Source organism: Notamacropus eugenii, chromosome 1 (genome assembly GCF_028372415.1).
Source record: "Notamacropus eugenii isolate mMacEug1 chromosome 1, mMacEug1.pri_v2, whole genome shotgun sequence".
Taxonomy (NCBI): Eukaryota; Metazoa; Chordata; class Mammalia; order Diprotodontia; family Macropodidae; genus Notamacropus; species Notamacropus eugenii.
In genome coordinates, this window is record NC_092872.1 from 371,118,381 (window position 1) to 371,262,559 (window position 144,179).

The following is a 144,179-nucleotide window of genomic DNA, read 5'->3' on the forward strand; positions in this document are numbered from 1 at the left end:
ACTGTTTATATATTTGGAGGATAGTCTCAGGAGGAGATGTACTGAAAGGTTTTCCCCCACCCCCATACACTGAGAAGTGAAGAATTAAGGTAATTATTCTCATAATCCTGGAGCCACTGTCACCTGAGAGGTCCAGAGAAATGAGGTAAATGAGTTAGGTTTTGTTTTTACCTTGAATGATCTCTACTGTCCCAGTTCTCCCCTTCACATTTTAGGTGTTGGCACAGCTTGACTGTCAGGAGTGTCGGCCTCTGCAATTGTATCACTGCTAATACTTCCAAGTCAACCATCCGGCCACCTATTATGTATTCTGTGAAAGAGGGCCATGGTAGCTGAGTCATATTTAAAAATGTGCCAAATACTTTTGACTTCCTAAAGCCTTGACTTCTATTCTGGAAACTGAGAAATATTAGACCAAGTAATTCGTCTGATTCATTAGCAAGAAAATAAAAAGGTGGCTCTGAAGTGGTTGTTAAACTTCCATTTCAATTATGCAAATTGGATTTTGAATGGTGTGAGGTAGTGTGGTGTGGTGGAAGATGGACTGATATTGGAGTCAGAAGACATGTATTTGAATTCTGGACTCTGACAAATGATTTTCAGCAAGCAATTTCTCATCTGTGAAATGAAGGATTGTACAGGATTAGGACTTTTTAATGTGGGGTCTGTAAACTTTTAAAACTTATTTTTATTGCTGCATTGCCATGTAATTACTTTGAAATGCAATCTTTAATAATCAGTTGTATTTTATTTTATATACCTTAAAACATTATTTTGAGGAGTCGTTAGATTTCAGAAGTTGGCTCAATGGGGTCCATGACACAAAAAAAGCTTAAGAACTCTTAGACGAGATGACCTCTAGGATCCCTAATAGCTCTAGATATATAATTCTTCTCTAAGTTGGTTTATGGGTGATGTATATAGTCACATGTCATATATAGGTTAAGGTGTTATTAGGTGGGTTGTGAGGGAATAGTACCTGACAACTACAACAACTTTCACCCCTATCTTCTACTGATTCATTTTCTAATCAATTTTCTTTATAGATTCTAAAGTAATCAAATGTAAGAGAAAACATTTCCAAATTAACTGTTATTTCTCACTGATTAATCATTTAGCTCTGAACCTTTCAATTAGTTTATAAATAAACCAGAGAAACTTCTTTTCCTATAAACTTTCAATCTTCTCTATCTTTATCTCAAAACTTACAGTCTCATAGGCTTAAATAATATCAATGTTACTAATTATATTACTTATTATATTACAAAAGAATAAATAAAGAAACAAAAAATAATTGCTCACACTGTAATAGAGTGAGTAAAATTCATGGCCAGAGTAACTTCCATGGTCTTCAAAAGCAAGTGATTCTTTAGGGTTGGCTGGCTTTCTTCCTATTCTCTTATCTTAGGTATGTTGTTAAAATAGAGATGTGAAGGTTGCAAAAGAACTCAGCTCCCCGATAGGACCCTAATAAAAGAAGACCAAACAGTAACAGAAACAAACTCCCCAATTCTGCTAAGAACTGAATAAAGAGGTGGTCAAAATGCAGTGGAAAACAGAAGAGATTTTGCACCAGGGAAGTGAATCAAAACTGAGATAAAATTGAATATTTGGAGACTTGAAAAGTGAGCTAGCTATAGCTGGGAAGATATAAGTAAACAAAAGAAAATGTCAAATACAACAAATAAATAACCTATATTAAGAGCTGGTGAAAAGGGTTAATCCACAATAAACATAAACAGACCAACAGAGAAAAAAAATGATGTGTCTATAAGGACCATAAGAATGTGGAAAAAATGAAACAATGAATAAAAAATAGAATTAAAGTTTAACTAAGAGATCAAGTGGGAAAACTTGGAAAGAGAATAAGTAATTTAGAAGAAGAGATGGAAAACCTTATCCACATAATAATATTACTGAAAAATAATGGAACAATCAGAACGTCATGAGTCTAGAAAACAATAAGAAATAGAACAGATAGAAAGATAGAAAAAATAGAAGAAAATGTAAGGTATCTACTTCCAAAAACAATTGCTCTGGAAAACATATATGGGAGAGATCATCAAGGAATTATTGAATAAATGAACTTCCTGAAAATCATGATTGAACAAAAACCAGGATAGCATAATTCAAGAAGTCGGAAAGCAAACTATACAGATCTACTAGAAACATAGGGCAAATTAAAATTGGAAGAATTAACTGATCATCTCCTAAAGGAAGCCCCACCAGACTGTCATAGCAAAAAAGCTACAAGAATCAAACAAGATAGAGTTCAAATACCAAGGAACAATAGTCAGCATCATGCAGAACTATTTTGCAACTAAAAAGGAGAGAAAAATTAGGATTATCATACCACCAAAAATAATCTACCTTAAATAACTTAGTATATATACCCTAGGGGAAAAAAAGACAAGAATCAAGAGAAACCTAGAAAGGTTATTATATTTGAACAAATAGAAGTTGCTAAATAATGATGATATGCATCTTATCTAAAAGATGGAAAAGAAATTAGTGCTCCTTATCTCACTGTCTTCTAGGGTCACAGGGAAAAAAGAAATATTCAAACACTGGAATTCTGTGTTCTTTTGTTTTGTGTCACAGGTTTTAAGAGAGAAAAGAATAGGGGGGTTAGGGGAAAAGCAAAGCAGAAATGTGGAAGAATGTGGAAGAACATAGTATTCTGTATAACCAGAAGGCTTGAGAAAAAATAGTTGCAAACAAGAAGAAAATGATTTTGAAAAATCAGGGGTAGCAATAATGATTTCTGGAAAGATAATGATAAAGATAGACTGGAAAGATAATGGTAAAGAGAGACATGGCTAAAAGAAAGGTACCACATACAATAAAACAATAGAATTATTTAATATGTGTGCCAAATGACCAATATCCAAGTACTTAGAGGGAAAATTAACCCAATTACAAGGCAAAATTGATGAGATCTCTAATAATAGGGAATCTTAATATGTCCCTTTCAAAACTAGAGAAATCTAACCAAAAAAAGAGAAATGCAAATTAAAACAATTCTGAGGTACCACCTCATACCTATCAGATTGGGTAATATGATAGAAAAGGAAAATGATAAATGTTAGAGAGGTTGTGGGAAAATTGGGACACTTGCACAAAAAGTATTATACAAGTAGCTTTTTTTGTGCAGGCAAAGAATCAGATATTGAGATGATGTCCACCAATTGGGGAATGGCTGAAAAAATGGCGGTATAGGTGTATGCTATTGTGCTATAAGAAATGATGAGCAGGCAGATTTCAGGAAAAACCTAGAATGACTTATGTAAACTGATGCAAAGTGAAGTGAGCAGAACCAGGAGAACATTGTCACATTAAAAGTAACATTGTACAAAAATCAACTATGATTGATTTACACCTTCTCAGCAATATAATGATTGAAGATAATTCCAAAAGGTCGTGACGGAAAATTTTATCCACATTCTGAGAAAGAACTGATGGAGTCTGAATACATGTGGAAGCATATTATTTTCACATTTTTGTGTTTTTTTCTTTTGTTATGTTCTTTATAACATGACTAATATGGAAATAAGTTTTACATGAGTACATATATGTAACCTACATCAAATTCCTTGCCATCTTAGGAAAAGGGGAGTGAAAGGAGGGAGGGAGAAATTTTGGAACTCAAAAATTTATGAAAAAAATGAATATTAAAAATCATCTTCACATGCAATTGAAAAAATAAAAGACTAAGAAAAAAGAAATTTAGCAAGCCAATTCTTTCTTTCAAAGAAAAAACCCCTAATGATAGTAGGATTTAAAAAGTGAATTTAATCAAATATTACAATAATATTTAATTCCAATATTACATTGTTTTAAAAAAAAGTAAGGAATTCTACCAATCTCTTTCTTACAAGAAACTAAACCAGAAGGAGATAAAGTAGATAAAAAAAACTATATACCAGTATCTCTAATGAATATTGATGCAAAATATTAGTAAAGAGGCTACAGCAACATGTTAAAAATATTGTATATTGTGACAAAAGGAATGAAGAGTCAGTTCAAATTTAGGAAAATCGTGAACATAAGTGACCATATTAATAACAAAAGCAATAATGTTGCAATTATATTAGTGAATGCCAAAATATTTTGATAAGCTTCAATACTATTTTATGTTAAAAATAGTAAAATTCTTTCCTTAATGTTGTTCAGTATTTACATAAAATCAACAGCTAACATTATTTGTAATGGGGAAAATGGTAAAGGCTTTCCCAATAGGATCAGGATTGAGGCAAGGATGTACAGTGCCACAACTATTATTTTATATTCCATCTAAAACAATAAGACAAAGGGGAAAAAGTTGAGGGACCAATGATATGCAAAGAAGAAATAAAATTATCACTTTTTCAGATCATCTGATTGTTTACTTAGAGAACTTTAGAGTCAACTAATAATTAAATCAAACAATAACTCCAGCAAAGTAGCAGGATATAAAAGAAATACAAATTATTACCTTTGCTGTATGTTACTAATAAAATCTAACAGGAAGATATAGAAAGAGGATTTACATTCAAAATAATTACAGGATATAGAAAATATTTGGGAGCACACTTAACAAGACAATAAGAATTATGTGAATACAACTACAAGACTCTCTTTACAAAAGAAAAAGCAGACAAATTGTTTGAGATTTATTAATTGCTCTTCGTTGAGCTCTGTGAGTATAACCAAATTATATAAATTAGTTTACTATTTTTTAGTAGTCTGCCAACCAAATTACTAAAAGCTTACTTTATAGAACTAGACAAAATCATAATATTCATCTGAAGGAATAAAAAGTCAAGAACTTCAAGGAAAATCATGAAGAAAAAAGAGGAAAAAAGTACACCTAAGAATATCAGAACATCACATTTCAATGTGCACTACAAACTAATTATCAAATCTGTTTGGTACTGGTTAAAAAAAAGTGGAAAAGTTGATTAGTAGAACATATTAAGTACACAAGATCCAGAAGCAAACAAACATAGTACCATAATATTTAATAAACCTAAGGACCTGTAAGTAATGGACTCTATATTAAATGAAAACACCTGGGAAAAATATAAAGCAGTCTGGTAGAAATTAGGTTTGTACCAGCACTTTGTACCATATACTACACTAAGTTTCAAATGGTTGTATGATCTAAGTACTAAAAGTCATATGATAAACAAATTAGGAAGGGAGGGAAGGAGATGCCTTTCACAGTTTTTAATAGGGGAAGGATTCTTGGCCACACAGGATACAGAAATGCATGAAAGAGAAAGAGAATAATTTTAATTACATAAACTTAAAAAGTTTTTGCATGAGTAACATTAAGAATGTTAAAATGCAGAGGGAAATAGTTAACTGGAGAAGAAATCTTTGAAATGAGTTTCTCTGAAAACAGTCTTATATATTATATGTATATATGTATATCAACATACATACATACATATATATGTGTGTATATATGTATAGGATGGTATTGGAATTGTGGTGTTAAATTTATTATATTTGGAAAGAGTAAGCTGTATGTAATAAAAGTTCATGGTTCCTATGCAATTATCCATATCCATATATATATATGAAAATGATTACATTTGAAAATCTGTCAATAGACAATATCTCTCAAAATTTACAGTAAAATACTTAAATAACTATATGGAGGAGAGAAGTAGGCAGACACACAGAGCAATATTGGAAATACCATGTTAAATTTAGCATATAATTAGAAAAACTACACATAATGGAGACTTTCTGTGTCACAGGCAATTCTTATTTTCTGTTCTTTGTGTATTTGGAAAATGTTTGTTTAAAAATTCATCATGAAAATAAAGTAAAAACAAAACAAAGGGAGAGAAAAGAAATGTGAATGTTACATTTCTTTCAGGACAGTGATTCTCTTAATAATCTTTTTGTGAAATAAGAGTTAAATGTAATTTTCTCAAAATATCTCTTCACACTTTTTTTCTTTGACAGTTAACTCACTCAACCTCTCAAGCAAGAAGTTCTCTTAGTCTTTTCTATCTGTGCCCCCACTCAGTCTCTTCTTGTGACAGTTAATCCTCTTGAGATGACAGTTAACCTTCCTCTTTCAAGATTCTCTTCCTTTTTAAAATACATAATCTCCGTGGGAGGGTCTATTGAAATAGTTGCTATGCTAATGGATTACACTAAATTTAAACCCCAATTCTACCATCCAAATATTCAGCTGCTCCGTTCCTACTACTCACTTCCCTGAGGCAGTTCTTTATCTCAAGGTAGTATTTTCATGTTAAAATTTTTTTTTTTTTATCTCTCCAAATTCTTCTGTTTCATTTTAATTTTTAGGCAGGATCAGGCTACTTAGCCTTAAGACATCTGGAAAGTGACAGATGTTTTCTGGAAGCATGCTTTGCATTCATTTTTATCTCTGTGATTACAGATAACTAACATTTATGCAGCACTTACCCTGTACCAAGCACTGTTCTAAGGGCTTTGCAATTATTATCTCATTTGATCCTCACAACAACCTTGGGGGAGGTGCTTATATTACGCCTATTTTGCAGATGAGGAAACTGATTCAAACAAAGGTTAAGTAACATGCCCAGCAACACATAGCTAGTAAGTATCTGATCCTAGATCAGGTCTCCCTGACTCCAAGTCCAGCACTTTCTCCACTGTGCCACCTACCTGCCTATGTAAGGTGTCTTCAGGCATTATAGGTAAGCAGAAAGAAGGAGAGGAGACTGTTTTCCTTTATCTATAATCAGAGAAACCTTTCCAAAGCAGGCATGTTTGAAAAGGTCAGATTAGATAAAAGGGAGGTTATTTAATAGATGAACTTAACCAAAATGTTCTTAGTATGAGAAGGTATAGACAAGTTGCAATCTTTACAAGTAGAGAGAATACTTGCATGGATGAGATCCCAGATCCATGGCAGTATATATAACAACTTCTTCCTTAGCTTCCCTCTCATATTTTTCTATATTCCTGGAGATTGCAGTTTTCATCATCCTTGTCTAAATCTAAATTTATCTTAGAAGTTCATCAGTTTCTTAATGCTAAGAAGATATCTGTCATTGAAAATATAAACCAGCTGAAGTTGCAGTCTTCTTGGCCATGACAGCTGGGCATAACTGATAAAGTGATCCCTGGAACTAGTTTGGGGCTCAGAAAACAACTGCACTATGTTTAATGGTAAAGAAAATGAATGCTATTATATATCTGGCTAAACAAATCATGCTGTCCAAATGGAAAACATTGCAGCCATTTGAGTTTGCCACTTAGCTTAACCAGTGCTTTTCGACCAGCACAAATGGAACATAATATAACAATATACACATAATGTACTGTTCTAAATTCGGCAAATCCATTTCTTCTACATATTTATTCCATGAAATTTCCAACTAAATGATACACAGAATGAGGTGGTCATTATGATGAAAATGAACAGCAGAGGGTAGAAAGAAGGGGAATTTCAGTTGCCATATAACGATGATGATGATGATGATGACGATAGCTGACATCTCTTTGGTACTTTGAGGTTTACAACGCACTGTGCATACATTATCTCATTTGATCCTCACAATGACCTTGTACTTGAAAGCAAAACAGTTAAACAATAGAGGTACAAGGTGCTAGAGGATAACAGATACAAAGCATCTTCCCTAAGTTATCTCCTTCGATCCTTATAACAGTCTTGTGAGGTAGTTGCAATCATTATTCTCATTTTACAGATGAAGAAACTGAGACTAAAACAGGTTATGTGTCTTTCACACAGCTGAAAAGTGTCTGGGCCAGGATTCAAACTCAAGTCTTCTTTACTCTCAATATAGCTGTCTATCCATCATTGCCTATAAGAAACCATCTAGTTCATAAATGGGCTGTGCACATAGTAGGAGCTTAACTATATATATATTGAACTGAGCTACAGTTCTTTATATTCTGGAAGGAATGCATTAACAGTATCCTTGAGAGCTAAAAATATGTTTTCCCAGAGAAAAGAAGACTTCTCTGGGAAAATTAGAATTAAAACCCCAATTCCACATGCTCTTTCAGGAACAACTGTCATGATTTATATTTGCTTACACACTAATACTGGTATTTTTTTTCTTTGGTCCAGGCTTAAGATTTCATCTGCGTAGGAAGCTTCTGGGAAAGAAATTCCTCTACAAACACATTTAGCATTTTCTCTGCAATTTATGGTCTGAGAGAGCAGCCTAAGGCCCTGAGAAGCTAAATGAGTTGTTTGGGGTCACACAGCCAGAATAGGTTAGAAATGGGACTTGAATCCAGGTCTTCAGATTTTAAGGCCAGCTCTTTTCCATGACGTTTCTCTCTATGACAATTTTGTAAAATGAAATTCTTCAAGAGTTACATAAATGATGTCAATGTAGCTATAATAAAACCTCAAATGACTAGAATTACCGGAGAATGTGCTTTTGTTCTGGAGGGCGGAGGTAGGGTGGGGTTAACTGAATGATCTGGTTAACTAAGGATTAAACAGACAACGTTGTGTTTCCACTATGGTTGAAAAGCTCTCTATAATGTGCCTCGGTACTTTTCTACCATAGGAGAAATATTTTTAGTGCAATTCTTTGAAGCCTTCTTTGATAATTGAGGATCTTGCAGTGAGTGCCTCAGGGTCCTCATTAAGCAGTTGGATTATAGGAGGGCCAGGACTGTAGCTAGGGAAAATATTTACCAGTGGGCTTAGTCTATCCTGACTCTAGAACACTTTATGTAAGATACCTTTTTGGCTATATTCCTGATATCAGAATGTGGGGGAGTTTTGCCTTTTTCTTCAAGGTCACCTAGATTAGAATTTCTGATTAATGGAAGATTCTGATTAGCTAGGTTTTAGATAACTGAAGTTCAATTCAATTCAATAATACAGTTTTGGCTGTAGAAAAAAAATCAACCTGTTACATCTAGTAATATGTTACTAGAAATGAATGTAGTTACTCTCTCCCTCCTCTGCCTTCTTCACTGCTTCTCTACCACCCCCCACCCCCACAATGCCTAGTAAATGGACTGCATTTTGGATGAAGATGATGGCGTCAACTAGTTGCTTTGCATAGACAGGTCATGCTCATCATTTCTTTGGTGGAGAAAATAATAATGAGAAAAAAATTAAGTGGTAGAGAAAATGAAGAGGTTATAGCATGACAGACAGGAAGAGAAATGAGAATATAGAGTTGTTTTTGGTAGATTTTGGCTCAACTTTATCTCCCCTTCCATTGTTTCTACCCAGGATACGGTCTAATTTTTGTCTGGGGGTGTAATAAGGTTCAGGACAAGCAATGAAGCATCTTGTGGGAGTAATTCACAATGCCCAAGAGATCTGTGGAAATGATTGCTATTGTTTATAGAGTGCCAGGTGTCCTGTTTCAGATACTCACTAGCTGTCTAATTATGGGCAAGTCACTTGACCTTTCTAAAGTTCAGTTTTCACAACTGTAAAATAGAGATAATATCACCATCTACTCTGTAGAGCCATTATGAGGATCAAGGGAAATAATATATGCAAATAAATATGAAATAATTTATATAAACCATAAATCACTATGTAAGTAATTACGTGATTATTTTTCTTATTTTTCCATATATACACATACATATCACTGCTGGTATAATTCATTGTCTCCATCAAATTTAATAGCATTTAGACAGAAAGAGTCATTAGAGAGACTTATTACTTATTTATCTGTAACTGCTGTCCCAAAGTCCATTGCTATGGAATCTTCTTATTGGTAAAGATGAAAGGCCCTGTTTGTAATGGTAACTTAAGTGAGAAGATCTTTCCCATCCATTAATAGGCCCATATGACCTGCTTGAGTTACATGGAAACCTGAGTCACATGAGTGTGTGATGGGAGGAGCTGGCAGAACTGGTAGAAGGAGAGCTGAGGGGAAGTTGGTCAGGCTAGTCAGAGCTGGGAAGAACAGAGAAAGCAGGAAGCTGGGGTAGCAACTAGCATGAGTGAGAGAGCTTGTTTGTGATTTGTTTAAGGGAGCCTGTTTGTGGGAAGCCTGAGAGAGGGAAGGTTTGGGACTGATGTTTCCCTCTGCATTGTTACCGTGTATAGATTTCTTTGTTGCTATGATGAATCTGGTTTTCTGGTGTTGGGATTCAGCTTTCTGGTGTTTGAATAAATGTTTTGGTTCTGTCTTCCATGTGGAGAGTCTGTTACATTTCTTGATTCAGAATTATGCCAGCATATTCATAGCTACCATAGGTGCTGTGAATACTGCATTGGTGCTACACTACTCTACCTGAGGGATGGAACAGAGTGAGAGAGTTTCAGTATTCGTTAGTTCCTTTTGGGGACTCTTCAGGCTAGTGTCTTCTTCAAGTATAGAATCAAACTGACTTCTAGCTTCAAGAGAGAAGATAGAAGAAGCCAAATCCATTTCAGATTGCTGAAGGAGAAGACATGAAAGGAGAAGGTCATGTCTCTATTCCCAGCTTGCTAATCTGAAGACTTCAGTGAGTTTCTCCTTGGGTGACATAGAGGACCCTCTCTTGTCTGAGCTGAGTTACTTCATTCCCAATGGGAGAGCTCCTTCTCTCTGTATTGTCTGGTATATATTCTCCTATGTATACTCCTTTGATTTCTGTTTTGTTACAATTTGGATAAGTGGGCTTCTTTGCTGTTTGTTGTGTGTTGTTCATTGTGGAACTGATATGAGATAGGAAAGGGGTTAAGCCTTGGATATAAGAGCTTGAGGTCTCTCTTCCTCCAAGCCCATATGCTAACACCGTCCCTCCTTGCCCAAATGACAAAGGAATCAAAAGTTAGTTGGAGTCTAATCATATCCTCTAAAGGAACAATATTTAAGGACAAATAGATATACTTATAGCTTTCTCTCTGTGGAAAAAAAAAGAGTGGTGGCCTATGGCTCCAACAAACTATTTTCTCTCCTGGCAGTAAGAAAAGCCTCCCTTGGAGAAGGGGGGATGGAGGGAAGTGAAGAAGAGGCTAGGGATGTTTATTTTGCCTCTCTTTAGGCCACATATGACACCTTCTCTTGTTTCACATCCTAAATGTTCTATGGACTTTTCTGAAGGTGGATAGAGTACCTTAAAAAACCACCTTTTTTTTTTTTTGAATTGAACATAAACATTGTGACATAAGGTCAAATTCTGCAATCTCACTGAAAACATCTTCAGGACAATTGCTGTAGCAGACAAGATATTGGGGTAGTATATATTTCATCCTGTTTTCATGTGGTTTTGATTTCTTCCTCTAGGTCTCTATATTTTGATAGCTTTTCATTTCACAATGCTTAGAGATTGAGCATATTAAGCATGATGACATCTATCACTATGACAATCACTATTTCATTCTCACCTTTTTAATGGGGTTTTGACTTCTGCCATTCTTTTATATTTAATGTTCTGTGAACAGAAGTGCAATTAAATGAGACTTTTTTTTTTTTTTGCAATTGAATGAGAGTATTGGCATGTAGGTTCATATTTTTTAGACTTGCTGACAGTATCTTTGGAACTACATTAGTAACACACAGGATGGACTATTCTTACACAGATTTAATTTTTTTGTTAGATTTCTATGTTTTGAAGACTTTTATTGAAGATAGTTTAGAGATTATAAATATTTATATTATGACACCTGTCAAAATATCATTCTTAAAATTTTATGGATCAATGTTAAGTCTGGTCATGTGTGATAACAGTTCTATCTGTGATGATGCTCTGATTTTGGCATTGTTTGTTTACTGAATTCTCAAAGATTTTGAGGGGTTTTTATTTGTAGTATTTGTATTTGCAGAATTCAGTAAATGTTATTCTTTTGTTTCAGTCATGTCTGGCTTTTTGTGACCTTGTCTGAGATTTTCTTGGCAAAGATACTGGGGTGGTTTGTCATTTCCATCTCTAGCTCATTTTACAAATGAGGAAAGTGAAGCAAATAAGTTAAGTGATTTGCCCAGGGTCACATAGCTAGGAAGTGTCCGAGGTTAGATTTGAATTTAGGAAGATGAGTTCTTGACTCCAGGCCTGGCACTCTATCCACTCTGCCATCTAGCTTGCTAGCAACAACTACAGCACAGCACTAACAACAACACCACAAGAATTTTAGGGGTTTGTATTCGTAGTACAAAGATTTATTAATTTAATAATTAATTAATTAATTTATAAAGGCTAGCCAATATCTAGTTTATCATTTCAGCCATCTGATTGCGTCTTCCTAGGCTTTCAGTTGATGCTAAAATTTTACAACCTGCAGGGATATGTTGCAGTTTCCACAACTTCACTTCATAAATCTTCAGTCCAGGCTCCTTAACGATAACCTTGATTTAATAGTTGGTGAAAATGACCTGACCTGAACTGCTGTCATAAGCCCTTCAGGTTCAATAAAATTCCTTTTAAAATGATCATTATAATTGTCATTGTTAAATTAAAAAAACCAAGAATTTATTAACAAACTTGACATGATTTTGTTACTGAGAAATCTGGATCCTAAAGCCAGTGAATCCTCTCTGACAATTAGTCAGCTAGAATGAGAAACAATGGGCCCACAAAACACCCCTTTAAAGCTATTGTATAGTGGACTACAGAGGATCGATTGCCTCATTTCCTATTCATTCCCAAGAAGACATAATTAGGACATGGCAAGCTACTCTTGTATACCTCAATTTTTCAAAATTAAGGTAGAAGCTTAGTTTCGTTTCAAGCCATTATTGATAATCCAAAGAAATTTCTTATGATTTGTCTTCAGCCATCCCCCTTCCCTCCCCTCCAGCACTTGAAGAAAGCTGAGTTCTGAATCTCTCCTTATTTTTCCCTGAGGGCTAGCACTTTAGAATATCACATTTGAACTATTCTAATTGACACTCTTCTTTCCTATCTCCCCCACCTACTCCCATGGTTTTGTTTTTGGATTGGGCCTTTTCAATGTCTAGTCACAAAGGCTTCTTTTCCTAGCCCAAAGAAAAGTGTCCCCTAGTGTTTCCTTCCAACTCTGATGATGAAAATCAACACAATCCCTAATCTGTGTTTTAGTTGGATCACCCTACAATAACATGTGACCTATTCTGTTCTCAAATCTAAATTGAAAGTGGTCTCTAATGTGTCTGCTATATTTTGTAGTTTTTAGGACAAGCTTTGGTGTATCAGGCACAGGTTAGTAGTATAGAACTCCTCTAAATAGCTATAAAGAAAAAAAGGTAACTGAAGCAAGGAACTTACTTCTCAAGAGAGTTCAGTAATCTTACTGTTATTGATTACTTTTTTATTATTTAACCCAGAGGGACTTCAGCATATGTGTACAGTATTAAACATCATTAAATATAACTTTGATGTCCAATGTGCTAATTGAATGCAAGAATGCTCACAGAGGGGTCAAATAAAATTCCTCTTCTTCTTCTGAGTTTCTTTGTAATTGTCACTTGATGATTCCAGATGATCCCTTCTAGTTTTGTAGCCTATAACAACAGAACCCTTTGCCAATGCTGTGGAGGGAAGAAAGGCCTCTCTTCATTTTACTCCTTGATTTCCTACTTGAGCTGGGTTTATGTCTGGGCTCGAAAAGAGTAGTCTTTCATTCTAAGTGTTATCTTCAGAGACTGCTTGACCAATACTGAATATACCCACAGAGAGTGTGAGGTTATTGGCAAAACAATAACTAGGGTGAGGCAAATGAGGCTTTCTCTAATGGTACCAACATCTTGGGAGGCATAAGGGTTTAGCCCTTCTCCTGGGACTTGCCTTCTCCATTAGGATCTTGCCCCTACCTTTCCTCAGGTTGCACTGCATGTCACCTACCTTCACCACTGTCTCTTTCTTGGATTTGCCCTTTTACTTTCTTATTACTATTAATGGCAACACCATCCTTCCAGCTCCTTGGACTTGCAACCTAGGAGCCATCCTGGATTCCTCACTGTCTCTCACCCCTCACATTCAAACTGTTGCCAAGGTTTGTCAATTTCAATTGAGAGTCCCTCCTCTCCTCTGACATTACCACCACTCTAGTGCACCCTCATCATCTCATGCCTGGATTGTAGCAATAGTCTGCTGGTGGGTCTGCCTGCCTCCAGTCTCTTCCCTGTTCCAATCCATCCTCCATTCAAGCACTAAAGTGATTTTGCTAAAGTTCAGGTCTGACCACATCACTTGACTACTTAATAACCTCCAGGGACTTCCTATTGCCTCCAGGATAAAATATAAAATCCTCTATTTGGTGCTTAAAGCCCTTCATAACTTAGCACTCCTTTCTCCTTTCCCCCCATGCATTTTCCAGTCTTATACTTTAATCCTTACCAGATACTCTGATCCAGTGATGCTGACCTAGCTGTTCCAGGAATAAGACATTACAATCTCTCTGCCCCAGACATTTTATTTGGTTATTCCTCATGCCTGGAATACTCTTCCTCCTAATCTCTGCCGACTGGCTTCTCTGGTTTACTTTTAAGTCTCAACTAAAATTCCATTTTCCACAAAAAGTCTTTCCCAATCCATCTTAATTCTGGTGCCTTCTCTCTCTTAATTATGTGCTATTTTTTCTGTCTGTATATAGTTTATTCATTTACTTGTTGTATCCCCCATTAGATTGTAAGATCTTGAGGACAGGGACTGCCTCTTTCTTCTTTTGCTTAGCATATTACCTGGTACACAGTAGGCTCTTAAATGTTTTTTGAATGACTGATCAGCTAATGTGAATGAAGTCAAATAAGTGGTATTGTCTTTTATCCTTTCTCCCTCCATACTCCCTTCTACCAAAAAAAAAGAGAAAAAACTAATTCAAATGAATATGCCCAAATTTTCAACCATTCTTCATTTGTGTCCTTCTTTGCATGACCCCATTTGGGGGTTTTCTTGACAAAGATATTGGAGTGGTTTGCCATTTCCTTCTTTAGCTCATTTATAGGTGAGGTAACTGAAGCAAACAGGATGAAGTGACTTGTCCAGAGTCACACAGCTAGAAAGTGTCTGAGGCTGGATTTGAACTCAGGAAGATGAGTTTGACTCCAGGCCCAGCACTCTATCCATTGGATCCCCTGGCTGCCTTTTACTGCCAAAACCAGAATTCATAATCACCATTTTACTACTGCTTTACCTCAGTTGTCTGGCTAGTAGAATCAAATAGATGATCAGCTCAATGAAATATCCAGTTGACTTATGTCTGCCTCCCTATACTGAAGTAAACAAAGATGAACTGTTCTGACATCTCCAATACTCAGCCACAACTTCTTAAGCTGGTCTGAATAATCCTTAGGAAGGGATCATGAGAGGGCAAAGTGGTAGCAGCTGCACAATGTGGCTAAGACAGAAGGGCCTGTGTTACTCGGTCCTGCCCCTTCTCTGTTCCTGAAAATACCCCCCCAGTCATGACTACAAGCTCACATGTACATTCATGTTCATATGTGAGCTTAAGCAGCACAGTATGAGAAAAGCATTTTCTCTTGATGACTCTACAACCATAGAGAAAGGGATAACTTTAATCCTAGGTGCTGGGGCCATACAATCTCAGGCATGGTCTATATTCCTCTTCCTCACAGGAATCCTCAAGGAGCTTAAAGACTATGGAAGTGTGATGGCTGAGGTAATTTAGGCAAGCCTGAGAGACATTTTTTTTCTTTTTACCAAGCCCATACTACAACCCATAATGGGTTAGGATTATAACATGTCATGCTCCATTAAATAAAGCACTATAGCTGTCCTTTAAATCAAATATATCAGGAAATGGAAACTGGATTTTCCACCCTAATTATATTAGTAACTAAGTCTCAGGATTTTGCAATGACCTAGAATTTGTGTGTGCAAATACCCAGTGTGGCTTTATCTCATCACTTACAAATTATTTTATTATTTATTATTCCTTACTTTATACAGAACCAGAGTCATTGCCATGAATCACATCACTCCCTTGCTCACAAATTTTCTCAGGATCCCTACTGGCTAAGCATTTAAGTGTAAACTCAGTCTGATATTCAAGGCTTGCCACAGGTTTATTTCCCACTATTCTCCTGTGAATATAGCCTATTCTAGGCAAACCAGAAGACTACTTGTACTGCAAACAGGACCCAGGATCTCCTGTTGGCATAACTTTGCTCAATTAGATATATCTTTAAAATGATCACTAACTTTCATTTTCTGTCCTTGGAATTCCTACTAATATTATGGAAACCATGTCAAATGCTACCTCCTTCACGAATTCTTCCCTGATTTCTCCACCTGGATAGGTTTTCCCATCCTCTGAACACCTACTTTATTCATTCAATACCTTTCTTATGGCACTTACATGCTGACCAGTACCTTAGTTTTTTGTGTTTTTGTCTTTTCTCCCCTACTAGACTTGGTGGCAGGGGCTGTGTCTTACTCATAATTTTTTCCCGAATGATATTTTGCATATAAAATGCTTAATAAGCAATTTTAAAATTGAGTATCACCAGAAGCAATTCTCTCACACTTAAAACCTATGAAATAGGTTGTGTCTTCCAGCTAAAAGAATGTATACCTGTAGTCAGGAGAGAACTGAGTTCAAATTCTACCTCAGACATATTAGTTGAGCAACATAGATAAGGTTCTTAATCTATTTGAGTATCAGTTTCCTTATCTGTAAAAATGGGGAAAATAATACCTATAGCGTTTACCTCATAGGGTTGTTGTTTGTGTTAGTACTTTTTGATATAGTGTGTTTTTTGAATGAATCAAATGATACAATATAGAGCACTTTGAGAATCATAAAAAATTCAAATATTTATTATCAAAAGTTCAATATCACAAACATCACAAAATGGTTTGTTTTTTAATGTGATTGAAAGAGCCTCTAATACAGAGACCCACATTTTGGGTATTTATCCACAAAAAGTAGATTTTTAGGGTGTATACCTTGGTGAGAGCTCTAAGAAAACTCAAATCCAAAATGCTTTTTTCCCCTGAATGCCATGTTATTAGCTCCTATATAGTAAAAGATATCTCACTAAGTTCTCCAGACTGTTTCAGCTTTTTTTTTAGATCCATGCATTTTTCCAAGTTCTTTTCAAGAAAGTTCTAAAAGATCTCAATAGATTAGAACAGAGGGCAAATCTAAATAGGATGAAATTTGGATAAATGCCAAAGACCTATCTATATTTAGGTTGAAAAAAGTCAGCTTCACAAACAAAAGGAAGTGGAGACAGCTAGATAACAAATTTTCTGAAAAAAAATATCAGGAGGTTTTGGTGGTCTGCAAACTCAACATGAACAAATAGCACAATAGCAAATAAATAACACAGTACCTGGTGCATGGTGGATGCTTATTAAATGTTTATTGATTGGTTGATTGAAATAGTGTGTTGTGGTAGCTTAAAAAGACTAATGTGATTTTTTAGGGTTGGTTAAGAAAGGCGATGAGTATAGTATATGGGAAATAATAATCCTTGCCTGGTTGGACCATATTGCAATATTGTGTTTAGTTCTGGGAGCCACATTTTAGTGAGGAAATTAATAGGCTGAATATAGGCAGAGGAGACCAAGCAGGATGGTGATAGCCCTCAGGCCTATGCTATGTGATCATTAGTTGAGGGAACATGAAATGATTAGCCTGGAGAAGAGAATACTTGGAAAGCTGTGATAGCTCTCTTTGAGTATTTGAATTGCTTTCATGTGGGAGAAGAGTCAGCCTTTGTTTAGCCATAAACAGAAGCTGTTTAACCTCTGTGGCATACAGAGTGGGTGGAACAAGGAACTAGGCACTAAGAGCAGTGGATAGAAGTTGTGAAGTATTCAACTTGGATTGGATATTGGGGGAAAATGTCCAAACTCTTGGAGCTGTCCAAATGTGGAATGGGTTGCCTGGCAAGGAAGTGGTTTTTTCCCACCCCTTAAGAGGTCTTCAAGGGAAGATAGGATCATCACTAGTCAGCAAAGTTGTAAAGGGACATTTGTACAAGTATTAGTTGGAATAGATGAGTATTAAAGTCCTTTCTAACTCTGTAAGCTTGTTATATTTGCTAGAACTATGGACAGTGAATTGAATTTACTCTCTGGGTGGGAAGATTTCTGTTTGTTGTTGCTTCTCTTTTCTCCCTTCATTTTATTTATTTATTTATTCAAATAACAAGCACCAAAACCATGATCATTTCTACACACTTTGTATCATAGAAGGAATGATTGGTTTTTGTTAAGTAGGAATCTCCATTACAAAGAGCTTGTCTTAAAAACAAATATAATAAATACAACATGCATGTAGCTTTCAAAGCCTTCCTGTGTGTCTGGGATTCCTTTTGTTAGGGGAAAGCCTCTTCAAGGTTTCTCTTTCTCTACCATTTCTTCAGTAATCCTTAGCAGTTCTTATCTCCACGCTATTTTTGCTTTCAATTTCATTCCAAGAGAATTAGAATTATAGACTTGTCTTGAAAGTTTTTCCAAAAGATCATTTTCCTAGTGATAGTCACTTCTGTTAACGCATTTTTTTCTGTCTTTAAACAATCCCATTAAAATTTCAGTCAAATTAAGTCTTCCCTTCGATCACTATCATTTTAAATTTTCATATTGCCCTCACTTGAAAACACAAATATGTTAGATTTGTTTTTAGAAAATTTAGTGTTATTTAAAATTATCTTATTTTTAATTCTGAATTCTCTGCCTCCCTTTTGCCCTTCCACTCATTAAGAAGGCAACAAATGATACACGTTATACATATGAAGCCATGTAAAACCTATTTCCACATTAGCCATGTTGAAAATAAAAGTCAAGAAAAATAAGGTGAAAGAAAATATACTTCAATCTGCACTCAGAATTCATCAGTTCTCTCCCTGAAGATGAATAGCATTTTTCATTATGAGTCCTTTGTAATTATCATGGATTATTGTATTAATCAGAGTGGCCAAGTCTTTTACAATTCATTATCATTATAATATTATATTACTGCATACAATGTTCTCTTAGTCCTACTCACTTCACTTTGTATCACCTCATGTAAGTCTTCCCAGGCTTTTCTAAAACCACTCATTTTGTAATTTCTTACAGAACAATATTATTCTATCCCAATCATATATTACATCTTGTTCAGCCATTCCCCTATTGATAGGCATTTCCTAAGTTTCCAATTCTTTGCTACCACAGAAAAAGACGCTATAAACATTTTTGTACAAATAAATCCTTTCCCCCTTTCTTTGATCTCATTGGGATGCAGACCTAGTTGTATCATTTCTGGCTCAAAGGGTATAGACAATTTTATAGGCTTTATGGGCGTAATTCTAAATTGTTCTCCAAAATGACTGGATCAGTTCACAGTTTTAGTAGCAATGCATATCTCCACCAGCATTTGTCATTTCCTTTTCTGTCACTTTAGTTAATCTGATGGGTGTGTGGTTTTACCATATTTTACATTTGCAATGTGTTTTACATACGTTCTCTTAATCCTTATAAGAACCTTGTGAACTAGGTATATTATTATTCTGATTTTATAGATGAAGAAATCAATGCAAAAATAAGTCAAATGACTTGCCCAGAATCATGTAGCTAGTAAGTGTCTGAGAAAGATCTTCCTAACTTCAAGTTCAGTATTCTATCCACTGTGACATCTAGTTGCAGTGGCACAGATTTATTAGAAATACATATCTAGAATAGGAGACTTAGAGTCACTTTCCTAACAAATTGTAGTGGGAAGCACACTGGATGAAGCATCAGAGGACTGAAGTCTGAATTATAGTTTGGCTGCTTCCTATTTGTGATGCTAGGTAGATCAGCAACTCTGGGCTTTATTTTCCTTATATATAAAACAAAGGTGTTGGAATAGAAGATCTCTAGGAACTCTTCCAGTTCTGTGATAGTGATGATACTGACCTACTTTTTGGTAACTGTTTTATCTTTTGAAGCCCCACGAGAGAAAGAGAGAGAGAGGAGAGAGAGAGAGAGAGAGAGAGAAGAGAGAGAGAGAGAGAGAGAGAGAGAGAGAGAGAGAGAGAGAGAGAGAGAAAGAGAGAGAGAGAGAGAGAGAGAAAGAGAGAGAGAGAGAAAGAGAGGGAGGGAGGGAGAGAGAGAGGGAGAGAGAGAGAGAGAGGGAGAGAGAGAGAGGGAGGGAGAGAGAGAGAGGGAGAGAGGGAGAGAGAAACTTCAACATAAATTACAGTTAAGTCTAATGTTAGTATGATTCATTCACTCATTTATAGTAAACATTTGCTGAGAATGCAATAAGATCCTCAGGACATTATATAGAGACAGAACCCATTATAAAAGTGCATACAGCAAATAAGCAAGATTTAAAAAGTTCAAGGAACTCCTGAAAGTATGTGATGCCAATTTACCAGGTAGTAGTGAGGCAGAGGAATGAGAGGAAGTAAAGAGGGGAGAAATTTACCAGGTTCCAGTATAGTGGCAAATTCTATCCAACAGATCACTCTTTGAGCTGTCCCCTGAGCCAGACCATGCTCCAACTGCTTATGATTACATTAAGTTTGGAATAGCAATGCTCTTCCCTTGTAATCAGCAGTAGGAGTATTATGTATAGATTAACCTTTTGTACCTTCCCTTCTTGCCTTAAAATTCAGATTTTCTCATTAGAAATACAATTATCCAGTCTAACCTCAGAAACCAGCAAGTGTCTGATGGTGAAATCGTCATTTGCAAAATGAAGCAGATGACCTCTCAGGCTCTTTCTAACTCTAAATCTAAGAACATTGAACTACGTGTATGATAAAAGTTAATTTAATCAAAATTTTTATCTGGAGCAGTCTCTAGGTATTTCCTTGTCTCTTTTTTGAAATATGTTTGCTGACAGTCTAGTGGGTGACTGGTTCCCCTCTTCAGTTTCCTGGTCTTCATTTGTGTTGCTCCAATGCTTTGGTTGCCTGGAAGGAGGGAGTTCTCCTCCGTAAGACCAGGCCAGCAATGGAGAAAAGTGTCTATGAAAAACAAGGATCTTTTACTCTAGAAATAAACCAAATTTAGGTTCAGAAAAAGTGCTTAACATAATTTTACAAATGTATGGGTTTTTTAAAACACTCAAAATGTGTTTTGCTCCAAGCTCTTCTACTATTAAACATGCTTATGTGTACTTCAAGAGAAATTTAATCCATATGGTATATTCATGAGCAGTTAACTCATCAAATGTCCAGCATACCATTTAAATCATTTTGAAAAGCTCCTTAAAGCTTTTTTATTTTTTTTTAATTTTTTTTTTTTAAAGACAAGGATATATTGTTTGGTTAGTAGTGAATGGAATTTTAATCTTTTAATTGGAAATTTAACACTCAAGGACTTGTCAGAATCAGCTCTTTTATAGCCAACTTGACCTTTCCAGAATCTCATAGCTACAATAAAGATGATTATTGCTGTTAATTTGCTGTAAGTGCTGTGGATGAAACTCCTGTAATGCAAATATTTCCTAAGTAGTGACATTAGCCAAAAAACCCCAAAACAAACCCTGCTAAAAATACAGGCATAAAGGTAGCAAATGGGAGAACCAGGAGAGTAGAAAAGTATAGTACAAAAGAGCAAGACTAGGCTGAACATCAAGAACAAATGTAGGTGATAATTATATTTATATTCATAAATTTTCATAAAACTCAGAGTAAAGAGCATCGCATTACTAGTTACATTGATTTCCACTTATTCTTCTTTCTATAGGGAAGATGGGACAGATTGGTGGGGGGAGTCCCTTATTTTTAGTTTATTCTCATAATCCATAAAGAGCTTCTTTCTCTTCTGGTTTATTTCCTTATGTAGAGTAGAAACATGGATATTATGTAGGAATCACAAGCACAAAAAGGTAGGAGGTATGGGTAGTTTACAAGAGCTGTTTTCCCTCTTCTCCACTAAAGTAGTTAGCAAGTCTTCTGGTGAATAGGGGAAAAGATGTCCTGTAAAGTTTCAGAGTATAGAACTATGACCAATAGATCTCCTCTCTCCCTTATCAAGTACTTGCTGGCATTGGAATACTAATTATAGCTATAGGAAAATATTCCTAATGATTACAGCTCTTTAAAATAGGATTAACTGAAGTAGTAAGCTTCCCAGTCACAAGAGGTATTCAATCATAGGCTGGATGTTCATCTGTAAGGGGTTTTAAACAATGTTTTACTGATTTTTAAAAAATATCCTCATCATTTCCCAACCATTCTCCCTCTTCCCCAATAAAAAAATCCTTTCTTAAAACAAAGAAGTACAATTAAAATAAATCAACACGTTGCCTATACCTGACAATGCATGCTTCATTCCATACCTATGTAGTCTACTGCCTATCTGTGAAAAGGAGGGAGGTATGCTTTGACCATCATTCTTCTGAAGTCACAAGTCATCATGATGTTGATCAGATTTCTAATATCTTTCAATGTTCCATTCCTGTTAGGAATTTTTTTTGAAGGGGATTCCTACCCAAAGTAGGAGTTTGGATTAAGGGTCTATTCTGAGTCTACAATTTAACCCATTTTCAGGAATCCTGATACATGCCATACCTAATAATCATGGTTTTCATTGTAAGAAAACTATGGCCCATATAAATTTAAATAATTTTGCCACACTAAGGGCAATTAATTATTAATTAATTTTTTGATACATTCATTTATTTGGTTAGACATGAAGCTCTTCATGCACTCTATTTTTCCAGTAGTAAACCAATAGAATTTAGACTGAGCCACCCACATTCTCCCATCTGGTTCCATTGTGGTTAAAAGAGCACCAAGAGACCATTGGCCAGGTTGGTGATATAGTTCATGCTATTTTACGTGTTAGACTGACCCAGTGATCACAGTCTCATTAATGTCATTCTCTCTGACCACTGAAACAACCCATCTCAGTCTGGTGTTCTAGACTGAACACCTCAGGGTTCATATTTACTAATGTATTGGGTAACTATTTGATTCAATTGATTGCTTTATATTCATTATATAATAAAGAATTTAGGAGAATTTTCCTAAATCCTTACTCTACATAGTGCTAGGTAATCACCAGGAATTCACTGAGGGAGAGCACAGGGAAGTTTATCTCAGTTGAGCTCTTTGATGAAAGCTACTGGACATATGCCAAGCCAAGGTTTCAAGTGGGGGTGATTTTAGAGGATATCAGCTGTGACCACTCCAACAGGCATGTGAAGAGAGGCCAAAGAATGCACCTTGGGGTGAGGGGAGGGCAGGGAGAGAAGATGATTCAGTATGTTTTATTGTAATGAGAGAGGCCCTACCAGGAAACATTATTTTCTATGGTCTTTATTATTATTCTGGACAAGCTGCTAACTTTAAACAGGCCATTCCTCATCTCCTATGCCTTTCCTATCCATTAAACTTTGAACATTTTTCAGTGAAAAGAAGGCATAACTGTATGTAGTATTTGCATGCACAAACATGTTTCAGGCACATGTATATGTGAGATAATACTTATCCTGAGACTTTATGAAAAATACATATTTTCCCATGGCAACCGTTTACTGAATCTTAGCTTTGTGTTCCACTCCTGGGATACCCAATGCCTTCTTAAGGAATTGTTATATTGGTTCCAACTCTTTATATTGATAAAATAAGATTGTTTTGATTTTCAAAATTTAAAAGAAAAAATTAAAAGACACTTCATTCTTGCACTGCTCTCTATATTAACTCTCTACATTTCTTACTTTATTAATAACCCAGCAGTCTTCTCACCATGGAAGATCCCACTGCCCCTTTGTGGTCTTCCTCTGGTTAGTAAGTTCTACCTGGAAGCTGTGTTTTAAAGAAAGTGCCCAGACTAACTGTTATCTTCTTCATTACTTTCTGGGCTCTCTTTTTGACTTTGTGGACTACCTGCTCCAAAATACCCTTGAGCCAGGTACTATCAGCTTCCCTTTACGTATTGCTTTATCCCATTAGCGTGAAATTGCTTGAAAGTAGGAACTGTTTTTTTCTTTGTATTTGATTTACCAGCACTTAGTACTATGCCTGGCACTCCAGAAGAGCTTAATAAATGCTTGTTGATTTGACCTATTTTTTCCAAAGAAGAAAGCAAGACTTATTTTCATGCTTAAAAACCCTTCCTCTCAGTAAAGAGACTGGGGATGATGTATGTAGAATGGTCCATATAGTATCAAAAGAGGTCACTTGGGTTTTACTTGGTGGTAGAAATATTTGAAAATGATTCTGAAGCAAAACAAATAGGCTTAAATAGAAGTTATTAATAGATAAATGGTAGGTCAGTACATAGCCCAGTAAGGAAAGAAAAAAACCAATACAAATTGAAAAATAAAATAAAAACTCCTACTTGGGAAAATACTATCCAGATAGTTGGCTTAATATTTTTACTAAGAATAAAGCACCTTAGAGCAATCAGATTTCAAACATTTTACTACTAAAGTTCTGACTATATACTAAAAATTCTTGCCTCCCCTCTCTTCAGTGAGGAAGTATGTTCACTAAGTCCTGCTCCCTTAGGGGCACTGAGATGGTGGCTGAGGGGCAGAGGAGAGAAGAAGCAGGCTTACTATTTCCATCCCACCTTAGAGATCTGCACATTGAAGACACTAATTTATTCTTTAGTAAGTGAGGGATCATTCTTTTATAAATAAAATATGAATAAATAAAAATAAATTTAAATGATTTCATTAAAGAAAATTTTGAATTCAATGGTAGTTTTCAGTTTTGTAAATAACTGAAATGTCATCATTTCCCTTGGGAGACTTTCCTAATCTATGAGGTTTTCTTTTTAGTGCAAGGCAGGACTCTTAAAAAATTTCATTCCGTTGCTCCTTGCTTCCTATCTCTTCTAAGTCAAATAAATAGCCCCATCATAAAATATCTGTTGTCTATTACTGCTGGTTTTTTTTGTGTGCATTGTGGTTTTTTGAAAGTGTACATAAATATTGTAAGATTGGAGAAATGCAACAAAACACTAGTTAATTACAGGATACCTGTATGCACTCAACAGCAGGAACAGAAGCAGGAGAACTTAGTTTTTAATTTTCAATGCATTCTTAAGAGGTTTTTCATTTACCTCCATCCTCCTGACACCCCGCTTCAAGACAGGGCTGATTCTGGATGAAACTGTAAAGTAAGCAAAAGTTAAAATGAGATTCCTTCACTGCTCATCTGGATGTTGTCCTGCCTATAGCTACTTGGGACCACATCCTCCTGGGGGGCTCAGTGCTGTCATGATGTTCTTTAGTTGGCTATCTGAGCATGTTTAAGGTCTCACCTCTATGACTTAACTGACTGTTCTAGTTATGGTAAATAAATGATGATGATGGTGATGAGGATAGCAACTCAATTTATAGAGTGTGTAAAAATTTACAAGGTCCTTTTGCAGCAATAATTCTGTTCAACAATTAGTGTAAGTACAATTTTATCAATTTTAGAGATAAACAAATAGAAGGTTAAGTGTCTTGCCCACCATCACGTGAATCCCCATCTGTTTGTATGTGATTTTGGGCAAGTCACTTTCTGTCTAGGTCTCAGTTTCCCCATCTGTTCAGTAGTAGTGTTAAACTAGATGATTTTTCAGGTCAGCAGCTTTAGAAATCTATACATCTATCACTCCATATCCAGTGCCCTTTCCAGTATGCCATGGTGACTCTCATGTGAAAAAGTTTAAGAAGCGTTTTACTCCTTAAAGGATTCTCTTACCTAATTAGAGAGAAATGGAACGTTCCCACAAATGAATACCTGACAAGATAAAGTAGTCAACATTGACAAAGGAAAGTGCAGGCAATGTGTACTTGACAAGTTCAGGGTAGAAAGAGATCCCACTGTTTTACTTAATGAGAAAGCACATGCTTCTATAAGATCTCAGGAGCATACTGCTAAAAGGTAGAAACTTCAGGCATTCAGTTGAGGAGATATTTTTGGCCCTTTAGAGACCATCAAACTATATCATCTGTCATTCTGTCTCCTAGTGTGTGTAAGGTTTCAGGATACACAGTAGGATTCCTACTGAAAACAAAGGGAAGAATAAGGAATTTCTTCAATCCTTTTTATTAAGACTTCAAAGGTCCCACCTAGGGGGAAATTATATTATAGGTTAGAGTTTTATAAGTCTTAGAGCTCCATCCACCCAAGTTCCTCCTATTGAGAATAGAAGAAATTCACCCTTTAATTTCTCTCCTAACAAATTTTAATTGTAAAACATAAAAGTTGGGTGTGGGGAGAGGATCATGAAGTTAAACTCTTGATTTTAGAGCCAATGTCATGAATTAGGTGGGCATAAACCATTGCCTGTCTTGAATATTTTACCTTTTCATTTATTTTAAATACATTATGTAACCAATCAACACCTTTTAATTTCATTTTGTCACAAAACACAAAATTTATGCATTCACAGAAACAAGTATCTTCTGAGCTTGGAGACAAAATTTGTTCACTCATTCAATTCATGGATTAATTCACCAATTTAATTCGCCAAAGAAGTATTAAAAGGTTGAGCATGGTGTGTGTGGAATGATGTATATAGTGTTAAAGCCAGTCACTAGGGTTTTGCTTGCTGGTGGAAATATTTGAAGTACAGAGTGCTTGCTAGGTGCTGGGGAAATACAATGATAAGATATGTGTCCTGCCCTTATGGAGCTTAAAGTCTTTTCTGAGTATAGGAAAAAAAGATGCAGGATATTGTCAGGAAAAAAAGAATAGCTCTGTGTCTAAGACCGTGAAAGCATACAACTGCTAGTTATTTCTATAGACCTATGCCTGAGCCTCTGGGAAGTGGTCTAAAGGTTGGCATTGGTCAAGAAATAGTAGGAAAGTGGTCTGGGTGTGACCAAGGAATGAGCCCAAACAAAGGAGCTAGTGTTATGCTGAGAGATGGATTATACTGAGTTTTGGGGAATTTGAGAATAGATCTAGTTTGAGAATGGTAACATGGAATGAAATTGGATCAAGAGAGCTTAGAAAGAGTAAGTGAATGAAGAGAGAATTCAGTGAACATACATAAGAGAGTTGTCTATTACAAGTGTAGAGCTACAATGCTCTGGTTGTTCATTGAGTTCTGATGTGAGAGTGACTGTGTTTGGGATTCTGGGTCTGAGTGGCCCCTACATGCTGTACCTATCAGCATGGAAGGGCAGTGATAATTATTAGGTGCTAATAGGATTTGCTCTTGTACCAGTTGTCCGAATCTGATATTCTGGGAGCTTTTCTCTTCTGGTTTCAGAAGAGAGTAATCATGGATGATTGTGGTATCCTTGGACATTTTAAGTAACAGTATTGTGATACAAATGGAGATGACTGTTATTCATGATATTTTAAAAATGAATGGATAGGGCAGTGTGAAGCAAAGTACTATATGAGGTCCTAGGGCTTATTATAAACAGAGGGTGAGGGTAGAGGTTAGAGTTCTTCTAGTAAGTTTTGGGAGTGATTGAGGAAAGGGATAGAGTGACCTGTCATGGAGCACGCAATACACAAACAAGAAATTACAATGCATAATTTTTTGTTTGTTTATCTGTTTATTTCTGAAATTGGTAAAATTGTACTTACACTAATTGTTGATCAGAATTATTGCTATTAAAGGACCTTGTAAATTATAATACACAATCTCATAGGACAAGTAAATCAAAGACACTCAAAACTGAGATCTAAGTGAGATCTCCAGGGAATGCTATTATGAATGGGGGTCAATAAAGTCTTCATAGTGGAGATGGCATTTTTGATGGATAGTCATTCAAGACATGAAGAGGAGGAGGGTAGACATTCTGGGCACTGGGAATAGCAGGAGCCAAGGTCAAGTACAAGTCAAGTACAAGTCAAGGAAGTACATTGTATGTCCCAGAACCATAGAATAACAGGATCATAGGATTTAGAGCTGGAAGGGACTTGAGATAATCTAGTTAAACTCCCTCATTTTACAGATTAAGAAAACTGAGGGATATAGAATTAGGTCACATAGGAAGAGGTAACAGACTTGAGTTCCAAACTCTGGGCTTCTTGCTTGGAATCCAACACATTTCCTGCTACATTATCTTTAACTGGAATCCAGGGTATCTGGTTAGAAGCAACTTTAGATAAATCAGTCTGGAAAAGTAGGATGGGGTCACATAGGATTATAAATTCCAAGCAGAGGAGTATGAACTTTATTTTGTAAGGAACTGGGAGCCCCGGATGATTTCTGAGCAAAGGAATGACGTGACAAGGGATGTGCATAAGACATATTAGTCTGCTATGGTATAAGAGATCATTTAGAGGAATAAGAGAATGGAGGCAGGAAGACCTGTTATCATTAGTTCAATATTTCAGAAAGGAGGAATGAAAGCCTATGTTAGGGTAAGAGAAACAGGAATACAGAAGAAAGGATAGATGCTTGAAATGTGTGTGTTCACATCAGAAATAATGACATGACTTGCACTTAACTTTGTTTTGAGTGAGTGAGGGCTGTGCAGGTCACCAATCTCACTTCTCTTCCAGAGCCATCTGAATCCAGTGTCCAGATATTCATCAGGATGACTGGAGATGACCCAGGATGAGGCAATTGGGGTTAAGTGACTTGTCCAAGGTCACACAGCTAGTGAGTATCAAGTGTCTGAGGTGAGATTTGAACTCAGGTCCTCCTGACTCCTGCTCTATCCACTGCACCACCTAGCTGCCCCAGATGCTTGAAATGCTGTAGAAGTGGAATCAATAAGACTTGATAACTGATTAGATACAAATGAGAAGTGAGGGAAAGGGGATAGTTAAAGATAATGCCATGGTGAGGAACATGGAACACTGGGTAAGACAGTGCAAAAGACAGCAACATCTTTCTAGGCTCTCAGGTTCTCAGTTTCATAGTCATCCTCTACTCTCTCTTCTTCCCCACCCACCAAATGCAATCAGTTGTGGGTTCTTGTTCATTCTAGCTCCACCACATGCCTGGCATCTTCCACTGTCCCAGAACAAAAACATTCCTCCCTAGTCACCAATCCACTGAGTGTTGTCTACTCCTGTTAGAATTCAAATTCTTTGTCTCCTTTAACACAAAAATATTTATCTCTCTCTTCATCTCTCTCTCTCTCTCTCTCTCTCTCTCTCTCTCTCTCTCTCTCTCCAGTTATCCCTTCTACATCATGGGGGTTGGGCCACGGCACCCACACAATCTGCAAAATCCATGTAAAAATTTTTGGCCCTTCCTTCATACCAGAGAAGTCTGAATTTTTTCTTTTTCTTGTATGGGGTGTTTACAGTACCTTATTGTAAAATTGTCATAAACTCTGTCATCTGCTGGCTTTTGTGTGTCATCTGTGGTTTCCATAAAACTCCCCTAAAATTCTCCTTTAATTTCTTATGCTAGCCTGTTATATATTGATACTGTAGTCAGGAATACTGCAATGTGGAAGGGATAACTCTATGTTTATATGACCACATATATATAAATTAAGTCCATTATGTAACAAATCAACACCTTCTCATTCCGTTTTTCAACAAAAAATAATTCTTTTTCCATTCACAGAGACAAATATCTTCCGAACTTGGAGACAGAATTCCAACATAACAAATTCAATTCAGTAAAAAATTATTGAGAGCCTATTAGCTTCAGAGTACCACTTTAGATGCTGAGGAAATACAAAGTTTAGATATGATATGCTTGGATGCTTCTTCTGTGGGAATGCACACACACATGCGCACACACACACACACACACACACACACACACACACACACACACACACTTTTTGTCCTGAGTGCTTAGCACAGTGCTTGGGATACGCTTAGCATTTAAACACTTATTCATTCATCCATCCATCCATCCATCCATCCATCCATCCATCCATCCATCCATCCATTCATCCTTTTCTCTGCACTCACATGGCTCTCATTCTACTTTGGTTCCTAATCACTTCTTACCTGAACAATTATAGCAACCTCTTAATTGGACTTTGTGATTTTGGTCTCTTCCCTCTTGAATATACTTCTCACAATGATACCAAAATAATCTTTTATCCTGTGTTAATCAATCCCTTGCTCAAACACCTTTAGTGGCTCCCTATTGCCTCTACAATGAAACAGAAACCCCCCAGGTTATTATTTGAAGTCCCTCAGAATTTAGTCCTAACTTTTCCAGGCTGATTAAACATTTCCCTCCATTCATATGTACTATGTCCTAGCCTCCCGGGCTTACTTGCTTTTACCTAACTATAATATGCCACCTCTTATCTCCATGCTATCCCCATGCCTGGAATGTACCTCCATCTCATGCCTTGGTTTTTATGTCTTAAAATGCATTTATTCCTACATTGTAAAAATAAAGTGGCACTGTATTTTGTCAAAACCTTTCTGCATCTATTGATATAATCTAACTTTATTACTGTGCATAATCTTTTTAATGATATTGTAGCTTCTCTGTTACATTCTATTAGATATTTTTGGATCAATATTCACTAGACATATTTTCCTATAGTTTTTTCTTCTTCTTTATTTTTCCTGAGCTTTGGTTTCAGGACCATACATGTTTCATAGAGGAAGTCTCATAGGATCCTGTCAGTTCCCCCCTTCAAACTTGTTATAAATAATTCCATTATTTAATGGAATTCATTGTTCTTCGAATATTTGATAGAATTCACTTGTAAATCTCTGTGGTTATGTTTTTTTTCCTTTTGGATTTTCTTTATGACTTGTTAAATTTCCTTTTCTGACACTGACTAATTTATCTCTATCTTGTTCTGTTAATCTGAATATTTTCTATTTTTGTAAATATCCATTTCACTTAAGTTTTTAGTTTTGTTTTCATATAATAGGGACTGGACTTGTGATTTCACTACCTCAGGAATACTTAGATAAGGAAGCTCTGCCAATGCAGGTCAGCACTTCTCAATTTATAACATTCGAGCTGCCCAGAATGACAAGAAGTTAAGTGACTTAGTGTCACACATCCGGTATATGTCAGAGGGACATGCAGGTATTCTTGGTCTGAAGCTTTCTACCCACTATACCAAGTCACCTCTCATTCAGATGAAAACGAAGAAAGAAACAAAAACCTTCCCCGTTCTCCCTGCAAAAAAATCCACCCTGAAACTTTAAAATTTTCTTCATTTCCTTTGTTGTGAATTATCTTTTATTCTCTATATTGGTAATTTAATTTTCTTCTCTTTTAAATTAGATCATCTAGCAGTTTGTCCATTTTATTAGTTCCCATCTCCCACCTCCCAAACCAGGTCTTAGTTTCAACTGTGTTTCTTGAATCCAGCATATTACTGGATTCTTCTTTCTATTTCATCCAGCTCCCTTATTTTGCAGCTGGATTAATCTCATTTATTCTTCACTGTTATTATTCTTAATGGTTTATTTCACTTCATTAAATCATTTAATATGTTTTCCTATCTTTGCCTCCCCTCTCCTCCCTTTTTGCGAAGAGAGAGTAGGTGGATAAAGAGGATTCTGATCAATCCAAAAGGAAGTCTCTTCCTACTCTCCTGTTCTTCCCCTCTTCACCAAGTCCAGACTCTGATCTCCATTTCTTACGCTTTCTTTTTATCCTTTGAATTTAATCTTTATGATCTACCATCAGAGCTGACATTTGTTTGTTTGTGACTATTCCCTCCTCTCACCTGGCTTTTCAACCCACTTCTCCTCTTTCCTTGTCCCCTCTTGTTTCCTTGTTGAGTTCAAAGTATTTCTACATCTAGCTCTGTGTCTCTGTATGTGTATATATGTATTTAAACCTCCTTTGTCTGGTTCAGATGAAATAGAGGCTCATAAAATGCTCACTTTCCTTACTCCTTCCATGTTTGTATGTTTTTCCACTATCTCACCCCAATAGTGTGAAATAATAAATTCTTCCCTTTTCCTCGTTCTTCCCTAGTGTATTGCTTCCCCTCCACTCTCTTATTTCCCTCTCTCAAAATCCACAAAAGAGAACAAAATTAGATGGTTTGGGATTTATTAGTTCTTCCATTTGTATTTTTGTCCTCCACAAAATAGTTGCTGCGATTAAAATAGTTGCATGGACTTGAGAGCTCCCAACTTGTAAAAACGATAAAGTTGTTACCAAGGTTAAACACCCATCTCTGGATCACTGTTTGGTAACCTATACTCAGAGAAAGAAATAGAGAGAAGGGGAAGTTAGGGACTTGAGATCCAGTTTCAGGCCAGTTTATGTATACACTATCATGCGAGTGTTGCTGCTTTAGCTGTTTCTAGGGTGTGGAGGAGGAAGGTATACCCCTTTTACCTTTTGCTGAGAGTCTTTTCTGACAAGAGCTTATAGAGTTCAGGCATGCTCAAAAGAAGGGAAGATAAAATGAGAGTAGAAGTTATTTTTATTTGAAGTCTACTAAGTGGGCAACTTCTACTGGCTCACTTTGCCTCCCCCTGTTAAGAGTGGGGTCAGTCACCCTGTCCCCATTGTGGGAGATCAATGTTCCTGCCCATACTATGGGGACCAAGATACCAATTATGATTGGTCATATGTCCTGTAGCAAGAGGCCAGTGCATGGGCCCATCTCATGCTACCTAGGATGACCTCCCTTCATCCCAAAGCACAAGAAGTTTTTAGCAATGAGCCAGAGCAGGTCTTATTTCATGATTCATAGCTCACCCCTATCATATGTAGAAGACAACAGCGTCATCAATAATTTGATGCTCATAAGTGACATGTTGAACAAGGTTTTCCATGTCATATATCCTAAGTTGTCTTATATAATTTTGAGATATTCATGGGAGACACCTTTTTGGAAGAGAGCCTTTAAGGCAATGTTTTGATTAGCAAATTAAATGTTTAAAAATAGTCAAACAACATAAAGTGCAGCACAGTATCTTATTTTCTATATCTTTAACTGAAATGTGTGATGATGAAGATGTGTTCTAATGCGAAATATTTCTTGTAAAAGTTTACTTCTTTCCTTATAATACTCTCCACAAACATGTGCTCAATATATATGCAAATTATTCTTATAAAGTTTTAAAATGAGCATATGGGTAGATAACTATTGGTATTTTCTCAATCTCTTTTTTTTTTTTGTAAAAAGTCTCAAGATTTCCTGACACTTTGGATATATTTCTGTCTTTCAGACATCTTGAGAATTGATCCCTCAAAATGCTTCAAAGTTTTATTGTCTTTAGCATAGTATTCTCCATTTATATCTATCTATATCTATCTACCATCTATCCATCCATCCATCCATCCATCCATCCATCCATCCATCTATCTATCTCTCTATCTCCCTATTTCTCTATGTATATAATATCCCATTTCTGATGTTTTTCCTATCTTTCTTCAGTGACATTTTTACTTCCCTTAAAATCATATCAAGGACTGTGATGTTACATTACAAATGAGGTATTTCCATTGTCCTTCTTAGTGAAAGAAATTGTTATAAAAATCTTTACAGACATATTTTCTTTTTCATCTACTTGTGTCCCTACTAGTTTCAACCTTAATTGCTGACTTGACTTAGTTGGGCTTTTTGCCAAGCTTTTAAAAAAGCTGTCTTCCCTTCCTCTGGTTCACACCTTTTTATGAGATAATGTTATTTGTAATTTATAATGTAGCACTGTCACATTCCAGAAGATTTTATTTAAAAAGTTTATGTCCTAAGTCAGTGTTGCACTTGATTACTCTTACTTTCTCCCTTGTAAGTAAATCAAGGGTTTTCTGAGTAAGACCATTTGTAGGATCATCATAGTGGTCATTAATTTGTATTGGTTATTTGATGTATGCAATAATCATCAGTATCGATGTCCTCTTCTCCATCCATTTCTTAGTATTGAAGGGATATCATAACTTGCTTAAGTAGGTCAGGATGGAGTTATTTTAATTTCATGGCCTATCTTTTTCTCATTTTTAGTCAACAGTCAATAAACATTTATTTGAAAAAATTTAATAAACATTTTTCTTTTTTTATTGCTAACTCTTAACAAGTCTGGCTGTATTCACTTTATTCAGAAATAATTTCCACATCATTAATGAGTCATTTCCTGCCAGATATAATTTTCCTTTTCTGTAATTTTTATTCTGATACAAAAAAATTCTTTTCTTTTTGAAGATTTATGTCCAACATCTTAGATTCTTCTCTTGAAGAAAGTAATCAGGATGTATAAACATCAGACTTTACTATAGTCTCCAATTCTTTGATTTTTCATCATACCTTACTACAAAGTCATATTTCTAACTTAGTTTTCACTGTTTTCATTTATCCTGCCACTGAGTATCACATTAAATGTTGATTTAATTTGCAGGGTTCTTATTAGATTCTTTATAGAATTTCTCCACCTTTTCAACTTCTGCAACAGATGCTGCATTACATTATTAATAATGTCATACCCAAAATGGTTGATTCAATGACTATCTGTTGTCACAATCTGTGTTTTTCAGTGTGGTATAGCAAAAAAAAAAAACAAAACAAAACCAAAAACCAGTTGGAGGGTGGGGAAAGGAAATGAACAAAATAGTTTGCATGGGTACTCTTAGTCATGTATAATAGCTAAAATGGCTTCCTGGCATCTTTCTTTTGGTCTCCCCCCTTTGTTCATGCACCAGGAATCATAAAAATTATGTGGTGTCTTATTGACATCATTCTCAGGGTTTAACCATCAGCATCCCTGTTATTAGCTCTAGCTAGCATCCTATCTGACCTCAGTACTAGTCTCAAGGTCAAGGAGAAGTGAGAACAACACAGCCCTGGAGTAAAGAACTAAACTTTAAGAACAGTTGCAGAATACAAGAAGGGGAGGTTGAGAATTTGTTAAAATGAGACTTACTATCTTAGAAAACTCTAATTAGATTTGAATGAAGGATGCAAAAAGACAGATAGGCAGATCATTTGTTTCAGAGTTGACTTTGAACCTTGAAAAGAATGGAGGTCACTGCAACAAAAAACATATTTCATTTGGGTTGTCATCCCTGAGCATATTCAAAGTGCAACATATGGTAAAAGAATTGATTATTCCCTATCTTGTATTATTATGATGTATTCTTGTCCTTTGTGTTAGTCTTATCTTCTCATCTAGATTGTAAGAGTATTGAAAGTGTGGACTGTACCTTTTATTTCTAATGTATCCCTCACATGATTAGTGGCGGTAGAGTTCTGTACACAGAGTAGGTGCTTAATAAATACTTGATGACTGATATTTTAGGTTAAAGATTCCACTTTTTGTGCTGAACTTTCTAATTGGGTCATCCCCAATTATCAAGTGAAGTAGACTAGACAGCTGCTGAAGCATGACTCCATTTTGAAACTTAGTCATTATTTTCTTGTCCTGAAATCTCCCTACAAAAAGAATAGATCATATCAGTAACCACAACCCATTGGTATGATCTTTTTGCTCAGGATAGGATTCTGATGACAAGTTGGCTGACATCAGTTTAGTTGGATGAATTGGGGTTGATCCTGCCCAAACTACTCTTTCCTTTTTCCTTACGTAGATAGATCCTGACAGATCTGGCTGAGAAAGAATTTGTTTTTCTATGATCTCTCATGCTCTGGAGTTCATTCCAGGATTAATTGATCACCTTATCATCAATGTCAAGATTCAGAATTGGATCATGAGTCACACAAGCATAGATTGAGAATAAACTTTTGAGATGGTTTAACTAAGTCCTCTCATTTTAGCTAGTAGGAAAATGAGACCCAGAGAGAGGCAGTGACTTACCCACAGTCACACAGGTAGTCACACAGGTGGTAAATAGCAGTAGTGGGATTTAATCCCCAGAAATTTGACTCTGCACCAACAGTCTTATTTTTTTTTTCATTTATGATGTTGCTTTAAATTTCAGTGCAAATCAGACATGGAGATGAAAGAGAAAAAGGTAGTAGTTTGGAATCAATATTTTACTTTCAGAAATTTATTTGATGGACATTTATCAGCTAAACTAAAGGCAATTTGTAGAGAGGGGGTCTGGCAAAACACCCAGCCCTGTCTATTTTCTTCTTCCTCCCCCTTCTTTTTTGTGACTGAACTAGCTGAACCCGTTTGTCTATGTCTGTTCAATTAAGTGGATTTAATTTGTGTTGTCTGACAGCTTTTCAAAGGAAAACAGCTCCATCGAATCCCCAGGGCTCACACATTGCATGCATTGGAGACTGAACAGAAATAGGGCACTGCTCACCACAAAATGCCAAGGAAAGCTTTTTTTCGGAGTACATTCTCTTGGCTTTAAGTGAAATGTATACAGCTTAATAAAACCCATACTTGAGGGCGCAAGGAAAGCTGGTATAAGACAAACAAAAACAAACAACTCAGTTCTCGGAGTTCAGCTGCAGAGAGAAAATGGACTCACAGATCCTTACTTTGAAATATCCTTTTATATCAAATAAAACACCATAGACCCCACAGGGCCAGATAGACCCTCCTGATTGTTGTCATTTGTAAAATTCTGAGAGCACATGATGCTCCAGGGATGAGCTCACAATGTGATGACTCCTGTGAGGAGTGGATGAATTATGAATGGAATATGTGGGAAGGCAGGCTTGCCTGAGATTAGTTCAAATGTTCTGCTGGCATGAGGGTTAGTATTGGAAAACTGGACCAAAGGGAGTAGATATTATAGATGGATCTAGAGGTGGAGAGAGGAAACAACTAATGCATGATAAGTGGTGTTAGACTTTAGGGTTAACTGAATTAACAGGCAGTAAGCTGTGCAAAGAAGGTGGTGGGGACAGGCAGCTGCCCACAGCTGTTGATATGGCCACAAATTCCCTGGCTATTTAAGGAGCATCAATACATTCCATTAATGCTGATGATCTACTGTGCAAGATTTGATCTCCTAGGATGTTTTTGTGGTGGAGGTGTAGAGTGGTTATTGAGATGAGTTAAAGAAATAGAATGTATTTGTGTGTGTGTGTGTGTGTGTGTGTGATGTGCACATGTATGTATGAGAGAGAAAAAGAGACAGAGAGAAAGAGAGAAGGGGGACAGAGAGTCAGAGAGAGATAGATACACAGAGAGAGATGAAGAGAGGAAAAACGTCCAAGTGTGGTCCCTTGGAGCTGATTCGATATTCAGTGGGGGGTGAATCTTGAGTTGTGAGTCAGTGCGTGGAGAATGAGAGAATGGACCAAGAGAACCCCTGTGATTTTGGAGCCCTCATAGTAGCCACTGTGTCCTTGGATTAGTGAAAGCAAAGACATCATGGCCAGAGCTGGTACAGGTTGGGACAGTCTGCTGGTGCTTTGAACTTTAACACCACAAGTAGCTCTGGGTATCCATGTTTAAGGGGCTGTAATGACCAGCTCTAGCAACTCTAGGTAGTTCAGAACAGTTTTTATTCCCTTTGAGAAATCAAAGAAAAAAAAAACATGGGATCCAGGACCTCTCTGTGAGGGCCAGCAATGGTTAAGTGTGTGTGTGTGTGTGTGTGTGTGTGTGTGTGTGTGTGTGTGTGTTTTGGATTCAAATGAGTTAATGCCTTGGGTTCAGTTACCAGATGTTTAACCAGGTAAAACCTATATATAATGCTTTTATCTTGATGAAGAGTATTTGGAAGGTAGGAGGAGGTAGGTAATTATATATAGTATTTATCCTCTATGATCTTCCAGCTTCCTATGGAAAACAAGCATAGGACCAACAAAGACAGATTGTTATATTGAATTTGCCACCACTGGGCAACAAAACCCAATAGGCACAATTATCTCAGTTGAAACAAATAATTATTTTTTTTAAAGACAGCTTTGGTCTAGGCTTAGTAATAATGGTTGACATTTATTATGGGGCTTTGAGGTGTACAAAGCACTTTTTATGCATTGCCTTACTTGATTCCTGTAACAACACTGTTTGGTAGCTTATTATTGTCAATTTATGAGTGAAGAAACTGAGGTGCAAAGAAAATAAGGAATTTGCCCGTGGCCAGACAAATAATGAAAGTCATAAGCAAAATTTGAAACCAGATCACTCCTGGAACCAAGTCAGGATCTCTTTCTGTTGTTGTCTTGTTGCCTAAACATAATTAAGAGAATAAATTACCTTCTTTTGTGTTTTGTAGGGTAGTCATTGAACATTAGAATCTAAGGGACCTCAGCAGCTATAGAGACTCTAAAGACCTCAGATTATTATACCTAGTCCAACTTCCATTCAAATCATAAATCTTGTCTACATTATCTCTACAAATGGCTACTTAGCCTCTGTTGTGGGATCTCTAGTGATGACAGGGAGTTCACTACTCCCTGAAGCAGTCTATCCCATTTGGGCTGGGTCTAACTTCTTAGGGAGCTCTCCTTTTAATCAAGTAAGTATCTGCCTTATAGAACTCCCACTGGTCTTCATTTCTGGGTTACGCAGAACAAATTCATTTCTTTTTCCATGCAATAATCCTTCAGATATTTGAAGAAAGGAATCACGTCTCAATCCAAGTTGTGTCTATTTAAACCTGAACATTGAAGATCTCAGTACCTTCCACTGATTTTTGAGTGGCATGGGTTCCAGTCTGGTGCCATTCTGGTCCCCACCTCTGCTGATTTTCCAAGATTGTGACTCAAAACCATGCCAACAATCTCAACCTAGTGCTTTCTCCTATGAACTTCCTAGGTGTGCTCCAGACATAAACTTGAAGCCAAACTGTTTCACAAGATTTAAATCAATTAGAAGCTTGTTAAGAAGCCCAAAGAGAAGAATATGAACTGTTACCTTTGAAATCCAGGAAACAATTGCTTTATTGTTTCTGGTTTATCCTGCATCTGTCTTGTTTATATGTGGTTATTTGCATATTATCTTCCTCATTAGACTGTGAGATCCTTAGGAACAGGTCTAGTTTTTGCCTTTCTTTATGTCCCCAGAGCTTCATATGATGCCTGGCTTCAGTTTCAAGAAGATTTGTGTTCAAATTCTTCCTCTGCCCCATTACAACCAGCGAATTAGTATATTATTGTATTTATAATATAATAATAGAATTTAATATACTATATGTTCACATATAATTTATTACTTAATGATGTATTATTGTATTGTAATATTATTATTGCTTATTATATTGCTACCAGCAAACCAGAGGGTAATGAGGGTAAGAGTAAGTAACAGTAACCTGTGTAGAGGTAACATCTAAAGATTCTAGAAGACAGAGGTGAGAATAGAGTTCATTTTAGGCAAATGCAAAGAGATGGGAGATGTTTGGGAACAGCAAGAAGGACAGTTTGCAGTGGATAGAGAGTATATGTAAGGGAATATAACCTCTGGGTTAATTCTCCAACTTGAACTTGTTTTCTCTGGTTGGGCATAGAAGGAGGTATCTAATCTTGGGTTACAAGGCTAACCCTGTGAAGTTCTACTCCTAAAATAATAGCTCATGAGCCCCCACTAGTGTGCTTCATCTTAGTAAATAGCCAGTAGACACAACTAGCTCTTAACAAGCGTGTACTAAAATGGCATAGTAAAATTGCATAAAAGCTACTTCTATAAACCCAGGCACATTCTCCATCTATGATAATGAGGAACACACACACACACACATACACACACACACACACACACACACACTTCAAACTCTGATAATTTGACATCTGGAAATCTTTCTTTTTCTTTGTAGAGTTTTCACATAGCTCTCTTTGGTGTAGCATCTTTGCTAAGTAAATGATTCAGCTGGGTTTCTCAGGTCTGTTCCTCTTTATGGCTGGTTCTTTTCTTGGATGCCAGGGCTCCTATTCCTTCCTCCAACACAGTCTTCTTTCTGTATCTGTGTCTCTGTTCCCTTAATTGTACTTCATATTCTCTCAAACTTATGAACTCTCAAAATGCTGCATGGTGTATCACCGTTTGGAAAAGTTTTGCTAGCCATGACTGATAGGGAGGGAGCAAGAGAGAAATCCCCCTATGTGGAGAACCACAGGACTCTTCCTCTAAGCACTCCTGAGCATATACTCTCTAAACTGCCAGCAGAACTTGGCTATTTAAGCCTACATAGCTAAAAATCAGAAATACCTATCAAGATAAATCTGTTTTTTAGGTTGTCCAATGAGATTGCTCCCTTTAATTTTGACAGAGAAAATTCACAGATCAACGAATATTAGCACCTTGTCAATGCCTCATTATCTCTTTTCCTAGAAGCATATACCATGAGATGTCAACTTGGGTGTGGGGGATGGAGAATCCCCTCCCTTATAGGAGTAATGGGCAATAAAACTAGAGAGGGAGGCTGGAACCAAACTGTGAAGATCTGAAGAGTTTAAATTCCCTATACCAGTGAGTCACAGCTTAGTGAAAAAACAGAGGTGAACTTGCTTAAATGAAACTTATAAAACTTGCGACACAGTATGTTTAGCAAACTCACACAAAGACTGCTGTCACATCCAAGAGACATGTAAGGGGATTGAAAAATGGGATCAGTGGTATCAGCTATTGGGTTATTTCCTGAGTTCAGTGAATAAGGCGAGGTAGGCAAAGATGTATTGTTTTACAGTACACAGGATGGAGTTTATTCAATGCAAAGTTTTATAGATCTTGTCTTCCTGTCTCCCAGCATGTTGGACAAAGCATATTCACTATGATATCACGCAGTAAACAAAGCAAACAACAATGCAAGTTTCCTTCAGATCACAATCTATTAGAGTGAGCAGGATTTCTGAAAGTCCCATCACTCATTTCCAGGACTGGATATTTTAAATTCCCTTTGCAGGTGTAATCGAAGGCACAAGAACTATCTTAACATCCTCACTTTCATCACATGTCATGCCTTTCAAGTATAGGAACTTCGTCTTGAAGGTGTACCTTTGAAAGTCATAGTCTCTTTCAAAGAATACCGTAGTGCCTAGAAGCTTTCATTTTCAGTTTTGTAAACTGCTCCGCTTACATGGAGGAAGCTGTCTCCACAATAAGAGATTCATGTGGGCAAGTCATTTCCTGCAGGTAAGTGAGATAGTACTCTGTGTTAAGAAAGTGGACATACTACCAAATGAAGTACGTTTGATTCTTTCTCAATTTCAAGTAGATGGCTAGGAGTTGGGGGGATCAGTCGGGAGGAACCTAATTTTCTCCATTCTACTCAGGCTTTAGGCATAACTCCCTTGCTGCCAAAGCTTTGGAGGGACAGTGGGAAATCCTGCTGTCCCCTTCACCCAGAAAAGTCCCCAAACTTTGCTTTTTCCTGTTGGAAATCATCTTAGACAATGGGTCTTGAGGGTGATTTTTCTTGAGTCAGCACCAAGAAAGAAGTTTGGAGCTTTCAATTGTGGACAAGTTATCAAGTTCTTCAGTTAACTCTGAGAACTATCATGTTGCCAATTTATTTTAGATGAGTTTAGATTCATGGAGCAGTTCATAATACTTTAAAGCTTGTATATCTAGGGGAATCTATATCAGTCCACCTGGTTTGAGGCATTTCCTGAGATACCTATTTGCCATACATAGTATGACCTTTGGCAAGGTTCTTAACTTTCTGGAACTCATTTTTCTTATCTATAAATAGCAACATTGGATGAGATAATATCTAAGGTCTCTTTCAGCTGTAAAGTTCAAATTGAGTTCTATGAAATTTTTAAAAAACTAGAACCATCTTGGCCAATCTGCGATACTTGGTTGCCTTGCTATTCATAGCAACATGTCCATTATCTTATTCTGCATCTAGGAGAACAAATCTAAGTCAAGGAAGTATGAAGTCAGTGTATTATTGCTCGATTATATAAATTGGAACATGGGCAAATACCTCAACATGGTACATGTTTTGTATCATTCAGAGTGTGAGGCAAGTATAGCAAGGGCAGTTAGTCCTTAAACATTTATTAAGCACTAACTAAGTGCCAGGCTCTGTCCCTTACTATAATCTTTGCCCTCAAGAAGCTCACAATCTAATTGGAGAAGACAACTCATAAAAAGAAGCTAAAAAGAAAAGACTGGGGCGGGGGGGGGGGGGGGCGGGAAATTATCCAGCATGGGAACATTATGAAGACCACAACCAGGTGAGAAATAATGAGGTGACTGCACTGGGCTTCCTTCTTAAATGAAGGATCTTCATGTCCATCCTCCACCCTCTCTAATTAAAGGGAGGAAGGAGTCCCAGGGTGAGGGGTTGTTGAGGGGGTGTGAGTTTCAGGGGTGATTCAGTTTTGCAGAAGGGTGAATTACCACAGAAAAGGAAGAAGGCTAAGGACATCAACTAGGTGTGAAATGGTTTCTTGTTCTTCACCAAGGCAGCTAACCCTGAAAGTGATTCAAAGGATGGTTTAATTATCACTCAGAGTTGTCTGCTGCTTTGTTAAATGATGACAGACTGAAATCTGGAGAAGCTCATTGGCAGTTCATTATCTATTTTTAAAACAAAGGAAGTTGGTAAGCCTACTTTCTGTTAAATGTTTAAACTTGTTAACAACTTGATTCCACATTTAAATATCAAGTCAGTTTAAAACAAAGTAAAGAAATGAGCAATATGTAGAAATGACTTTGATACTCTGTCCTAACTGAGGCAACTAGGGGGTACAGTGGACAGAGTGCTGGGCCTGGAGTGCAGAAGACCTGAGTCCAAATCTGACCTAAGACACTAGTTTGATCTTGGGCAAGTCACTTAACTTCTTTTTAATTTCCTCAAATGTAAAATGAGGGCAATAACAGCACTTACTTTGCAGGGTTGTTGTGAGGATTTTAATATTTGTAAAATAGGACAATGTCTGGCACATGGTAGGCAGAATATAAATGCTCTTCCCCAGCTCCACACAAATAGTCTTTAAATATGGAATGCTGGATAAGGAGTGGCAGTACAAGTAAACTGAGTTTCTTGGGCCATAAGTGGAAAAAATCTCTTCAAGACACATTAATTTCATGTATAAGAAACCATGGGGATAAACCAGCCAGAGCGATCTGCATCAGCATTACCAGGAGAAGAGTTTTCTATCTCTTCTATAATATTTCTAATTGATTATTACTTTGTATCATCTTGTTCACAGCTCATCAGGGTAAGGAATTTCTTGTCTGAGAGTTCCATATGCCTTCTATATCATGGCTTGTTTGTCTGTCTCCCAAGTTATGCTGTGCCCTTACCTCATTCCCCTCTTTGCCACTTTTTGTGCAGTTTTAGAATTTGTTTTGCTTGGGACTAACCCTTTTCTCTGTCTACCCTCTCTCAAAATCCTTCTCCTCCTTGTCTCTCTTCCCTCCTATTGCCCTGGTGAGTGAAATGTATTTCTTTACTCTGTGTGTGTATTCTCACTTCTTTTCACTAATGCATATGAGAAGGAGGTTCAAGTGTCAACTGCTCCACACCACCCTCTCCTTGTTTTTATAGATCAAGCACTTTGATTATGTGAGAAAATTTTTCCCAACTTTTCTTCCCTTCGCTCACCCTCAATGCATTTTTCTTTCCCCCCTTTCCATTCTTTCCCTAAGACCATAAAGAACCATTCCAAGTATTGTTTAATTGGACTCTCCATATATGAGCCCTGATGATGATGGGGTTCAGAGGGGACACGTGTATCATCTCTCCATGTTTGAATGTTAGTGGTTTATCCTTATTTAGTTCTTTACCATTGATCATTCATGTTTACCTTTTTATGTTTCTCTTCACTCCTGTGTTTGAACTTTAGTGTTTCTCTGCAGCTTTGTTTATTTATTTAGTTGTCTGTTCTTATTTATTCATTCGTTCATCCAGAGTCCACCCATTCATTCATTCATGCCTTCATTCATTTATCAAGAATGTTTAGAAATTCTTAATTTCATTAAACATAACTGTAGGAGTATGCTCAGTTTTACTGATTAAGTTATTCTAGGCTGCACATTTTTATTCTTTGCCTTCTAGAAGATTATGTTCCAAGTTCTCTGCTCCTTCATGGTGGTGGCTACTAAAGCATATGTGATTCTAAATGTGGCTCCTTGATACTTGAATTCTTTCTTTCTGGCTGCTTAGAGTATGTATTTTTTAACCTAGAAACTCAGGATTTTGGCTATGATATTCCTTGGAGTTTTCATTTTGGAGTTTATTTTCAGATGTGTGTGGTAGATTATTCTTTTTCCACTTTACCTTCTGGTTCTAAGAGATCTGGGCAGTTTTTTTAAAAAAGATTTCTTGGAACAAGAGGTCTAGGTTCCTTTTTTGGCCATGGCACTAAAATAGTGTAATGATTCTAATTTTTTTCTTCTCATTCTGTTTTCAAGATCAATTAATTTTTGCTATGAGATATCTCATGTTTTCTTCTATTTTCCCCTGTATTTTGACTCTGTTTTAATATTTCTTGTTTTCTCATGAAGTCATTGACTTCTATTTGGTCTGTTCTAATTTTCAAGGATTTTGTTGCTTTGGTGAAGTTTTGTCCTTCTTATGTCAAACTGTTAATTTCCTTTCCAATTTTTTCTTCCATAGCTCTTATTTCTTTTCCAATTTTTTCCCTCAAGTACTCTAATTTCATTTATAAAAACATTTTAAAACTCTTAAAAATTCTTACTTCATCTCTTCCAAGAATTCTAGTTGAATTTTTGCCCAGGCTGTGTTTTCCTCTGAGGTTTTACTTGTGGATGGTTTGGAGTCATTCTCTTCTTCTGGATTTGGGGTGAGTTTCCCTGCCACCATCATAGCTCTTTATGGTGGGATTTTTCAAAAATTTGCTCATTCTTTCAGTCTGTTTCCTGATTTCAGTTTTGTTGCTACTTTCTTGGATTATTGAGTGTTGTGCTACTCACTCCTCCTAGGGACAGAGTATAGATGTGCTCCCAGAGTGGTCTGATTCAGGACAAAGACCAGTTGCTTCCCTGTACTTTGAGCTCTGCAAGTTCTTGATTTGGGTTTGGATCTGAGTAAGAACAGACTGCTGCTGGACTCAGCCCTTCAGCTGGGATGCTCTGTTGGTTTAGAATGGGAGAATTGTAGGCTCTCTTTTTGTCTGAGATGCTTGTCTTGGTTATTTCTTTATAGGCTGGGTCAGATGCTAGAAATGAGACCCAGCTCTGTTCCTGGTGTCTGAGCCATCCCTCTGCTCCTGGGTAGAGGACAATAAACCTGACAGTTTTCACCTCTCCCTGGGGTAGTGCTCTTCTTTGGGTCTGGTAGAGTCCCATTAGGTGTCTGGTGGACTTGGGTAAGCTACTTAATCTCTCTGGATCTCAGTTTCTTTATCTGTAAAATGGGGATATGACAGCACTCATCTTGCAAAATTTTTGTGAGGATCAAATAAAAGAATAATTCTAAAGTACTTAAAACAGTGTCTGGCACATTCTAGGTGCTATATAAATGCTCACTATGATGGTGATGATAATGATGATAATGATGATGTGTCTGGTGGACTTAGGTATGCTACTTAATCTCTCTGGGCCTCAATTTCCTTGTCTGTAAAATGAGGGCTTGTGGTTAGATAGTTGTTAAGTCTTCTTCCAACTGTATTCCCATTGGTTTTATGAAATGGCTCAACTCTGACTGATGAAGAACCTTAGGCTATATTTTGGAACACTTTTCTATGCTGATTTTTAAATAACCCGAGGAAGTGACTTATTTTCTCTTAAAGGATCCATAGACTTATTTGTGGCAGTCAGAGTTGAGGGCAGCCCTTGTCATTCATGTCTCCCGGCTTTCCTCTGAAGATATGTAAATAGCTTAGAATGGTAGAATTATAAATCATATCTCCTTAGTTCTCAACGGTTCTTAGAGAACATGTAATCCAAGTCTGCCATGTTGCAGATGAAGAAACTCAAGTCTAGAGAGAGAAAACTGGGACAGTCTCAGAATCAAGATTATAACACAAATATTCTGGCTCCTAAGAATTAGATCTGGGAGGAACATTAGAGATCACTTAGTATGACTCTCTCAGTTATGTAGAGGAAGAAACCCCTGAGGCACAGACAGATAAAGAGACTAACTAAAAGTCCCAAAGCTTAGAAAGTAACGAAGTTGGGATCTGATCCAAGATTCTGACTCTATGCTCCTAAATCCAGAGATCTTTCCCTTATAATGTAATTGATTCTTCTCAGTAAAAGTAACGTGAGGCAGTAAAATTAACATAACACACCATTTGCTTGAATAATTGCATGCAAAGTTTATACGTGGGCAAACTTTAAACATCTATAAATTTATGTATTGTTGAAGACAGAAATTCATGAGGTGCCCGGGATGAGGGGCAGAATAGTCTAATGGATAAAGCATTAGACCTTGAATTAAGAAAAACAGATTTAAATCCTTGCATTGACACTTAATAGCTGTGTGACCCTGGGAAAGTCCCTTACCCTCCCTGTATCTCATTTTCTTCCTTGTGTATAAGAGTATATTTTCTTTTAAATAAATAATTTGTTGAGTTTAAAAACAATTATGGTCACTTTTCAAGGTCACCCTTTCCTTCATAAAATGCCCCTCCCTCCACCTTGTAACAAATATGGTGCAGTAAAACAAAACAAAACAAAAATTGGGTGCCTCATTTTCCTCATCTGAAAAATGGGGATGACAGTACCTGTTGTATTCAGGACAGTTGTGAGTCTTGAATGACATAAAGTCCTTTGCAATCTTTTAGCATTATTCATGCTTTTAAACCTGCTCAGTAATTTCAGCAATGTAGTTAAATCCCCTCTACCAACAGAATTTATCAATGGCCCTTCCACTTACAGTCTTAGAGAGTTGCTTGATTTACCAAGATGTTAAGTGACTTGCACAGGGTCATGTGTCAGGGGAGGGACTTGAGTCCATATTTTCTTGACTCTGAGTCTAGTTCCTTATCCACTATGCCATGCTCCCTTTTCAAAGTATTGTATGAAATCTATTATTATTATTGGTAGTAGTAGTAGTAGTTCTTGCAAAGATAAAAGTAGTAGTGATGGTATTATATCTCAAGCACATATACACACATGTGCGTACATACATACACATACACTCAAAGAGTTATTGTTAGTTTTGAGTCTTAAGGACCATTTTAAAAAATATAACTGGGAACAATTAAAAGAATTATATTTCCACAGTGACAGAATGACAGATATGAATGCAAAATTGAGCAACTGTCTTGACTGTGCCAATAACCCCAGGCCCATCATCTCTGGGTCCCAAAGAATGCAGGCCTAGTCTCATAAAGGCCAGGCAAGACAAACACTAATTTTTTCAGTACAAAATGGAAGAAGATAATCTGGAATGGGGTTTCAGACAATCAGTGCCCAATGCTATTGAAGACAGAATTATGATCTTGGCAGAAGGCATTCTGCATGGGTGGGGAAAACCACAGAAGTCTGCTGAACATGGCTATTATTATTTTTATCATTTGTAGCTTGATAGATTTTGTAAACCTTTCAGAAGGGTTATGCACTCAAAAGCTGCTGGTTACCTTTAAAATGCTTTAACTCCCATTTCAAATGGCACTTTTCACACACAGAAACATGGTCTGCCTATTTCTCTCAAGGCCAGCTTTACTATGTATAAGCCTGGTGGAGTTAGAATTCAAATCTGGCCTTGGTATGCTAGGTTATTTTAAGATCTCTGATTCCCCATGTGCCTTTTATCAACCCTTCTCCATTCTGCAAGTATTTGAGTTATCTGGTACACGATCAAAAATGCATTCCCAGCTGTATTGTACCAGTCAGTAGTAGGTGACTGGGCCTTCCTGCATCATTTCTCTTTAAATTACACTATATTTATTGCTTTCTTAATACTATCTCGTTGGAAATGGTTCAAATTCCACAGCCTGCTCCATGATGTATATGGGGGAGGGGACATCAGGGAGGGTTGTGAAGAGAGGGAGTTGCAGGGTATGTAATATAAGAAGGCTTTGGTCACTGCCAATGAGTTTAAACATTTGTTTATTGAATAATTTATCTCCGGCACATTAGGAGGTTGTTAAGTTAAAATGTTACAAGAGAGGAATAATTGCCATCTCTGTGATTAAATTGAAATGAACTGAGTTGTGTGGCTAACAGGACATGGTATTTATATGACATTCTAGTGTTGGATAAATAGACTTTTCTGCCTTGAATACTAACAAGAGATACATGAATCATTCATAGCATCTATGAGACTGAGTGAATGCTCCTTCCCTCTGTTAGCAGAGTTCAGGGAAAAGTAGGTTCAGCTGGAAGGAGCTATTGGTCCTGTTTGTCCCACAAAGATGTGTGGTAGGGCAATGTGTTGTTTATCAAGATGGACTGAATTAAAAGCAAAACCCCAGTAGCCTTTGCAAGTGGTATTAGCATAAGAGCAATAATTTCCAAAAGATGTCCGTGGGCTATTAGGGGTTGAGGGGTGAGGAATGTGTTGTTTCTGACATCATTCTCTCCTCTGTTTCATTCAGTCTGTGTCTATTCTTGTGGCAAAAGAACTATTTCCTAACCTGAACTATTGCTGTCAGTGACCAGCTGTGGACCATCTCCATGTTTGGGCCATGTGATTGGCAGAGATATAGACATGCTAGTGATTCTCTTCCTGATGTTATGGAGGACAGTTGTGGCTTCTTGGAGTGGCTGAAGGTTACAGTGGAAATGGTTAGAGGAATGACCATACTGCCATGCTTGGAACCAGAGCCCTGTAGAAGTGTCCAGCACAAGAGGACAACGTTAGTGGTTGGTAAACCACTGCTCAGAGGATTGAGCACCATCAACATATTCCTTGGGCTGAGGAATACAGTCTACCACAGTCCAGAGGAAACCTGAAGTGATTTAGTCAAAGATTGTTTATTTAATCAGCATAAATTTATGGCCTGGAAATTTCGACAGAGGCTTGAATTTACCAGTCACTATGCTAGAAATTCAATAGTCTACTATACCCAAGGAATACACATCTCAGTCCTAGAGAACCAAGTCCTCCTGAAAATTGTGAATGAACCTTCTGTACCCTTGGCCAAAATATTAATGTCAGAGAAACAGAATCCCAAATAAAATCCATCATAGAGGAAGCCAAGAAAGACTAGCTTTCCAACTCATGCTGAACAATGCGGGGAATTGAACGCTTCGTGTAGTAAGTGAAATTAGGCTTTCTAACTGCTGGATGACATCAATAGGGATATAGATATCTCTGTCTCTCTGTCACTAGAATAATCCTGGGCCTGGAAGGAAAATATGGCTGAGTATATATGTACAAAAATGATATTTGACACCAGTGATTCTTCTAGGTGACCCAGTGGATCAAATGCTGAACTTGGAGTCGGAAGACCCAAGTTCAAATCATGCCTCAGACACTTACTAGTAGTGTGACCCTAGGCAAGTCAGTTAATCTTTTCCTGCCCTAGTTGCCTCATCTGTAAAATAGAGATAATAACAGTACCTACTTTCCAGGGTTGTTGTGAGGATCAAATGAAATAATGTTTGTAAAGTACTTTGAGAACCTTAAAGAGTTACATCAGTGCTAGCTATTATTAGTCTGCACTGTGCTAAGTGCTGAGGATGCAGAGAAAAGTAAAAGACAATTTTTGCTCTCAAGAAACCCACAATCTACTGGAGAAAATAAAATGCAAAGCAGCTATGTCCAAGCAAGATACAGCCAAGATAAATTAGGGTTGTCTCAGAAAAAGACACTAAGATTAAGGAGGAAAGGCTTCGTGCAGAAGCTGATGCTTCAATGAGATATGAAGGATGCCAGGAAGTGGAGATGCAGGGGGAGAAAATCCTAGAGATGAGGGACAGTCAGTGAAAATGCCTAGAGTAGAGATATGGTGAGACTTGTGCAAAGAACAACAGGCAAGCCAATGTCACTTGATTAAAGAGCATATGGAGGGAAGTAAGACTAGAAAAGTAGGGAGGGGCCAGGTTATAAAAGACTTTCAGCCAGACAGATATTTGATCCTGGGTCCTAGCAGAATTTGTTGAATAAGGGGATGATGTAGTCTTATATGCATCTGAGGAGGTTGACTTTGAAAGCTGAGTGAAGGCTGGCCTGGAGTGAGAGGAGACTTGAGGCAGGCAGAACCAGTGGGCAGGCTATTGCACTCAAGGTGTGAGGCGATGAGGCCTCCACTAGGGTGGCAGGAGTGTCAAAAGAGGGAAGGGAGCATCTACAAGAATTGTTATAAAAATAGAAACTGCAGGACTTGACAACTGATAGTATTTGGGTTCCTATGGTGGGGAGAGGGAAGTGTGTATGAGAGAATGGGTAACTGAGAGAGCAAAAAACCATAGATCTTTGCCAAACTTAATCAGAGCCTTCACAAATCCCATTTTGAAAAAGGTAAGATGCATTAGCACTCTTATTCAAATCAACATGTACTCACTAAACAGTTGTTCCCAGAAGTATGATTGGAACTGTAGAGAATTTAGTCTGATTCAAATTAACAAGCACTTATTGAGTGCTTACTATGTACAAGGCAGTGTGTTATGTGCTGAGGATACTCAAAATACGTTAAGGATTTGTGAGCTGTCCATGACGCAGATTCAACACGTCTTTTGTTTAGCAAATGAGTCAGAGTTACTTGAGTTACATACATGTTGAGTGACTTTCTCAGAGACAGGGTCATAGATTTAGAGGTCATAAAATACAAAATCCTAATTTTACATATGAGAAAACTGAGGTCCAGAATGAGTTGTCTGAGGTCCACAGCTAGTAAATGTTAGAGGTAGAATGGAATTCAGGTCCTGAAAAACAGTATGTGCTTAATAAATGCTAATTGACTAAATTCCTGACTTCAAGCTTAGTATTCAACTGTTCAAGCCTACCTTTAAATGCTTGGAATAGGAAGAAATAAAGAGAAAGAAAGAAAGAAAGGAAGGAAGAAAGAAAGAAAGGAAGAAAGAAAGAAAGAAAAAAAGAAAGAAAGAAAGAAAGAAAGAAAGAAAGAAAGAAAGAAAGAAAGAAAGGAAGGAAGGAAGGAAGGAAGGAAGGAAGGAAGGAAGGAAGGAAGGAAGGAAGGAAGGAAGGAAGGAAGGATGGAAGAAAGGAAGAAAGAAATAAAGGAAGGAAGACCAAAATAGTCTGCTCTCACAAAACTTGCATTCTACTGATTCCAAAACATCATGAACATGGCACTGTGTCACCAGTCATTTGATAGAACCAACTAAATCAACTAGCTATTTTGGTGTCATGGAAACATAGCCACTCACCCTGTTATAGTATCCATGGTATTAAGCGAGGGAGTCATTTAGAAAGCTTCACAAGTGGACTTCTGTCAACTGACCACTACCACCTTTCAAGTGTCAGTGAGGGGAACCTTCTACTGGCAAACAGCTTCCTCTTCCATAGGATTCCTGTATAATGACCTCTTTTGTTCCAGCCAGAGAGAGAGGAATAAGACCAGCATAGCTCTTTTAATGGTTAAAGCTCTTTATTCAGTACAGCTCAGTGGGGAAGTTGGAGGAATGGTATAGCCAAAAGCAAGCCAACCAGTTAATAAATATTGATTAAGTATCAACTTTGTGCCAGGCACTATGTTAAATGATGGGGATACAGTGAAAGACAAAAGACAATCCCTCTCTTCAAGGAGCTCACAATCAAATGGGGGAAGACAAAACAAAAGAAGCATGAAAGTGGGGTAGTGATAGTGGAAAGGAAGGGGTCCCTAGTGGGAGCAGTGGGATGATGCAGTCCAGAAGAATGCAGCCAAGTTGGAAATGAAGAGACAGCATTGGGAACCCTTCTTAATTGGAAGATTTGGTAAGAGCCATCTGATGTCCATCTTCCACCCTCTCCAGAGCAAGGAAAGGACTTCAGGAAAAAGACCACTGATGAGGGGTGAGTTTTAGGGCTGATGTGATCTTGGCAGGATGATGAGTTTCTAGGGAGTATAATGAAGTCCAGCGGAGTGTCAAAGAATTGATATTAATGATGAGGATGATTGAATACAGACTTTGAGGTCATCACTGTCTGGGCTAATCTGGGCTTACATGAGATAAAGTAAAGATCCAGAACTATAATAATCAGGGATCCAAGTCACCATATCCCTGCTTAATGTGAGAGTGACCAAGTTGGACCTTTCATTTCTTTACCCTACTATCTGTTGTAAAGATAGTGCTGAGTAGATATAACATATTTCAGGGGTTCTATGTGATTATTTCAAATTCATCCTGTATATAGATTAATATAGTTATTTCCATATTGTCTCTCCCATTAGACTGTGATCTCCTTAAGAGTAAAAACTATCTTTTGCATTTTTTTTTTAATTTCCCTAGCATTCAATATGGTGCCTGGCATATAGAGTAGGTGCTTAATAAATGTATACTGACTAATTCGTTGCTTTTTGTTTGCATTCAGTTTGAAGGGCCAATGCCTGTGTTTAATCATCAATGTATTTGTAAGCTTACTATCTGAGAAATATTTAAGTTCTTAATAGAATACTCCTGATTTTTCTTTGAGTAGTTGTACTCCCTGTACACTTTCCTCTACCTGACCCCCTCCAAAGGTTTTGTGTTATATTTTATTCAGGATCTGTGGATCACTCTATTTTTCAACTACATTCTTTTGATCCTCTTGACTAGATCATCTCAGAAATAGGTGTATAACAACATTACTTCTAAGTCTTTCAGGCCAAAGTCCATTCAGTTTTGGATTTGGACCAAGAACCAGGAAATATTTGTTGAGGGAAAAAGACATAGTATGTCATCATCTAAGTAGTTAAGTAATGGATGACATTTATATTTTCCTTGTAAGTTATGTAGGAAGGAAATGATGAACTTTAAAATTCTAGAAAGTTTAAGAATTTATTATTACAAATATAGTTTTATTCTTCAAAAAGTAGAGGAAATGACAACAGGAATTAGTATTTTGGGCCTGATTCTGACCAATACAGAAGACTTGGATGTTTAAAGTAGAAATGTCAGGAACTTTGGGAGGAAGTGACCATGAACTCTTAGTGTACATGATTCATAGGGAAGAGAGAGTTGGGTGGTAGAGTTTGATCTTAGATATTAGAAAAACACATTTTCAGAAAGTTAAGAGTAATGAAAGGTAGGATACTGTGGATTAAAATTCTACAGAGGAAGCTGGCTTATAATGGATGAGAAGGTCTCAAGAAGGAAATTCTGAAGACTAGAATGTTAACAATTCATAGAAAAAATTCACCAATGGACTTAGCTGCTATCTCCCTCCACTCCTGTAGGCTCCTTTTCCCATTGGTGAATTCTTCCAAGAATTTTTGTTTTGGTGATGGTCCTAGACCAACTAGCTAGGGGACACACTACATACAGTACCAGCCCTAGCATCAGGAAGACCTGAGTTCAAATCTGATCTCAGACATTTATGAGCTTTGTGACTATTAGCAGTCACTTAATCTTTGTTTGCCTTTATTTCCTTATCTGTAAAATGAGGATAATAATAGAATCTACCTCTGAGATCGTTGAAAGGATCAAAAGATATAGAACAGTGCCTGATGCATACTAAGCATTATATGAATGTTAACTATTATTATTCAGACCAGCCACCATTTTTGCCCGCCATCTTTCTCCATTTTCCCTCATCCCTTTCCAGTTCATTTTCATGTTGTTTCTTCCATTAGAATGTAAGTTCTTTGAGGACAGTTCTATTTCTTTTTACTTGTATTTATATCACAGCACCATGCCTTATATATACTAAATGCTTAATAAATCTTTTTTGATTTGACTTGACTTTAAGATGAAGAGAGAGGAGATGTCAAAAAAGGAAAAAATGCAGAAGCAGAGGGAATTCAGTGGCAAACAAAATTTTAAGACCTATGTAAGATGGAAACAAAGGAGAGTGTTAGAGAATGAATATAAAATTTTTGTGTATAAAAATAGTACTAAGAATGCTAAAGTTGAGCTGAAGCTAGGGAAGAGAAATAATATCATACAGTGGAAAGAAAACTGGATTTAGAGACAGAGAACTTGAGTTCTAATACTAGGTTGGACAAATATTACTTATTGGACCTTAGGGAAATCATAATTAAACTCTTTGGCCCTCAAGTTCCCTATTAATAATTCTATTTAGTTCATTGTAATGTAATGTAACAAACATTTGTTGAGTGTTTTCTATGTACAAAATATTAGGAATACAAAAGTTAAAAACAAAACCTTACTTACCATTCTTACCATCTCTTACTTATCATTCTCCCAGAGAGTTTCTACTTTAAATAGTTAGGTAAATACATGGTAATTTCAGGATGAAGAAGACATTAATAACTTGGGAGCTTAGGAAAGGCACCTTTTAGGACAGGCATTCTTAACCTCCTTTGTGTCATGAACCTCTTGGAAGATGAGGGAAGCCTATGGACCTCTTTTCAGAGTAATGTTTTTAAATGCATAAAATATATAATATCACAAGGGAAATCAATTATAGTGGGATGTAGTTGTCAAAATTTAAAAAAAGCAAACAAAACCAAGTTCAGAGGTTAAAAAATTCTTCTTTAGCAGGTGATAATAAAATAAGGGACATGGATCATATAATCTTGAACATTTTTTTTAACCAGTTTGAAGTCTATAGTATTACGATGATTATGAATACCAAGGGTAACTAATAATTTTTCAGTAAAAAAGAAGCCCAGCTAAGGGTTAGAGACAACATAATTTAGACCAGGTAAGATCATAATAATGAATGATCAAGAAAAGGCAGGACTATTTTTCCTTTATTTGGCTTCTGTTTTCTCTATCAAGAAGAAATCATTTAGGACTTGGAAGAATTGAACAAAAGTGTTTAACAGAGAATGGAAATGAGCAGAACCAGAAGAACATTGTATATAATAAAAGCAATATTGTTTTAGCAATGACTTTGAGCAAATAAGTTATTTTGTCTATTATACATAGCTAAAGGGACATATGAAGAAAGATGTTATCTACATCTGGAGAAAGAACTGATAACGAAGTATGTATAGAATAATTTTACATACATATATCTATGTATTCTCTCTCTTCTCTATTTGGGTCTAATGGTGGCCATTTCTAGGGTGGAGAGGGAGGTAAGGAAGAGAAAAAAGAGATGTACATTGTCATTTTGTTGTACATTTGAAAGGAATAGCAAGTTGTGTGTAGTAAACTTGCAGTTTCATGTACAATAATTTTTAAAATTATACTGTTATGTAAATGCTTGCTTTATTACATAAATTAAACATAAAATAAAAATTAAAGAAAGTTAAAAAAACAGAGAATGGAAATTCAAGATTATTTTGGGGGAAAATATCCTCTTGAAAGATATACTGAAAGGACTTGTGACTGTGATTGCTGTCATTATTGGTGATTTTTGAAAAATTGTGGAGAACAGAAGAGATGCTGCAAATATAGAGGCAGGAGTATGTAGTTCTAATTTGCAAAAGGAGAGATAATTATTTTTTCATACAATTGGTCAGTGACCTTGACTTTGATTCTTGGGAAAATTCTTGATTGTGTTACTAAAAGGATGGCTTGTGAGCACTTAGTATGGTGAGAGGTAATCACGAAGAGCTTGGCTTCATCAAAAGCAGGTCATATCAGACTGACCTCATTTCCATTTTTGTCAGGGTTACTAGACTGTTAAATCAAGGGAATGCCACAGACATAGGATACTTGGAATTTAGCAAAGCATTTGGTAGAATCTTTCATGATATCCTTGTGGACAAGACAGAGAGGTGTGAGCTAGATGATAATCTAGTTAGCTGGATTTGGAACTGGTTGAATGACAATTCCCATAGTAACTGATGTCAACCTTGAAGAATTCTTAGTGGATGCCCCAAGGATTTGTTCTTGCCCTACTTCTACTCCCCATTTAAATATTATTAGGGTGATGTTTATTAAATTTATGAAAAAATGTGAAGCTTGTATAGAGGACCACTTCAGAGGACAAAATAAAGATGGAGAAAGCTCTCAACAAGCTAAAAAAATGGGACTTACCTAATAAGGTAAATTTTAATTGGAATAAATGTGAAGTCCTACATCTGGATTAAAAAAGACAACTATGCAAGTACATTCCATGAGGGAGGAGCATGAACATTAGTTCATATGAAAATAAGGATTCATTTTAATTGACTACAGGCTCATTATGGCTCAAAAAATGTACCATGGCAACCAAAAAAGGCTAATGTGAACATTATTAGAATGTCACCTAGAATAAAGGAGATGATAATATCACTGTATTCTGTGCTGGTAAGATGTGCATATTTTTGAGTGCCACTGTTTAGGAAGAACGTTGGTATATGGAAATGTATGGAGAGGAGAGCAACCCAGATTATCAGGGGTCTGGAAAATACAGAATATGAGAAATAGTTGAAGGAACTGGGGGCGTTTAATTTGGAGAAGAGTTAGGGAAGACATGATAGCTGTCCTGTTTTGTGTTTGGCCTTCATTGCCAAAGAACACCATGCCATCAGAGAAGTGATGACATGGCTTGCACTTGACTTTGTTTTGAGTGAGAGAGGTCTGTGCAGGTCACCAGCCTCACTTCTCCTCCAGAGCCATCTTGATACAGTGATCAGATATTCATCAAGATGACTGGAGATGATCCAGGATGCACTGGGAGACCTTGGGCCCTTTTAGGCCAAGGTCTTTGCAGGTACTCACTTAGGGTGAAGCAATGCCCGTTCCTTGAATAGGACTGTTTAAGAAGTAGTCAGGGCATGGCTCCTTTAGTGAGGCCAAGAAAAGAAAGACATCAGACTGGGAGGGAAACAGCAACAGTTGCTATTGATAATCACTCTAAAACTAGGAAGGTCCTGAAGGGAAGAAGGATTAGATCATATTTCTCCTATATTTTGTTTCACACCGATACTTTATTACTATTTCTACTCACCATGCATCTCTTCACTGACTCTCCACTGGGTCATCTGCAAGTTTTATTAAGAGTGATACATCATTCATAGTCATATTTCAATGCCGGAAAATACTGGTACTTAAAATATAGCTTTTATGTAATTAAGTACTTTGGAACTGTCTAAAATGTTGCCATGGAATGTAGAACACATTGCATTTTTTCTCTGTCTTCAATTCCACATCTAGTTATTGTCCATCTATAGTCAAAGATATGTGTAATATTGGACTAACTTCATGAGCTGTCCTTGAAACTAAAGTGAATAATTTGAACCCCAGCATTGTATCCCAACACTAAGCACAGTGTGTAGGACATAGTAAGTGCTTAATAAATGTTTACTGGTTGATTGAATGATTGAATAACCTGAACAGTATACATTCTTCATTCATTTAGTTTTTCCTGAGTAGAGAATGATTACTAGGTTGATCTCTTTTTGAATAACTAAAGATCTCCTTGGGGAGGCCCTTTATTATTATCAGAGTTGAGAATTAGTAGTAAGGCAGACTAGTAGATGGAGTCTCGGACTTGGAGTCAGGAAGACCTGAGTTAACATCCAACCTCAGACACTGTCTAGCTGTGTGACTCAGGGCAAGTCATTCAATCTGTTTTCTCATCTGTAAAATGGGAGACCATTATACACTTACCTCACAGGGTCATCATGAAAATCCAAGTAGATAATATAAGCACTTACACTTTAAAGCACTCTGTAAACATTACCTATTATTATAATAGCTTTATGATATATAACATGTATAATATAATAATCATAATATTATTATAGTGTTAAAAAAGAATACTTGGAGAACCTTGTCATCTGTAGTGATTTTCCCCTTCTTTTTGGATGCTACACAAGACATCTTCTAGATACCCCTGCGTTGGTAGGCACTTTGGTGACTGTACATTGCCTTGTTTTAAACTTTTCCAAACAAATTTATCTCTATCATGGTATCTTAAGATCCTCATTGGTAGAACCTTGTTGGAGCGAGCCTTCAAGGCTGTATTTTACATGGTTGTGCCTAGGAATGTGCTGATAAGCATCTAATACCCAGCTCTTAGGAAAAAATGAATGGGAGAGACACTTTAAAAATTTAAATCACCCTTATTCATGTTTTCTCTATCACTTCCTTAATCAAGAGCACATCAACAAAATTATAAATCAAGTCCAAATTTGTAGTGTTTGCTGGTGTCCAATAGGTAAATATTCATACTAAAAATTTTTTTTATTTTTTTATTTTTTTATGTTTAACAATCACTGCCATACAATTGTGATTTTTATCCCCCCCACCTACCCCCCACTCCCCCCTCCCTCCCCACGACTGCATACAATTCTGCATAGATTCTACATATACTTTCCTATTGAGTATATTTTCATTATAGTCATGCTATGTAGTCAGACTAAGATAAATGAAAGAAATCGTATAACAAATCAGAACAGGATACACAAACACATACACATACACAAACATGATCTGTTACATTATGTGAGTGACTTCCATATTTCTCTCTCTGAGTGTGGAAGGCATTTTGCCTTGAGGTCCACCATTGGGATTTTTTTTTTTTTTTTTTTTGTAAGAAGTTCTTGTGTTATTACAAAAATCTAAGTCTACCAGAAAAAGCTCTCACACACTGTGGTCGTTGCTGTGCATAAAGTTCTCCTGGTTCTGCTCCTTTCACTCAGCATCAGGTCATATAAGTCCTTCCAGGCCTCTCTGAAGTCTTCTTGTTCATCATTTCTTATGGCACAATAGTACTCCATTACATTCATATACCATAATTTATTCAGCCATTCCCCAATTGATGGACATCCCCTTGACTTCCAGTTTTGGCAACTACATAGAGTGCTGCTATAAATATTTTTGTACATGTGGGACCCTTTCCCATTTTTATGATCTCTTGGGGATATAGTCCTAGTAGCAATATTGCTGGGTCAAAGGGTATGCACATTTTTGTAGCCCTTTGGGCATAGTTCCAAATTGCTCTCCAGAATGGTTGGATGCGCTCGCAGCTCCACCAACAATGAATTAGTGTTCCAACTCTCCCACATCCTCTCCAGCATTTATCATTTTCTTATTCTGTCATGTTTGCCAATCTTATAGGTGTGATGTGGTACCTCAGAGTTGTTTTGATTTGCATCTCTCTAACCAATAGTGATTTAGAGCATTTTTTCATATGATTATAGATAGCTTTAATTTCTTCTTCTGAAAATTGCCTGTTCATATCCTTTGACCATTTATCAATTGGGGAATGACTTGTATGATTATACATTTGAGTCAGTTCTCTATATATTCTAGAAATGAGGCCTTTATCCCCGAGCTTAGCTGTAAAAATTCTTTCCCAATTTACTACATCCCTCCGGATTTTGGTTGCATTGGGTTTGGTTGTGCAAAAACTTCTCAGTTTAATGTAATCAAAGTTATCCATTTTGCATTTCATAATGCTTTCTATCTCTTCTTTAGTAAAGAATTCTTCCCTTCTCCATAGATCTGATAAATACACTATTCCTTGCTTCTCCAGTTTATTCATGCTATCAATCTTTATACCTAAATCATGTACCCATTTGGACTTTATTCTTGTGTACAGTGTCAGGTATGGGTCTATGCCTAATTTCTGCCACACTGTTATCCAGTTTTCCCAGCAATTTTTGTCAAACAATGAGTTCTTATCCCAGAAGCTGGGGTCCTTGGGTTTATCAAACAGAAGGTTGCTATACTGCTTGCCTACTGCATCTTGAGTGCCAAGTCTATTCCACTTGTCTACCTCTCTGTTTCTTAGCCAATACCAAGTGGTTTTGATAATTGCTGCTTTATAGTAGAGTTTGAGGTCTGGTAGTGCTAGGCCACCTTCCCAAGCATTTCTTTTCATTAGTCCCTTTGATATTCTGGACCTTTTGTTTTTCCAAATGAATTTTGATATTATTTTATCCAGCTCTAGAACGTAATTGTCTGATAGTTTAATTGGCATGGCACTAAATAAGTATATTAATTTGGGTAGGATTGTCATTTTTATTATATTAGCACGGCCTATCCATGAGCAACTAATGTTTTTCCACTTACTTAAATCTGACTTTATTTGTGCAAAAAGTGTCTTGTAATTGTTTTCATATAATCCCTGGGTTTGTTTTGGCAGGTAGACTCCTAAGTATTTTATACTGTCTACCCTAGCTTTAAATGGGATTTCTCTTTCTATCTCTTGCTGTTGGACTTTGTTGCTAATATATAGGAATGCAGAAGATTTGTGTGGGTTTATTTTGTAACCTGCAACTTTGCCAAAGTTGTTTATTAATTCAAGTAATTTTTTCCTTGAATCTCTGGGATTCTCTAGGTAAATCAGCATATTGTCTGCAAAGAGTGATAACTTAGTTTCTTCTTTGGCTATTCTTATTCCTTGAATATCTTTTTCTTGTCTAATTGCTACAGCTAACATTTCTAGTACCATATTGAATAATAGTGGTGATAATGGACAACCTTGTTTCACCCCTGATCTTATTGGGCATGCATCTAGCTTATCCCCATTGCATATAATGCTTGCTGAAGGTTTTAGATAGATACTGCTTATTATTTTATGGAAAGTTCCCTTTATTCCTACGTTCTCCAATGTTTTTAGTAGGAATGGTTGTTGTATTTTGTCAAAAGCTTTTTCTGCATCTATTGAGATAATCATGTGGTTTTTGTTAGCTTTGTTGTTGATGTGATCGATAATGCTAATAGTTTTCCTAATATTGAACCAGCCCTGTAGTCCTGGTATGAATCCTACCTGATCATAATGTATTAATCTCGTGATAAGATGCTGTATTCGTTTTGCTAAAATCTTATTTAAAATTTTTGCATCTATATTCATTAGGGAAATTGGTCTATAATTTTCTTTCTCTGTTTTGTCTCTTCCTGGTTTGGGTATCAAAACCATATTTGTATCATAGAAAGAATTTGGGAGGACTCCTTCTTCCCCGATTTTCAAAAATAGTGTATGTAGTATTGGAATTAACTGTTCTTTAAATGTTTGATAGAATTCACTTGTGAATCCATCTGGCCCTGGAGATTTTTTCCTATGGAGTTCATTGATGGCTTGTTCAATTTCTTTTTCTGAGATGGGGTTGTTTAAGTATTCAACTTCCTCTTCTGTTAATCTGGGCAATTTGTATTTTTTAAAATATTCATCCATCTCATTTAGATTATCGAATTTGTGGGCATAAAGTTGGGCAAAGTAGTTTCTAATTATTGTTTTAATTTCCTCCTCATTGGAGGTGAGTTCACCCCTTTCATTTTTAATATTAGTAATTTGATTTTCTTCTTTCTTTTTTTAAATCAGATTGACCAAAGGTTTATCAATTTTATTAGTTTTTTCATAAAACCAACTATTGGTTTTATTTATTAATTCAATAGTTTTCTTAATTTCAATTTTATTAATCTCTCCTTTGGTTTTCATTATTTCTAATTTGGTATTTACTTGGGGATTTTCAATTTGTTCTTTTTCTAGCTTTTTCAACTGCAAGCCCAAGTCACTGATCTCCTCTTTCTTTATTTTATTTATGTAAGCATTCAAAGATATAAAACTTCCCCTAATAACTGCTTTTGCAGTATCCCATAAGTTTTGGTATGTTGTCTCACTATTGTCATTCTCTTGAATGAAATTGTTGATTGTTTCTATGATTTCTTCTTTAACCCAACCCTTCTTTAGAATTAGATTATTTAGTTTCCAATTGATTTTTGGTTTCTCTTTCCATGGCCTTTTATTACATGTAATTTTTAATGCATTATGATCTGAAAAGGATGCATTGATTATCTCTACCTTTCTGCACTGGATTGTGAGATTTTTATGTCCTAGTACATGGTCAATTTTTGTAAATGTTCCATGTACCGCTGAGAAAAAGGTATATTCCTTTCTATTCCCATTTAATTTTCTCCAAAGATCTATCATATCTACCTTATCCAGAGTTTTATTTACCTCCTTAACCTCTTTCTTGTTTATTTTGAGGTTGGATTTATCGAGTTCAGAGAGGGGGAGGTTGAGGTCCCCCACTAGTATAGTTTTGCTATCAATTTCTTCCTTCAACTCCCCCAACCTCTCCTCTAAGAATCTGGATGCTATACCACTTGGAGCATACAAGTTTAGTAATGATATTGCTTCATTGTCTATGGTGCCTTTTAGCAGGATATAGTTTCCATCCTTATCCCTTTTGATTAGATCTATTTCTGCTTTCGCTGTGTCTGAGATTAGGATTGCTACTCCTGCCTTTCTTACGTGAGCTGAAGCACAATATATTCTGCTCCATCCTTTGACCTTTATCCTATGTGTATCCCCCCGTTTCAAACGTGTTTCTTGTAAGCAGCATATTGTTGGATTATGGCTTTTAATCCATTCTGCTATCCATCTCCGTTTTATGGGAGAGTTCATTCCATTCACATTCACAGTTATGATTACAATCTGTGTATTTCCCTCCAACCTCTTTCCCATCATTTGTGCTTTTAGCTCTCCCGTCTCCCTTCCCCTCCTCAATAGTATTCGCTTTTCTCCCCCTCCTCCTGCAGCCTTCCCCTCCTTCTTTTAGCCCCCCTCCCTTTTACTCCCCTTTACTCTTATTGCTTCTTTCCTCCCTTTTAGCCACCCTCCCCTTTCTTCCCCCTTCCCCTCCTACTACCTATAGAGCTAGTTAGGATTATCTACTTAAGAGTATTGTTCCCTCCTTTGAACAAATCAGATGAGAGTACCTCTCAAACAATGCTCATCTCCCTCCCCTCCTTCCCTCTACTATAGTTTTGTACTTCTTCCTGTGATATAATTTCCCATTTTCTGCTTCCCCCTTTCCACACCTCCTATTGCATTCCCTTCTCATACTTAAATCATATTTTTGACATGACATCATTTACTTTATGCCCGTTCCCTCTACATATATCCCTTTTATCATAATAGCTGCACAGTTCTCAAGATTAACAGGTATCACCTTCCCTTATAGGGAGGTAAACAGTTTGCCCTAATTGAGTAGCAAGTTTTTGTTTTTGTTTTTTCCCCTCTGTTTACCTTTTTATGATTCTCTGGAGACCTGCATTTGAAGATCAAATTGTCTATTGAGTTCTGGTGTTTTGGTCAGGAAGCTCTGGAAATCCCTTATTTCATTGAATGACTTTCTCCTTGCCTGAAATGTTATGCTGAACTTTGCTGGGTAGTTGATCCTTGGTTGAAGTCCCAACTCCTTTGCCTTACGGAATATTGGGTTCCAGTTCTTTCGATCTTTTAATGTAGAAGCTGCAAGGTCCTGTGTGATCCTGACTGTGTGTCCTTGATATTTGAATTGTTTCTTTCTGGCTGCTTGTAGTATTTTCTCCTTCACTTGATAGCTCTGGAATTTGGCAACTATATTTCTTGGGGTTTTGAGTTTGGGATCCCTTTCGGGAGGGGAACGGTGGATTCTTTCGATGATGATTTTGCCCTCTGAGTCTAGTACTTCTGGGCAGTTTTCCTTGATGATTTCCTGGAAGATGTTGTCCAGACTCTTTTCTTCATCATGGGTTTCTGGCAGGCCAATAATTCTTAAATTTTCTCTCCTGGATCTATTTTCCAGGTCAGTTGTTTTTCCAATTAAATATTTTACATTTTCTTCTATCTTTTCATTCTTTAGATTTTGTTTGACTGATTCTTGTTGCCTCATTGAGTCATTAGTTTCTACTTGCCCAATTCTAATCTTCATCGTATTGTTTTCTTCCATTAGCTTTTGCATTTTCTTTTCCATCTGACCAATTTTTCCCTTTAAGGAGCTGTTTTCTCCATTTAATTTTTGTATTTCTTTTTCCATTCGACCAATTTTCCCAGTTAGGTTTTGGGTTTCCTTTTCCATCTGTTCAATTTTCCCAATTAGGTTTTGGGTTTCCTTTTCCGTTTGATTAACTCTTCCTTTTAGGGAGTTATTCTCTCCAGTTAATTTTTGAACTTCCTTTTCTATTTCTTCAATTTTCCTTTTCAGAGTGATGTTCTCAACAGTGAATTCTTTTTTTATAATTTTAAAATCATTGGCCAGTTTTTCTTTTATATCCTTCTTCAGATGTTCCAGGTAATCTAGTTGTGCTTGCGAGAAATTCATAGTCCCATCTGAGGTTTCAGGTGGAAGTACAGTCTCAGCTCTGACCTCTTTGGTGTTTGTGTTTTGGTCCTTATCCCCATAGAAAGATCTATGGTTTTTTCACTTTTCGTCTGCTTTTTCCGATTCATGATGTTGGCTGAGTGTTGTAGCTTTTGGTTCTTTCAGTCAGAAGATACAGATCTTTTAAATTGGGCTGCTGTGTGTCTAGGCTGAAAGCAGGCTTTTTTTTGTTGTTGTTGTTGTTGTTATTTCCCAGATCAACCCTGGGGTTAGCTTGTTAGGTGTGTGGGAGGGGTGGTCTGGTCTCAGGAGATCTCCTCAGCTGACTTGAGGCAAAGGCAAGGTCAGGGGATGGTGATCCCAGCTTCCCTATTGTCTTCCCTTTTCCCCTGGAGTGCTGGGGTACACCTAGAAGTTAATGCGTGTTCCCGCCCCTCCTGGGGCTTGTCTCCCGGCTCTGAGGCTTGCCTGGGTCTCAGTGCGAATTTTCTCTGGCCTGGGTCATCTGTCCCTCCAGATCGCCTCCGCCACAGTAGGAAGAATCCCCCCTTGCCACTTTTCCAGCCTCTGGTGTTGTGAGACCACCCACCCCCTTCTACTGTTCCCGCTGATCCAGGATTAATCTGGGGAAGAATTTTATGGTTCCTTCACGGTCATCAGGGGGGAGGAGAGAGCACTTACTGATCACTCCGCCATCCCAACTCCTGGAAGTTCAAGTAGCTGACCCACCGAAGTCCAGTCTTTAGGCTGAAGGTTTTAAGGGCTGCTGCGCTGATATCTGGCGCTCAGCGGCTCTCATCGGCTCGGCCTGGCTTATCTCCTGCTCTGCTGGTCTCGCCCGCCACTCTCGGGCCCCTCAGGTCCCCTCTGCCCTGTTGCGCCGACCGCGCTGCGCTGTGCGCAGGGGTCTTATCCCTGTGGAACAGATCCCTCCCGTGGACCCTCCAGTCCAACCTGGGCTCCGAATCCGTCAAAGTCCGTCACCCACTGGATTCTATACCTCCAAAGTCTGGTCAGACTCTCCCCCCAGAGATATCCAGAGGAGTTTTTCCAGGAGCTTGGGTGAGTCGTTGCTTTCACTTCACCATCTTGGCTCCGCCCCCCCATACTAAAAATTTAAGAAATGACTCTGATGAGTTGGTCTGAACTGGGTCTACAACACCCTTGCTTCTATCAAATCAGCAGATTTTTTTGACTGAGACTGAGGCTTTGACCCAGGGAGGGAAATTTAAGGTACCAGAGATGGGTGATTTTCTAAGGCAGTGACCTTCAAAGTGGTGCCCAATGATGATCCAGTGGAGTGAAGGAAGGAAATAATAGAACTTCTATTCTTTCTAAACCTTAAATAAGAAATAAATGAAATTGTAACGAATATTTAATATGAAAATTGTTACTAGCATCTCCACTCAGTACAAATGTCAGATAGTTATATTTCATGTCAAGATATTATGAGAGAAGAATGGGAATTCCCTAAGTTGGGACAGGGGGGTTGACAATTGTCATTCACTTTTAGTGTATTTTGATGTGCTGCATATTATGATGTACTACATGGTATGATTTACTGTTAGTGTATTATAATATATTATTATAATATACAGAGCCTGCAGTCAAGAAGACCTGAATTCAAATCTCACTTCTAATACTTTCCAGCAGTATGATCATGGGCAAGTCATTTCACCTCTGATTGCCTCAGTTTCCTCATATGTTAAACAGGGATAATGATAACATCTAGCCCCCAGGGCTACTGTGAGGATCAAACGAGGTAATAATTGTAAAGTGCTTAGCACAGGTAATAATTGTAAAGTGCTTAGCACAGTTTGAGGTAGTAGGTACTACATAATTACTATCATTTTGTGATTATTTTTATTGTTTTTTTTCAGTTGTTTTCAGTCATGTCCAACTCTTTGTAACCCCATTGGAGAATTCTCTTGGCAAAGATGCTGGAGAGGTTTGCCATTTCCTTCTTTAACTTATTTGACAGATGAGGAAACTGAAGCAAACAGAGTTAAGTGACTTACCCAGGGTCACACAGCTATTAAGTGTGTCTTATAATAATTAATTAGATTTATGGATGATGTGTTCTTGTTTTAAGAAAATAACCTTCACAAAATGGAGTGGTGTTGACAAAAATTCTTATAAGGAAACTGGATTGAAGATACTAATAATGCAAACACAGGCAAACAACAAGAAAACAACAGGACTGACATTTCCTCCAGGCAGAAGCTCTTTGTCAGTCACAGTGTGAGGTAAAAAACAATGATCAAGCAATCAGATCTGATGATGTCAGGCACAAATTGGAAATTTGGAGGATTATTTGAAATATGGGTTCATATCCATTGTCATAAATGGTGAAATTTACCCATTTATGTTGTCACTTGAAATCTCAGTGAATGATATAGCTAGCACGTACTAAGCATTTTCAGATTTGCAAAGAGTTTTCTAAATATTATTTTATTTGATTCTCAAAGAAATCTTGTGAGATAGGTGCTGTTATTATCCCCATTTTCCAGTTGATGAAACTGAGGCTGGGAGATGTTAAGTGCCCTGCTCAGCTGCTTGTCCTGAGTCACAAGATCCCATTATAGAAAGGCTGGATCCAGAGGTGTCCTTGATCCAGCATCACAAGAGCTGATTGTTATATTCTTAGTGTGCACTTTTACATCTTTGAAATAGTTTCATGCTACAAATCAGGGATGAAGTCATTGGTTTTTTGATTGTCTAGACTTAAAGAAGTGATGGAAAATAGGCTAATAAACCACATTAAATCTAAAAGTGTGTCAAAAGTTTTTAACAAAACACTGCTGGTGGGGTGAGGGAAGACACATTTCAACAATCTGGCTGAAAGAATGCCTTGACTAGGATTCTGGAGATTCTGGACATAATTCTTGCTGTGATACTAACTCTGTTTACCCATTGTGTAAAATGTGATTGGATAAGATGATGTCTCAGTTTCCCTCTAGTTCTAACAGCATGAGTGAATCTGTGTGATTTTGTCTCTGTTTGGCTTAGCCTTCATTTTAGTAGAAGGCATTCTCCCTTCACAGAATCCTTCTCTGGAAATGAAATACCCAAATTAACTACAAAGGACGTATTAAGGAAGAAATGTGCATTCAGAAAAAGAGCTGATAAATAGAAGTATGTATAGAATAATTTTACACACATACATACACTTGCCCTTTGTGTGCGTGTGCATGCACACACACACACACACACACACACATTTAATGAGAGCCATCTCTAGGGTGCGGAGGAGGAAGGGAAGAAAAAGTAAAAAAAGAGAAATTTACATGATTTTTATGTATTTGAAAGGAATAGCAAATTGTATGTAATAGATTTGCAGTTTCATGTGCAATCATCTTTAAAAATATTCTACTGTGTTATGGAAATGCTTGTTTTATTCCATAAATTAAAAAATTAAAAAGAAGAAAGTGAAGGCAATGATAGATGATCTTTAAGTCCCTTCCAGATCTAACATGATTCTGTGGGGATTTGGGAGAAGGATATCAATTTCAGGTTCTCTTTCAGCCCCTCATCCAAAATCATCTATTCGTTGGCTCAGAAGGCTCCTACTCTTCACTTCCTCTAACCAGTAATCATTTTTTTTTTTGTATGTGAAGTGTGAAGAAACAAATGTGACCTTAGCACATAGTTATCAAAACTTTTTAGTTAAAATCAGAATCTACCAAATGGCATGTTGCTTTTGGAGGCCAGTAGGATGGACATGCTCCTAGAAGCAACCTTGTGGTATCTCAGGATCTCTGTCTCCTTTTGCTCTTTCCACTTCCAAACCCCTGAAAGTCAATGTCTTCCACACCCCTCACCACAAATGAGGTTGCCTTCCTTTTGCCCTGCTCACTCAGGAGTGGTTAGTGGTGCTCTTGTCTGGGAGGTTAGTGCCTTTAATAACAAGTTGGAGGTCTCTCCCTTGGTCTCTTTATATTTTGTGGATGTAAGGGTAGGACTCAGGATGTCTGTCTATTCCCCTCACCTTTGCTACATGCCCATTGTATATCCTTTTCTCAGTCATAAATTTCCTGTGTATATTCCTCATGCTTCCTAGGTCGTCACTGGAAATACTAGTGTAGCCAGGGATTAACTCCATTCAGCATGCATGGAGATGGCTTTAATTTCCCCAGACAGTTTCTGGACACATATGTTGCTCAGTGTTGAAAGTCTTGGTGCTTTGTCATGAGGCAGCAAATCCAGTGTGGTTCATTGGTCCTTCTCTTGTCTTACAGCAGCAGCAGTGGGGTGGAAGACTGAGTAGGTTTTTTTAAAAAAAGACTTTCTGGTTCATTTTCTTCCTTTAACTCCTGCATGCTAAGTCATTCTTCCTCACTAGATTTTCTATGACGGTATAAGTAAAGCCATACATTTTCCCCCAATCCTGGCAACATAGTGGTTGTGGGCATGTGGTATCTAAAACAAATTTGTGGCTAGTAGGTACAACAAGCCTGAACCTTAGGTTCTTGTCTTCTTTTTTTCATTTGTGTTTCTGTCTTGACCATAGGTGAATTACCAGCAATCCCAAAATGGACACATCTAGCACCAGAGGCAATCTTCTGAGTGTGAAAGTGGGGAGACCTTGGGTCCTCTGTCTGTGTTGACTCCACTAAAGCATGTGCCCCACTGTGGCACTCCAGCATTTCTTGGAGGTGAAAATAAGCCCAAGCAAGCTCTGATCTGGTTTGCTAGAAGATATTGTTTAGATAGCGCATAGCCAAGGTAAAATGCTTATTCAACTGCCTGCAAAATTGGATTATATCTTATTTTAACTATCAACCTTCCAGAAGAAGATGATGGTAGTTTTAAGTTCTTGTTTAAGGTTTTCTGGCAATGTAAGCTTGTGGGTTTTATGTACATTAATCATTTCTTCTGTGTAGAGGAAATAAGTCATTATCTTATTCTGGACCTACATTGTATTGTACCTTTCTACTCCCCACTTTAGGGATACCCTTGACATAAGCCCAAAGCTAAATTCTAAATAATTTTCCCCTAGGATTCCAGAGTAGAGTGTAAAGAGCCAGAGCATGAGAAAAAAGAGAGAAACAAAAAACCCTTCTTTTCAGTGGTCAGACTCTGTCAGGACTAAACCTGATCCATATGCATTAGAATAGAGCTAAGAGGGACCTTTTAATAATAATAACTTACATTTATATAGAATTTGCTATGTGTTAGACACTGTGCTAAGCACTTTACAATTATTATCTCATTAGATCATCCCATCAGTCCTGGAAGATAGAGTGCTATTATTATCCTCATTTTGTACATGTAGAAACTGAGGCAAACATTAATTGACTTGCCCAGAGCCACATAGTTAGTAAATTTCTGAAGCTGAATTTGAACTCAGGTCTTTCTGACTCCAGACCCAGTGCTCAATCCATTGTGCCACCCAGCTGCTCATAGTAAAGAGGGAGAAGGCCTAGAGCCCCCAGTTCCCTGGATCCAGCAATTTTTCCTATGTTTAGACTAGAGATGTAATGTGATGTATTTGTATCCATCTTGAATCTTTCACAGCTTAGATTTTTGAGAGATTGTAATGTGAGATTCACAGCCACATAGCATCAGCAAAATGTTAGTGTTAAAATGATGTTTTGGTTTAAAAAATTTTTGGTAATCACTAAACAATGAATATAGTAAAAATAAGCGTCCTCCATATCAGGGGTTCTTAACCTTATTTCCTAAAATATTTTTATAACCATATTTCAGTATAGCTGATTTTCTTTGTAATCTTATGTATTTTGTTTTATACATTTTAAAACATTATTTTGGGAAGAAAACCACAGGTTTTGGGAGTCTTTGAAATGGATTCCATGATATAGAAAAGGTAAGGAACTGCTGTTCTATTCCTTTCAGAAGATGTGGTCTGCTGTGTAAAATCATATATAAAAGCTTGCTTGCATTGGCCTTTCTCATAAATATTTTATAGAAATAAGAAAGTAGATACGGACAGGTAGTTACTGATGTCTTCCTGTTAGCCACCTTTATATAATACACATATCCCTTTCACATCATGGATTTAGGGGCAGAATGGGGTGCCCCTATGATCTGGAAAATCAACATAATTTTTGGCCTTCCCTTCATACCAGAGAAGAAGTCTGAATTCTTATGGTATTGAAAGAGAAAATATATTGATATTATACAATGCTATACATATGTTTTATGTATTTCTGAGTTTCTAAACTTTTTGTGTGTCAGCTGCTGGCCTTCATAAGTCATCTGCTGCTTCCACAAAACTCCTAATTTCCTAACTCATAATTTCTTATGCTGACCCACCATATGTCAAAACCCATGGTGGTGAATGTTGTGATGCAGAAGAGATAACCATAGTAGTTAGAGGTTAGTATTTTTCCCCTCCCCCATTCCTTTAGCATACTACTGTCTCAGTTACATCTTGAAACGTATTCCTTAATGCCTTCAAACTTCAGCTACTTCCATGTTCTTTATTATGAAAATGCTACTAATTATATCACATTGCCTTACCACATCAAACAACTAAATGAGTAGGTAATGTTTTTCTTGATGATCCAGAGGTCAATATTACTATGATCTCCAACTGGTATTCTGGAGCTAAAGATGGTTTAGGACATTTGAGTGAATTTTTACTAACCACAGAACATATCCTGAAACTTTCATAATATTATTACTGATAAAAATAATAGTAACTAGTACTGATATAATACTTCAAGGTTTATGAGCATGTTATGAAAGTTATCTCATTTTATCCTAACAACAATCCTGAAAGGTAGATACTACTATTATCCACATTTTATGCATGAGGTAACTGTGGCTAAGGAAATCACAGTCATGTAACTAGTAAGCATCTGAGGAAGGATTTGAACTCAGGTCTTCTTAACTCCAGGGTTAGCACTTTCTCTACCTTGCCGTCTTGCTGCCTTGATGTCTTAAATTAATCCCTGGCAATATAGTTTCCTGCCATTTTCCTCCTGAAAACAGAGTAAAATGTTTATTTGAATCACCTTCTGGCAGAGGAATATGGCTGCCTTGTCCTAAATTTAATTATGCAAACAAAAGCTGAAGCAGACTTCTCCAAAGTTGCTTTCCTGCTTTAAGTAAAATCAGAGGTAAGATTATTCTACATTTTAGACTTGCCACAAATTACTGAGAACACCAGAAGAGCCACAGGAGCCACAGCTGTGGTCTCATTCGTCTGTAGTAAGTTACCTGAATTGCCTGAAATTTGGTCCTGACAGAGCACAGTACTTTTTTGGACCTTGTGCAAACACCAAAGGGAAAAATCACAAGCTGAAAAGGTCATATAGAGAGCTCCAGTTTGGTCTAAGCAGATCCTATGAGGCTGGGTTTTGAACATTTCACATTTTACCATGGTAACTACTGCTCTTAAAGGTGAGGTCTCATGACTGTTCTAGGGAGAAACTAGGTGATACAGTGGATAGAGCACTGGTTCTGGAGACTGAAAGATCTCAGTTCAAATTTGCCCTCAGACACTATCTGGGTGACAAGTATGGACAAACAAGCTGACTTCCAACCCTAAATGGACCAGTTATCTTCATTTTGCTTCATTTTGGTCACATATTACAATCATAAGCCTAAAAAAATGAACCCCAAAATACCCAGGTCTGAGGCTAGATTTGAACTCAGGAAGATGAGTCTTCCTGACTTCAGGCCCAGTATTCCATCTACTGTACCACCTAGCTCCCCACCCTGTCTAAGGTAATATAAGTGGTAAGGAGGCTGAGTTGGAATTTGAACTCAGGTCATCAGACTCCAAATCCGATTCTGTTACCACTGTATCAAGATATTCAAAGGGATTAAATGATTAATGTAGGGTCACACAAGAAGTAATTTGTAGAACTAGAATTCAGGCCTGAATTATATGGTTTTCTCCATCATATCATGCTACTTCCAAACAACACAGTTCTATGAATAGGGGGCACTCAATAACCACTGACCTCTCTGTAAAGCACGCAGTATAATGTTTGGCACACTACATGCCCTTAACAAAGGCTATAAATAAACAAACGTATTGCCATTGGAATGTAAGTATGCTGCTGAAATACAAAGACCATACCAGCACGGTTATGGTAACAGCTTGGGCAAGAAGCAACCTTCTGAAGGCCAGGTCACTGAATTGCTCATGCTAGTGACTTCTTCTTGTCTGAGCTTAGCTGGGGAATGGGGACAGGTATATTTATTCAGTTATCTTTTCCCAGATGGTGATTATGAAACCTGTTTGTTTCCAGAGCACAGATTGTTCTCACAAACAATTAAACCCCCTTGAACTGAACTGCTCTCTAAAGTGTTGTCCATTCTGGAATATTCATGTTCATAGAGACAAGGCTACGTTTTTGAAAACACCAACCATTATGGTTGAGCAGGAGAGCCAAAAGGAAAAAAACAATATGCACACACACACACACACACACACACACACACACACACACACACTCACTCACAGAGAAACCATATTCTTAGACTGTGTCCACATTAAGAGGGTTTCGAAGGATGCTCAGTACATATCTTCCTCCTTCTCTTCCTAGTCTCCTGTAGAGGAAAATAGATTTCTATACCTAACTGAGTATCTATGTTATTCCCTCTTTGAGCCAATTCCAATGCATGTAAGGTTCAAGTCTTCTTCCCCTCACTTCCCTGATCTTCCTCTATACTGTTTCTTGCCTCTTTTATGCGACAGATTGTATCTCATTCTGTCTCTCCCTTTCCCCTTCTTCCAGTGCATTTCTCTTTCTCAGCCCTTAGTTTTATTTTTTAGATAATCATCCCATCATATTCAACTCCTGTCCACATCTTCTGTCTATCTATACTCCTTCTAACTGGGACAGCTAGGTGGTGCAGTGCATAGAGCACCAGTGCAGGAGTCAAGAAGACCTGAGTTGAAATCTCACCTCAGACACTTGACACTCACTAGTTGTGTGACCTTGGGCAAGTCACTTGACCCCAACTGCCTCATCCTGGGTCATCTCCAGTCATCCTGATGAATATCTGGTCACTGGATTCAGATGGCTCTGGAGGAGAAGTGAGGCTGGTGGCCTGCACAGCCCTCCCTCACTCAAAACAAAGTCAAGTGCAAGTCATGTCATTATTTTTCTGATGGCATGGTCTTCAGCAATGAAGGACAAACACACAATGCTGACATACTCAATATTTCATAATGCAGTTGTGGAGATAGGCTTCTTTCTTGAGCTGTTTGAGAAATGTCTCAAATTTCGAATGGTAAGAGAGATAAACAAATAATTAATTGGGAAAGAAGAGTGCAGGCAATGTCAAGATTTTCTTTCTGTTAGCCTAGGTTAAAGGAAGTGGGGAAATAATAATGACTCCCTCCCCCCAACTGTTGTTATAGAGAATTCCTGATATGGAAACCCATGCTACCAATGCAGGTCAGCACCTGCTCTGCCACTGAGTTGAGTAGCTGGGGGGATGCTGAGAAATTAAATGACTTGTCACAGAGTTGGCATGTGTCAAAGATAGGACTGAACCCAGATCTTCCTAGCTCTGAATCTAGCTCTCTAAGATTTCTTCCAACTTTTAGATCTCTGAAGTCAAAGGTCAAAAGTTATCCCCAATACACACACACACATGCACATGTACACACACACACATACACACACACTTTTCCATAGTTGACTCTTGCTTATGTGTCAGCTCAGAGAAATTACAGAAGTTATATATTAATCCTCTGGTCTTAGATTTCTGCAGACTACCTCCAAGCAAGAAACTTGGAGCAAATTCACATTAGATTGCGAGCTCTTTGTGAGAAGGGATTTTTTTTTTGGTCTTCGTGTCTTCATGGGCTTGACTCAATTCCTGTCACAGAATAGGCGCTTAATAAACATCTGTTGATTGACAAACTAAATCTCTGATTAAGGAAAGATTCCTGGTTAGATGAGGAATTCTGCATTATTCAATAGCATCCAGTCCTCGGAAATAGGTTAAAACTGACAGAACTTTAAGTCACAAAGTTCTGAAAAAACAGTCTTCTTGAGAGGGTGTTGGATGAGTAGGTGGGAGGGGTAGGGGAAGTATGCCAAAGACCCACAGTGGAAAGTGCTGAGAACATGTCTGGGGTCTAACAGGACTGAAAACTTTTTATATGTTGTAGAGACCCAACCTCTTTTCCATACTGATTCTATACCATGACATCACACTTTTCCAGTTACAGGAAATCCAACGTGCTGGTAACAGCATTTCTAAGAGATCCAAAGTAAACAAATCTGACCCTTCTTCCATCCTCTTGAGGCTGGTGATCTATGAAGGAAAAACTAATTAATCCACATCCTATTGTCAAAGCTGAGGGAGACTCAGGAGAACACATTTGTTTTTAGAAAGAGAAGGCTGCTCTCCTTAGAGGGTATATGTTAGATGTAAGGGACAGCTCTCTGATGTTCAAAATGTACATTTTCAGATATTGTAAGGAGTGAAAGACTCCCTTCCATTTCCCTTCTCTTTAGAATGAAAGATTAAAAAATCAATTTAAAAGCATTAAGCACCTACTATGTATCAAGCACTTGTTAGCTCCTAGGGATACAAAGATGGGAAGGAAATAATCCTTGACTTCAAGAAGCTTATATTTTTCCAAGGGAGATAGTGCATATATATCATGTACAAAAAGTAAAGGAGAAAGTATTTGTAGCTGCATATGTTTGTGGGGGGAGATAGCAGGAAAGATTTCTTGTAGGAGGTGGTGCTTGAATTTTGAAGATTTAGGATTCTAGAAGGCAGATGTGACAATGAAATACATTCTAGGCACGGGGACAGCTATGAAAAAATGGAAATGTCATGGGCATTCCATATTATTTATTATCGTGCCTAATCAATAATTAAATCAGTTAAATACAATTCACAGGGTCACAGAGACAGAGATTCATAGCTGGATGTGATCCCCTATCTATGGGCATATCCCAGCACTCTATTCTGGGCCCTTGAATTTTTTTCTCTCTCTACATTCCTTCTTAGTGACTTCATCAGCTCCCTTGGGTTTCATTATGATCTCCATGTTGATGACTTTCAGATTTCTATTTCAAAACCTAGTCTCTCTCCTGAGCTTTCACATCACTATTAAGAATTTTTAACTGGAAGTTACCAAGACATCTCCGATATCAGTAGGTCTAAAACTAAGCTCATTATCCTTCCCCTCATACAGTTCCTCCCCCACACCTCACCCTACCCCTTATCTGAGTGTCCCTATTCTTCTGACAGTCACTGCTATCCTTCCAGTCATTCAGTTAACAAATTACATCAACTGTGAATCTCGTCTTGTAACTCACTCATCCAACCACTTAACAAATCTTGTTATCTCTACCTCTGATTCTTCTTCTTCACTCCACAAAGAGCCACTGGTTTGCCTTTATCACCAATTACTTGAATTATTACATAGCTTTTGAATTGGTCTGCCTGACTCACATCTCTTGTCCCCTCAATCTAGCTCAACCCAGCTATCAAACAGATTTTCCCAAAGTGCAAATCTGATCATTTCACTCTCCTACTCAGTAAACTCCAGTGACTTTTTATTGCCTCTACAATCAAATATAAGCTCTTCTGTTGACATTCATATCCTGACCCCAACTAACCTTTGGAGGCTCATAGGGCATCACTCTTCTTCATGCATACTTCAGTTTAGGCAAACTGACCTTTCTGCTTTTCACCATTTATGGCATTCTACCTTACATGTTCAGGTCTTCATAATGAATCCCCTTGCCATAGCCTGGAATGCACTGCCTCCTTATCTTCATCTCTCCAAATTCCGGTATCATTCAAGGCTCAGTTCAAGTACTACCACCTACATGACATCAGCTGCTAGTGCTCCCCTCCCCTATCACTTTGTACATATTTTTATATACATATATATGTATATGTTGTCTTGTCTGCCCAGGTTTAAGCTCCTCAAGGACTATTTCACTTTTGCCCATGTTCCTAATGCCTAGAGTAGTGCCTGACATGCAGCAGGTGTTTAATAAATGCTTGTGGACTGATTGATTACAAATAAAGAAATCGAAGCACAGAGAGGTGCAGTTTAATAAATAGTTATCAGGTGACTCTTACATACCTGGCAAGGCACTGTGATAAATATTAGAGACACAAAAACAAAAAGGAGACAGTTTCTTTCCTTGAGAAATTCAGGATTTATAACTGTCCTTTTAGGTAAAAGTATGTAAAAGGCTGATGATCAGTGTATCCAGACAATCTGCATAGTGGATGAATGGTTTGAATGAAGCTCTTACTATATACCAAGTATGGTTCTAAGTGCTGGGGATTCAAAGATGGAAGTGAAGTAGCTAATAGTCTGACATGCATGGGCAGCAACAAAGTGATGTAGTGGATAGAGTGCCGGGCCTGGGGTCAGGAAGACCTGAGATCAAATCCAACCTCAGATACTTGCTAGCTATGTGACCCTGGGCAAGTTACTTAACCCTGTTTGCCTCAGTTTCCTCATCTATAAAATAGAGATAATCATGCTTTCAGTATTTACTAATTATCATGAGGCTGAAGGGAGATAATGTACATAACATACTCACAATCTTTAATGTGAAATAGAAATCTCAGTTATTTTTCTTCTCTCTTTTTTCTTATAAAAGATGACATTGTGGGAGGGAAAAAGGAAGGAATATGTTGAGAAACAAAGATGCTATTAAAAAAACAAGCAATATTTTAATTTAAGAAAGAAATGTCAGTTATTTTCTCTCTCAAAACCAACTGCTTGACTGAAATTATCTACTCTTTACTGTACTTTGCCTGAGTTGACAACCTATTTTAAATCATTTCAAATAAAGGATCAGTTCTGCATGTTTTTTTCTTAAGCTGGTTTCCTATTGATTTCCTGGGTGTGTTGAATAAAGTGGCTCCAGATCCCTGTTTTCTGGCTGAACTGCAGCACCAAACTGGTCACAAGAAAATGCTGCATCCAAATCCAACAGCTGGCAGGGGTGGTAGAGCTAAAGAAATATTTACAGAACTGTACAAGCTTCACAGACTCATGTATATTCAGTAATCTTCCTCATAGTAAAAGAATTTCATATAATTTCTGAATGGTAAATATATTTGAAATGCTTTTTTTCTTTAGGATAACAGGATCATATTGTACATATATAATCTATATCAAATTGTTTACTGTCTCAGGGAGCAGGAAGGTGAGGGAGGGAGAAAGAAAATTTAGAACTCAAAATTTTAAAAAGAATGTTAAAAATTGTCTTTACATTTAATTGAGAAAAATAAAATATTATTAAAAAGATAATAGTATCATAGATTTAGAGTTGGAAGAGAACTTACAGACAGCAGTGTGTTAGTAAATGTTTAGCAATGGGCTCTCTGAAAAAAAGACATACTTTCCAGTTTAATCTGCATTATTAACGTTTTCTTCAACCTCTTTATTTAGTCTAGACAATCAACAAATCAAGCCTCAGTTTGTAGTGTTTTCTGATTTCCAAGTATAAATGTTCCCACTGAAAATTTAACAGACTTTGAACTGATATGTATATAATATATATACACACACATATATATACATACATACATACACATATATTATTTATATATCTCTATATATCATACACACACACACATATATATACACATACGCATATATGTATATACACACATGTGTGTATATATACACATATATACAGAGGGAGAGAGAGAGAGAGAGAGAGAGAGAGAGAGAGAGAGAGAGAGAGAGAGACAGAGAGAGAGAGAGACAGAGAAAGAAGGTTTGATTTGGTTCCAGCAAGCCACTGCTTATAAAGCAGTTAGTCTAACCCACTAATTTAACAGATAAAAAGAAACTGAGAGACAATGACAAGCCCTCAGACCACACATATAAATGGCAAAGCCAAGATTGGACCTAGGTCCATGATTTTAGATGCAGTGCTCTTTTCATTGCAATATTCCTCTGGTTAGATATGATAGTAATGATGATGACAGTAGCTAACCAGGGGTGGTAGAGCTAAAGATTTTATGTAGCACTCTAAGGTTCGCAAAGGTCTTTATATATGTTGTAATAATAATAACTCACATTTATATAGAGCTTACTACGTTCCAAGTGCTGTGCTAAGTGCTTTACATTTATTATCTCATTTTACCCTCACAATAACCCTGGGAGGCAGGCACTATCATTATCTCCATTTCACAGATAAGAAAAAATGAGGCAAACAGAAGTAAAGTGACTTGCTCAGGGTCACATAGCTAAGTGTCTCTCAGGTTTTCCTGACTCTACCCCCTGCATTCTATCCACTTTGCCACCTAGCTGCCCCTAAGGATTTCTCTCCTCTGGCTCAAAAAAGTGAATAAACAGCATGGTGGACTGAAACATGGTCCCTCACCTGTAGGCACTCGTTTTCTCTCCACAGTTGACTATAGAAATCTCTGGTTCAGATCTGCTTTGCCCTTCTTCAATCATTGTCCTTTGCTTTAACATCCAATCGTGTCCTGTCCTCCAATTTCTGTTGCAAAGTATAGAAACCTGAACCGTATCCCCTTTTTCAGTCAACTTGGCAGGAAAAGCAGCCCTGGATCTTACCTTCCCCCTCCTTTTCTCTCTGTGTGATTGCTTTGCTCTTCTCTACACATGGTCTCGTTCTCTAAAGTTCAAAGTCATCCTGGGGGTGGAGTGGATTTCAGTGCCTGCGTTCTGTCTAACTGCAGGACCTCCAATTCTTGCTGACTTCTGGAAGAGTTGCTACATATGAAGTAAACATTTCATCCTTTCAAGATTAAATAAAGTGAGAGTATTTTGAACACACTCATAAATGATCATATGTCTAGAACAAAACTCATTTATCTTTCTTTCTAAATCCAACCTTCTTGCCAACTTCCCTTTTTCTGTTCTGTATGCCACCATCTTTCCAATAACCCTGGTTCATAATATCCATATCATCCTCTACTTTTTACTGTCATGAATTCTGCATATCCAATCATTTGCTAAATCTTATTCATTCAGTTTAATCATGTAGCCATCCCTTTTCTCTATGCACACTACAATAGGTCCTTGAGTACAGCCTTTTGACCGAGTTCAAGTCTTACAGAACAAATCCTTTTATTAAGGGGATTTGTTCTGTGAAGTCTAGATTCAGTCAAAGGGCCACACCTGAGTACCTAGAGGGCCTCATGTGCCCTCGAGGCTGCAGGTTCCCCACCCCTGACTCTAAGCCCTCATCTGCTCTTTCTTGGACTATAGCAATAGATTCCTACATACCTGGTCTCCATGAGTTCATTCTCTCTCTTGTTGAAGTTCATCCCCTATACAAGTGATATTCTTAGGGCCTTTTCACTCCTTTAATGTTCAAAACCTTTTATAACCTTGCCCCCGTCCCTATTTTCCAGCCATCTTATAATTTACACCTTTCCTTTTACTCTTTGACCCAGTAATATGTCTTCCTTTTTTCTCAAACAAGACATCTCTCAGCTCTGGTCATTTTTCTCTGACTCTCCCACATTTCTGGAAGATTCTACCTCCTCATCTCTATCTTTCTATCTCCCAGCTTCCAGGCTCCCTTCAAGTCCCAGCTAAAATCCCACCTTCCTTCCCAAAACTTTCCCAACCCCTATTAATCCTGGTGAAAAAAATATGTTGAAATATATAGTTTGGATGAAGAAATTAAAAGTGCTGAAGGCTTATAGAGTACTCAGAAATTATATGCCTATACATCATAAATACTTTTTTGCTTGTTTTACTCATGTTTTTGGTTTTCTTAGTCATTGTCAGTATGTAGTATCCCCAAGCCCTTCACTCTTCAGTTGTATTCTACCTCTTACAAAGAGTAGCAGTTAAGTAAAGTTGAGCAAACATTGCATTTCACCTCCATATCCAGGTGTGCACTGGTAAACATTTAACAGCTGGCTCTTAAGAAAAAAAAGACACAGGACATACTTTTAAGTTTATTCTGTATTATTAGCACTTTGTCTCTATTTAGAGGAGTAAAATTTACTCATCATCAGTCCTCTAGAATTAAAATTGATCGTTTTTCTGAATCATGTGTACTTTCTTCAAGTAAAGAGTGATAAGGCATTGGTTATGACAAGCATTGAATAGCACCAAAAAAAAAAATGCCTTAAGAGTCTTCTGTTTACTCATGACTTTCCAGCCTTTTATATCTTCCCCTGATTTACTCCCCTTAAAAAAAAAATCCTCTTTGTGCTCACTACAACCTCCAAGTAGTCTATCTTACTGTTGGTTGGATCTTCTACAATTCATGTTAACCAATCTCATGGATCCTCACTGATGCTCAAGCAGCCTTTTATTATTTCCTGATAGTTTCCCAACCACGTCCTTTAGGTGATCATTTAAAACCTTCTCCTTTCTCATTTAGTCCCTACAGCAACCCCCCTCCAGCTCCTCTTTCAGCAGAGGACATTACTTCCCACTATACTGAATCCTGAGGCCATAGACTGTGAGCTTCCTCACCTTTCTTATTCCATCTGTGATTCACCCCCTCCCTCTCCCCTCAAAGGTCTTAACTCTTAGGATTTCCCTTTACTGTAATATCTGAAAAGAGGCCTTTCTCCTCAAGGTCAGTACTTTTTCTCCCCCTATGTAGCTTGCCTTATCAATCATTCATGGTTCACATTGCTGCTAGTTCTTTCCCCCTAAATTACCTTGCATCTATTTGTATTTATTATATAGAATATATTCAGTATTATGTAACATTATAAAACATATGGAACATTATATATGTATAAGATAAATGCAAGACTATATATAGATATAGAAATACACATGTATATATGAATCTACATATGTATACAGACATTCCACTTCCCTACTCCCTTGCTAAACTCTAAGCTGTTTTCACTTTTACCTTTGTATCTCCAACACTTAACACAGTACCTCATACATAGTAGGAGCTTACTAAATTTAAGTGTTCAATTGATTCACTTTTTCCTGACCTACTGTCTATTTCCTTGATGACTAGAAACATGCCCTGGTCCCCGCCATCCCTAAATGAGGAAAATTACCAACATTTCTCACAGTGCTCCTACTTCTCTATCCCAGAGAGGCATCATCCCACATGGTAAAGTGAAGGAAGAAGGAACCAAGCATATAAAAAAAGTCTGACATTATATGGCATATGGTATACCCATGATCCCCACTTCTGCAAAGAAGTGGGAGGGACTTATTTTCTTATGGTTTTTTCTTTGGGGTTAAGCTTGGTTCTTATAGTTTTAAAGTATTGGGTTTAGAAAATTTCATCGTTGGTCTTTCCATTTACATTTTATAGTCATATGTGTTATTATCCTGGTTCTACTTCTCTTTGCATTAGTTTTTGTTGTTCTGTTATGTCCAACTCTTTATGACCCCCTTCTGTTCTTGGTAAAAATACTAGAGTGGTTTGCTGTTTCCTTCTCCAGCTCATTTTATAGATGAGGAAACTGAGGCAAACAGATTTAAATGACTTGCCCAGGGTCACATAGCTAGGAAGTGTCTGAGCCCAGATTTGAACCTGGGGAGATGATGCTTCCTGATTCTAGGCCTGGCACTGTACCCACCATACCACCCAAATGCCCTTGCATTAGTGGCTCATATAAATAATTATATACTTTTTTGTATTTAAGATGTTTAACATTTCTTCTAGTATGATAATCTTTCATCACATTCTTGTACCACAGTTTGGTTAGCCATTTCTCAAATCAATGGAAATCTACTTTGTTTCTAGTTCTTTGCTTTCACAGATAGTGAGACTATAAATATTTTGGAGCCTTCTTGGGCATATCCCTGGAATCTCAGTGTTAAAGTGTATGGACATTTTAGTCACTTTCTTTGCCCCGTATTTTTTTGCAGAGGAGTTCTACTAATTCACAGCTCATCCTTTGTTAACTTAAATAATTTGCTAGGTATGAGGTGAAACCTCAGAGTTGTTTTTAATTGCATTCTTATTATTTTTAGTGGCTTTTCAATTTTTCCTTTGAGAAATATTTGTTCATATCTTTTGATCACTTATCTTTTGGGGAATGAATTTTACTTATACATATATACACACATATATGTGCACGTATATATTTCTTTTAGGTGTCTATGTATTTTGGATAGCAAATCCTTATCAGAGATATTTGATGAAAGTAAATTTTCCTAATCAATCGCTTCTATTCTTATTCTAGTTGTATTAATTTTGTTTAGGAAAAAAGTTTTAAATTTTCTGTGACCACAATGAGCTATTTTTATTTTTTTTTGTAAATGACTCTGTCCCTTATGTGTTTAATAATTCATCTCTTACTCAAAGCTGTGAAAGATATATGATTTACTCCTTTCTAATTTTTGGTTATGATATATAATATTCACCTCATATATCTGTTGTAAATTTGTTGTTCAATATGGTGGAAGATGTTTGTCTGAACCCATTTTTTTCCAGACTGTTTTCTAGTTTATTTGGTTGGGTTTATCAGAGAGAGAATTCTTCCTTAGAAAATTTATATTTTGAGGTTTTCATAATAATGAGTTATTGATCTACTGTATTGGAACCTAAGCTCCTTTCAGATTAGGAATTCTTTCATCTATGGTATTTGTATCTTTGGTGCCTAATTCTGGGCACTGCGTATAAGCTGAATAAGTACTCCTCAGTTTCAGTTATTTGTGATTCTTCCTTGATCATCTTTTCCATATTATAACCAGTAGTACCAAAAGATTAAAAAACTATTTTTACCAAAAAAAGTCTAAAAAACTATTTTTACCAAAATTTATTATCTCACCATACCCCACTTAAATAAAGTGATAAAATGCTACATCTAGCTACCTTAATTTGATGAAAATTAATTAATTATTAATTAAATAATAACATAATCCATTAATTAAGTCATGAGCTTTGGAGAAAGTATAGAAATAGTCTGATTAATTGGAGTGACATTGCACAAGAAAAGTATTTAAAATGATTGGGGAAACTTGCCAGTATCGTGTGGGACCTGTATAATGAGCGAGGTAGTACAGAACCAAAGATCTGATCAGAGCATGGTGAGAGCACTGCAGCTCATAAGAAGGAAACTGATTTGGGGGAAGGAGCTGAGCCTCAAAACTCAGGCTCAGTTTCCTCTTACCCTCCTGGGCCAGAGCAGAGAGACCCTCTCCTTGAGAGAGAGAAAGAGAGAGACGAAGGATACTAGTTATTGAGTGTACTTTGTGAAGTTGACTCCCAAACATTTTATGTATTTTCTAGTTATTTTGAATGGAACTGCTTCCTAGATTTTGTTATTATTATGTAATACTGTAGTCTGTAACTTTATTGGAGCTATTAATTTTCTCTATTAGTTTCTTTGCTGATTCCCCAGGAAAGCCATGCACTGAGTCAAGAAATGTTTATGCTGTTTAGTTGTTTTTTAGTCTTGTCTAACTCAGGTTCACACAGCTAGGTAAGCGTCTGAGGCTAAATTTGAACTCAGGAAAATGAGTCTTCCTGACTCCAGGCCTGGCACTCTATCTACTATACCAACTGGTTGCAGTATTATTTATAGAACATTTTATTATTTATTTATAGAGCACTTTATGTGTTTTCTTTCACTTGATCCTCACAAGATTTTGATATAGATACTATTATAACTCCCATTTCAAAATGAGGAAACTGAGGCTGACAGAAAATAAGTGACTTTTTAAGAGTCATATAGCTAAGTATGTAACTCAGCTCTACCTTGAGGTCCAGTACTCTATCTACTAGAGAAAGAGATCTCCTTACCTTACGTTTGTATTTATTGGAAGAGGTTTTAGTGTCTCTCATTGGATAGAATGCTAACTTTTGGTTTTAAATACTTTTGTCATATTAAAAATGGTTCTTTTAAGGTTATATTTTGTAAGTTTTTTTTTTAGCATAAATGAGTGCTGTGCTTTGTCAAAGAATTCTTATATTAATATAATCATGTGGCTTGGATGTTTTTATTTTTAATATGATTTTTTATGGCACTTTAAAAAATTCAAAACCATCCTTACATTCCTTGTATAAATCCAACTTGATGACAGTGAATGATTATTTTTTCATAAGTTGCTTTAGTCTTTTTGAGAAGATTTTAACTTGTTAAAAGTACAACATGCAAGCTGAACATTCCTCTTGTCTTTCCCTGTTTGAAATCTCATTCTTTAAGTTTGATGAAATTCAGCTTGGTGTCATTGACACATTCATAAAGCACACTGGTAATATATCAGATAAAGAAGAGATAGAACACAAATGTAGTAATTTCATTGTCATCACTGATGAGAACAGGTAAGCATAGAAACACTAAGAAGATTTATTTCCATTGTAATCTACTCGTTCTCCTCCTGGTTTTATCTGCAAATGCATGTGGGATAACTATATTCTGAGGAGTGCAATGAAAAAACTAAATCAGACCTAACACTCATCAGTGCATACAGTCATTCTTTATTAGTTGACAATGTGCAATTATCTATTCAACAATAAAAACACCTTTGTCTTTAAGAACAAACTACTAACCACATTTCTAAAACAATCAACTGATGACTAGGACCTTCAGCGGATTTTTATTGTTCTGGGTAAAAGCATTTACAAGCTACATATAAATTCTGATTGGTGAGTGATTGTATGAGCTTATGATGATAGGAAACTACCAATAAAGCTTTAGTTACCTAGCATCCTTAACAAGAATTTATCAACAAATTTTGGGGAGCACATGTGTCATTAGTAGTTGTTTATCACATTTGGGGAGAGATACACATTGGTACCAAGCTATACATAAGTTCTTATTTCATTACAGAAAAGCCATTTGAAACAAAATGGGGTTGTTCATGTTAGATTGACATTATTATTGTTAATAATTATTAGATTAACATAATTATTCCTATGACAGCTGGCTCTCACATCAAGATACTTGCAATCTTTTCCTCCTTAACTGCTTTTGGCTGTTTTTAAAGTTAATACTCCACATAATTGTCTATTATTATCTTCTGTGATATTTTCCAAATGAGCTTGTATTATAAGGTAGTGCTGCCTTGACTACTATGTCTCAATGCAAAAGAAATAAAATATTTGCTAGCTGAGGTGGTCTCTGGGCTCTTTTGGCTTCATTAGTGTGGTGACTGGTTTGTATCTGTTTAATGTCATTTTTCTTTTTTAATTGTTTTTGGCCCCTACAAGCACCAAGACAGGTATGAGTTATAGGAACTTTAAAATTTTGTTTGCTTCTTGAGTTTGTAAAGTTATGCATTTGGAAGTGAGTGTAATATCCAGGGTTACCAACTATGAGAGATCTGAGCCCTCACAAAGGATAATTTATATTGGTAGTGTCTAAGTGCTATGTTTATCAAGCAAAGACTGTGCCTGATAGACTAATGTTGAAGCTTCTCTAAATGACCTGAAAGCTAGCTAGAATAGGGAGATATGGTTAAAATACCTAAAAGTATCCCTAGTTTGCTTTGCTTGGATAGCAGAGGGGAAACATGTGAAGAAGTCATCAGAGGAACCATTGATGAATCTGAAGATTTCCCTAATAAACATAATAAGATTATAGGGAGTGAGCCGTTGTTTGGATGCAACTGAATGGGACCTCCTCATCCAATGGAAGCATGTTAAATGGTATCATTTGATTGAATGTTAGAGACTGGTCTACTTAGCCCTGTGCTCTATAAAAGTATGATGAGACATTTCATACCTTTTCCACTCTCTCTTGACCTTCATTTCTCCCCCTTCATCTTTTCCCTAGTCCCTTCTTCCAAAGTGCAGTAAAGGAAGAGAAAGATGATATCTCTCTCTTTATTTCCATTCCCATTCTTCCCACTCTTTTGACCTCTCCCCACCCTCTTCCTCACCCCATTCCCCACTCTAGCACACAAGTTGTACATAAGCTTTCTCTAGAAGCACACAGAGATGGTAGACATGCTCAGGTCCTGAACGGAAGTTCACAGATAAAAATTCTTGAACATCAGATCTTTGGAGATTTCTTAGAGAGAGAAATGGAGAGTCCCACTGTTTCCTGCACAGTGTCATACTTGAAGACCAAAGTCAGGCAGTTATTTGGATAGCTATAGTCTAAATGGGTTTTTTTTTTTCCCCTCAGTCTCTAAAATATGTTTAACTTTCAGGGAGAATCTCGATTTATAGGGTAATACTAACAGTCTTGGACTGACTGTAAGACTCTGCGATAAAGATGGACTCATTGGATTAACAAACAATTGGCCTAGTTACAATTCTCTTCTAAGAGAAAAACTAGTGGTTTATTCAGTTCCTTCACATTTTTGTATCTGTTCATAGCTCATATGAGTCTTTTGTAACGAATCTCATGAGGCTACATATATTGTATGGGGTAAAATAAAATTTCCCCCATGTCCAATATCTATCAAGTATCTGTGTGGGAGTTTGGGATCCGATTGTCCACATTTTAAAGAAATTGACACTTAAGCTTTATATCTAAGCTTCATTTTGGAGATGTCCCAGGAGTAAAATTTCCTATCAGGGTGATGAGCCAAGAAGAGAAACTGGCCCTTTGAGGCAAAGCCCCCACCGTCCAATCTGGTTAGTGTGAGGCAGTCTTGGGGAGGGGGACTTTACCTGGCTTTCTCTCCACCCCCCCCTTTAGAGTTAATAGCATATTTAACCATTAACCCTCTAGCTACTGTAATTTAATTAGCTCTTTAGTCTTCTAAATCATTTTGACCTTTGCTCTTACCAGTTGATATGACTGCACACAACTGATTCTGACATGTTGAATAAATCTGGAACTGGTTATTTTATCTGTTAATGCAAGGCAATGGAACAAACACTTATTAAAACTCAACAAACTTTTAGTAGATAGATGTGTAAGGCATTATGTTAAGTACTAGAGATATAAAGACAAAAATGAAACAGTTTCTGCCTTCTCAAGGAGCTTACTTACATCCTATTTAGGGATAAAACATATTAACTGTTAAGTAAATACAAAGTAACTTGAAGATTGAGCGAGCATTAAACAAATAGTGCTCCCTGCATCATAAAGGAAGATAAGGATTTTAAGAAACATCAAAGAAAGGAAAATACATTCCTGGCATGAGGAACACCTGATATGAATGCACAGAGGTAAGAGATCGAAGGATGAACTCAGGAAGAACTAGTTTGCCAAACTGGATGTTAGAAGTATGGAAAGAATAAACATTTATTACATACCAGTTACTGTGTAATCACTTTTCAAATATTTTTTATTTGATTCTCACAGCAACCCTGGAAGATAAGTGCTATTATTAATCCCATGTTACAGATGAGGAAACTGAGGCAGACAGAGATTAAATAATTTGCCTAGGGTCACCTAAGTAGAAAGTGTCTGAGGTCACATTTGAACTCCTGTCTTCCTGATTCCAGGTCTAGCACTCTATCCATTGTGTTACCTAGCTGCCTATGTAAAATAATGTATGAGGATTATTATGAAATAATATTATGAAATAAGACTGAAAGATATATAGGAACCAGACTATAGAGGGGCTAAGGAGTTAGACTGGCAAACTATCCTCTTAATTTGCAGGTTTAATTATTTCACTCAAAAATCTGCTCCAAAATCTTTTGTGGTTTGTCTTTACATACTAAATTAGCTTGACATTCAAGGCCCTCCACAATCTTGAAATTCTAGGTTTATTTCATGTTACTTCTCTTCATACATTTGTAATGGCAAGTAAAATAGGATTTTTTGCTGTTTTTGTTTTAGTTTAATCAAGAGGTATAACGCTTCTCTTTGAACATGACTGAGGGGGATCTTTCCTACTCATTGTCAGGCCTGTGAATATTTGTAAGGAGGTCCATGCCTTTTGTTAACAAGGCACTGGGCCTGAGGGTTATGTCCTCTGACTCTGAAAAGTATATAAATATTCTGAGGGTGAGCTTTTATTTGGGTCTTAGTTTTTGTAATAAGGTTTGAGTACCAGATGAGGACTCTGGGAAGACAAAAACCTTCAGCTTTGAGAACCCAGATGTAGTACTTCCCTCTCTGGTAACTATGATCAGACAGCTATACCTGTCTGCTGAATTATAGTCAGGCAGAGGAAGCCATGTCTGTTGATTACTTTGGGGTTTACTGACTAGAAGTGTTTGTTTGGCCAGATGAGGACTCTGGGAAGCCACATAAGGAGCCCCCCTTATAGCTAGCTGTTAAGAAGCAGAGCTGAAACTGGAACCCATATCGTCAGGCTCTAAATTTCAGTCATCTTTTAATTACATGGCACTTTGTCCTGAGAATGGAAACTATGTCTCCAGAGATCACAACCAAAGAACCTGATATAAAGTAGTTAACTCCATATACAGCAGTTGATTTGCTTAACTGATTCCTTTGATTTGATGACTCAATTGAGTATTTTGAGGCCATACAGACACAGGCTCCAGAAGATGTCCAATTTCCTTTCTGGTTTCAGAGTCACGGAATATGGTAAGACAGCTTCCAGGATCACATCCCTAATGAGAGGAACTTGAGGTGAATGGATGTGTTTCACTGTTTTCTATTCAATGTAGGACTTTGGGTCTGGAATTTGGTTTGAGAGAGATAAGAGAAAAGCTTCTCTCTTAGCATATTTCACCCAGGCAGAAAAGAATGTCAACAAACTGCAGAAAAAAGCTTTATCTGCACTTATTTGCTCTAGCAGAGGTGTTTGTTTTTATAATCCTTTGGCTTCATATGTTGCTTTAGGTGAGAACAATAATGATTAATTTCAGTCACTGTTGGCATCTACCAGAGGACTGACTGATGGGCTTGCAGGATTCTTGAGAGGCCTTGTTTCCTTTGAGTCAAAGGAGAAATGTTGATTTTGGGTTGTTGGACCATTTTATAACCTTGGAGTCACCTCCTCATTAGAGGTGCTGATTTGGGTAAGGTTCGCTGTATCTTATTCAGAGAGTATAGTTGTTCAAAGCAATTGGAGATTGTCTACAAAAGAGACAAGCTGTTTCTCCAAGATTCTGTGCTATCATACTTGGAAATAAATAAGTATGCTACTGTTTTTGCCTGATCCTGTAGCTTTATAACTTTTACTTATGTTATTTAGTTTTGTTTTCTTTGTAGCTTTCCAAAGATATAAAGTATAGTAGGGTGTTTCTAAACATTGGTCTATTCTGGGAGCCCTAGGCTTGGATGGAAATCCTTTCCATCTCTTCTGCTCACTGACTTACATTTTTTCGTCTTTCAACCACTATTTCTGGGGCCCCATAAATTCATCTTTCATAAAGCTTAGGAAATTGACTTACTTGTTCCCTTTATAGAACGTGACATCTTCTACCTTCACATCATTGACCTGTCTAGGTTTGCGCCTAGAATACTGTAATGCTAATCAGGGAGTTAAAAATCTTCCCCACCCATTAATGGGCCTGGCTCTGAAAAATGTATAAATACTGTGAGGTGAGGTTTTACTTTGAGGCTTACTCTTTGGAAGTGTTTGTTTGGTCAGAGGAGTCTCTGAGCAGCTGCTAAGGAGCCCCAGGCTTTGAAAACCCAGATTTTGGTGCTTTTCTAGCTGGTAACTATGTATATATGTATGGTCAGATGGTTGGATCTGTCCATTGATCTGTGATATATTGCTTACAGTCAGATAGTTAGAAGCCTTGTCCATTGATTATTACTTCTTTGTATTTTCTCTGAAGTTCACAGTGCTGGTTTTTTCACTTGAACTAAGTGAATGATATTTGTGCTTGATTGAAGTGATTGTTGGTTCCTCAAAAGTTGCCTTTCCTTTTAGAAAAGCAGATCAAAGAACTTGTGATAGCAGGCCATCCTGGATGTGTCAGGGTGCTTGCTTTTACAAATACACTTCCTCCTAAACTTTGAGTTCTAAGAATCCTTAGCATCTTTTAAGAGTCCACACAAGTTCTACTTCTTATATGAGGCATTTCCTGGCACCCTGAGTGTTAATGACTTTCTCTTCCAACTAGATTCCTTTATTTAATAGTTTATTTATATTTTGAGCTGTCTGATTTGTGCACAGGTTGTTTTTCTCAAGTAGAATGTAAGCTCCTTGAGGGAAGGGACTGGTTCATTTTTTTTTTCCATTTTATGTTCAGTACATAGTAGGTGCTTAATGAATGCTTCTTGGATGAATGAACCTCTTCAGGATTCATAGAAATATCATGATAACAATTATATCATAAATTTTGTGTAGTTAGGCTTTGTATACTCCCAAATCACCTAACATGGAGGCACCCACGTGGGAGAGACCAAGGATTTGCTTCTGGGAAAAGACATTCTGCATTTCCCTACCTTGTGGATGGGGGTAACCTCTTTGTCTTGGTTATATAATCAGAATAGACTGCATCTTTAAAATGATCAGATTGGGATATTCTCACTCTGCCTCTCTCCATTACCCTAAGGGTGAAGGTTCTCTTCATCCATAGTTTAGATGTCATGAATTAAGTGGAACAAGAGTTTTCCTTTCCCTATCCCATTTTTGGCCCCAGAATTGACTAAGGGTTCTGTTTTTACTTATTTTGTTTGTCCTTTTCAGTTCTAGGTGCAGGCAATAGAATTCCCTGATCAAAAAGTAACTATGGTGAACTTGGAGACCAGATGTTATAATCAGTAAGCCTAGCAGCAAAGTCTTGAGAAGCCAACATACTTGGGACTTGAGCCCAAAGGCAGGGGTTATGTGCCTACTAGGCATTGGAGGAAAGTTTGTATATGTTCTTATACATCTGAAGTAAATTGTTGTTGTTTAGTCATTAAATCATTTCCCACTCTTACTGACCCTGTGGATCAGAGCACACCAGAATTTTTTGTTCTCCTCTAATACTGTACATGGGGTTTTCTTGGCAAAGATACTGGAGTGGTTTGCCATTTCCTTCTCTGGTGGGTCACCATTGGTCAGAATCCTCCACTGTGACCAATTTGTCTTGGGTAACCCTGCATGGCATAACTCATGGTTTCATTGAGCCACACAAGCCCCTCCACCATGACAAGGCAGTGATCCAGAAGGTAATGGAATAAATATTCCTTAGTAAAAGCTAATTTGAATGTGAAGTGGTTAGGACTTGGTGTGTGGGAACTGGTACAATTGGGGGAACATCATTGGTGCAACCTGGAGCCAATACCCAAACCCTTTTATAGATAATAGGGAATCCACATATGTTTAGCTAGAATAAGTGTAGCTCAGTGGAAAGAGGGGTCTTGGATTGTCAGGAGAGTGAAGTTTGAGATCTGATTTGTAACACCTGCTGTGACCAGGGTAAAGTGAGTCACATCCTCTCTGTGCCTCTGTGTACACATTCTTCATCTGTAACATGGGAATACTAACACACAGACTCTTAGGATTCCATTGTTTCAAACAAGTTAGTCCTGTTCATCTGACTAGATTGTACATCCTCTGAGGACAGAAAATGTGTCTCACATTTCTTTTTACAGGCTTAGAAGAGTTAGGGACATTAGAGATACTCAGTAAATCCTTGCTGAGTGATGTATGTGATGGAAGGAAGAAGGTAAGAGATGTGCTACAGATTAAGTCACGATGGTCCAGTCTGGTTAGGTGTACATTTCTTTGAATTTTGGTACACTGCTAACATTTTCCCTTTTCCTGACAGCTGATAGCAGTTTGTTTATTTATAGTCTAGAAATGACAGTCTGTTCAATCAAATAACTCTTTGAAAGATTCCAATTATGATTTGGCTCCATCTTTGAAGGCTAGTGGTAGAAAGGCAGGGTGATGTTATCAGTGAATCTTTTTGAAGAGTAATGCAATACTAACACTGCTTCGTTTGAATGGGCAGCCCTATATTTTGGAACTGGCTGGGACAGTATTTTAATGACTTATCATTTCTCCTGAGCCAGGTAAAGACCACACAAAGGGTTTGATCACTTTCAGTGCTTAATGCCCAGTGTTCTTGTTTGCCATAGGGTCATCATTAAATCATAGTTGTTTGGTCATCCAGGTTACCTGGTTGTATCATGGGAACCAGTGGATGAGTCTAAGAAGTCTATCCCTCCCTTGGCCATAGCCCAACTATGTAAAATCAAACCATAAGGAAATATGTGCCTCCCCTTACCTCCCAATCAAGATTAACTAAGAACACACCAAAATTTTGGTCATTCAGTCACCATCAATTGATCACCTATATTTGCAGAGTCATGTCCTTGGTGCTTTGTAAGGCAAAAAGATATAGCTGACAATGACCCCACAGTTGAGGGTGTATATATGTGTAGAATTGTGTCATAATTTGGACTGAAAAGCTAGAGACCTGGGCCCTGACCCCACTAACTGACTATGTGACCTTGGGCAAGTTCCTTTTCCTCTGTTGGCCTCAGAGCATTCAGTCATTCAACCTGTTTAGAATTCACCTAACTTTACTGTCATTCAGCCTGGGACATTTCTCTCAAAGTCTTATGAACTCACTCACATTATAATGAATGACTAATATACTTATTGTGATACTTCAAAGACTTGCAATTTCATTGCTCTCTTCATTTAGCTTATCATGAGAGGCAGCATGGAGTTGTGGATAGGGCATTTCACGTGGACTTAGGCAAGTCTCTGGTCAGATCCTACTTTAGGGATGATTTTGGGTAAGTCACTTAAACTTTTTGTGAGTCAGGTTGGACTTGATACCTTCTAAGGACTTTTGTTACTCTAAATCTATGTTTCTATGATCTGTAACTTTGTAGTTATACTTAGAGAACTGTTAGGGCTAAAAATCAATCACCTGGTGACCAACTTGCTGATAAACCTCTCTGACTTTAGCAGATCAGACCCTTAGACAGTTGTCTTTTACCAGGCCCTTATTCTAAGCATTTCCAGAAGGGTAGAACTTGCAAGAGCTTGTGTTCTGCTGACTTTGTGGTGGAGTGGACCTGGAGTCAGGAAGACCTGGATTCAAATCTTGCCTCAGAGATGCACAAATTGAAAGACTGTGGGCAAACCATTTAACCTTCCTCTCTGAATTTCATTTTCCTAATCTGTAAAATGAGGGGTTTGGCTAGATATAAGTTAATAAAAAAAGTATTAAGTGCTTACTATGGGCTAGGAATGGGTTCATTATGGTTCATGGAAGTGGGGAAGAGGTAGTGCAGGTGGAGGGAATCAGGTGGATTATTATTTTAGCCCTTCTATGCAACACAAGAAAATGTTTTAGGAGCAAGGGGTGCAGGCAAACTGGTTTCACTTGCTCTTTCTCTTTATTGTGCAGGTATAAAGAAAAACTCTGCATACCTTTCTTGGGAGAAAATTCTGGAATTCTTTGCTTTATCTTTAATCAGAACAACCATATACATTCCTGAAGAAAAAGGCCTTAAATTCACAGAGCCAGGTGACAGACTAATGGAAAATTGCCAGCAAGCATATTTTGCTGCTGTTAACTCGGTTTCAAAAGGCAAATCATTTTAAATTAAGGAGGATTTCACAGAGAGCTAAATGAGGCACAAAAAAGGAACCCCGGGAGAGAAAAGCAGGAATGAGAAACCTGAAAATGGGAAAAAAAGAGTAAGAAAAAAAATCAATTTAGTGAAAGGAATATTTTTCATTATTTTTCTTTTTTCCAGGGATAGGACTATAGCTCTGGAGATGTCTGTGCTTCAGAAGGGAGAGTAATTTGGGTCCAAAATAAAGTTTTTCATTTAATCAGGGTTATGCATGGGCATCACCACCAAGGAGAATGAGCTTGAGTTCCCCACTCTTAAAAGAGCTAAATTCAGATGCCTGTTACAAAGGTTTTGCAAACTAGAAATTAACAGTGATTTGTGGGTGTTTACTTTGCCTTTGCAGGATTCCAAGTGTGCACATCCTTCCAAATGTGGAAGGCATGAGCTCTCTAAATATTAAGTACTCTCTCTTTTCCTGGGGAGGGAGGGGAATTGAGGAGGCCAAAGACTGGCATGAGTGTCTGAAGAAGGGAGAATTGTTCTACTGGCTGTAGCCAGCTGTTGTGTGAGGGTGCTGGGGCACAATTCTCGCTCTCATGCATAGCCCAGAGGGAGGTGTGTGGCTGGGGAATGGGGCCAGAAAATACACTTGCTTGTCTAGATGTAAAGCCCTGAAAGGGGTCTGTATTTCGAGAAGTGAACTCCTAGTCACCCTTTCTCCATGAATGAGGAGAAGTTTCCTTATACAGAGTCTGTGTGTGGGTCAGGCATACTGCTGCTGACCACTGGCTAGAGGCAGATATATGGCCAGTTCATTCATTCTTTGGTCTGGAAGCAAGGAGAAGAAACTCAAGATGGCCTCTCTAGAGTCCAGAGTCCATTTGGACATAGCAAATATGGTCATCCCATTTGTCCTGCCTGAAAACTGCTGGGATAAATGGGTCATGCAATTGTAAGAGGCAGCTTGTCATTGAGGATAGTGGGTCTCAGAGTCAAGAAGACTCAAGTGCTTCCTCTTTTGATGTGCTGTTTTTACATCATCACCATCATCTTTGGATCTATACTGCCCTCCCCAGAACTCAAGTTTCTCTTGTCGCAAAGAAAAATAATTAAGCAAAAACAACTATTATATTGAATGCATTTGAAAATGTATGCAAGAGTCTGTCCTAGGAGTCCGCCACTTCTTTTTGGAGAGGAGATAAATCAGTTTCATTTTCTATGCCTGAGGATCATTACTGGCTTTTCAGTTATTCAGGCTTCAACTTCCTTTGAGTGATTTTTTTCAGTTACATTGTTGTAGAAATTGATTATATCTTTGCAGGCAGGAAACAACTGGTTTCCAGGAGGCATTTCAAAATCAGCTGTTTGTGTGCAGACAGATCATGGACTGGTTAGAGCAAAGTTCAAATCAATAGTAAATTGGAAGGAAGAGAAGTCATTGCAGGCAATTACAGTAATCCCAACCTGATGTTTAAATAAGTTGTTGCGTTGGAAAAATGGAAAGTGGACAAAAGTAAAGACATTGACTCTGACCATAATCATTTTTTGTTTTCTCCACCCTCTCCTCTCCTCTCTTTCTCTTCCTTTCCATTTTTGTCTACTTGTTTCTACTTGATACTTTAATCTACCTATGCCCTCAGAATGAAATAATTCAGCAGGCCTAGCTCTTCCTCAAATGCTTTTGGTTTTTGTGAGATGATAGCCCTCTTAAGCTTCTTTCTTCTTCCAAGCCTTTATGTATTTAACTTTGGGCAAATTATTTAACCTTTCTGATACTCAGTTTCTTTGTCTGTAAAATGAAGGGGTTGGATTCCATGGCTTCTAGGGTCCCTTCTAGCTGTAAATCTATGCTCCAACTATTAGGTCAACTGTTGCATAATTGCCACTCCTCCACCCCCACCCCCCCCCCCCCCCCGCCCCTTACTGGGTAGAATAAAATAAAGACCTAAGAGGTTTCGTCAAGCAAGGTATCTCCCCCACATATCACATAGGATTCTAGGACAGACATGGAGACAGAGATAACTTGCCACAAAGACACACATGCTCAATTGTCATACTCATTGGTGGGACAGAGGATGTCTTGTGGGGAGTCCAAATACAATTAGGATTCCTCATTGGTGATGATATGTCCTAGATGCTTCTGATCTGCAACAAAATTTCTTTATTGAAATCTAGTTGTATGAAAGAGACTGGCCTATGTGTTCACACTGAACAACAAAATAGATTTAAAAAACACATTATCCAGATTTCAGCATGCAATTGAATGGAAACTGATGGAGTTTGTTCGTTTGTAAGTGTGTGTATCACATCCACCCACACACACACACACAAATGCTCAAACATACACACACACACACACACATACACATACACACACACCTTGGACAAGTACTGAAAATGGATGAGATGAGCCCAGAAATGAACAAGAAGAGAGTGGTTTTCATTATATTTCTGAAAATGTGGTATTTCTAATGATCTTAGGCTTCTCATTAATTCAAAAACCTATTCTTGAAAAAAAATGATGCTTTTTGTTTCTATGTTGAATTCATTTCCAGAACTGTCTCTTCCCTCTCCTGTTCCCCTACTTCTTGAGTATTCCTTTGGAACACAGTTTAAAAAATAGAGATCAGTAAAACCAACCCACACATTGATTGCACCTGACAGGAGATGCAACGTTCCATGATCATGATCCCTCATTTTTTTTATTTTTTTAATTTAACTTTTAACATTCATTTTCACAGAATTTTGGGCTCCAAATTTTCTTCCCCCTTGTCCCCCCACCCCAAAACACCGAGCATTCCAATTACCCCCATCACCAATCTGCTCTCTCCTCCATCATTCCTCTCTGCCCTTGTCTCCATCCTCTCCTCTGTCCTGTTGGGCCAAATAACTTTCTATACCCCTTTACCTGTATTTCTTATCATGATCCCTCATTTCTGCAGTAAAGGGAGAGAAGTAATTTTTTCCCTCTCTTTTCTTTGGGCAAACTTGATCATTATAATTACACAGCATTTAATTTTATTTTATTGTGTGTTTTTTTCCATTTACACTAGCACCAGTATTTTCTTAGTTATTCTCTATGGCTATAAATCATGAAACACTATGATCTCAGAAGAATCAAAACTATGGGAGAAAATAGAAAGAAAACCATATGGTTAGTATAATAATTAGGCAGCAGCTTATTACTGAAGATAACTTGTACATAAGAAGTTGTCTAAAATATCTCATAAAGAATGGGTTTGATTAGCATGGGAGGTGGCTGGGTCATGTAGGATCTCCAGTTTGTAGAGATGGAAACCAGATCCATGAGAAAAGGGGTATTCTCAAATGAGGAAGCAGAGAGAAAGGGATAAGGATACTGAGAAAGAGTTTAGTAGAAAGCAAGCCCAAAGAACTTACTTGTCAGGCAGAAAGTGAAAAAAGTAAGTATCAGAAAGTATCTCCTGGGCAGAATCCACTGAATCCAAACTTCACAGAACAAATCCATAATAAATCCAAATTCAAAGGGCTGCACTTGAGGACCTAGAGGGTCACATGTGGCATTAAGGTTACAGGTTTGCCACCCCTTGGTTAAGGCACAGGAAGGAAATTCCAGGTGAGGCTGTCTTTTCATTCTCCAGTGAATTTAAGAATATGATAGTAAGACTTTGAGACTCAGACTGAAAACTATATTCAGAAATCATCCTGACAGAGCTGTTACAATAAGACTAAAGTGTCTTTATGAATGTCATCAGTGATGGATTTGCACAAAGATGCACTAAAATATAGGCACAAGGGGATTAACTCAGGAAGCTAAAACCTCAACTGCTATCATATTATAGAGATCTCTAAGAACCAGGACATTAGAGAAACCATAGTATGCAGTCAAAATTTAGTCATTTATAGGGAGAAAATGTTCCAGGCACACAGGTGACTGGTTATGCATGAGTGCACATGTAAACTGCCATGTTAGAGAGCCCCCAGAGAATCCGTAAGGCTGCAAATCTTGACTTTAGAATACTCAAATTAAACACACCATTTTTTTCTGTATCCCTTTTTCATCAATTGGCATAACTTTGTATAAGGTTCTAACTTTTCCTCCCTCCCTCTCCCCACATTGTTAGTTTTTATAGATGTTGGTGTGTACCCGTGTATATGTGCATGTGTGAGAATACATTTAAGTTCCCTTAATGACAAAGGTTATTAATACGAGTTATCTCAGGGGTGAAGAACCTGCAGCTTTGAGGCCATATGTGGCCCTATAGGTCCTCAGGTGTAGCCCTTTGACTGTATTTAATCTTCACAGAACAAATCCACAATAAATCCAAATTCAATCAAAGAGCTGCGCTTGAGGACCTAAAAGGTCACATGTTCTCCACCCTTAGGTTAAACAGTTCTGCATTTGTGAGTGCAAGGAGTTCCTTTCAATACATTAAGGAAATTTCGAGTCTCTGGGAGACTGGCATACAAGTCACACAAAGAATCAATGATGAAACATGTCCCTTGAGTCTCTTATGCTGTGTGTGTGTGTGTGTGTGTGTGTGTGTGTGTGTATACACACAAAACACAGAGAATGAGACAAAATGACTTTTACAGCTGTTTAAATAATGAACAGCAGGCTCCTTCTGGGGATGCCCTTGTGTATGGGAGAAGGTGACAGCAATGTGGAGGAGGATTATATAGGATGTCTGGAACCTAAGTTGGAAAGATAAGGTGAATAATTAGATTTTCTCCTAGCATTTGGAAAAAAGAATTTTGGGAGCAAGTTTAACTTAGTGCTAAAGACTGGAAACCTCATTAATTTTCATTTTTATAAATGCGACATAGGGTTTTTTAAGAGTATTTATTCACAGCCATGCCATAGCACTGGGCTGGAACTCGATTCATACAAATGTGCTTTTGGAACGTATGTGTGTGTGTGTGTGTGTGTGTGTGTGTGTGTGTGTGTGTGTGTGTGTGTGTGTGTGTAACAAAATTAACATGACTTTTCTCTTTGAGAAGTACTGCATTTTATTTAATAGTTCTTAGAATGAGAAAGGAGCCAGGGTCAGTAGATATCATCCCCATTGCGTATGTTTATTTGTAATTGGTTTGAACTATGTACTCATCTATTTTCTCTGGGTACAAAATCTTATAGAATACTGGAGGCTCTGTAGTTACCATAGCAGAAGTTTCATCTCCGTAAAATGAAGGTCCCCTGCAGGTGAAAGTCATCGAGAAATTTATTAATCCTTAGTGGTTTAATCCCTTCACTGCTCTTTCCAGTGAGTAGAGGGATGTGGTCTGTTTTCTACCAGTGGAATAATTCCTGTGGAACTGAATTGAGAATAGAAGACAGATCTTTAAACACACCTTAAGAAAATAGAGAAACAAAGAGCTTACCTGGAAGTTTTGATTGAAGAGAGGTTTCAAGGAAATTCTTCAGTAAAAAGAAAATAGTTACCTAGTGACGCATTGTAGGGAGGTTACTGCCTTTGGGATATGAGGTCATAAAAGTTCCACCACATCTAAAAAGAACCTAGGGTATGAGTAGGAAGGCTAACTGCATATGTAGTTAGGTGGAGCAGTAGACAGAACACTAAACTTGGCAACAGGGAGATCTGAGTTCAAATCCCAGGCTTAGAAACGTACTAGGCATGTGACCTTAGACATGTCATTTACTCTCTACCTAAATTTTCTCATTTGTAAAAAGGGGATAGTAATAGAACCATTTGATCTTTGTGAAAATCAAATGAGATAATATTTATAAAGTGTTTTGCAAATCTTAGAGTCATAAAGACTAATTATTATTACTTCTTGCATCTTCAAAATTAAATGGAAAATCAGGAACACTTCTAAGCCAATGTGAACAGAGAGCATATTAAATGAATCTGTTTGATGCTACAGTGACTGATGAGGAATTAAAATGAGGCATTCAGGAAATCAGTCAAATTTTTCTGTAAAACAACTAGATTCTGCCCTTAACCCAACGTTATTTGGGCTTGATTTTTTTTTCATCTTTCAACTAGCAGTATTATTATTATTATATGATCATAACTTGTCACCTAATTGATTGGCACTTAACCCAGTGGTCTGTATACAGTAAATATTTAATAAATGTTGAATTATTGGATGAATAAATGAAGGAAAGGTACAATGTGCATACCACCTTAGAGATGTATGACTCCTTTCTGCTAACAACCCAAATTATAATGAACTTCTCCTACAATATCATATTGTTTAAACTTGCCCATTCTCTGCTTTTTAATAGGGTTGTATGCTTAGAAACTTAACTACTCAAGTGGATCCATGACCTCATCCACTGAAGTGTTGCCTGCAGTGATGCAGTAGACAACCTAGCTGTGCCTGCTTATCCTGTGTGACTGCCCCCCACATCCTTCAATCAGTTCCCACAAAAGGTCCACCCAGTGTGCTGAAGGGCATCCTCAATTCCTCTTGACAACTTTTAAAACTTATAAAGGCAAAAAATCAAGCCCATTTTCAGTGATGTCTATTGAATAAAAAATAATGTGTTTTTTTTCTTGGGTAGCAAAATCATATTGAAATCAGTACTTAGCTCAGACTACCTCTTCATTGGTCTTTTAAAACTTGGTAAGGAATTGTTTGCTGGTTTCAGATGACACTAGGGAATTGTAGGCAAAACCACTGGAATTTGTCTTTGGAGTGAAATGGGCCTATGTTAGCATTCATGTGTTATGGTAAGATGATGTATCCTGCTCTATAACCATGTATTCAAAATAGTAGTTAAAGACTGAAAAGCATATTTCACTGAACTACTAGTGCTGAGGGAAACTGGGCCTTCACATTGTTTACAGAGATGAAACCAGGATGGAACACTGGGGCCTTAATTTTTTTTGACATTTTTTTACTGTTCCGGAAAATTTTACTTTTGAGTCTCTTTCCTTTCCTTTGCTGCCCTTGAGAAAATTCACTTTGGGCTACATGATGCCAGAAACTCTGAAGAGTTTTTAACACACTCCACCCACTTCACTGCTCCCTTTAGAAAGGCATAATTAGTAGTGGGGGTATGTAAACAGTATATTCAGACTGAGGCTGTCATTCGTGTACCTGGGAAGGGAACCAGTGTGAAATATCCTGGAACAGTGAACCTTTATGGAAGCTTGGGTTATGTTGCCTTTTTATTTATATAGGGTAAAAATAAAGCTTTATGTACATGGCTCTGTTTATAGATGGTTCACACTTAACTGATTTCCATGTATGTTACTACCCGTGGAAAGACTGTATCCCTTATTTGTATGAGTTGAAATCAGCAAGTTGCTTATTTAAAAATAATTTGCATGAAGAAGTTTAGTGCTTTAGGCAGGGTGGTCTTCAGATCTGAGCTAGAGATAAAATGAATTTTCACAAGTCACATTATCTACTTGTCTACTCCAGATTTCATTAGCTATTGAATACCAAAGCAGAACTCTATCTAGCAATTTTGGTTTCAGTTGAGGGAGGGGAAGGTCCTGGGACATGATGAGGTCACTCCTGGGGAGGTGTTAGGGTCTGGGGGTGGAAGAGGGCAGGGCGGGCCCTAGAAAACCTCACCTGGGACCCAAGCTCAGTGAATAAAGAAGTGCACCATTTCGTCACCTTATGGCCTTTTATTTTAACTAACTATTCCTACTGACCAACTACTAAACTCACTTGTTTCCATGCTGTAAGAGTTTAAATGCTGTCATCAAGCATACTCTAAATTTTAGCACCTTGGGTCAAAGACCCAGTCACCCCATCCTAGTTATTTCTCTGATCAATAATTTGGTTTACTAATCTTATAGGTTTAGTGTGTGCATAGTGTAATATGAAACTGTAAATAAATGCTTAAGGACATTTTTATTTTAATTTATGGGTGACCTCCTTCGCAGAACTCTTTAGGGTCCTAAGATGGTATTTTTAAGACTCCCACCAAGATTCCCAGGCTATAAAGCCCTCTATAGTATCTCTTAATGTCTGTATCTACACCAACACTTCTTTTAATAGGGTCTGTGAAGAATTGGAATGTCTCCTTCCCACAGAAAGATAGCTCAGCTTGGCAGCAAGAGCAGATGTCATGGAAGAGGCAGCTTTTGAAAGTATCCAAGATGGTAGCTGCTTAAACATCAGCAGATATAGAGAATTTGTCCCCATGGGCTACATTACTTACATCACATTGTAGTTGTAAGGAAAGTGCTTTGTGAATTCTAAAGAGATGTAAAAATATTAGTTCTCATGTTCATGAAATGATTGCTGTAAGAAATAAATTCCTATATCTCTCATACAACAGGAAGCTGCCACTGAATTATTCTGTCCTCAGAATATTCTGTGTGAATGCTCAAGGGTTTTCTTTTTTTGGGGGCAGGGCAAACGGAACACTTGAATATTTTAAGGCATTGACGGAAAACTAAAAGGTCAAGAAAAAATCCCCTTGTTTTCCATGCTGATTGTTCTTTCTGTTCCAGATGTATCTTCCCTTTCTATTAGAACTATGAGTTATGCCTACATAGAAAACATGAAAAAAATTGGTCAGAATTTTAATTTTTAAAAATTATAGCTCCCATTTACATGCAGTAATAAAAAATGTTTCCTGGAATAGTGGCATGAAACCACAGATCTAGTCCAATCTTGCCTTCTGCAGATGAAAGGACTAGAAGACTGAGGTGCAGAGAGGGAAAGTTTCTGTCATTTCCTCTTCCTCTCCCCATTCTGCCCCTCACTCTCTCAAAAAGAAAGTTTAGTGAAAGAATACTGAATAAAGAATCAGAGGGTCTGGGTTCCAGGTCCTAGCTGTGTCATTAGATATGTGGTCTTGGGTAAATTACTTCAGTTTTCCAGGCATCATGGGATTTAGAACAGGAAAAGATTATTTAACTCTTTATTTTGTAATTTGAGAAAGCCAAGGCCCATAGGAGTTAAATGCCTCAGTTTCCTCAAATGTTTCCTCAAACGATCTGTGTATTTTCTCTGGCTGATCTCCAAGCCTAGCTTGTTCTTCCTCCTCCACTCCACCTATTGATTTCCCTGGTTGCCTTGAAGTCTCAGCTGAAATCCCATTTTTTTTACAGGAAGTCTTTCTCAACTACTCTTAATTCTGATGCCTTCCTTCTATTAATTATTTTCTATTTGTCCTGTATATAGCTTGTTTGTATATATTTGCTTGCATGGTGTCTCTCCCATTAGACTGTGAGCTTCTTGAGGTCAGGGACTGTCTTCTGCCTTCTTTTGTATCCATAGCACTTAGCACAGTGCCTGGAATACTGCTGCTGTTTTTCAGTTGTGTCTGGCTCTTTGTGACCTCATTCAGGGCTTTTTTGGCAAAGATATTGGAGTGGTTTGCTTTTTCCTTCTCTACTTCATTTGGCAGACTTGGAAACTGAGACAAACAGGGTTAAAGGACTTGCTCTGAGTCACACAGCTAGGAAATGTCTGAGTCTGGATTTGAACTCAGGAAGAGTCTTCTTGATTCCAAGCCCAGTGCTCTATCCATTATGCCATCTGGGTGCTAGTGTTAGTAAATATCTATTTATTGATTGATTGCTTTGTAAAATAAAGAGGTTAAACTCAATGTTCTCAAAGTTCATCTATGGCTCTGCCATGCTATTATGTGATACACTGTGACCTGTGAACTTTTCTCATACAATTAATTATTCTTCCTCAGTGGTCTCTGTTAGTTAACAGTGATAGCTCACATGCTTTAAGGTTTGAAAAGCACACCATAGATATGATCTCATTACTTTCCCAGGGTCATACATACAGCTAGTAAGCATCTGAAGGAGGATATGAATTTCCATCTTTCTGACATTCTATTCACTATCCATGCTGTCTTTAGTTGTGTAACTGGGAGAATATTTCAGAATCTTTAAGCTTAAGCATTTAGTTTAAGCTATACCTTGAGTTATTTTTCTGACAAACAACTGTCCTGTCAGTAAGTATGATTCTACTTCCATCAGTCACTTCCATCTATAGTCAATTTTCTGTTAAACACATATTCTTGGGGGTGGAATTGAAAGGAATGAAATTGGTTGAACTGAGTGGTTGATTCACTGTGGATGAGAAACAAAGAGACATATAGAAAGGAAGGAAAAAAGGAAGGAAAGAATCAAGGAAGGGAATAAGAAAGGAAGGAAAGAAGGAAGGAAAAGAAATAAAAGAAGGACAAAGTGAGAAAAAGAAGAAGGAAACAAAGCAAAAAGAAAAGGAAATAAAGAATGAGGAAAGGAAAGAAAGAAAGAAGTAAACTTGGGATTTGATCAAGGCTGAAATGGAAATATTTGGATATCTTAATCATCATTTCCTCTATAGTTTTCTCCCCTTTTCTTCTCTCCCCTTATTTTCAAAAGATTTGAAGAATAACCATGTAAATGTGGTATCATCAACTATTTAAAAATAATGCCACGTATGAATAGAATTTTTAAAATACCAAAACACTTTCACATATTGTTATTTTTGTTATTTGCAATAACCCTGTAGAATAAATATTATCTTGATTTCTCAGACAAGGAAACTGAGGCAGGGAGATTAAGTGATATGCGTAAGAACACAGATCTGGTTGGTGGCAAATGAGGGCTAGAAACATAGTTATTTACTGTCAAGCAGGAACAGACCTTAGAGAATATCTAGTATAAATTTCTTGCTTTATGGGTAAAGAACTTGGGGTGCATAGTACGGGGCCTGGATAATGTATCCAAAATTACACAGTACATAAGCAACCTATCAAATAAGGATTAAAATCCAAGTGTTCTCATGTCCAGCTTAGGGATCTTTCTAGAGTTTCCAGGTTTCTTGACTCCATTTTGTACTAACCTCAAAATGATGTTCAGTCATATCTGATTCTTCATGACTCCATTTGAGATTTTCTTGACAAAGATACTGGAGTAATTTGCCATTTACTTCTCCAGCTCGTTTTACAGATGAAGAAACTGAGGCAGACAGGGTTAAGTGACTTGCCCAGGGTCACCTAGCTAATAAGCACCTGAGGCCAGATTTGAACTCAGGAAAATGAGTCTTCCTGACTCCTGTGCTAGCACTCCCAGTATGGGAGAGAAGAGGTATTAGACTGACTACCACACTGAAGGTCTACAGCGCCACTGTGCGGACCTCGTTGTTGTAAACTTGACTCTAGCATAGTGATGTCATTTTGGTCATCTTTGAGAACAAAGGACAATAGCTCAGCACTCCATCCCCTGGGCCCCCTAACTGTTTTAGCCTCAAAATACAATCCTGTAGTTACTGATAAGTGGTGAAATGGTGATGGAATACACCATCTACATTTTCTAGGAGAAAGCCTAGATATTCTATCAGCTACTAAAATACAGAATGTCCAAAAATGGCTTAACTCCTTTAACTCACCCCTAACCCTGCCCATCCTCCAAATTTCCATCTTTCTCTAAGGGCAACCCTTATCTTTCCAATCAGTCAGTGAGTCAGTTGTCAAACATTGATAATTATTATTGTGTTAAGACCTCAGAATAGAAAGAAATACTACAAGTAGGTTCTGCCCTCAAGGAACATACAAGATATTTACATGTTGGTGAAAGGTAATCTGAAAGGGGAGGTGGAGAGGATAGGGAAGCAGAAATAACTTTCTGTAGAAGATGGGTTTTGAGATGAATCTTGAGGGAAGCCGAGGGAACTAAGAGGTGGAGGTGGAGGGGCGGAGCATTCCAGGCATGAAGGAAACCAATGCAGAGACTCAGAAATGGTAGATGAAGTTCATATTTGAGAAACTACGAGCAGTGTGGTCTAGATGGATTGTAGAGTTTATATGAGGCAGCTAGAGAGAATTCTGGCCCTGGAGTCAGGAAGACTCATCTTCCTGAATTCAAGTCTGGCCTCAGCTACTTGCTAGTTGTGTGACCCTGGGCCAGTCACTTAACCCTGTTTGCTTCAGTGCCTCATCCATAAAGTGAGCTGGAGAAGGAAATGGCAAATTGCTCCAGGATCTTTGCCAAGAAAACCCCAAATGGGATCAAGAAGAGTTGGACACAACTGGTAAATGACTGGACAACGACAACAGAGTTTATAGAAGGGAAAGTCAAATATGTTCATGGACCTTGTACTAATCTTTGGCTCCTCCCTTATCTTCCATTGTTGTCTCCTAATTTGTTGCTGATTTTTGTCATATCTGCTTTCCCCAAGTTGATCCTATCTATACTCTTGTCTCCATTTCTCATGGCCACCTCTATACTTCATGCCCCCATATCCTCTCTTGTCTGGAATTTTGGAACAGTTTCCTAATGGATTCTGCTCTTTCTACTCTCTCTTCTACAGTTGCATCTTTTCTTCACAGCTTCCAAAATGCTCTTACTAAGACATAATTCTGACTATGCTAAGCCCCTGCTGAAAACCCTTCAGGAAAAACAATACAAACGTCCCAGCCTGACTTTTAAGAACATCCACAGACTGTTTTCTACCTGTATTTTCAGTCTTCTTTTATGTATTTCCTTTCACAGATTTATTTTCCAGCAAACTGAACTATAAACCGTTCCCTGCATCTATCATAGTGCCTTTGTACACATCAGCTTTGATACCTGACATGTACTTCCTTCTGACCTTGGAATCTTGCCTTTCCTGGGGCTGGGACCATGGATTCAGAGTCAGAGGGTCTAGGTTCAAACTCATGTCCCAGCTCATCCACCTACTACTTGTTTGAATTAGTCACTTAAAGAAAGGAATAAGCATTTATTATGTGCTTTCTATGTACCAGACACTCTCCTAAGAGCTTTACAAATATTATTTCATTTGTTTCTCACAAGAACCCTGCAAGGTAGGTGCTATTATGAGCCCATTTTACAGTTGAGAAAACTGAAGCAGATAGAGGTTGAGTGAGTTTCCCAGGGTTACAGACCTAGTAAGTTATCTAAGACTGGATTTGAATTCAGGTCTTCCTAATATCTAGGCCCAGCCCTCTTATCCATGGTGCCTCTAGCTACTTGTATCCTCATTTAACATCCTTGGGCAACAGTTTCCTTATACATAAAAAGGGGATTGGAATCAGTTACTTCTCTGTAAAGACTTCCCTGATGTTTCAGGGTTTTAGTACTCTTTCCTTTTTCATATAGTCAGTGAGGCAGATGACTTTGCACAGCTCTGCCTCACTTCAATTCACTTGCAAGTCAAGGCATCATTCTTCCCCTCTCTCCCTCTCTCCCCCCCGCCCCCCTCCATGTCACCGGTCCTCTTTGGGAATGAAGGATGAACAGCAATCTTGTATTTACTTATCTGTGTATCTGGTGCATCTCTCCAAGTAGAATGTAAGTTTCATGAGGGTAGAGGTATTTTTGTCTTTGTATCCCCACTGTCTAGCACAAAACCTTGCATAAACAGATGCATAACAGATGTTCACTGAGTGGAATTAAGCTATAGAGTGACAGAATCAAAAATTTTGAAGTGACATCTATTGCCATGTCTTCTAGCCCATAGCTGAAAGGGAAGCCCTCCTATTATGTTGCTGACAAGTGGTCACTCAGCCTCTACTTGAAGACCCTCAAAGAGGGGAACTCATCACTTCCTGAGCCAGCCTATGCCACTTTGAGAGAGCTCTCATTATTAGGGAGTTAGCATTGTTGAATAACTTAATTTCATGCTGAAGCTCAATTGGTTATGCCCCAGTGAAACCCCCATATTGATCCAGGGTTAACAAACCTTTGGAGAAATAAGGTTTTAAGAAAGCCTGGGGGTGTTAGGAGGCCTATAAATGCCTTGATTTGGGACTATCCAGTTGTGGGAAGGGTGGTTTTCATAAGAGGCTATGTTAAGTTTGCAGCGATTTCACTGACTACAGGCCTGAGGCTCACGCCTGACTGATAATATTCCCAGGCGTCTAAGTGGAAATCAATGGTTGTCTGTGAGCCAGCCAGTCTTTTGGGGTGAGTCAGCCTTTACACAGAGTGAATAAGAGCACCTAGAGGTAAAGACTGCTTCTTAAAAGAGAGCCTGCATGGAGATAAAATATAACAGATAAAAATTAATATCAAGGTCAATATTGCTTCTGCTTTGGGGTGATGGTAGCTTTCTGTAGTCTACACTTAAATTAGGTGGCAATCTGCCCTTAGAAAACAGTTGTCCTCCTACCTTTTAACCATATTCCATCTCCTTGTAGGTTTCCAGTTTTTAAGAGAATGACAGAGTGGGTATGGGGCACAATTTAAATGGATTTTTTAAAAAAGTAAAATCAATGGATCTTGGATTTCTTTTTCTCTAGGAAACCGTTCTGGGAGCAGGTGTTGCACAGTATAACAACAAGAGCTGACATTTATATAGCCCTTTGAGGTTTGCAAAGTGTTTGACATGCATGATCTCATTTCATCTTTATAACCACTATGTGAATCAGATACTATTATCATTCCCATTTTATAGATGAGGAAACTGAAGCCAAGAGGTTAATTTGCCCAGGCTCATGCAGCTACTATGCCAAGAGGTTAATTTGTTCAGAGTTAGGTTGCTACTATGTATGTGAGGCAAGCTCAGAATGTGGATCTTTCTAGATTTAAAAGTCCAGTACTTTATTCACTGTACTGGTCTGTAACAAGTGTTCAGCAGATCTTACTATCTAAAGACTGATAGCTGTGACGTAAGCAACAACTACTTGAAGGGATTTTCATGTAAAGACAGAACCTGAAACTTTTCATTTGTGATAACAGAGATAGGGCTACAGCTATAATAGATTGTGTAACTTTGCTTGCTAGAGTTAGGCAATAGGAGAAGGTCAGTGTTCACCTGGTAGGGTGACTGAGGTCAACATTTCCCTTTATACATTGTAAAGAAAACAATATGGAAATTCAACACTTTTGAAGTCCCTACTACGTACAAATTACTGACTAGGTTCTAGCCCTCTGTGAATATGGCTTTATTAAGAAGATAGGAAAGAAAATAAATACACACAAATTTCACCTTCCACTTTGCATTAAAGATAAGTTCAGAAGAGAGGTTCATACAAAAAGTGTTCGGAGTTCTATGGGGAACAAACTTTGGAATCAGGGAGGACTTCATGGAGGAGGTGGCATTTGAAATGCATTTTGAAGGACATACAATTTTTAATCAATCAGTCACAAACCTTTATTGCATGCTGGTCACCGTTCTAGGTGTTGATGATTCAAAGACCAAAATGAAGCTATTTTTGTTTTCAAAAAATTACCATTCTATCAGGGGAAACAAGACATAAAATACAAGTACATACCAAAATGCAAAGGAAACGTAAATATAAGTTTGATAGGATAGAGCTAGAAACTGGGGGGTAGGGGAGTGGGGTGTCAGCAAAGGCCTCAAAAGCACATGATCTTTTTCCCCAAATATATTAATTTATTTTCAGATTTCAACATTCACTTTCATAAGCTTTAAGTTTCCTCCCCCTCCCTCCCCAGGATGGCAGGCCATCTTGTGTGGGCTCTAAACATACATTGCCATTAAACACATTTTCACATTAGTCATGTGAAGCAGATGATGCTTGAGGGGGTTTGAAGGAAACTAGAGATTCTGGGTCCAAGTTAAGTCAAAGAAAAGGAGTACATTTCAGGCACTGGGGATAGCTTGCTTAGGGGCAGGTAGATGGCACAGTGGCCAGGAGTCAGGAAGACCTGAGATCAAATCCAGCTACAGACACTTAAGAGCTGTATGACTCCTGCATAAGTCAGCTAACCTCTATTTGCCTCCATTTCCTCTGCTGTAAGATGGGGATAATAGCAGCAGCTGGTCCTCAGAGTTGTTGAGGGGATCAAGTGAGATAATATTTTGAAAGGGCTTACTACAGTGTTCAGCACAAAGTAGGTACTGTACAGATACTTATTTCCTTTCCTTCTTCTCCTCCTCCATGCAAAGGCAAGATGAGGATTGGAGTGTGATATATGAGGAAGGCCAGTTTGGCTTCACTGCCTAGTTCACGAAAGGGAGTAAGGGATAATAACCCTGGAAAGGCAGATCAAGTTGTGAAGAGTTATAAATGCCAGACAGAGGAGTTTGTGGTTGGTCCCAGATGCAAATAGGCAAAGTTATAGGGTTAGAGATTCTCAGGCATAGGGAAGAGGATGGGCAAAGGCATGGAGGTTGGAAAGGACAAAACATCTTAAACAGCAGTCTCCATTGTGATTGTACTATAGGAAACATAAAGGTAAAGAGCATGAGATAAAACTGAAAACAGAGAATGACAACAACTCATGAAATGAAACTCAACGTTAAGCTAAGAAGTTTGGGCATTATTCAGCAAGTGATTGAGAATCATTGCAGTTTTCTGAGAAGTGGAAATGTGAGATGATAAGATTAATTTGGTAATGGTGTGAGAATGGGAAAGGGGAGGAGACCTGCAGCAGAGAAACTGGAGGCTAATACAATAGTCTAAGGGAGAACTGAAACATGATAATGGGGGGAATGCAAAGGAGAGAAGAGATAGGAGATATAATGAGGAGATAGACTGGCAAGACTTGAAACCCAAGTAGATGAATGGGGGGAGGGAAATAAAAGACTATCCAGAGTCTTCAAATATTCATGACTGAAAGGATAAAAATTGTGAAGTCAGGAGGGTGTAATTAAATTTTGGAGAAGAGATGATAAATTTCTTTTATAGACATTCTCGGTCCTAGTAGGTCATTCAGGTGGAGCTGTTCAGCAGGCAACTGAAAATGTGGGTTTGGGTCTCAAAAGCTGGATCAGGGTGGGAGATGCATGGTTGGGAGTCATCTACATTCAGGGAGTCAATGAGACCTCCAAGGGAGACAGAGTGGAAATAACAAAAGGAAGGAGATTGAGGAGAGGTGTTTAGGAATGGTTAACTTAAAGAGATAGTGGGAGAAAGAGGAGACATCAAAGGGGGAATAGTTGTGGGTAGGGTGGGGTGGGAAGAGAAGTAGAAGGTGAATAAGAACAGTTAAAGATCTCAAAACCCAAGGGGAAAAAAGTATCAATAAGAAGGAATTGTAGTGTCAAGCGTTGCAAATCTACTATATTTCCTAGAAATCTTATCTGTCTAACCAGTGCAAATAAATACACTGTTTGAACTCTGGACTCCTAATATTATTAATGGTCCTTGAAGAAATGTTAATAACCAATCATAGGATCATAATGTTACAGATTATAGAGCATTTTTAGGCATCATGTAGTATAAACCCTCATTTTACAGACAAGGAACCTGAAGCCCAGTTAAGTGACTTGACTGGTTGATTGGCCCTGGGTCATACAGGTAGGATGAGCCAGAACCAGGATTTGGACTCTGAAGCAAAAGTAATAAGCACTTTCATATTAAGGTGAAATTGATAGCCCAGGGTGACTTTATATATTTCATTTTCTAGGTTCTCTGGTGACATTGTTAATCATCATTGGTTTGCTCTTCAATGCCAGTTTGATACATGTACATCCCTCTATCTATGAGGTTGCTTAGCACATGGAGGACCTTTGCACTGAAGAACCCCTCCTTCTTAAACTTCTCTGCCAAAAGAGGCAGGAGGTAAAGGACTGAAAAACAGGAGAAAAAGGACTGAAGTTTGCATTTAATATGCATTTGAGCCCAGGCTGAATGTGCCAATGAGAATCTGCCATTACTAGCAACCTGATGACCAGAGTTCACTTTGCTTTCCCAGGATGTAAAGGTGACAGATGTACTCAATTAATATCCTTCTCCCTCCCCACCATGGAAGACTTTTTTGCATAGGCAACATTACAGAAAATAAAACTTTTATCCATGCACAAAGTAGAGTTGAGTTGAAAACAAAATCATTTCTACTACAGATCTGAGGCAGATGTGGTTTGATATAATGATAATTCATTAGTGTTTGTTCCTGCTTACAAATGTCAGATGGGTGGATCTATCAGAGGTGTTCCAGAAAGTGTAGGCTTTGCTGATCTCTAAGTAAAATGAGCCTGGTTTGCATTTGTTGAGGAGTTTTACACTAGCATGCCCATTGACCTGTTTTCTGATTAAATTCAGAATCCATCTTTATTTGGATGCTGACGTCACTTTTACGTCTTCCCTCCCTAATTTTGCAGTGCTTGAATTCTCAATTTATTTTTCAGCATGCTGTACAAGTGACTCATCAGCAGGAAATGTGGCTAAATAGCCAACTTAACTGAAAATACAAATAAGTGTATTTGTCTTTTGTGGGGCCAATTTGATAGAAGAGAAAAGAACCTTGAGAGAAATGGCTCTAGTGGGGTAATAGAAAGAGGACTGGATTAGTAGTCATCTTATTTATAATGTAACCTTGGACAAGTACCTCCATTTTACATACAATATATCCTTGGTGAAATAATTTACTTTTCATGGAACTCGGTTTCCTTTTCTGTTAAGGGAGAATGCTAGACTATATCATCTCTAAGGTGTCCTCTACCATTGAAATATTATAAATTTTCAGGGAGAGGATTCTGGGGAGATAGTAAGTAGGTCAGAAAATTCCAAGCTCTCAAGATTTTCCCCCACAAAAGAGTTAAAAAAGCACCTTAAGGCAAGTAAAGTGTGGGTGGAGGTAATTAAGAATAGGGGCACAACCAGGGTTTTCCTGGAACAATTTGGGAAGATCAGAAGAAAAATCTCAGGACAAGGTTTGGTCCCAGTGAAAAGTAAACACCTCCAGACTAGGGTCTACTTTAACAACCAGCTGCAAGCCCAGGGTTGAATTGGTTTGAGAGACTGCCTCAGCCCCAGTCATAGGAACGTTCACACCCCAGGATAGTGGGGGGAGTTGAGTGTTTGAGCCTGGGAAGATTGAGGGAACCTCTGTTGGTAAAGAATGTCAGACACAGTTGTGCTGCGGGCTATCAGCAGAGGGCAAGAAGGAACCAGCACATGCCTACTGAGTGCAGAAGCAGTGGGGCAGAAAGCCTCTGGCTACATGCACTTACAGGAGGTTGGAGATTTGGCTTTAGTTCCAGGCAGCAGTGGAGAACTGAAGATCTAAGGTGAGAGGCATCATTTCCTATATCCAGGGCTAGAGAAGATTACAAAAATTAAGCTATTACCACAAAAATGCACAGACAAAGGAGAAAGAATCCAACCACAGAAAGCTATTATGGGAATAGAGATGACCAGGGTTTATCTTCAGAGGAGGATATTGAAGTAAAGAAACCTCCAAAGAGTAACATCATATGGTCACCTGCCCCAAAAGAATTCTTAGAAGATCTTAAAAAAGAGTTTAAAAACCAAATGACAGAGATGGAGGAAAAACTAAAGAAAAAATAAGAATAAAACAAGAAAAACAACAAGGTTATGAAAGGAAAGTCAACCAATTAGAAAAGGAGATCCAGAATCTTAGGAAAGAAAGTGACACCTTAAAAATTAGAATTGAGCAAAATGAACTAGTGAAATTATAAGAGACCAAGAAATAATTAATGAAAATATGAATAATGAAAAAACAGAAGAGAAAGTGAAACATCTTATAAGAAAAACAACAGATTTGGAGAATAGATCAAGAAGAGAAAACATAAAAACAGTTGTACTAACTGAAAGTTATGATCACAAATAAGATCTTGATACAATAATACAAGAAACAATTAAAGAGCCTTGAATGCATTAGAACAAAGCGGGGGTGGGTGGGGGAGGAGAAATACAAAAGATCCATTGATCACTACTTAAAAGAGATCCTATGAGGAAAATTCATAGAAATATCATAGTCAAATTCTGAAATCCCCAGTTCAAGTATAAACTATTAAAATCATCAAGATTAAAACAATTTAAATATGGTGGTACCATAATTAGACTCACACAAGACCTCGCAGCAGAGACTTTAATAGACTGTAGGTCTTGGAACATAATATGTCAAAGAGCAAAGGAACTGGATCTCTTACCAAAAATATCATACCATGCAAGGTTAAGTATTATCCTGAATGAAAAAAAAATAAACTCTCTGACTTTAAAGACTTTGTTAAAAAAATCCTGAACTTAATAGAAGATTTGACATGCAAGAACCAAGAGAAATATAAGGTACATACCAAAGACTGATTATAAAGGATTCATAAGGACAGACTGTTTACTTTTTACTTTTCATATATATAAAATGTTTGTCTAAGATTCTTATTAATAATTTGGTAGCTCATAAAGAAGATTGGGGAAAACCAGAGTAGGATATGAATTTAAAAAGTAAAACCATTTAGGAACACCTAAAAAGAGTACTTGCTTTTTATAAATGAGGTGCTAGAGGAAGAATCGATACAGAGGAGGAGAGCTGGTACTTCTGGTAAGCTACTTTCATCTGAAATGGGTTGAAGAGGGAACAATACATATCTATTTAAAAGCATACAAAAGTCTTCTAAATTCTGAAGAAATAAAATGGTAGGGGCATAGGGAGGGGAGAGAGGACAAGGGAAGGATCTTTAGAGGGGAGGGGGAGAGAATAAGTAGAAGGAGGTATAGAAAGGTGTTCAGATTTATGGGAATTAGATGGTAGGGAACGATCCTTAGAGTATGCTAGGCAAGTAATAGGAGTGCAAGGTATTGGGTAGAAGTAGAGGAGGTAGGAGGGACAGGAAATGAGATATGCACAAACAAAAAACAAAGATCAGGAGTAGAATATGTTTGGGAAATATATGTCTATATATATGTCATATATATGCATATACGTATATGTGTATGTATATATCTATAGCTATAAACAATATAGAAGATGGCAGAGTAGAAAGATACACATATGCTAGCTCTGAACCCACAGACCATAAAATACCTGTAAAGAAGAACTCCCCCCAAATTCTGGAGCAGCAGAAGCCACAGAACAGCAGAGCAGAGGAGATTTCTATTCCAGAGAGACCTGAAAAACTGACATGAAAGGTCTATTGCCCACCAGCCCTGGAGCAGAGCCCAGCCCTGCCTTGGTCATGTGGCACAAAGAGGAGCAGATCCGAGCAGGCTTCAGGGGCAAAATCTCCAGCTGCCGCACAAGTCCCTCCACCCACAGGAGCCAAAGGTCAGTGAGAGAGTGTTTTTGGCTGGCTGAGAGGGGAGTGGGGTGTCTCCATAACTCAGGCCCCCTCAGGAGGCAACAGTGGAGGCAGCAGCAGACAGGGGCTCCCAAAGCAGGCAGGAGACCAGATCCATTGTTAAAGGTCTCAGCATAAACCTCCTGAGGGAACTAAGACCTGTGTGATGGCCCTGCCCCACCTGAGCACCTGAACTTAATTTCACACTGAATAACAGCCCCACCCCTGCCCAAAGCCCTGAAGCTGGGAAGCAGCATTTAAATCTCAGACCCCAAGGGCTGGCTGGGTAGTTCTGGAGGCGAGGTGGGTGTGGAGAGCAAACTCAGAAGTCAAGTCACTGGCTGGGAAAATGCCCCAAAAAGAGAAAAACAATAAGAAGGCTACTTTTTTGGTGAACAGATATCTCTTCCCATCCTTTTAGATGATGGAAGAACAATGCTTACCATCAGGGAAAGACACAGAAGTCAAGGCTTCTGTATCCCAAACAACCAAAATAAATATTCAATGGGCTCAGGCCATGGAAGAACTCAAAAAGGATTTTGAAAATCAAATTAGAGAGGTGGAGGAAAAACTGGGAAGAGAAATGAGAGAGATGCAAGAAAAGCATGAAAAGCAGGTCAACACCTTGCTAAAGGAGACCCAAAAAAATGCTGAAGAAAATAACACCTTGAAAAATAGGCTAACTCAACTGGCAAAAGAGGTTCAAAAAGCCAATGAGGAGAAGAATGCTTTCAAAAGCAGAATTAGCCATATGGAAAAGGAGGTTGAAAAGCTCACTGAAGAAAATAGTTCTTTCAAAATAAGAATGGAACAGATGGAAGCTAATGACTTTATGAGAAGCCAAGAAATCACAAAACAAAACCAAAAGAATGAAAAAATGGAAGACAATGTGAAATATCTCATTGGAAAATCAACTGACCTGGAAAAGAGATCCAGGAGAGACAATTGAAAAATTATGGGACTACCTGAAAGTCGTGATCAAAAAAAGAGCCTAAACATCATCTTTCATGAAATTATCAAGGAAAACTGCCCTGAGATTCTAGAACCAGAGGGCAAAATAAGTATTCAGGGAATCCATAGATCACCACCTGAAAGAGATCCAAAAAGAGCAACTCCTAGAAACATTGTGGCCAAATTCCAGAGTTCCCTGATCAAGGAGAAAATATTGCAAGTAGCTAGAAAGAAACAATTCAAGTATTGTGGAAATACAATCACGATAACACAAGATCTAGCAGCTTCTACGTTAAGGGATCAAAAGGCATGGAATATGATATTCCAGAAGTCAAAGGAACTAGGACTAAAACCAGGAATCACCTACCCAGCAAAACTGAGTATAATACTTCAGGGGAAAAATTGGTCTTTCAATGAAATAGAGGACTTTCAAGCATTCTTGATGAAAAGACCAGAGCTGAAAAGAAAATTTGACTTTCAAACACAAGAATGAAGAGAAGCATGAAAAGGTAAATAACAAAGAGAAGTCATAAGGGACTTTACTAAAGCTGAACTGTTTACATTTCCACATGGAAAGACAATATTTGTAACTCTTGAAACTTTTCAATATCTGGGTAGTTGGTGGGATTACATACACACACACACACACACACATGCACACACACACAGAGACAGAGAGCACAGAGTGAATGGAATAGGATGGGAGCATATCTTAAAAAAATGAAATTAAGGGGTGAGAGAAATATATTGAGAGGAGAAAGGGAGAAATGGAATGGGGCAAATTATCTCATAAAAGAGGCAAGTGAAAGACTTTTTAGGGAGGGAAGAAGAGGGGAGGTGAGAGAAAAACAAGAAGTTTACTCTCATCACATTTGACTAAAGGAAGGAACAAAATGCACACTTGTTTTGGTATGAAAACCCATCTTACAATACAGGAAAGTCGGGGAGAAGGGGATAAGCAGGGTGGGGGATGATGGAAGGGAGGGCAATGGGAGGAAGGAGCAATTTGAAGTCAACACTCTTGGGGAGGGACGGATCAAAAGAGAGAATAGAAGCAATGGGGGACAGGATAGGATGGAGGGAAATATAGTTAATCTTACACAACATGACTATCATGGAAGTCATTTGCAAAATTACACAGATTTGGCCTAAATTGAATTGCTTGCCTTCCCAAAGGGAATGGGTGGAAAGGAAAGGATGAAGAGAAGTTGGAACTCAAAGTTTTAGGAACAACTGTCGAGTACTGTTCTTGCTACTAGGAAATAAGAAATACAGGTAATGGGGTATAGAAAGTTATCTGGCCCTACAGGACAAAAGAGAAGATGGGGACAAGGGAAGGGAGGGATGATAGAAGAGAGAGCAGATTGGTGATAGGGGCAATCAGAATGCTTGGTGTTTTTGGGGTGAGGGGGGACAAATGGGGAGAAAATTTGGAACCCACAATTTTGTGAAAATGAATGTTAAAAGTTAAATAAATAAGGTAAAAAAAAAAAAGAAACTATCTAAACTTTATTGTAGCCTTCTGTGGGATGGGAGGAGGGGAAAAGAATAAAGTAAATACATGGACAGCAGAGAACAAAAGAACTCACAAGGAAGGAAAGAAAAGATTGACAATTTTCAACACAAGTACTATTTATCATACAGGCTTTCTTGAAATGAAAATTTATTGTTACATGATTTATATCTTCTCTTATGTTCTGCTGTGCACATGACATACTTTTTTTCCTTTTTAACTTTGTATTTAAGTTCCAATATTTAAATTTGTGATATATTTTTGCTTCTTTTCTCTATTCTGTATTTGTGTTCTAGCATATGAGTCTAAAATAAAATTTTGAAAAGAAAAAAAGAAATATTATAACTTTTCAATATCATGGAAAATCTGTCTTCTCTAGAAACCCTGCCATTTGAGAGGCAGAGTATCTACTAGAAATAACAATAATGTCATTTGCATAGTATGTTAGGTTTTTAAAATGCTTTGTTCATATGGTTTTGTTTGATTCTCTCAAAAAACCTGTGGAGGTAGCTGCTATTATTGTGCTCACTTAGAAAATTAGTAAACTGAGATACTAAGAAGTTAAGTGACTTATTCAGGGTGTATAACTAGGAATTGTGTGAGTCAGTCTTTAATTCAGGTCTGCTTGACTCAGTCCAGAGCCCTATCACCTACACTAGGCAACACTGTGGAAAGAGGGCTAAAGTTGAAGTCAGGATGATGGACCTGAATCTTCCCTGATATACTTACTGACTGTATGATCATGGATAACTCACTTAACTTTTTTGGAACCTCAGTTTCCTCATCAACAAAATGGGTGCAAAAATGCTTACATCCAAACTTTTTTTTTTTGAGGAGGGGTGGTTTATAGTGGTAGTGGCATAAATTATGAGGCAGATTGGTGGAAGTAGTGGATAGAGAGGTGGACTTGCAGTCAGGATAGATCTATTTGAAACCTGCGTCAGACACTTAATAACTGTATGATATTAGACAAGTTGGTTCCCTTAACATCTATGATCCTCAGTTTCCTTATCTGTGAAATGGGTTACCTCACAGGGTTATTATGAAGAACAAATGAAATAATATGATACCCACACTTTCCATATAAAGGGCATTGTAAACCTCAAAGTAATGTATAGATACTAACTCAAATAATAAATTTTAATAATAACAAAAGCTGCTAATACATACACAAAATGGAACCAAATTAAAAAAAAAACTCATTTGACTGATTTTTTTCCTCTGAATTTGTAATTTAATTCTTTTGGTCTTTCATAGACATGGCTCTGAATATTAATCATTAATTTTCTTTTTAAGACTGAGATTAGAGGCATCATAGCTAGTGTTTCCATAAATTATCCATATGTTAGCAGAAGTCATTTGTATATTTTGATGGTTTTGTGGTTTCACTGGTTTCAACTCTTGCTTTGTTCCTGTGGTTGCTACTCATGCCTTCTTACCCCACATGATTCTTATCTGGGTCTTTCCATAAATCCTTCACGGAGGTTCTGCTCAATTGGCTAGAGTCCTCCCTTTTACTGAGTCTTCTGTTGATATCAAACATTTTGTAAATGACCATTTTTTCAATGTTTTTTTTCCTCTGAAAGACTCCTAATTTTCCATGTAAACAGTTTCACAAGAACACAAACAATTGGGAACAATTACAAGAACATGCCCTGTGTCTATTACCAGAGAAGAAAGTATGGACAAAAGGCTATGGTGATGAAAGCATTGCATAAAAAACTCTTTTCCATATTTCACATCTGGACAGAATCCAAGTTTCAAAGTTCAGAAGGCCCCCTAAGCATGTTACAAGACTTTAATTCATGACTCATGAGAGAAGTAAATGTTTTGTCTTCTTTGATCAGACCTGGTGATCATCTCCTATGCTCTCCAAATGTTACCTGCCAAATCTCTTTACAAGTCCCTCTGGTTGGTGTTTCCCAAGCCCTTTCAATCTCTGACACAAGGGTGTGGAGATTTTTGAGATAGGACAGAAAAATGGCCTCTGTTCTTGTCAAGTCTGGAAACTCTGATCTGGGAAAGGCATTGAAGAGATTTCTGCAGAAGCTGGGAATACCTTGCAAGGTGCTTAGATAAACGTCAGTGTTTCAATTGTCACTGGAAATTTATTTAAGGTAATTGCCCAATGAATTTTGTTTAGATTCACTCCAATCTCATAATTTAGTGGAAAGTCAGATTTCCTGTTTTGAGCTCTCATTAATTAATAAAAGGAAATGTCACTATTCTAGCACGGTGTACACTGAAACTCTGGCTCCACAGACAAACACTGAAAAAAGGCATTCCCTTTACCAAAAACTCAATTCTAATACAATAGACAGTCCTGATACTAAATTATTAAAGTTAAAACACAAGTCCTTTTTTGTTCATAAACCATGATTACAAAAATGGAAAGTGGCATGTAGCATGTAGGAAAGTTATCAGTAGCAATCACTCTATTAGTCATTCTTTTTTCACTGTTTTCAGAGAATGTGGTGTGTGTGTGTGTGTGTGTGTGTGTGTAGTGTTTGGGTGGTTCTTCCAATATGGTTGATGTGTTCAATATGGTTCAAAAGATGTAGCAATAAAAGAGAAAAAAAAAGGCTCCCTTACTAGAGTCGGACTACATGACCTCACAGTATTTTCCATTCTAAATGCATACTAATACAATCCCATGTAACTAACAAACAAACATAACTCCAAGGGAAGAGAAAACAGGTGGGCTTATTTCCTCCTCTCTCATCTCTTCTTCTCATCCCATCTTCCGGTCCAGCAAGAGCTGTTTGGATGCTATTCAAGCAGGCTTGCAGAAGTTAAGAGACTTTCATACCTCTTTAAAGAAGTATTCTTTAAGTTCAGATATATTTGAATCTCTTATCAACACGGAAAATCAAAATTTTAAATGAGTTTTGGATGCTTGCAGCTTGAGAATAGTTTTGTGTTTTGAAATAGTCAGTTGATAAACATTTCTAAGTACCTACTATGTGCCAGTCACTGTGTTAAGCAGTATCAAATTTAAGTTGATAATATCACAATATGCTTTTCTGTTTTCATTTATAATGGATTAGTAATATTGTTTTTGGTAGGGAGGATCTAGACCTCTGATTTCCTCATGTATGCAAAACCTGTGATGTAGAAACTCTCTCCATCAATACAGATTGCACCTGAGTCTACAAACAATAGCCTTGGAGTGTTGTCTGGAGTAGAGAGATGTTAAATGACTTGTCCAGGGTCATATAGCCAGTATCTGCCAGAGCTGAACGTGAACTCAGCTCTCCTGATTTCAAATTCCTTTCCTTTATTCACTATGCCATGATGTTTCTCTATAAATATTAATTCATGTTAATATTTGATGGTGTTATGACTGTTTTCTATTGTTTTGATTTAGTCATTCAAATATTATTTTTGAACAACTTTTGTTGTTTTAGTGACTCATTTTTCACTTAGGTCTTGATTATAGGATCTTAGATTTGAAACACAAATAATGAATCCAGTGAAGTACTTGAACATACTTGAATCTACAGTACTCAAAGTTATAATTATGGAAAATATGGTAATTGGTTACATTCCAAGGGAAACATGTAGTATGGTTTAAATAATGTGACCACTTCGAGGGATTTATTATTCGCAATAATTGGGGAAAGTGAAGAGATGGGTCTAGACGTAAGTGTAATCTAGTCAAATCCTCTCATTTTACAGATAAGGACAATGTAAACTCAAGAAGGTAAAGTGATTTGTGACATAGGCAGCAACTGGTGGAGCCAGCATTAAAATCCATGACCTAGGACTCCATAGCCAGAACTCTTTCCCGTTCTGAGCTTATTCTTCTGTGTGCATGCTCTTTCTCTCTTTTCCATGCTCCCAACTGTACCTCAACTGCTACCTGACTCATTTTTTTCCCCTCGCCTATAGCATCATCTGTGTTATTGGTTCCTTTAGCAAGTAGTTTTAATAAAGCCAGTGCTGCAGACAGTTGGTTGAATTGAATTATATTAAATTGAATTAAATGCTATGGACAGGCATAGTTGAGAGAACCCAATATTTGCAGCTGGAAGAGATGGGTTCCTTATTACCTGTGTGAACTTGGACTCACCTCTTTATTTCTCCACACTTTAGTTTCTTTAATATGTAGAAGGAGGGGCTTACAGACATATGAATATGAATAACAGTTCTTTTTATAGTAGCCAACCACTGGAAACCAAAAGGTGTACATTTCCTGGGAAAGAGCTGAATAAATCATGGCATGTGAATATAATGAAGTATTTTTGTACAATAAGAAATGAGAAAATGGTCAATTTCAGAGGAAACTAGGAAAAACTTTAAGAACTGATATAGAGATGAGAGAACAGAACCAGAACAATTGAGAAAAACAACTTTGAAAGATTTTATAACTCTAATTAATGCAGTGATAAACTTCAAATACAAGACTTAAGATGAATCCTGCCACCCTACCAGAGGGGGTGATAAACTTAAAATAGAGATCGCAACTTGTGTATTTGGACATGGCCAACGTGGGAATATATTTAGATGGGACGCACATATTTGATGTGAGTGTGTTTTTTTTTAATGTTCAGTGAGAGCAGGGGACAGTGAAAGGGAGAGGTAAAAAATGCTTGCAAAGTACGTAAATAAATAATATTTTAAAAATTAAAGTAAGAAATGAGGAGGTTGCATAACACCAGAGGATCCTGGGGGTCCAGGAACTTTTTTTCTTAATATTTTGATAACTATATTGATTTCCCTTGCACTCTTAAACCTTTTAATTTTGTCTTTTAAAAAATATTATTCTAAGAAAGGGTCCATTGATTTTTTTTATCCTGCCACAGGATACAATGATACCTGCAAAAAGGTTAATTAGCTCCATTTATGTTGAAAGTGCCTTTCAGCTCAATGTCTCCTAGTAGCCCCATTTCCAATCTCTTCCCTGGAAAGTGGCATAAAAGATATTACGAAGCATGCATTTGCCTGGAAAATATAGTGTCCTTTAGCAGGAACAGATAACAGTATGAATCCTAAATTTATGCCCCTAAAATATGGTAAGAACCAGAGGAAAGATTCCAGCAAGTTGAATGACTGCGTATGTAGGTTGGACATATGAAAAAGTATGGAGAAGAATCTATGAGAAACCCTCAACAGCACTGGAGGTAAACCTATTCATCAGTCAAATGCTCATTTGTTGAGTTATTTTAATCATGTCCAACTCTTCATCATTCCATTTGGGGTTTTCTTGGCAAAGACACTAAAGATATTTATCTTTTCCTTCTCCAGCTCAATTTATAAATGAGGGAAGTGAGGCAAATAGGGCTAAGTGACTTGTCCAGGGTCACCCAGCTAGTAAGAATTTAAAGGCTCATAGGAGTATCCATTTCGAGTTAGGAGAAACCTTGGTAGCTATGTAGTTCAACCCCTCTTTTGCAAATGATGAAAATGAAGTCCAGATATATGAGGCCACTTGCCCAAGGTCATGTAGGTAATGAGGAGGAGAACCAGTATTTGAATTATAGTTCTCTGACTTCCAATCCAATGCAAATTCTACTGTGCCCCCTGCATAAATCAGCAATTTCTATTATCAAATAATAGAACAGAGATAACACACACACACACGCAATTTGTAGCAGCACTTCTACATTAATTATCAGTACTTAAAATCCTGTATGGGACCACAATTAATCCTTATGAGTCTCCATTTTTTCCCCCTTTGAATCTCTACTAGGCAGAGTTAGAAACATACATGACTCCATGGTGATGCTAAAGACATAGTTTAAATAGAAATGCAAGGTAAGCAATAATAAAATTAAAATTGAGAGTAAACACTCTTGACACTTTTATTTCTTCAAAATCTCCAATGAAGAGAAGTGAAGAGTCTAGTTTGCCACTAGCCTGCTATGTTAAATCAGATCAGTCCTCAAACTAGGGATAATTGGAAGGCTGGTTAGTGACATCTCAATTCCTCGTAGGGTCTTTGAAACTGGGACTCTATCTCTACTTGGAACTGGACCAGAGTCTTTATAATTCTTCATCCAAGGCTTTCTGGCATGGAAGGGGAAAAGCATCAAAGGACAGCCAAAGCACTATCCATCAAATTCCACCACCACCTGATCAAGGGAGTGGAGATTGTCTTATCAAATGTCTGGAAGTTCAGTATTGGCATGAGCAAGGTCCAACGTCTGCTAGCCTTGGTAGAAGGAAGTTCAGGCCAGGGAAAGTTGCATTTAGGTCATCATTTTGTTACTTCCCTATCTCTATCTCTTTTAATTACCCATATCCAAGCTCAGAACTTCTGGATCAAACCTTGCTGTCTTTCAGGTCCTGCTAGACATGCCCCCAGCTAACAGAAGATGGAATAGTATTATCGTCTGCTATGCTCTGCACAGATTTATGGGGGATGAGATCTACCTCATACAACTTGCCCCGAGAACCTGGCTTTAAGGTCTGCCTCTGGCATATGCCTTCCAGGTGACCGTGGGCAAATCAAGAGTACACCAGGCAACTCCCTAAGACTATTAATTGGAAAGAAGAGACCAAGCTTCACTGGAGCTTTCCAATGAGTTTTCCATGCCAGTGAAATCACAGGTTCAGTGTCTATCCCTATTCCTAACAATGTATACTTATTAGAGATCTGGCATTTCCAAAGTACATTCCCCTCAAATGCAGAGTACAAAGGTATTTGTAAAATTAAGAGTTGCTACAGTTAAAAAAAAATCAGCACTTCCTACCCAATATTTGGTTAATGTCTTTCAGAATTAAAGGAAGCTAGAACTGAGATTATCATTGAGCTCTCTTTCAAAGTCTTTGCAGCTTGGTAGAAATGTCCAGAGATTAGCTCTGTAGGCATATTCTTCAGCATCCCAAGGCCACACCTCTAGCTTAATGAGGCATCAGAAGGAGACTTCAGTAGAGGATATATGTATGTATAAGAACACACATGTATGTGTGTGTATATATATGTGCACTTATGTATACATATCTGTATACATGTAGTATATATGCATAAATATATGACATATTTATACATAGATATGATGTCACATTATAGTATATATCTTAGGGCAGCTAGGTGGCACAGTGGATAAAGTACCAGTCCTGGAGCCAGAAAAATGTCTTCCTGAGTTCAAATCTGGCCTTAGACACTTATTAGCTGTGTGACCCTGGGCAAGTCACCAAACTCTATTTGCCTCAGTTTCCTCATTTGTAAAATGAATTGTAGAAGAAAATAGCAAGCCACTCTAGTCTCTTTGCAAAAGAAACCCAAATGGGGTCAAGAAGAGTCGGACAAGACTAGAAAACAACTGAACAGGAACACCTTGCATATTATATTATAGCTATTATATTTATCATACACATTTATTATATATATATAGTATATACTATTGTATATGTCAAAGCAGAATTGAGCAAAGCAGAATTGAGACAGCACAAAGTAAACGCAGGATACACAAATTTGGGATATCCACCCCAAATATTCATATGAACGATTTGTGCTCAACCTGTGGTAGAGCATTCCGAACTTGTATTGGTCTGATCAACCACAGTTGGACACATTGAAATTTCACTTTACAATGGTGATGTCATTTTGGTCCTCTTCAAAGATGAAGGACAACAACATACCATATATGTCAATGTTTTATATATATACATATATATGTATATATATAAAATATCACGTTTATATATATATATATTCTTTATAAAAATGACCCTCTGAAATGTGTGTATACGCATATGCATGTGTATTTGCATGTACCTATATATATATTTATATGTATATATGTTTGGATGTAGATAGTAAGCATTTTTTAAGTGCCTTCTAATATGTCAGGCCCTGGACTAAGCCCTAAAGATACAAAGAAAGTCAAAAGACAGTTCCTGCTCTCAAGGAGCTTACAGTTTAATAGACAGATAAAGAGGTAGGTGGCTCAGTGGATAGTGCTGGACCTGGAGTCAGGAAGACCTGAGTTCAAATTCTTTCTCAAATACTTCCTAGCTGTGTGACTCTAGGAAAGTCCTTTAAAATGTCTTCACCTCATTTTTCCTTATCTGTAAAGGAGGGTTAATAATAACACTCATCTCACAGGATTGTTGTGAGGATCAAATGATATAAAGGTAAAGAACCTTGCAAACCTTAAAGTGCTATATAAGTGCTAGCTATTATTATTACTTTTATTATTATCATATAGATAGGCTAAAACTTAAACTTTCACATTTTGTCAACTTTTAAAATTATAACAGACAAAAAATCCATATATATACTCAAATTACCTTGATTAGCTATATATGTAGGTTCCAATTAAGCTGTCACATCTAATTTTTGAATTTTCCCTTTGTGGAGACATTTCATTTGTCTGAATCTTTTAGTTCACTGCAATTTCTGTTTGGTCCTGGGGTTCTTTCCATCTTGTACCTTTTTATTTTTCATACAATTTCCATACATTGGCTCCATGCCCTAGTGCTATAGATTTCCCAAGGTGGCTTGTTCTTCTTCCAATTCCTACCTCACCTGGCACTGACTCACCTTCCTTCAAGGATTTCATGTTCATTTCCAGAGACTGGAAGCAGAAACAGAAATGAAATATCAGCCTCATGTGTAATGACCCTCATTCTTTCTAACCACTTCAGGTATTGATTTAGAATCTCTTCTTCAAAGTGAAAGGTGACAAAGTAAGAAGAGAAACTTGTTGCTCCTTCACCCTTCTTCCATTCCTCTTTGGACATTTGGTTGCATGTAAGAGCTCACGAAAAGCTCCCTGTTCATTTTTGGTTGTTGATGGAGGGTTTTCTTTTGGGACATCATTACCAGTTTCATTTTCCATCTTTTTCAATGACTTCTTGGATCATGCTTCCTGAGCATGTGTCACTCTCCTAAATCACCTGAAATTAGAGTTTTCCCCTTCTCTTGACAACATTTCTTAATGGAGAGAAGAAACAACTAAATCACCACCCATTTGCCAAGTAGAAAAAAATACTTTCCTTTTTATGATGTTAGAATGTAACCAAATAACTCCAATTTAGGCACAGGGAATGATTTGGACTAGGAACAAGAAATTCTTCTTTCTCTTATCAGATCCGTAAATAGCCTTGGTGAAATTTCTCAACTTCTTTGTACACTGCAGATTTGCCCATCTACAAAGTGAGAGTACTGACTTTCCATCTTGCCAGGTTTGTAAATCTTATGGTGTACAATTCTCCCAATAGATACAGGAGGCATGGAAGTAAAGTATATTCTTTGAAAGAAAAAAAAAGTCCCCTTTCTAGATAATTTCCTTAAATCAGGCTTGCAAATAACAAAACTGTAGAATTTTTGAGATGAGAGCGGTCTTAGGATTTTTAGTGAATCACTCACACAATCACTATTAATAACAGAGACCTGAATTTATTTGTGCTTCTGAGGTAACTGGGACCTTCCTTCCCCATACCTCCTGATCCATGTCTGAGTTGCCAAATCTGTAAAGTGGTTATAAATATTTCTTCCTCAGTAGAATTATTCTGAGGAGGAATAAGATCTTGTCTGCTAGATACACTGTAGTCTCCTACAAAATACTGTAAGAATACAAAATATAACTGCATAGCACACAATGGTTCTGAACTTCCTTTTTAACATGTGAGAAGATATTAGCAACACAAATTTCCTGTGTATAGTGAGGAAAAGAACTCCCAGTCCTCTATCCTGAATTATCCAGGGAATCACAGAATTAAAGTTGGGAAGGACCTTGGCAGACACCAAAACAATTACTACTTAGGTCAGGTTCATCTCAGAGAACATTCTCTAACATTCTTAATTCTGACATGCCCTGGATGCAGAGAAGAAAAAAAAAGTCTCTTGCTCCAGAGAGATTTTTACTGAGTAGCTGGAAGGGTTTTGTTTCTTAGGTTGTCTGTAATATGGCTGCGAAACACCATAATCTCTGAAGAATCAGAACTGTGAGGGACCCAAAGAGCAATAGAGAGATGCATGATGGGTATAAGTAGGCTGCTCAATGATACTTTGCATGCAAGAAGTGATGAAAGATCTATGATCTGAATAATATAAGGCTAGAAAAAGAGCTGGTTCAGCCTTATGGAGAAAGTACGGAATAAGAAGTGGAAACCTTAGTTCTATAGTAGTTCTTAAAGAATGATCCAGGGGAAGACACCAAACACATTGGGCTGTTCCCTTTTGGGAGGACTTGAACAAGAATGTCACAAAACTGGAAGGTGTGGATGGTTATATTATTGGAGGGAGTGACCACCTCAGTGAGATCATAGTTCTATTGACATGCTCAAGAAAGCTAGAGGGATGTAAAGTATCTTGTTCAGGTGTGTTATCTGATAACTCCTTGCTAGTGGTTCAGTCGATAAAATGTTGGATATAGAGTCAAAAAGACCTGTGCTCAAATCTGACCTTTGACACTTATAACTGTTTAAACCTGGACAAGTCACAATGTCTGTTTACTCTTCATTTTGATACCTTTAAGATGGGGATAATAACAGTATCTCCCTCCTAGGGTTGATGTGAGGATAAAATTAGATAATATTTATGAAGTGCATCATAAACTTTAAAATGCTGTATAAATGCTAATTATCCTCATTAGTAATACTGGGTCACGCTGTTTTAAAAAGGCCATCCAACTAGATCAGTTATTAGATGAAATGAAGTTATATAGCCCAGTGATGCTTATGCATTATTGGAGGTGGTGTGGAAGGGTGGCAGTGGTGGAAAATATTTTTCTTTCCCTTTTTCTTTGCTATTTGATAAGAGGGAAGTATAATGAACTTTCCTCTATGACTTTCTGTTCTGTCTGCTGCAGATGGGGGAAAGCTGGGTTTATGGTTTCTGCCTACTTGCCTTCAGACCATCAAATCCAGTCTACGAAGAACTTTTCAAGTTGCTTGCCTTTGTATGAGAGGCAGACTGGTATACTAGAGAGAGAACTGCAGTCGGACAGAGGAAGACGTGAGTTTGAATCCTGCTTCAGATACTTGCTAGCCATGTGACTCAGGGCAAGTCACTTTCTGTCTTTGGACCACAGTTTCCTTATCTCTAAAATGGAGACAATGGTAGCACCTCTCTCACAGTGTTATTGTGAGGACAAAACAAGGTATGTAAAGCATTCTGTAAAACTAAAAGCACTATGGGTGATAATTATTATTACTTAGATGTTAAATAATTGTCTGAATTTGAAGATGCTTTTGCATTCTTGGTCTGACTTGATATTCCTACTTTCAGTAGAATTTCCCACCTGGAGATAGACATTTTTCACATAATAATCCTTGTAGCAATGCATCACAGGATCATAGATTTAGAACTGAATGGACCTAGAGGTCATCTAGTACAAGCTTGTCCTTTCATTTTATAGATAATGAGACTGAGGCACAGATAGGTGAAGTGACTTGTAGATAATATGGGGCAGAGTGGAGTTTCCAATCCAGGATTTCTGCCCCCAAATTCAAATCTTTTTCCACTGCACTAAACTACTTGACCGTTGGATTTAGAGCTGGTAAGGACCTTAGAGAGATCAACAGGCATAGTTATATTTCCACAGCAGAGAGGCACATGTATCCGTCTAAGTGATATTCAGTTGTAGCAATTATTCTGACAATTCACACCTATAAAACACTTTTGCATTGCTTACTTGGTAATTTTAGGCAAAAGTTACTTAGGATTCTGAAATTCCCTTGTAATTGCCATGGTCGTTATGTCCCTTTATACATATAGATGAAGTATGAGTGTTTTTGAAGTTATTCCTGGAGAGAGGTTGTTTGTCAGTTACTCATCTGTGGCTCTGGGTCTTTGACAGTCATCTTGACCCTTGTCTTGCCACTGGACTTTGATGACTCTGGAGGAGAGAGTGAGGCTGATGACTTTTCACAGGCCTGCCTCACTTAAATCAATTCATTTACAAGTCAAGACATCACCCTTGTGATGTTATTGGTCCTCTCCAAGAATGAAGGGTGAACAACAATAGTCACATTCTAGAGACTGATGGGTGGGAAGGAGATACATGTATGACCAAAACACATAACAAAAACCACATCCCACAGTCCTCTTAGTCTGTGCACATCTATTTTTAGCAAACTTTATCATTAGGGCAGTAGGACATCCAGTCTCTTAGAAAAAGTTATGCGCCTCAAAACCACCTGGGGTTTGCCCATACTATGCCCATACTCAGTGCTCTTATTTGGCAATCAAAGTGAGTCTTCATGGAAAGTTAAGAGCAACCCTTGACAATCATTTTGGCATGTGTAGAATGTACTCATGGGAGATAGGATTTCCAAACTCTAGCAACTTTTCTGAGAAAGCCTTGCTAATTGAGGATGATTTGGTCAATACTCATATGTATTTGCTCTTCTTTGCTCTATACTGATATACAATCAAATAATTTTTCTCTGTTTAGAAGAATGGATGCTTTCTTATTATGTAATGGCCACAACAAATGGACCTAGAGGATGTCACAAAGTCTTGGAGGCTCAGATTCAACTGACAATTTGAAATGTTTACACAATATCAAAAAAGATGACTGAGAAATGGAAGACATTGAGCTAACTGGTTGGTTGTTTCCTCAACATGATAACAGTTTGTATGTGTGTGTGTGTGTGTGTGTATGGTGAGGTGAGGGGGAGTAAAGTCAGGGCTGAGCTTAGTGTTTTGACAACTTGTAGGAGCAACTTGAACTTAAAGGAATTGATTACCAATGAGCCCTTCTTTGTTTACAGGAAGACAAGATTACTGTTTGGCCTGACTTTGGGTGGCAAGATAGGGGTAAAGGAAGACTGGTTGACTATGGGGATCTTCTGAGTTCATAAAGCCTTGACCACAGAGGGAAGGCAGACTTCATGTGGCTTTGGTTGTCACGTCTCTCTCTGCCAGGAAGGATGTGGGTGGTGTTGCATTGACCTACACTGAGAACACTGACTCAAAGTGGACCCTTCAGATTATCTAGGTTTTTGTTACATCTGATAAGGAGGAGGATGATTTGAAAATGCCAGGGGAGTGGCAGTCTTAAGTGCTCTTTCCCAGGATATTGGAATGAAACTTTCTTTAAAAGCCTATGAGAGTGGGGAGTCAGATTTGTGAGAAGCAGTGCTGAACTACTGAGTCATTAATTTATTTTTTTCCATTAGTAGTCACATCTATCTATCTTTTAAAAGTGTGTTGTTTATGAATAATAAGCTAGTCAAGGTAAAGGCTCAGCAAGAATCATTTATTTATTTATTTATTTTAGGGTTTAGGCATATCTATCAGGTCCAAATCAATTCATGGTGACTTTACCTTCCCCTGGTGACTTTTGAGAGTTCACCAAATGTGAACGTGTTTTCCCCTTCCATGACAAAATCCTTTAGTGAAGAGAAGGAAAATGAATGTCTTCTTTAAAAAGAATTTACTGGGACACAATCTTTCTTAGAGCTCATGAAGCTTGTTAATAGAAAGCTGAAAGGGGCTGCAGAAATCACTTAGATGATAAAACCCTTCAGATAATGATTTTTTAACGTGTGTGTGTGTGTGTGTGTGTGTGTGTATTTGTGATGGACTCCTTTGGCTGTCTGGTGAAGTTTATGAATCCCTTCATGGAATAATAGTTTTAGATGCATAAAATAAATTTGATTTGGGAAGTGAAGGGATGGCTAGCTATAGGGGAGTCAACTACACTCTCCTGTAGACATCTTAAACTTAGCATATCCAAAATAGAACTCATTATCTTTTTCTCTAAACGTTCCCCTTTCAAAATTTCTTATTATTGTAAAAAAAAAAAAAACACATAAAAAGGAAATCAATCATATGGAAATACAACTTTTTTTTTTTTTTTTTTTTTTTTAAAAAAAACCTCACTAAGTTCATGGACCCCAGATTAAGAGTTTCTTCTCTGGATCATGAGCTTTTGAGAAGTTTAGACGTCACACAGGTAACAAATAACAGAGCAAAAATTTGAACTGAGGTTCTTTGATTCCAAATCCAGGGATCAAACAAACCCAGTTTCGTATCCTGGGCTTTGGTTCCTCGTGTAAAATGGAAGAAAGTGAGGACCAAATGACCTCTGAGATCCCCTCAATCTCCTAATCTATGAACATGGTGGTTATTTCCACTGAAATTTACTGCTTTAATTGATCATTATGTTAAGCCATTGCAACAAGAAGGTCTGTCAACTTAGTTCATTTCTCAAGTAATTATACTAATAGTGGAATCACAGAAGAATGAAGAATAAAATACTTTAATCTGTGTGGTAAACAATCTGGTCCGGATAACCAAACGATCAAATGTTCCTCAAACTAATTTGAATTGAATCTATAGACCTACATAGCCTCTTGCTCTTCCAGAGAGAATTTCAAAACAAAACAACCAGCTACTCAGCCAAGTGACTGCCTACTTTAGTGAAAAAAAAAATTGCTTATTTGGTGTTATGTAGATTCCCCTGTAGCCCTCTCCCCCTTCTGTTTTGTTGACACAGTGAAGAACACCAAAACAAGTCAGACAAGTTTAAAAAGCTATTTCAGAACTCCTCCTCATGTCCTCTGGTCTCTCCATTCTCCCCTCTTCCCCTAGTCATTAAAAGGGCCATTCCCTGACTACTTCTCAAAGAGGCCTATTCACTCAATGGGAGTTACCTAACTCTAAGTGAGAACCTAAAAAGGCCAAGGTCTGGTCATTGGACCCTAATGACTCAGGAGAACAAAGTGAGGTTGCTGACCTTGCACAGCCCTCTCTCCCTCAAAATAAAGTCAAGTGCAAGTCATGTCATAATTCCTCTGATGTCATGGTCTTCTTCAAAAACGAAGACCAAACATACAAGCTGTCCACAGAAACACAGAATCTTGGAACTGGAAAGCTGCTCAGGGGATTCTGAGATAGTGGGATATCTGATCCCACTTGTACTTCAACCTGAAATTTCTCTGACATTCCTAAGAAAGCATCCCACTCAGGCTACAAATTCTTCAGAATAGGAGGAGTCTCAGCTTCCCAAGTTCTCCCGTGCCATATTGGGATAGCTCTAAAGGTAGGAAAAAGTTTAATATCAAATTTTAATCAACTGCTTTGCAGCTTCTGCCTATTCTCATTCTGCCTACCTTGGCCAAGTAGAACAAGGAATCTGATCCCTCTTCCATATACGTCTTTCTCTACCTTATACTTTATTCCCTTACATACTCCTTGGAGGATATACATCTCTATGTACACACAATGCATTAACATATTATATATAGAAACATGCATATGGGCATATACATGTGCATATATGTGTATAAATGTGTACCTGTATACATGTATACAATACACATAAACACAATACATGTATACATACATATACACACATACAGATTCAAGTACATACATATAAATATACAGACATGCATGTAGGTACATATACATATATGTGGTGGTAGGGGCAGGGTATTTTGATTTGGGAAATTAAGTGGATGGCTACAGGGAAATCAACTGACACTCTCTTGTAGACATCTTACATTTAGCATGTCCAAAACATCTTTTCCCCTAAATCCTCCCCATCCAAACTTTTCTATTACTATCAAAGTTACCACTATCCTCCTAGTCACCCATGCTCTCAACTTAAGTGTTATCCTGTACTCCTTACTCTCATTCACACCCTATATCTCACGGATCACCAAGGCCTGTTGTTTCTACCTTCATCAGCCTCTCTCCTAGATGTTCCCCCATTCTACCCTTTTCCTCTGACACTGTTACCTCTCTGGCATAGACCGTCTCCAAAATGGTTGCATCAGTTCACAATTCTATCAACTATGAATTAGTGTCCCAATTTTTCCACATTTCCTCCAACATTTGTTGCTTTCCCCTTCAATCATTTAACCCAATTTGATAGGTGTAAAATGATATCTCAAGGTTGTTTTAATCTGCATTTCTCTAGTCAATAATGATTTAGAGCATTTTATATTACTATAAATTGTTTTGATTTCCTTATCTAAAAACTGTCTGTTCATATCCTTTGACCATTTATCAATTGGTGAATGACTTATATTATTATAACTTTTACAAAGTTGTTTGTATTTTGGAGATATGAGACCTTTATCTGAGAAATTGTCTATAAATCCTGTCCTGCCCTCAGTTATCTACTTTCTTTTAGATCTTGGCTAAATTTGTTTTATTTGTACAAAAACCTTTTTATTTAATGTAATTGAAGTTATTCACTTTATACCTCATTCTGCTCTCTATCTCTTGTCATTCATAATTTGCTCACTTATCTATAAGTCTGAAAAGTAACATGTTCCATGTTTTTCAAGTTTTCATGTAATATCTCCCTTTATATCTAGGTCATACATCCATTTTGATTTGATCTTGGTAAATGGTGTAAGATATTGGCCTACACTCAATTTCTGACATACTACTTTCCAGTTTTTCAACATTTTAAAAATAATGAATTCTTATCCCCAAATCCTAAGTCTTTACATTTGTCAAATACAAGGTTGCTATATTTACATTGGTCAAATACAAGGCTACTATATTTATTTGCTGCTGTAAATTGTATGTCTACTCTGTTTCATTGTTCTACCTTTCCATTTCTTAGCCAGTACTAGATAGTTTTGGTTATATATAATTATATATAAAATATGGCATAATATAGTTTAAGATATATAGTATATGTAATAGTTATATGTATGTATATACATATACATATATGTATATATACATATGTATGTAAAATTATAGTTATAACATAGTTTAAGATCTGGTACTGCTAATCCTCCTTCCTTTACATTTTTTTAACTTGTTGCTTTGATAGTCTTGACTTTTTGTTCTTACTTTTACATATATGAATAATATATACATTTGTAGGGATAGGGATTGGATCTGTGATTTCACTGGTATAGAGAATTCATTAGAGAGAAAACAGTCTCTACCACTGCAGATCGGGACCTTCTTTGTAACTTAAGTGTCTCAGAGAGTTACCTAGAGCACTGAAAGCCAAGTCACCCAGCAGGCACATGTCCAAAGGGGGATTTGAGCTGCTGTTTTCCACTCTCCAAAGCCATCCCCCTTTTTTACTATACCATGCTGCATATTAAAACATTTGTCTGAAAACATATTTATTCTGGATCGAAGTGGTTCAAATTTGTACTGGAAAAAGTGTTTTATCTTAATAGATTTGGCGCATTGTGCTAGTCTGCCGATTTCTTTTGGGATCTTCTTCTATTCAGTTTTTTTGCTATTTACAAATCTGATAAGTATTTCATCCATGCCTTCATTCCAACCATTGATAAAAAATGCTGTTCAGAACAGAGTTCATCAAACACTGAAGGGACTTCACTAAAGCATTTTTTCTATGTTGATATCAACTCATTAATTAGGACTTTTTTCTTTTTGGCTCAAGTTCTTCAATCAGTCTTCATATTCTCAAGATAACTGCCTACCATGATCATAAGCTTACCTGCAAATTTACATGTCTTTGTTAAAGACTTGACTGAAATTCAAATCTCCTGTTTATGGCTTCTGATTTGTCAGTCAAATAACCCTGTCAGACAATAAAAGAATCTTTGTCTGGAATGATTTGATAAATTAACTACATTGATTCTTGATAGTCACAACTCTCCTTTCTAAATATTCACAAACTGCTTAAAAAATATATATTCTAGAATTTGTCCAGCAGTAATTAATCAAGCTCCTTGGCCTACAATCTAAAGACTTTACATTAGTCTGCCTCCAGTCTGGTGGAAACTCTCCTACTATCCAAAGTTTTTCAGTAGTTGTTCTCTCTAGTTTTTCCCATGAACTCACTGAGGAAAGCTAGTTGCTTTATGAATAGCTCTTTACTTATCTCAGACCTAAAATTCTTGTTAACTAGTTTTGTTCTATTTTTCCCTGCCCCAAATTAATCTTTTTGGTAGAGAAAGATTTGGGGATAAAAACTGGACAAAGAAAATTCCTGACTGAGGAAACTCCCTCTGACAATGCAGTTTGACAATTTGATGCCTTCTGTGCAATTTATAGTCTGAGAGAGAGTCCTAGAATCTGGAAAGGTTGAGTCACTTTCTCAGGATCACATAGCTACTATCTATCAAAAGAAGGACTTGAACTCTGTTCTTCCTGGCTCTAGGGCCTGCTGTCCCATGATCATGTTTCTATTAGAGGGCAAGTTCCTTGAGGTCAACAAGGACTGTGACATTTTTGTTTTTTTATCTCCAGGTTCTAATACAATCTCTTGGATAGAGTAAGTGATTGGTAAAATTTACTGAATTAAAAAGTTGATTCACGAATGAAAATAATGGAATGCAAATGGAGTTAAGATTAGGAGATAGTTTTTCTCATTTTCTTTTCAATGCTTTGTGAGAAAACATGATTTACTGTGTTTATGATGGATTGCAGAAGTTTATTTTTGGAAATTATGCTTATTTGTCTCCATCTTAACCAGAAATTATTTCTCTGTATATTTCTTTGAGAATCCCCTTATTTGTTTCTAACAGTTTTGCTTGTTCACCAAAAGAAATACTAAAAAACCCCCAAGACTCAGTAATATTCCCACCCTCCCCAAAGATGGATGGAATTTCTCTAATATATCTATTTCTTTAGTTTGCCTTCAGTATTTTTGCTTTATTTTTTTAGAGAGCCCTTCTGATGTCACTGAGAAATTTTGATTTCTCCATTAAGGTTAAAAAATGTCTAGGTTTCCACATTACCATGCAAAATACTGGAGCAATAATTGTTCCAAAAATGAAGAGCACTGACACACAACACTACCCCAGAGGGAAATTTGTGAAAAGTTGGCCATGGTGTTAAAGAATACAGGGCAAACTAGTTGGTCATGAATCTTAGCTAAATCTTCTACTTCATGATGATTTATTTGTTTTAGTAGTTTAGAATCCTAGGAAATTCCTTCCCTTCTACTATTAATTCCTTAGGTATAACCTCTCAGTCATAAACTATGTTTTCTTTTCTGTTAAACATTTTCCTATGGCTTGGACAGTCGTTGGCTAAATCCTTTTGGGCGTGCTCATTTGTCTCCAATAAGAAGAGTTTTCCCATGTGTGAGGCTCTCCAATCAGGAATCCCATAAATCCAACACGAGCATTTTCTAGTTGGTCTCAGAGTAGAGGAAAAGACTACGGAGAAAGTGATAAGATTAGATAATGTCTTATCAAATAATAACTGTTTCATTGATGAATATGATTCATTGAGGCCATTGTCCCAACTATGCAAATGAATATAGGTCTACCTATCTAGAAATTGAGCGGTATCAGATTGTTTAATTAGAAATTGAGGTATAGGCAAGTTAGCAATTTTAATAAAGATGATTAAATTAAATTTAAAGTCCATCTAGAAGTCCTTGTCAGATTGCTGCTGTGTGTAGATGAGCTTAATATTAACACTGACAAATGCGGAACAGGTTTTTGGAAGTTGTGAGCCAAGTAGATTCAATATGAGAACTTGAAGATCATATCTTGGCAACCCAACTCTTGATGAGAGTCCAAGAACTTGTGGGTTAGATAATTGCTTTGCCCTTAATAACCATTCAGTGGAGTTTTATTAAAAAAGGATTTTTTTCCTTTATGTCTCCTTACATACAGTCTCTTATTTGAACTTCAGAGGTATATATAATAAGTTCCATTTTACAGTTGGGAAATGTAGGCCAAGAGCAGTTAAGAGCCTTGCTCTTTTTGTAAGCCTTAAAGGGACATAGAAACAACACACCAAAATACCTATTGATGCTTAGGCCTTTGATTCAAAGTTTACATTGAATGGGGGTTTACTTCTACTGGAGGCAACCTGACTGTGACTGTCTTGCTATTAAGTCCATTTGCTCAGGCTTAACTTTAGAAGTTGTGGCAAGTTGAATCCTCTAAATGGTTGATTGGAACCAACCTGTTTGAGGCTCCTAGACCCTCTTATCTCCCTCAAAAAAGTCCCTTAGACAGGTACCAAACTCATCTTGGAAGACTGGATCCAAAATGGCTATTAATAATTGAAATATAACCTCATGCTATGGGAAAGGCATTGACCTTGGAGTCAAAAGTCCTTGGTTGGAGTTCCTACTCTATTACTTGTTAGTTGTATGATGTTGGGCATGCCATTTAAATGCTTTGTGCTTCAGCTGGGCATAATAGCACTGTCCTTACCTGCCTCATAAGGTATTGTGGACATCAAATGAAATAATTAGCAAGAAAGCACTTTGAAAATTAAGAGGTGCTATGCTTACGGATATTAGTATTACGAATATCATAGATAATTTGCTTTCTATTTCATAATAGAACTGGCACAACTTAGTACTTTAGCACCAAAACATCATTCGTTTTTCCAGTGCCCTTGTACACCAAATTGAATTCCAAAAGACTCAGAGATATGGGCAAAGGCCTCACATATTATGTTGAATATAAAAAAAGTCCAGGGTCTGAAACATGAGGCCTGATATAGTACCCGAAGTTTGTTTTATGTTTTTGATAACTTTTGAGTATGCCTTATCCATCCAGCCCCCATCATCTTGGAATGAAACTATAGTTGGCACTTAGTACAAGTGCATTTGGGTGGCTATGATATCAGTTTTCAAATACATACTGACCCAGACTTTCAATCTTATTTCTCTGTAGTTTCTAATCTTTGTTTTCTGGTATTTGTGGAATGAACACATCTATCAATGCTACTTCCTATTAGTATAGCATCCTGAAGTTTGTGTATATGTGCATGTGTGTGTGTGTGTGCGTTCCTGTTGGGGGGGGAAGGGGAGAAGGTGACAACAATCAACTGGTATTTTCCCATCTATATAAGTGCCTGACTCAGAATAACTCTCTTCTGAAGTGAAAACAACCTTCCTTTACTACTCCTCCCTATTAACAGATCCCTATGCAGTTCAAGTCTATCCTTTCCCAATCTTTTTCTTCCTTTGCCCTCCCTCTGTTTCTCCCTGGGACCCCTAATTTTTTCAATTTGTCCTTCCTCACAGATCTCTTCTCACATTCTCTATCTTGAGTTCACAGAACCCTGACTCTTTCTCAAAGATTGCATATCTCTAGTTCCCCTCTTGTGTACTGGATGTGATTTCTTTTGTGTCACCAGTCATACTGGGCCAGGAGGAGGATTCAGTATACTTTCTCCTCTTCCCTGACAGTTCTAATTTTCTCTGAACTGCCATCACTTGCTAACCTTTTTTCCCTAGAAGGGTCATGCTACCTGTACACATCCCTGCCTCTGCCTCCCCGCCAATCTCCACTCAGATTCTTTTACTTTACCCTACCAGACTTTAACATTCTCCTTCATCCAAGGAGTTGAGCACTTTTCAGCAAAGTATTCTTTTTTTTTTTAATTTAATTTTTATTTTTTAATGTTTAACAATCGCTGCCATACAATTGAGATTTTATCCCCCCCCACCTACCCCCCACTACCCCCCTCCCTCCCCGCGACTGCATACAATTCTGTATAGATTCTACATATACTTTCCTATTGAGTATATTTTCACTATAGTCATGCTATGTAGTCAGACTAAAATAAATGAAAGAAATCGTATAACAAATCAGAACATGATACACAAACACATACACATACACAAACATGATCTGCTACATTTTGTGAGTGACTTCCATATTTCTTTCTCTGAGTGTGGAAGGCATCTTGCCTTGAGAACCACCTTTGGGATTTTTTTTTTTTTTTATAAGAAGTTTTTGCGTTATTACAAAAATCCAAGTCTACCAGAAAAAACTCTCACACACTGTGGTCGTACAGCATAGTATTCTTTTGTACCTAAGCCCTGGCTTTATACTTACACACTTCATTGTAAACAGATGTCCCCTTGCACACTTTAGACTCCTAGTACATCAAGCTCCTTAATCCCCATGATCTATATCTTTAATCCACCTTAGTCATTGACAAGGAAGGTCATAGCATTGATCTTATCCTAAACCATAACTGTGCCACCTTCATGACTCTGGTTGTTAAAATTCCTTTATCTATTCAAAATCACTTGTCACCCCACCTCTCCTTTTTCCTCATTCCTTTGAAATCTCTAGAATATCCATTTCTCTCTGCTTTCCTAGGCAATTACTGTTGCTCTAATGAAACTTTTGTGAAAGGTCCAAACCTCTACTTGTGTCCTTGATCCCCTATCCTCCCATCTCTTCTTTTTTTTTATTTTATTAAATTATCTTGTTTGTTTTCAGTGTTCTACAATCATTTCCATATAGCTTAGATTTTTTTGCCTCCTTCCCCCTCCCTCTCCACTTCCTACCCACTCCCTCCCTGAGATGGCATGCAATTTTATATAGGTTCTACACATTCCTATTAAATATATTTTCGCCTTAGTCATGTTGCATAGAAGAATTAAAATGAATGGGAGAAATCACAAAACAAAACAAAACATAATACAAAGAAAATGGTCTGCTTCGTTCTGTGATATGGTTTCATAGTTTGTTCTCTGGATGTGGAAGGCATTTTACCTCGAATTCATTGGGAATTTTTTAAGCCCTTGCGTTGCAATGAAGTTCTAAGTCTACCAGAAAAATTCCTTGCACACTGTGATTGTTGCTGTGTACAAAGTTCTGCTGGTTCTTCTCCTTTCACTCAGAATCAGTTCATTTAAGTCTTTCCAGGCCTTTTTGAAGTCTTCCTGTACATCATTTCTTATAACACAATAGTATTCCATTATATACCACAATTTATTCAGCAATTCCCCATTTGATGGACATCCCCTTGATTTCCAGTTTTTGGCCACCACAAAGAGAGTTGCTATAAATATTTTTGTACATGTGGGACCCTTTCCCATTTTTATGACCTCTGGAAGATACAGTCCTAGAAGCAGTATTGCTGAGTCAAAGGGTATGTACATTTTTGTAGCCCTTTGGGCACAGTTCCAAATTGCTCTCCAGAATGGTTCGATCAGCTCACAGTTCCACCAACAATGAATTAGTGTTCCAACTCTCCCACATCTTTTCAAACATTTATCATCTTCCTATTTTGTCATGTTAGTCAATCTGATAGGTGTGATGTGGTACCTCAGAGTTGTTTTTATTTGCATCTCTCTAATCAATAATGATTTAGAGCATTTTTTTCATATGACTATAGATAGCTTTAATTTTTTCCTCTGAAAACTGCCTGTTCATATCCTTTGACCATTTTTCAATTGGGAAATGACTTGTATTCTTGTACATTTGACTCAGTTCTGTATATATTTTAGAAATGAGGCTTTTATCACAGACACTAATTGCAAAAATTCTTTCCCAGTTTTCTGCTTCCCTCCTAATCTTGGTTGCATTGGGTTTGTTTGTGCAAAAACTTTTCAGTGTAATGTAATCAAAATTATCCATTTTGCACTTCATAATGTTTTCTATCTCTTATTTAGTCAAAAATTTCTCCGTTCTCCATAAATCTGATAAATACACTATTGCTTGCCCCACTAATTTGTTTATAGTATCAATCTTTATACCTAGATCATGTACCCATCTGGATTTTATTCCTGTGTATGGTGTCAGGCATTGGTCTACGCCCAGTTTCCACCACACTGTTATACAGTTTTCCCAGCAATTTTTGTGAAACAGTGAGTTCTTATTCCAGAAACTGGGGTCCTTGGGTTTATCAAACAGTAGATTACTATATCCATTGACTACTGAGTACCTAACCTATTCCACTGGTCTACCCCTCTGTATCTTAGCCAGTCCCAAGTGGTTTTGAACTGCTCTATAATACAATTTGAGATCTGGTAGAGCTAGGCTACCTTCCCTAGTATTTCTTTTCATTAGTTCTCTTGATATTCTGGACCTTTTGTTCTTCCAGATGAATTTTGATATTATTTTTTTCTAGCTCTGGAAAATAATTTTCTGATAGTTTGATTGGTATGGCACTGAATAAATAAATTAATTTAGATAGAATTGTCATTTTTATTATATTGGCTCAGCCTACCCATGAGCAACTGATATTTTTCCACTTACTTAGATCTGACTTTATTTGTCTGAAAATTGTTTTGTAATTGTGTTCATATAGTCCCTGGGTTTGTTTTGGCATTGAGACTCCCAAATATTTTATAGTATCTACCTTAGCTTTAAATGGGATTTCTCTTTCTATCCCTTGGGCTTTGTTAGTAATATATAGAAATGCAGATGATTTGTGTGGGTTTATTTTGTAACCTGCAACTTTGCCAAAGTTGTTTATTATTTCAAGTAGTTTTTTACTTGATTCTCTGTGATTCTGTAAGTACATCATCATATCATCTGCAAAGAGGGATAACAACTTCTTCTTTGCCTAATCTAATTCATTCAATTTCTTTTTCTTCTCTTATTTCTATAGCTAACACTTCTGGTGCCTTTTCGAATAATAGTGGTGATAATGGATATCTTTGTTTCACCCCTGATGTTCTTGGAAATACATCTAGCTTGTCCCCATTGTATATAATGCTTGCTGAAGGTTTTAGGTAGATAATGCTTATTATTTTATGGGAAGTTTCACTTATTCTTATGCTCTCCAGTGTTTTCAATAGGAATGGGTGTTGTATTTTGTCAAAAGCTTTTTATGCATCTATTGACATAATCATGTGGTTTCTGTTAATTTTGTTGTTGAGATGATCAATAATCCTCCCATTTCTTCTTGAAACTTGCCCCCAGTTGTGATTTGACTCCTCTCTCATCTTCAACTTTTCTTCTTTCTACTGGTTCCTTCCCTGTGTCTCCAAACATATCCAGGCTTCCCCTATCCTTAGAAAATTTTCAATTGACCCTGATATCCCTTGAAGCTATCGTCCTTTATTTCTTCTCTAGCTTTTTCAAGGTCCTGAGAAAAGTGTTTGTCTCACTGCCTCCATTTCATCATCCACTAACTTCTTAATGTCTGGCTTTCAACTTTATCACTCTACTGAAGTTCTTCTCTTTAACTATTTACCAACATTTCTTAATGACTAAATGCAAGGCCCTCTACTCAGTTCTTATCCTTCTTGGCCTCTTTGTGGGTTTTAATTCCATTAACCACCTTGGACACTCTCTTTCCTCTGAATTCTATGATAGTGTTCTCTCCTTTTTCTACTCCTACCTGTCTGGCCATGCTTTATCAGTTTTTTCTATTCCTTTTTCATTTTTACCTTGTTTTTGAGTAGATTACTCTGAGGGCATTGTCCTGGGTCCTTTTTTCTCTCTTTATAATGTCTTCCTTGTTGATTTCATCAATTCTTATAGGTTGAATAATCATCTCTATGACTCTCTATTCTATATATCTAGCACTGATTTCTCTTCTGAACTCTGACCTCATATTGTCAATTGTTTGATTAACAGGTAGATATTTCACTCCCATCACTAACTAAGCCTTTTCCAATGAAATTCATCATATCTCTTCCTAAAACCTACCCCTCCTCCAAATTTCCTTATTTCTGTTTCAGGCACCAATCTTTCCCCAAGCCTCAGTCATCTAAATTCAAAACCTAAGAAAATTTTTAAATGTGATCAGGTCAAACTTTCCTGAATTCCAAGAATTAATATAGATTTAATAAACATCTAAAAATTGTCAGGCACTATGCTTAGTAGCACAAATAGAAAATTAAAAGTCAAATATCTGTATTGAGGAGCTAAAATTCTTTTGGAGTGTGCATATTGGAAGTATTTAGATGGAAAGCTGAAATTGTAACATGCTACAGAATATTTCTGATGAAATCTTTTGATTCTTACTTAGGAATTGGGTTCTTGGTCATCCCAGGTCAAAAATGAAAATTCTGGCTGTTTATAGAATGTACTTATGGGGCCTGGCTTCCTGGATCAAATCAGAATTCATTGTTCTGACTTGATCCAGAAGCTTAATAAGGATAAGGACATTATGAATGAACTCACCATATCTCTCGAAAAGAAAAAGGCAGAAGCTTACTTATGGATCATCAAATAACTATAAAGCTGAAAGTTAGCTATTTCCCTGTACTGTTGACTTTTGTGTAATTTGTCTTGTTCTTTTTCTGCTCAGTGGTATACACCTTTCCATTTTGTAAGTTTCTTTTCTTGTTATTAAGTGACTATATCAATTGTTGGTTACAGTGAAGCAGCAGGAGCTGTATATCAAAGGGTAAATTCAATTTACTTTGTTATTCAGGGGAGCTACAGCTGTTCATCAACCCCAGACAGAAGGAAGGAGGAGGAGAGTCAGAGATAAAATGGAAGGTGATCTGGGAAGGAGAAAAGGGAAGTTATGAAGAATATAAATATATTGCAGCCTAAAATACATTGTAGATTCCCAGAGAAAGATAGAGAGAATACTAGGTCCCACTGTGCTCATATTTGAGTATAATAAAATATTTTATTTGGTACAAGAGAATGTTATTTTAAAGGCTCTCCTCCAACAAAATGTCTCCCACACATAAGTCAAAATTTTATGAGAAATCTTGAAAACTATAACCACCGAGATAGCTGTTTGATCACCCTCTGATTATTAATATAAAGTAATGCATTAAAAAAGGAGATGTATGTTCACCAAAGGTGTTTGACATTATCATTCAAGAGGGCCAGCACACCATGAAAAGAGAGATTTCCTATAAGTGATATGATACTTTACATACTCTTGTTTAGCTAATGTCACATGCAGAAATTAGCAGAACTATGATTTGAACTTAGGCACTATGAATCTAAATTCAGCATTCTTTTTAGGGTACTGTATTGTTTCTATTTCTGGAACATTTGAAAGTATGTTGCTATGGAAAGAATGGACATGTTCACTAACATGTTGTTCAGACAAAAACAAAATAAAGCTATGGATTAAAATTCTGTGACTGGGGTTACTTTTTGGATGAATTTGTTGGAGGGCTATGTTTTGCTTTATTGCTTCTCAAATATCTCCAAGATGGAGAATTCAAAGATCTAGTGTTTTAGACAGAGAAGGAGGATTTCCTGCCTCTTGACAAGAAAAAAGGATCACACATAAGGAGGTTCCTGATGTTGGTAAGAGTAATGGAAAGGGACTAAACACAGGACATAGGAAAGCAAAGGATCTGGACCTTATTTTTTGAGAGTACCATGATTTACTTGGATATTATAGATCTGATGGTAAGGAAGGTTATTTATATAAGAGTACCATGTTTATCTCTTCTAAAGAAATCTAATAGTATCACAAGAGTAAGTACCTTGTTTGGGATGAAAGGGAAACTGTCTGGAAAAATGGGATGTTGCTTTGCTGGCAACCTCAAATTTGATTCCTTTCTGAGGGATATTCAAACTGAAAGCAGTGGTAGCAGTCTTAGGAATACTACATGCATCCCTATGGGGGAGTGTGATTCACTGAAGAGGGAGAAAGAGGTATGATTATTTATGGAATATTTTTAAACCTTCATGTATTTTCTACATTTATACATATGGTTTTATCTAGTTCTTTGTTTTTTTGTGGGTTTTGTGTGTGATGAAAAAAAAAGACATAAAAAGCCAAAGAGTTTATGATCTTTTAGGATAACCCTCAAGATTGGATCCAATGCATATGATCCCAGATTATAGGATGTTGGACTAAGATTTACAATCATAAAGGTTTCCTTCCTTCCTTCCTTCCTCCCTTCCTTCCTTCCTTCCTTCCTTCCTTCCTTCCTTACTTCCTTACTTCCTTACTTCCTCTCTTCTGTGAGGTTTTCTGTCATGAATTTTGTTGGAAAATTATTGTCTTCTATTTAAGATTGAAAGATTCATTTTGTAGAGATCATTTAAAATTCAACTTTGATATTATTCCCACTTTTCATAATTTGTCAATAAAAGCAAGAATAAGAATAACGTTGGTGTTTATGAGGAAAACTCTTCTCTATTCAAAACATGAATAATTGATATCAAACAAATGTGTCATTTTCCTGGAGATAGTTTAGGCCCTTATAGCAGAGATTTAAACTCTTTATCATCTTTCCTAAATAGAATTAAGTATGGCTTCCAAGTAAGGTTCCAAGTTGGAATTGTTCCAAGTTGGAATTGTACCAAAGCATTTTAATCACTTTGTATGTTTAAGATATCTATATCTATATCTATCTATCTATCTATCTATCTATCTATCTATCTATCTATCTATCTATCTATTTATCTATCTATCTATCTATCTATCATCTATCTATCTATCTATCTATCTATCTATCTATCTATCTATCTATACATATGTATGTCTATGCATATATTTTGTTCAGTTTTTCAGTTGTATCTGACTCTTCATGATCCCATTTAGGGTTTTCTTGGCAAAGATTCTGAGGTGGTTTGCCATTTCTTCTCCAGTTCATTTTACAGATGAGGAAACTGAGAAAAATGGTCACAGGGTCACAAAGCTAGTAAATGTCTGAGGGGAGATTTGACCTCAGATAGATGAGTCTTTCTGACTCCAGACCTAGCATTCTATCCACTGCACCACCTAGTTGCCCTGATACATACACACATACATACTACACACATACCTACATACACACATACATGCATTCATATAGA

General features: G+C 37.3%; 1 long non-coding RNA gene across 1 annotated transcript; it reads left to right on the plus strand.

Moving 5' to 3' along the window:
- Positions 1–6,093: 6,093 nt before the first annotated feature.
- Positions 6,094–68,105, plus strand: LOC140518454 (uncharacterized). The gene is made up of 2 exons (XR_011971928.1): positions 6,094–6,239; positions 67,869–68,105. It is a non-coding gene; the product is annotated as an uncharacterized lncRNA (long non-coding RNA).
- Positions 68,106–144,179: the final 76,074 nt, after the last annotated feature.